This window comes from Pagrus pagrus (genome assembly GCF_965226575.1).
Source record: "Pagrus pagrus genome assembly, chromosome: 8".
In the NCBI taxonomy this organism is placed as follows: domain Eukaryota; kingdom Metazoa; phylum Chordata; class Actinopteri; order Spariformes; family Sparidae; genus Pagrus; species Pagrus pagrus.
Genome location: NC_140192.1, coordinates 14,146,372 through 14,266,837, shown reverse-complemented (window position 1 = coordinate 14,266,837; position 120,466 = coordinate 14,146,372). Strand labels below are relative to the sequence as shown.

Below are 120,466 nucleotides of genomic sequence, written 5' to 3'. Positions count from 1 at the left end.
CTCTTGTATCTCTTATGTCCACTTACGATGGTGAGGCTGGTTTATTTTGACAGTCTTAAAAAGAGTGGGAGAGACTTTTTGCAGCCATCCTTTACTAAAAACATCAGCTGTATATATACTGCATGAAACTGTCTACCTTAGGCAGGCTCTTAAGAAATCAAGGACTGAAGCATTTCCAACCGTCATGCCATTCCCTTTGAGCTACGGTGGTCCTTAATGGCCAGGCTAAAATCCAAGAGAAACATCTTTTGAGGCATCCACATATCAGCATACAAATATTCCCCCAAATACTGCATGTACATTTCCTTTTTTAGCCCAAGAAGGACACATTTCAGCCTTTCCAAATGTTGTCATGATAAACTGGTCTCTTGCCCGCAGCACCATGTTCCCTCTCTGAGCTGCAGAAAATGCAAGTAGGTGGTGAGAAGAGATTAGGAGTGTCTTGAATTGCCAGGAGGCGGACAGTTTGTGTCCCCAAAACTGAGTTCAAAGCAACCAATGGGTACTGAATGCTTGATGTCTAAGCTTCCTTTAATGTAATTGTGGAATTACTGATAGAGATTTGATCATTTTGTGGAATAGGATGCTACTAAATTATATCTTTTGGGAAGATACAACACTTGACAGAAAGCAATTTTGGTGTTCTTCATATGTTTAACCACTTTACCCTTTAATCTTCAATGATCACGCTGTGAAAAGTAATGAGCCTCTACCAAAGAGTTACCAAGTCTATTTGAAGTAAAGGTGCACTTGAACAACCTGAACTGATATTGGGAAGCAAATAAATAAAACCTTTAGTAAATAAACATGTGACCTTTTAAAAAAAAGATTAATTAAATAAAATGCATATCAGACTTATCTGTTGTTTGGATCTTCTTTTCATGCACAACGATCACTTGTACAGATACATATGTACTTTACACTTCTTCTGGAACAAAACCTTGTGTTAAGAGTTTGGTGATTCACATCCCAAATTTCACTTTGAAGGTGACTGTATTTAGATCTCAGTTGTGAGGAGAGCGAAAACATCGTTTCCATCAAGAAAAACTTTTAGTGCTGTTCTTTGCTCTTAAACATTATAAATAACAACATTCTCCACTGTTGATATAACTGATGCTATATCAGCTCTTTGATTATCCACCAGTGTTGTTTTCAAACAGTTGCTTCTCTTGCCACTGATTCATCAAAGGAAGCTAATTGATCTTAACCACTGTGGTTTGGCCACAAATACATAGCTTGAAGCTTGGAAAGGTTTTTTTTCCAAGATTTTCAAGATTTTTGAGATCACATAATTGTGTGATCTTGCAAATCCATCTGCTTCTAAAATAACCATAAAACATTAGATATATTTTATTGATATGCTTTTCTAAAATGTGTTACTGCAATACAGTACTAGACTTTGTTTTCTTTGCCTGTTTAAATCATACTGTTGTATAAATCCTCTGAAACAAACTACATAAAAAAATAAAAAAAACATCCATCATAAACATGTCACATAATAAGTCATCCGAACAGGTCCAGCTCTGAGATGGCAGGGTCCCTTTGGGTTTTTATGGGCTGAACACACTTCAACTGATTGTTGGGCATGGCTCTGTCAGCTTAAGTAACAACTTATTTTCAAGAAGATATAACACCTCAAAATAGGCTCTAAAATCATAAAAATGAACATTTTCAACATCTACTCCTATCCGGCTGTATTGCACAGCTTCTGCATATTTGCATTCTGATCTATTTTTCTATCTTTGCTACACAAGACATTCAAATCTCTTGAGTGTCAGTTACGCAGACCAAATTAAAAAAAGAGGATCTCACCTTGAGAGTGTCAGCAATTGTAACATTCCTGTGGAAACAGACAGCAGCATGATGATTGATGCTGCAGGTTATTGATGCCTCGAATAGAAAGAGCCAAAAAGAAAAGAAATCTGAGCACCTCTGAAACATGTTGAGATATACACATCACACATGTACTGAAATAGAAACAACTAAAGCATCCCTGTTCCTCTAGGAAGTTATACAGAAATAAATAACCTAGATTAGATCTATTCAAGACAAAACTTTACGTAAGAAATAAATGAGTTAATACAATATTTGCAGATGCAAATAAAAACTGGAACTGCAGGAGAGTGTTTCATGCATTTCATTGTAAGGACATCGCTATCGGGGAGCAGCGAACTAATAATGGTAATTTTTTTGTCACGTTTTTTTTTTTGTCTTTTCAGCTTGATATGCTCGACGAGGCTCCAAATGGCGGCACAAGCCCTTGCCAGAATGAGTAACGGTTTTGTCATTCCCAGAGAGGAAATGGGAAAAGTATTTCATTTCTTTTGTCTCAACATTAATCAGTTGCCGAATGCCTCAAGGTGAACACTGGTAATCAAAAGGAAATAACTGGCATGACATTCATCTTTCTTGTGAGCTGCGGAAAAAACCTTGGAGACACAAAAAAAGAAATAAACACCCAGCAAGTCACCGATGACCCAGCGAACCATTACGGCGACCTGAGGATCAATGGAGGTCAGAAAATAAAGTTCTGCATGAACACATAAATAATACTGGAAGAAGAAGAAGAAGGTGAAGCAGTCGTCAATTTTCTACATGGTGTTGGAAGTCTTTTTTTTTTTCAGGAGAGAAGCCAGATTTATCCCAGATTCCTCTGTGGGATCAGTGACTCACGGTAACTTTTATTACTCAACCGCAGGGTTCAGAAAGAGCTCTATTGCATCAGTCCGTAAAGAGCTTTCACTGAAGTTCTGCATATCACCAGTGCCTCCGTGCACCCAGGGACCATCTCCCTGTTTGGTAAAGCTTAAAGGCTTTTCATTAAGAAAAAGAAGAAGGGAAAAAAACAGTATATATATATATATATATATATATATATATATATATATATATATGTATATATATCTCAATGCTGCTTTAAAAGAACAAGCCAAGTCTGGACACGGTTCCTAATGTGACTTGAAATCCAGAGATGGCATTAACCCAATGGATGGTAGTGAAAAGACATGAGAACATGTCTCAGAAATACTCAAGATAACACCTTAGAGCTATATAAACCCTTAGAGGAAGTTTTGCTAATCTCATCACAGCTGCACAAACAAAAAGGCGAATTGAGCATGTTTTCCTCCCCACCATACCTAAATAAGCACTTGAGCTAAGCCGATATGGCTGCAGCACCAGTGGTAATCAAATTTATTTATGGAAGGGAGCGAATTAGAGAGCATATAAAAGTTTGTTCTGGGGAATCTCCGCATCCATAAAAAGCATATTAAGTCGGATAAGCAAATGTTCAGAAGAAGGGGCAACAATATTCGTGCAGGAAAACACTGAATGTTAAATCGCTAATTGCTTGATTGTTTGCAAGTCAGGTGCACGGTGTGTATTTGTGTGCAGACGGTGAATGTGCATGCAAATGTTTGCAAAGTAATGGAGCTTAGTCTCTGAATTAAAGGCTGCACACTCTCCTCTCAACCAGTTCTTTCAATTGTTCCGGCTCTCCTGGGTGTCTGAGCACAACAGATCATTATCAATTCCCAATAAGGGTCTAAACACATTTGCACTATCCAACTGAGTTAATTGTCAAGGGACTAACTGTAGTGTTAGCCAATCACCATCAATTTGGGCTGCCCAGGCTGCATACAGATTAGTGGTTTGTGAAATGTGCAAGCGAGCTCTCCGAAACAGCAGTGCTGTCGTTCGTATCGGTGCATACTGTATCATCAGATCACATCAGTTTGGACGGGTGCATTAGCAGTCACATCAGGCCACGCGATGATTTCCCATGGAGAGCCAGTGATTAAAAGGACTGGTTCTCACAGCAGCGGCAGAAAAATGGAGACGTTTCTCATCCATTACTGATGAGCCTGTTTGGCTTCCATAGATGAAAACACGGAGCTTATTAATGATTCATTCTTTCAATCTCAAATTTCAGCGAGGGGAAAGTTAGATTTGTTTAAATGAGCTTATTTGAGTCATTATAAAATCCACGGTGATTAATGGTAAACAAAGGTGCAGAAAATCAAACAATTCAGGGGAGTTTGGAGAAATCAATTGCATTGATTAAAGTTATAATGGGCCACAAATGAGTACACATCTCTGTAAAAATGGATCCACTTTACTTTTCTCATTACTAAAAAACACCAAGTCACAAAACTGTTCTTATATCAGCCAAAAGATAGAAAGAGAGGAACATAACATGTCGTTCAGCTGTCATTTCAGCATTGCAAAGACATCTTGACCCACCTCTTCCCCTTCACCACCTCAACCATGGATGCCTGGCCATCTCCTGTCAACCCTCCAATTGGAAGTTGTTGAAGCTCCGTTCCTCACCACCACCACCACCAGTGTCTGGGCTCTGGGGCAAGGACGTGGGTTTGGTTTTGATATTGGTGGTGACAGAGGACATCACAGATAGTTCAAGCAAAGATAGTTGTTGTAGCTTTTCCGCTGTCAAAACACATTTACAAGCTTCAACATTTCATTTATCATCTGAATATGGCGACAATATCAAAGTATTGTGAAAGCCAAGACTTTGTTTAATTTAAGCTAAGAAGAAAAACCCACTTCTGCCTTGTTAATATGACGCTAAGCCTTTCATTCATAATCTCAGGGAGACAGAGCGCGAGGGAGGGAGAGATCTGAGCAGAACCAGAGTGCAGTTGGTAATCGTCTGCTGCTAGCTTTTGTCATAATGCCTGGACAGGCTTCAGAAATGTATTTATCGTCTGAATCTGGTGATAAGAGTTTCATATTCTGAAAGCCAAGATTTATTTAAAAACAAAACCCCTCAATGACCAAAATTCAAGATGTTGACAGAAATCCACGTTTATCTTGAAATGTGCCGTTGCAACATCCGACAGAACAGCTTTGGCGCAAATAAATTCAACCAGGATGAGCCAGCCTATCACACGTTAACAAGAAACGCAAAGCCAACCCTACTAGTGATATTGTTTTACGAAGGCAGGACAATGAGAAAACAAGATCTGTTGACCGTGTACCAAATTATTGCCGGGGACAATTAATTACTCACTGGATATATGAGTGGAGACATGTCCCCGTCCCTACCCAATCCTACGTCCGTGCTCTGGGGGGAAGTCTCCTTCATACTGGAAACACCTAATGTCAGACTGCTTCCCATGGTGACCTACTTCTTGCTGGTGCCAAAGTCTATTCCTTCTGTTCAAACAAAAAAATTGATCATACTTCATATCCTGTCACTCAATATTTGAGGGGCGGGGGCGAAAAAATAAAAAAGGGCACCAGTTGTATGCGGTGGGGCAACAGTGCGCAGAGAGTCCAGATACATTTCTAGTGAACCGGAAGGGCAGCTAAACACAAAAGACTATCCTCCCAAGAATTATTGGAAAATCAGCCTTTCATCAGCTCAACTAACACTGCATGTTAATAAGCAGTTTTGTGAAAGCTTTCAATCACCAATCACTGGAATGACATGTCTGTCCAGTTCAGGCTGCCACCCCTTCACACCCCATGTCCAGCATGTTCACAGCTCAGGAGATGAAGAGTAATCATCAGACTTCCAGGAAATCAAACAGTGTTATATTTCCTGCCAGGAAGAGATGTCATTCAAGTCGACCCCAGGGTCAAGGCCAGTTTGCTTCTGTGAGCGGGGATCTGGGGACCTATTTGATGTCATCAGCGCTGGACTTGATGGGAGCAGATGGAGCGCTCACTGCCAATGTCAGGCCAGCTGCAGCTGCCAGAAGTTTTATGTTGGCTTTTCATTGTTTATTTAGTAGTGTTTTTATCTATTTTATGCTAGTTATTTTTTGATAGGGGGAAGAGAGCTTAGCTTTTTGTTTTTTCCAGCTGTAATGTGGAAGACTTCGCTGAGTTTCCAATTAACACGTCTTTTGTGTCGTTAAGTTCATATGTATGGCTCTTTATTAGTAGAGTATTCTGTTAAAATACAACTTCAATGGTATAAGCAAGTTTTATTGAACTTTTAAAAAAATCTTTTAGCCAGAATTAATGTAAAAACACTGCTGGGAAGTATGCTAATGCTATGAATCAGGCCCCTCCCTTCTGTTGCAGACACGTAACATACTAAGTAATCTGGCCTTAACATGATCATTGTACTGCATATTTCATCTGGTTAGTGCAAACAACTAATTTGATTTAGCAATGGGAGTTTCTTTTTCTTTTTCAAAACATAAAACATAAAAGAATAATTCATGACTGCTCAAAAGTTTAATTAAAACTAAATCTGGGTTTGCAGTGTAGTTGTGCCATGGCTTGGACCACATTTCTGCCATACTTTGGCTTCAGTTGTGAAATAATTTGGCTGACTTCATGCTGCCTAGCTTCCACATTTTTAATGGAATATGGAAACAAGTCTTTTTGGGAAGCCATTCAGTACACAAGCAAGACAATATTGCAGGAAACTACCACAGAGACCAATCTGGCGAGAGGAAATTGAGACCTCACAAAAAGGGTTTAGAGGTACTGTGTGTGAACTTGTCTAGCTTCAACTGAGAACAGCCTGTACACACTCACACTGTGATGAGAAGAGGTCCAACCCCACCAAATAAGTTAAGACACCCGTGTGGTGTACTGTGTGTCAATGCTCTAACAAAAACTGGAAATATATGGCATGTTAAAGGGATTTTAACAACCCTGCCTATGCATGAGGTACTGCAACTTTTCTTCCAGACAAATGGCTGAAAGATGTTCTTATGCCAAATGAGATCTAGTTGAGAAAAATCCTAATCATTTCACCTTTACAATCCTCTTCATTGAAAGCTTAAGGACACAGCAAGTCCACGGTCGGTAAGTCAATTTCACAGGGAGGCTGGATCTCAACATTTACAGACGTGACCCTCTGCCTGCCTGTGGCCATCAACCCAGCCAGTCCCTCTGCAGGGATGGATAATACCCAACAACTGCGGATTCAGAGGCTCAGTGGCTCTGTGCTGCATGCAGTGGTGCTGCAGGAGGCGGTCACATAAGGTACTGAAGGATTACGGAGTGACTACATATACAAGGCTTCGAGTGTATCAACCTAGAATAATGGCAGTTCATGGAAAGGTGATGAAATTTAATTTTTGGCTTTCATATATATGGGCACAAATAGTTTAACATGCAAAATCAGTGTCCGTGTACATGAATCCTAAAGATCGTCACTGTTTCACAAACTGATGTTTATCAAAATAAAGCCTGAAGCATGATTTTTCTCTAACTTTGACCAAAAGGTAATATAGATTAAATCTTGCCACTGTTTTACAGACTGAAAACATCTTTTCATAACCTTACTTAAGTGCTTTTCTTGCCTAAACCCAACAACAAACTGCATGTGAATATTAGATTCTGGTGTGACAGGCCCGGACTGGAGTTCACCTCCCTGAGACTCCAGCGTAGTTCATAAATATAGCATTTAATTATGCTACACCAGTGGAGTGCCCTTTTAAACCACAACCCTGTGGCTAACCATCATAATAGACCAAACAACAACCCCAGCCCAGAACAACATCCCCTCACAGGCAGTCACACGTTATTGATGGATTTCGCAGAGCCTGTATTGATCTGCAACTATTATTAGTGTGAATGCTCCAAAGCATTCACACTATTGTTCTTCCGGAATTTATTAAAGTTATTATTATTATTATTATTCCAGCTTCCGTACGTTTTTCAGCTCTCTTCTACTCTTTCAAATTTTGAGCTACAGAAACCATTCAACCATCAAAATGTTCAGCTCGTTAAGGACATTACTGCCTCTATTTTTCATTTTTCTATCTTTCATACTTTTGGAAATATTCAGCTTTTTCTGCCAAATTTTTCCCATTCATCCTTATGGGGAATTTCTCAAATTTCATTCTGCTACATCTTCAGCATACGTTCAGCTATAGAAACCGTTCAACTATCAAAATGTTCAGCTCTTTATGCTCTTTCAGCCTTGTGCTTTTAAGCTTTTCAGCTTTTCAACTTTTTCAAATATTCAGCTTTTTCAAAACTAAAACCAAAATTTTTTCCCATTCATCCTTATGGGGATTTTTTCAAATTTCATTCTGCTACTACTTCAGCATACGTTCAGCTATAGAAACCGTTCAACTATCAAAATGTTCAGCTTTTTAAGCTCTTTCAGCCTTGTTCTTTTCAGATTTTTAGCTTTTCAACTTTTTCAAATATTCAGCTTTTTCAAAAAAAAATTTAACATGGAAACAAATGGGAAAATCCTCAAATCCTCCTCAAAACTCATCCACTTTCAACCTCTTCTTCTCCCTCATACTTTGAGCTAGAGACACCATTCCAACTTTAAACTATCCACAAGACCTTGAACTATTGAACTTGATTTTCAGTTTTTGAAAATCTTTTACGGTTTTGAAATTATCACAGTTTTAGTTTTAAGGATTTTTAGCTCATCTTCTGGGTTTATAATGGGTGTGTATTGCGTGAGCTAGAGTGCGGAACATCATCGCTAGAGTGGAGAGCAGCTGCAAAAACTTTAGAAAAAACTCTCTTCAGCTTGATTTGGGTCCCACAGCTTTTACTTCACATAGACAATATATACATAGAAATGTAGGAAATCTTGTTGGCTTTCATATGATCATCTTATTTCAGATGTGCGACTTAAACTTTTGGCTGTAGAAGCCCTCGAGCGACAAGCACTCCAGCAACTCCCCCATAAGCCGCAATGTTAACTTTGAGCCTAAATTTCTGGAGTGGAGCAGACGGTACCGGTTTTGTCTCTCGCTCTTGTGCCCTCATTTTTCACTCTTCAGAAATAAAAAATACATCACATGGTTCAGAAATGTCTCCTGTTACTCACTGTATACATATTTTGGCCATAACCATTACACTTTTTCCTAAACCTGTAGCTGTTCGGGAGGTGTTTTCCCATTCATTCTTATGGGGACATTTTCAACTTTGGTTCTGCTACTGCTCCAGCATATGTGCAGCTACAGAAACTGTTTGGCTGTCAAACTGTTCAGCTTTTTAAGCTCTTTCAGACTATTACTTTCAGCTTTTCACCCTTTTCAGCTTTTCAACCTTTTCAGCCTTTTCAACCTTTTCAGCTTTTTCAAATATTCAGCTTTATGTTCAGCTATAGAAACCATTCAACTATCAAAATATTCAGATTTATGTTCAGCTATAGAAACCATTCAACTATCAAAATATTCAGATTTATGTTCAGCTATAGAAACCATTCAACTATCAAAACATTCAGCTTAATGTTCAGCTATAGAAACCATTCAACTATCAAAATATTCAGCTTTATGTTCAGCTATAGAAACCATTCAACTATCAAAATATTCAGATTTATGTTCAGCTATAGAAACCGTTCAACTATCAAAACATTCAGCTTTATGTTCAGCTATAGAAACCGTTCAACTATCAAAACATTCAGCTTTATGTTCAGCTATAGAAACCATTCAACTATCAAAACATTCAGCTTTATGTTCAGCTATAGAAACCGTTCAACTATCAAAACATTCAGCTTTATGTTCAGCTAGAGAAACTGTTCAACTATCAAAACATTCAGCTTCATGTTCAGCTATAGAAACCATTCAACTATCAAAATATTCAGCTTCATGTTCAGCTATAGCTTGCGTTAGGCAAGTGTTTTCTAGCACATTCAGCAGATTTTGCAAAATCACTTCAGCAATCAGCATTCACACTGTATTTTCGCAGGAAATACAATTTTTCTAGTTATTCCCTGTTGTTGTGTTTTTTCTCTCGCCGTTTTCACATTATTCACACGATAAATGCTGAACTGTCTGTCAGATTTGTGCCATTTTTCTTTGTGCTGTCAGTTAATGTTGCGTTTCTTCCCTCCTACAGCCTGACGGAGCAGTGCGGCACACAGGGCAGCATCGGGGGAAGCTCTCTTCCTCGTCAACCTTTCCTTCTGGCTTTAAAAGGGGAACATCATCATTGCAGTCTCTAGACATCTGGCAATCAGGCTGCAATGACTTATAGACATACTCTCGTTCTCACTGTTTTTAACTGATCTCAGTGCCATAAAGTTTCCATCACCGTCCCGCCTGCCTGACTCCAGTGTGTCATGTTTCTGTCCCTCTCCACAATTGTCTTCAGAGGCATTATCATTCATGCCGTGGTCATGGACCGGAGCCAAGAGCTTGATTGGATCAGGAGTCACAGAACTTCCAGTTTTAATTGAATTGAAGCTGCTCTCTCCCTAGGAGTCTACCAGTGGCCCGTGGGTAGATAATGAGAAGCAGAGCACTAAGAATATGTATGAGATGATTAGGGTGCATTAACTGGAGGCTTTAAAGAGGTTAATAGCCAGTGGATATTGATACATATTTTTTTTAATTTGACATTTGTGGTCAGAATACACGAGGGTTCATTTCAGACTAAGAAAATAAAGACAAACCATTACGTTGGGATCTATACAGCTACTTAAATGAATATTTCATGAAAAATGTGAAGAGCTCTATGAGATGGAAGTCGTGCCCTTTTCTGATCATACATTTTTTATCTCTATATCCTGATTGTCAAATACTTTCTGCTTTTGATGTCTTTTATGTGCCGGGCTTCACATGAAGAACTGTCAGACTGGAAAGGAGTTATTAGTTTGTTTTTCAAAAAGCTGGCATCACTCACAGTCATGTTTTCCTGGCTTGGAGGCAGCTCGATCATCCAGCTAACTATCACAGTTAAAACATGTTTTCCCATAAGCGCCTGTGGAGAATTCTCAGAAGCTCGGTGGCTTCTGCTTCTGCTGTCGCCGTCCCCGACAAAAACAAACCGCAACCTGCATAAAATAGTGTTCATATGAGAATACTTGGTGGGGAGTCGTGGGTAATTCTTTCCTGAATAAATTATTATTCATAAAATTAGTTATGATTTTTGTGTATTTGCACACCCACATGCTCACATCCCACCGGTTGATTAGCGTAACAGCTCTTATCCTCCTGGATCTCACAGACCAAAGGCTTTAATACTTTTTGTCAGAAGACACCTCAAATGAAAACTGAGTCCCGACCGAATCAAACGGCTGGCGTCCCTGCGACTGCTTCATCCCAACTTGGAAGTGGAACTCTGTTGATCTGCTGTTTAACAGAAGGGCCTTAAAGCGCCTTCATATTCATATTCATAGTCATATAATCAAAATTTCTTTTGAGAACAAAGAAAGCATTCATCAAAAGCCACAAATGGCAGGAGATTTAGTTGAAGACTGCAAACTTCATACAGAATATGCAATACAAGCGGGAGGTTGGAGGCCTTCGATTCACAGTGAGATGAAAAAAAAAATTGATAATGATTTTGGACCTCTTGTTGTCATAGATTAAAAACTGGTGCCACAAACATGTGGAAACATATGGAAATACGATTATGTGTTACTAGTTTAGCTGATAAGGGTAACCAGATAATTTGAGTTTCATTCGTTTCATTAAATGTGTCAATAATTGTAAACTCTTGATGAAGGAAACTCCTTAATAACAAAAATAGCAAGTTCTGATCAATTCAGATCAACTTCACATTCAAATTGACAAATGCTGGTAAGTCCCACCCACTACTGGTTAAGCCCCGCCCACCCTTAGTACAGATATGGATACAGATAACTTGGTTAAACTGAGATTGAAACATAATGGTGTACTATTGCCATCATAACTTCTTTGCTTCTTCTGTCTAATAGCAAGCAACAATAACAATTTCCAAAGTAATCTGAGGTGTGATAACCCCACAATCAGAGGTTCATCCCTCCTGTTACCAATTTCGACACAAAGCACGGGACATGCTCCTTGTTTTCAATGCAATCAAATTTTAAAGTGATAAGAGGTAACATTGGCTTAACAGGCAGCTCGAGTCAGTGGGGCACTTTATGGTAGCCATGCTGGCTCTTCTACTGTTATTGGTAAACAGTAAAGAAGCATATAACACAAAAGTTTCCTTTTTTTCTTTTATGTATCAATCTACCATGTTTTTTTTTTACCTTCATTCAAAGTGGTGTACTTCAACTTCAGTCAGTTCAACAGTTTTGAGAGAACCAAAATGAAAACTTGTAGTAAGCTAACACCATTCAGTGGTATTGTAGAGTAAAAACAAATAAAATTTTTAAATATTCCTAGTGAAATGTGTCCATTGTGAGATTTCTCAAAATAAAACTTAATATTGCCAAACCCACAGCCAGTGTGGTCAGCTGGCACTACACATGCCAGCTATGAACCTGAGAGTCATACTGCTAGTCCAGCTACCTCCGTCAGGCACCTGACCCTCACTCCAGGTCATGACAGTCTGTTTAGAGTTGTACCACAGCAGGAAACAGTAAACACATCCCTGTTCAGGTACAGTACTCAGTGATTACTTGTTGCCTAGCTTTTCTGAGAAAACTACTGAAATGTTTCTAAGACACGCTTAGATGTCACATTGTACAGACTCTAGCAGTCGGCAAACAATATCCATCTAAAGATTGCTACCATTAGCTAAATATTAGTCACCACAGACTCCTTTTTAAAGCACGTGCTCTCCTTTGTCTGCGTCTCAACAGCATGTCTCAGTTTCTTTGCGAGCACCCGTCTGAAGCACGACGATATTTCTAAGGTGATGAAAGAAAGACGGCTCGTGTGCTCAGTCTCAACTGTCAAGGTTACTGCAGATCCATCAAGTGCCAAGACGGAGTGTCCTTGAGAGAGATGGTTAACCCCCTGCTGCTCACTCAATCACGGACCCTTTGATCATCAGATACTGCAAATGGTTAGACTATAATTCGACCGGCTGAAGTACGATATTTTCATCATTGGTTCGTTTATAGCAGGGGTGTTAAACTTAATTCTGCATGTGCTTTCTCCTCGTCAGTCAGAGTAGTTGTTGTCTCATAAAAATATTTACATATCTACAAATGACATCAAAAGAGGATTACTGTAGGTAACAGACGAGAACGGTTTTAAATCCTGTGTCTAGAAATCATGTATCGTAATGTGAGTAAATTCACCACAGCATGTTTGTGTTAACAAACCTGGCTAGTCTGGGATGATTTTAACAGCAAGACAGCCAAAAGGGACAAAAGCCAAGGTTTCTTTGGACAAAATGCTTGGTTACTGATTTCCAGGCAGTATTTCACTTTCCATTCATCAGTTGTGCTGCCGGTGACAATGAGAATTAGGCAAACACTGACTCCACCGGATCATGTTTAACAGAGAGGGGATGCTTTTCCCTTCTGCACGTCGTGCACTTACCTTCTGTAATTTATCTCACTTTGGTAAACACGTTGTTGTAATTGTCCTTTAAGTGAAGGGTCACAGGCTTAACATGCACCACCGCTAAAACAGCACCCATCAGATTCTCTATTGTATTCAGTGTCCTTGATATGACTACTTCTCTTTGATTTAACTGTGATTCAGATAGGCCCAGTTTCCCACACATTAAGTGTTACAGTAATAACTGCTACTTGTACAATTCAACAAGGCCGATGGATTTGACAGGCAGATGGATGGCTTTTATGGCGTAGTTAAATTTAATCTACAATAGTTGGGGATTTACAACTTCTAATGCTGGCTGGATGGAGGGACTATGTTTCCTGGCAAGAGTCCTGGCTGGATTTGTCTGAGCAGAGAAGAATATAGCTGTTGCCAAATTAGAGTCTGAGGACTCTGTTTTGCCTAAAAAATTGTTCTTTTTTACGGGCTGAACAACCTTCCCAGTGTTAATTTCTTCATTCACACACTCGATCATATAATGTTTAATAGACATACTGTACGTAGATCGACAATAGGATTAAAGCTGGCAGCTCGATTGATTTTGACAGTTCCTCAACATCTTCCCCGATCCATAATCTTCATGTTTGTTTCCAGTACACCTTCTGTTTCATATTGTTATGTTTGTCTAGATACAACATCTTTTTCTCGTGATGAAGCAGATAAGGTGGACCCAAATGCAGTAGACGGCAGGCAGGAAAATTGTTGGGATCCATCCTGGTGCCCGAATATTAAAGAGTTGTTTTTTTTTTCTTTGCATTGTGTTTTTCACTATCAAACCTGAGGATCTATAGTTAGAGGATGCTAGATTGTAATGCCTTGTGAAGCAAAATTTGTGATTTAGTGCGATATAAATAAAACTGATAAACAGCCTTTTAAAATGTTAACTGAAGTCTGGATGTCAATACACCTCAGTGACTTAAATGTCCCACTTAGTACACTTTTTGTTTAATTGTTTGTGTCCTGTGCAGATTTTAATACAATATAAGATCAGATAAGAAAGCTTTATTGGTTCTCAGAGGGGCATTTGTTTATTATAAGGACAAAAATTACAACAGGTAAATAGGGCAAGTGAAAATAAATGATAAGAGCTATGTTGAATTAAAATAATAGGAAAAGTAAAAATAAAATTTATATAAAAAGACAGAGACAGATAGAATAAAATATGAGGTGACAAAGTGACATTAGTGTTGGTAAGTCTAACACATTAAACAGTATAAACAGTGTGTACACCAGGCTAGTAAACGATAGGATCAAGCGTGTACTTAGCAAACAAGTGGCCATATCCCAGCTACGGGGGTATTGGACTATTGCCTCTTGCAGTACAAAGTGGTATTATGAGACAGGACGGGCCGGAGGTAGCTGGTTAGCATGGTTAGCAACTTCAGTAGGCATCTCTGCAACACAATACTGTACATGTTTGTACTGTTGTTTCCTCACACTGTGTTGATAATGTTCATTTTTTGAACGTTTTAAACTAAAATTCAGCTCATATCTTACAAACTGCCCCTTTAAGACATGAGTTTTTGTCTGTATTAATACAGAAATACAATGTATTAGATAGTACTATATGTATACGGTATTATTTGGTGAAAAGTAGTAATATAGTATGTACAGTATAGTATATTGTTTTTTTAGTATGTATGACTGATGTTAATATTGAAACCATATATTGTGTCATGTATACTGTCTGTGATTTATATTAAATATTTTTTTTGCAAGTGCCACCATGTTAGTTACCTGCAAAAATCCTTACCTCTGAAAAATTCAGGAACCATCCGAAATCTAGTTTCCAGTTTGTGGAAACAGCTGCAGGTGAGGGGCAAAATTGGGTCAGAAAATCCCTTACTTTTGCTTTTCCTGCATATAAACAAGCCTCAAAAGATTAAAATTCCTGCTCCTGGAGTGAAATAACCTACCTCTCATGTGAAGAGCAAATTCAGCTACCATGCAAATGGCTCTATCCAAAACCCTCTCAAATTATGGCAAAAATAATAAAACAAAACATGAACTGAATATAACAGCTTTTATGTGGTTTGCCCTGAAGGCAGTACATTCTCCTGTGCCATCAAGCTCTACAGATTTAATACTGTCACTCCTGATAAAATATTCATCCGTACTGTATAGTGAGTGGCCATTTAAACCACCCGGAGAAGTGAATTGCCCTGCCATTCCCTCTCACCCAGGTAATCAGACCCAAATTGAAAATATCCAGCCACCAATTTCGGTCCGACTTTCAATATTCCCTGCCTGCCAGTATGATGTCACATTTCCTGCGGAGCCTGCTGGCTGTAAAGGTGGAGACAATGTAAGTGGCTTATGAATGAGATTTGAATTTCATGGCCCAATAGCAGTCAGAGTCCGTAATTGGGCAATCTGTATTCTGTACCCTTAAGAGGGTAGCAGTTGGGGCATAGGGATGCCATCAAATATTGGAGCCATACATGTGTTCCCATCAGCTATCATATTGCCATTTCTTTGCAGATGTAAGGCCCTATTCTATCAGCCCTATCTGGGGAAATGAGTCAGAGAGATTGAACAATGTCCCAGAGGATTTGGGGGTAGGCTCGCAGCTTGACACTCTCCGCAGGCCTGCACAACTGAGGCTCACAGTATGCTCTTGGAAGTATTTTCCTTCAGTTGCTAATGGAAACAGGTTACAGAGGAGTAGCAGAGGCATGCAGAGGTTGGTCAGCTGCGGATGTCTACTTGGTTTAATGAGTTTCTCTATTAGCTTAGAAGATTCAGTTAAAGGTCTAGTTCATCCAAATTATACAAAGCCTTTGTCCTCTCCTCTAGTTAGTTTGCACAGCTAAAATGCCATGATAGGTAGAACACTCGTCTCCCAACACGATGCTCCGACTTGCCAACAGTATCTCCTCTGACCCCTCACATGTTTCAAATGGAGAAGACCAACTTTTGCCCTCCAATCGGCGATGTAGAATCACCAAATTTAATCACAACAGGCTGAAGAATCAGTCTATCCTGTTGCTAAACCAAAATCAGAGTACTGCTAAATAAGATCTGGGACTGTTTGATGTGCTCTAAACGTCTATGACTATGCGTCATATGTGTATCTGTATGTTTAACCTGTGTGTAAGGATGCAAAATGAATTTCAGTGTAAACAGACAATAAAGTTTACGGCTTTCATGCAGGAGACTGGATTTTGCCTCCTGTGACATTCACGGTTTTATTAACTGCAATCATGATCTTTTCCCAACTTCAACAAGGTGCTTTATGGTCCATTGACTATTTATTTGCTATAGACACAATATTTCCCTGACATTAACATTAAAGATAACCTCAAAAATGGGGCTATATGTAAGAGTTGACCACCTGTTGAATTTATAATACAGACAAATTGGGGGCAGCATAGCACTAGAAGGTTAGGTTGTCCAGTCCTATAATAAGAAACAGGGAAGCACACAGTCCTTAGCCAGCGTTAGCATTTACAGCTGCTACCTTACCAGTACAGAAGAAATGTCAAACTTCAAACTCTTGTCAGGTGTGCATGGTGGTGATAATGGTCACTTGCCAAGAGCTTCAGCCATTGTTGCGATTACTCTTCCTTTCATTGACTACCTATCCCTAAAAGGTCTTATCATGCTCTCATGTTGGACTGAGGGTCAACTGGAGGCTGCAGCAGCTCACTATTGCCTCCTCAGGTACAACATGCTATTACCAGGCAGCGTGGGCAATGGGCATGCTAACTTTAGTCGATATCCCAGCAACATAATAGACGACTTTGATACGACATCCAAACTGTTCACATTCTGTTGATCATTTTAGTTAAGTTTTGAATGTATTAACTAAAATGTTTTATTTACAGTAGCTCCTTCAAACAGCTCATAGCCATACACAACAAATTCTGAAAATAGGGTTGTCAGGGAAGGAAAAAAGCCAAGGGGCTCATACCAAGTATTAGACACAAAAAAGCAAAACAAAAACAAATAAAAAAGGAATGACAAAGGAAACATTAATAACAAGGACCGGTCGAAGAAACATTCAAATAAATATGACAAAGCACCAAAGACGTAAGCACTGAAGCAGACAGTTTTACTCCCCCAGGTTGAGATGTCTGTCTGATATTTTACCTTGATACAATAAAAGTGAACAGAATATTAATAATGCTGCTCACAGCAATGAAAGCTGCAAACAGGTTCATTGGGACTTCTTGGTAGTAATTGGTTCCAGTGGTATATGGACATTTCAAAACTTGGCCAAACATAACTAAATTCTGTATGGCTGGAAAATACCTCAGTAATATACTACTGGTGATATTATAAGCCTTTAAACAATAATCATGGTGTGTATTAGGCTACTTGTCACTATACAGTTTATAGTAACCACCTGAGATTAATAGGATGGGAACATTTCCAGACGTCTTGGCAGGGCCGGTTAGCTCTCCACCATGAGGGATTACTGAAATGAGGACTGAGGATGTCGCTGTTTTGGATATTTATTCCAACCACTGCTGAGTCTCGCCAGTCCCTTTCTGTGATTACCTCTGAGCTGCACCCAATCATAATTAAGGTGAAGACGGACTCGCCGAGCTGCTCCACTGTTGCATTGTGGAGTAGATGTGAAGAAGAAAACTCGATGAGAAGTTGCAGGGAGCACACTTTCAAAAGGACGCTAAGAAAGCATGAGGGAAACAATATGTTTAGCGAGATAGAGAACATTACGTCCCCAGATTATCCGAGGCTATTATTCACCACACTCCACCAAAGAAAGGCAATTTGACAGGGCGAAGGTGCGAGGCGCTGCTTCAGATGTGACCGCTGTGTCTCTGAGGGGGAATTTCTATTGCTTTTTTCACCACAAGCTGGTTAATCTTGTTCCTCTCAGCACCTAATAGAGTTCATACTTATTAAAACTGGATACGAGAGGAGCAGAATGGGCTTGGTGTGCATACAGTGCGCTTTTGAGAAAGCAACAAGGACTCTTATTTCTCTTTTGGTATATGATCAGTAGAGTTAAGCTTAAAGACAAGGAGAGACAAAGTATTGAAAGATGCTCTGAGAAGCATTTTCAACAAATCAATACATGATTAATTGTGGCTCCTTGGTGTAATTACCATCAGCAAATGACAACAGTGTTGAGAGGATCAGAGTGGATCTGACTCCTGCAGCTTCGGTGTTTCTCAGATTCGCCTCCTTTTGTCAGTGTCTGTCTGCATGTGTTTGTTTTCTCTTTGGCTTTACCGAAGAGGACAAACATGTTGAAAGCGACTTTTCCGTGAGCACTTTGCTTGTCTGAACATCTGCCGTTATGGGACAGCTTTAGCTCTGTTTGCACTGGAGGACCAGTCGTAAAGACAAACATTTCGTCCTCCTCCTGTTATGTGCTGTGACAAATTCCATGCAGTGTACAGTAATACGGGAGCTTTTCTGATTCAAAGAGAAGAAGAGACACCAGGATCAGCCTGTGCTCTGGTGGTTCAGTTGGATTCTAGGCTCTTTGTTGATGTAGCAATGATGAAATTTTTCTCAGAGCTGAAGAAGCCAAACTTTAACAAGATCTGCAGAACTGTGATTGTTCAACCAACCCCTGTAGAGGCTTGCATGGTTGTTTTATGATGATGATTATTATGTTAATGTAGTCTAATGTAGTCTTAGGTGGGATGCTAGCCACAGGAACAACACATCCTCATACCTAATTGACAGAATAGGTCGATTGCCAGTCACTCCCAAAACAACATGACTGTGAAAGGCGTACTGGACCTTCGTCACATGGTCGCAGTTTGGTTGGGTTTAGGCAAGAAAACTACTTGGTTAGGTTTAGGAAAACATTATGGTTTGGGCACCTTTTTTAGGCCCATTTAAAACAGCAAAATCTTAAAATCAATTCTTAAACTCAAAAGGTAGCCAGTGAAGTTCAGCAAGGATTGGTGTAATGTGGTTACTTCTCTTGGTACTGTAGGTGTTTAAAGCCTGGCAGCAGCATTTTGTATTAACTGAAGTCTCTGGATGTTTCACTTGCTAATACCAGAATAAAATGCATTACAATAGTCACGTATAGAAGAAATAAAAGCATGTTTGTCTGATATTGTTAGCACTGCTTTCTTTAACTCTATCTTTGTGGTAGGATTGTCGGTGCTGGTGGCATTTTCTTTCACTCAGGTCACACAGCATTTTTATTTGAGGTTAATATTGAGGTCATATTTGGATCCAATTCAACAATGAGGTTGAGGTGAAATTGTTTAAATTCTTTCAGCTTTCAGGTTTTAACTCTAAGGACAACCAATACATCCACAGCAAAGTAAATATGTGTCCCCTTTAAAGCAATGTGACCTCATGTTAATGGTATCTTTTGAGTACCCACCTCTATATAAAGTGGTGAATATATATTGCATCCTCAACTCTGATTTTTTTCTTTTTTCCATTTGCTGTTGTTCATTGACAGTGCGGCAGCCACTGCAGTTTGTTGTTCCTGAATGTAAAGTACAACCAGATAAGCATGTTGCATCACAGAAACTGTGTCTCTCACATAACCAGCTTGTTGACAACATTGTGCACAGCACTCTAAATCATTTCTCAACAGAAAATTAAAATAGAATAGAGCACCAGATACTGGCTGTGAGCTTGCTGTAAAGCAAGTGTGACATTTTATATCCAAAGAGAAGAAAAAAGGTGCAGACAACATTTCATGAAATCAATTTTCCTGTAGACAGGACACAACTCATAGATGATCATATAATACATCATATTCAAGTGTGGACATACCTAACCTTTATTCTGCTGCCAGAGGGTTTCCTGACCAGGACATGTGCTGCATGATAATCTGTTCTCATTGGGCTTTGCAGCACTGTCAAATGCTCCCCATCCCTCTTCTGGTCGCTGACTGCCACTGTGTGGTCATAAATATTTAACACATTTCTGCTGCAGTTTGGTTTAAAATCTATCACTCCACAAGCCTCAAGCAGTTTTGTTGGTGCATCCCACTTATCAAACAGCGATGGTAATATTATATACTGTAGAATGGCTTAAGGATAAATTTGATAGATTGAATGTTAGTCTCACATTGTTCCTTCCAGAAACAAAAGAACAGGTTGCTTTGTACCTGGCAAACACTAATCTGCTTTCAAGGGCAAAAAATTGAATCGACTTCTGCAAAAAACAACTCTGTTGCACCAACACTGCAGCCTGTGTCATCCATCACCATTAAAGAAGAGGAAAAAATGAAACACCTTTAACAGTGTTTGATAAAAGCAGCTTCTGGCAATGCCCTGCTGCGTATTTTGGAGCCCATTTTGTTGTTTGATGGTGTATTTTGCTCTATTACCCTGTAAAGGCACATCAATCCATGACAGTTTGGCTGACATGGCTGTAGGTTCTGACATTTAGAGTGGGAGTAAAGTGATGTTTTTTCATCTTTTTCAAAACATAAGCGCTGAATGTCTGGATTTGGCGTCAGTATTTCTATTATATCAAATAGGCCTTTTTTTCTTCTTCAGAATTGTCATTTTATACCAGTTATTAGAAGTCATGCAGGGCACACATTTCTGCACTCTCAATTCATTCAATTCATCCTCCACATTCTACCTCAAATAAAACATGTTGATTACATATTTTATAACTTATTACTTATAAATGCATTCATGTAATGTTATTTTGTGTGTCACACAAAGGGTCTACAACTGACATTTCGTTGTACAGCCTTGTGTTACCTAATGACTAATGGATTGATTTTGTATCTTGAAACGACCTGATTGCAATGCTCTTGCCATACAAGGAGAAAGACACCAAGCAGTTTTTTTTAACAAAATAGTATGATAGTTTTATTTAATTGCACTCAATGCCACAACTGATTGAGAAGAACAAACTCACATTTATTCTCATGCACTTGGCACAGGCAACTGAAAGGGACACTTCACCTCTAAATCAAGAAAAGTGCTATTTATCCATCCAGCAGAAGGACGCGTCTACTCATGGACGAGAGGCTCTTGCTTGTTAACGCACAGAGATGAATTTTAGCTAGCTTAGTTAGCTAAGCTAACAGTTGGCAGGTGTAGTTCTGTGGAAAGAACAGAGAAACTGCTCACAACAAGGTCTGTGTATCAAGATGGGTGACTGGGTCATTAATTTGGAGAGATACATTGCTACTGAGTTCTTTTCAACCCAGGCTGAACTGTTGGCAGTTAATGTTTCTGCAAACCACAGACACATTAACAATTATACGTGTCACAGGCTCCCTTCTATATTGACATCTCTGAGAAACATGTCATGGCACGTTCACATTACATGCTTATGACCTGACTTTGGTACCTGGAGATGGTGGTGGAGCAACATGTGAGAAGGCTGCCAAGCCAGTGACCACAGTTCAAGACTGTGTTTCAACATTTGTTGTTTTTACAGTGACCAAAACAGGTATTTTAAGCACAAAAGATGTTTGCCCAGCCCCAACCAAGTTGTTTTTGTGCCTTAACCTAACCAGAGCATTCGTGCAGTGTTGTCACAAGATAAAATTGAAAATTTAACAGAAAGAAATTCAACATATTCATGGTTGAGTACCATCTTGTTCATTTGTATTTGAGATAGCCGATATCTTCTAAACTCAGCAACCTTCTCTTCAGTTATTTTGGATGTATGAACAGCACTATAGGTGAGAGGGAAATGTGTTTTAATGTCCCTTTAAAGCTCACGATGTGATTCCAGAAATAGTGCGTAAACAAAAGTACCAATAAATAGGATGCCCAGACACCCCAAATCTAAAGTATCAAAAAGTGTAAAATTATTTTACGGACTTTGACTTTAATGGTACATATCATTGGGTGACACGGGCAACACACTGTGGTGATAGGGAAGCCCAAAGACAGGGCTCATCCCCGCATGATGGAGGCTCTCCACCTTGCCAAACTGGCGCAGATGGAAGAGCAGGGTGAGCTTTCGGGTCATCTTCCTGAGCGCCAGGAAGGAGGCCAGGATCTGGGCGAGCAGGAAGAGGAGGTAGAGGGAGTGGACCGCCCTCTCTAGAGGCAGGATGATAATTCCTTCATCGGTCAGGAAGAACAGCAGCACTGGCAGCTGGAACATGAAAGACAGGAGCCAGAAGGCTGCCAGCTCTGGCACCTGATGACAGGGAGAGAAGGGGGAAGGAGAAATTGGGTTGGTGGATGGAGGCGATGCAGAGATAGAGCAGTCAGGCATCAAGTGCTTCACTTGTATCCACATGAAAGCGCGGACACACCTGCCCGTCCAAAACATACACACAAACTCAATAGACAGTCGTAGCCAAGAGCTGATTGTTTACACACGCAGGCAGAATACTTAAGCAGCCACTTCCTCTGCTGTGTTATTCAGGAGACGGCCTACAAAAGAACCCTCCACAGAGCGGATGTTGGTTTGAATTACCTTTTCTTTAAGGTTGCCAATGTAGCCCAGATAAAGTCGGACCACTTCAATGACTGTGAGGAGGATCATCCCGGTTATGAGCAGAGCCTGGTAGTACCCGGGTAGATAATAGAACTGGAAATAAAGCAGAGCTGGAATGTCAGGATGTCAGGACGGTATGAAAACACTTTTTCTTCTTCAAACTGCGCTTTATTTAGTGGCCGGACATACCTAAAGACACAGATAAAAGAAAGCTGTGAGCCTTTCAAATGATTTTAATGGTGTCATGGCTTTGCAGAAGGATGAGATAACCTCAGTGAATTGGGCTCCCTATGTGATACTTTAGCTCTATTTATTTCCTGGTTAGGTGAGAGGTTCCAGCAGGGTCTTTTTTCTGCTACCACTAGACGGCACCAAAGTCAAAGGCTTTCAAATAGTGGATTTAATAAAATAGATTTAGCACAACTTCTGCTACTTCTGAACACATAAAAAGTAAATACTATTTTTTATACGCTTTAGTATACTTTGACAGCCTTTAAATGCAGTGGAGTGCAGCATGAATTGTTCTCAGCCACCAGATTAAACCTTCTGATTGTGCTATTTTGTCTTAATGACACCAATGATGCAACATGACAGGCGATCAAAACTGTCCAATAAATGAGCTCCTTGCGAATTAATCATTGTGAATTCCTTTTTACACTCCTGTATAATACGTCTCGGTGAACCCACAGCAAACCGACCGAGAGAATAGACCTGAAAACTGACTTGTAAACCACCAACTAACCTTTATTTCCAGCATGAAAACAGCAGAGAACCACCAGCAGGGAAAATAAAACATGTTGAAGTACAGCAGCATCTGCAGGGGGAGGTGGGAAACCAGCTCGTTGACCACTGCAAGACAAATGACATGTCAAGACTCAAATTCATCACATCCAATACTATTATGAACACCCTCACAATCAAAATGTATCTGTTCTTTGCACAATAGTCATCATAGCAGACTCTTGTTGTCTGTGATTTTCTTTTTCACCTTTCACTGAGAGCAATAGTGTCTTTTTCAGGAACGCTCTGATATAATTCACACACTTTAACTTTCACACCTGGATCCTGCCTCGTTCAACCACAGTCTGCGTTTTGAAACAAGTCCCCATCTACATCAGTTGTTTGGTAAAATGCTGCAACGCTGTTTTATTGCGTAGTTCCAGAAACGTTTTGTGGACTAATAAACTTCGTCCGACTTTACATCGACATGGGGGTGAGTAGGTCATGACTGAAGTTGCCTTTTGGGGTGAATTTATCCTTTAAGTGCCTTACTCCAGGGCACGTCAGTGGTGCTAACGGGGGAGGGGCTGCCTGTCCAGTCACAAGCTCAGTTCTCTAATCTCCAGGCTACCTCGGCCTCAAATTTGATAATATCAGAGAAACCATACATACATTAGAACAAAAATTGGTTTTGTGAAAAAGTACTTAATAATCACATAATCACATTAAAGGTTCATCGCACATTTTCAAAAAGGCCGAAACAGACATTAATAACTGCAGGAGCATAATTCAATAAAAATATGATTAATTTGATTAGATTTAAAGTAGTTTATCTGGAGTGTTCACATTATTTTGTCTACCCCTTGCAGTCAGCTGTACAATATCATAATTTGTTTCAGTTACACATATTGCCCACGTGTAATCACAATACTATGTACTCTACAGTGCTGTCTCCGATTATACAAACAGCGCTTGGAAGCAATAAACCGACCAGCAGCGTCCTCCTGCTCCCTGCTGTAGTCGCTGTCTGCCGTCCTGTTGTTGGTGAACACAGAGCCTCCCATATAGGCCAGACCCATCTGCAGGTTCTCGGGAACAGGTGAGTAAAACACAGGCATTGTGGGTAGAGCTGGTGACCATGACCAAGCCAAGGAGTCAGGGAGTGTAACAGTCCAGAACTGTGTTTGTTTGTGTCCCTCGCGTCTGCTGCTAATCCTCGTTGTGTTTCAGTCGCACAGGTACACGAGCGCATGAAGGCACAGATACAAATGGACACACGCACACTTGAACGCGTGCTGGCAGACACCACTGCTAATCAGATTAGAGTGAGGGGAGGCGGGCAGAGGATTAGGCTGAGACAGCAGCGTGGCGGTTTGTGAGTAAGTTAGTGGCCATTTGTGACGCTCAGTAAATTTGCTGATCAAATTAGAGAATTTAACAGTTGTTTAAGCTCTGCAGGGACACGACAGGGACCAGAATGAAAACAAGGACAATGCATCGTCAGTAAAGCAACAAAACCCTCCTTCATTTTCACACACATACACAGATATATATATTTATTGTTCTCCCACACAAATAAAACATTCAGATTTCTATTCTAAGTGTGTACTCAGCTATTTTTTTTAATTTTATTTACCCCTCCAAGTATAAATAGTAGCCTAGTAAATGTAGACAACACATTAAATGCACTGATCGACTCAATAATTTATTGTGGTGCTTTACAGCCTTTTTTAATGTATTCAGCATATGAACACACTGACACAGAAATGACTAACGCACTGCGCGCCGCTCCCGACCAGCGACTCCTCAGAATGGTGCCTGGCTTATCGTTTTGGCCTTGGGGCCCCACTCGTCATTCATGCTTGCCGGGGTGCAGCGGCAGAGCTTGGCCACAAGGTGTCATCACAGCTCGTCCCTTGGGGCGCGCAGGGGGAAGTGCTGGAACTCCTCTGGCACCTCTTCCCCTTTCTTGGACCTCTTGTAGAAACCGTGCGAGTCTAACAGGCTGCTGATCTCGTCTGCCTTCATCTTCTTCACGGGAACAGTCTGACGTGTTGGGAAGGAGCACACACACACACACACACACGCATTTGGACACAGGGTTAAAGGCTTAAAAGCAGTGATGCAGTGTAAAATGTGCAGAGGAGTATGTGTTTGCAGACTTACAGTGTTTTTCTGAGTCCCATTTGGACTGATGCATTCATTTGGTCTCCTAAAATTGGATTTTTATTAAACTTCTCTAGTCTCTGCTGATACGGAGCTTCCTCCTCCACATTTGTTTTCATTCATTTGCTCAATAATGCGTTCAATAATACTCGCAGTCTCAAAGGGCGCCCACATTGTGAAACGCTAAACGAAAACAATATTAGACCCTGAATGTGACTTCTACATGAGCTTTATGAGGGAAAATCCAAAGGTGAAAAAACCTCATGAAAGCAGTGAAGACTGTGAGAAGTTTACAGCAGGGGATGTTTTGCGCATTTTCGACGAGGCTAACACTGAAGAAATTTATTGGTTTCAGTGGAGAGTTTTATTGTCCCATTCTGGCCTAAATGAAGGTTCAGGGGCTTTTCCACGCTGACAAAAATAAAATAGTGTGGGAAACGCTGAACAGTTGTAATTCCAGGGCATACAACTGTTCAAAATCATATCAGCGTTCATACCAACTCTTCTGTTTCACTATAAAAAATATTGCTCAGCTGTCAGAAAACCCCTAATTTACATGCTCTCTGACTTTCTATCTCTCTTGCCATCTGTTGTTTTTTTGTAATTCTGCCTCGCTCTTTCAAACACAATCGCTCTCGACTTGGTATCTGACAGAGGATCTGATATCGGATGCAGCAGTCTTAAAACCTCCCTACATGAATGCGTCTTGACATTCACCCCGGATAAGCTCCATCACAAGGCGGAGGAGTGAAAGATCCCCGAGCTCACATCTCACCTTTACAACCTCGTCCTTTTCGTTATAGAATATCAGGCGCGGATTCTTCTCCTCCGATGAATCATATTCCAAGTTGTGGCTACGCAGGGAAGCAACGGATCAAGGGAAACAACAGGTAGGCAGAAATAAAGAACATTACATCAGTTTTGATATTTTTAGACTCGCTCAACATGATTCTGACTTGGAAGAGGAAGAGTTTTGGAAGGCTCACAGGGCTGGCACTGGCCTTGGCAACTTGTTTTGTTTATGAAAGAGGTCATGAGAAAATCTGGGGTGTTTTCTTGGGGGGTGGAATTCATTTCTTTTCAAACACAAGGATACTATAAAGCCCAGCGCTCCATGAGAAAATGTTGGAGCTCGGGCATTTTCTTTATGCCTCATCCGACCAAACTGGGAGCCTGCAGGGATGACGACAGACAGTTGTTAAAACAGCATGACAAATAGCGTTGTGCACGCTTCGTTCTTGTGTCTGATCAAAGGTGCCAGAAATTCTGCAGAATACATACTGACATGACAACACTTGGCTTATCCCCCATCGTAATCATTTTCCAATTTGCTTCCTGTGTGCTGTCACCGCGTCCCCTGTCGTCTCTTCATGTGTATCTCATTTCAGACTCTGCACCAATCCCTCGCCAAACTGTCACATGTGACATGCGATTGGCTATTTTCACATGTGAACTAAAATGTCATCATGTGGAAATATAATGACGTCACATGTGAACTGGGCATTTTAACTTTTTTCACATATGGCAAAAAACACCAAGTCAATGTTAATTACATGAAATGAATGGATTTCTACATTTTCTGACAGTTTCACACGCAATTTCACATGAGAACTACAGATAAATTAATGCCCCGTGCAAACTGGACATTTTCTCACGTAACTGGCTTTTTTCATATATGAATTTCTAAATAAAAAAAAATTACATTACATGCGCAATCCCTTTTTCCACTTGTGAAAACACAAAATCCTAAACATTTTATCGTCATGACAAGATATGAAGATAACATTTGAAAGTCATCCATGTTGTACATATTTCTGTCTGTACTCACCAGCAGTTTACCTCTGGCTATAACCAGCTCTTCTTCAGCCGCTGTGTCGTTGGTAGAGTCTGATGCTCTAACAGAAAGGGCAAGAGTGAGCACCAAGAAGGCCCACATTTTTCTATGACAAATTAAGACCTTTGAGTGCTTTCGCCTAAGTTATCACCAACAATATGTAACCCTTTAATCCACTTGGACAGTTTTTCTCAAGCTGGACAAGACCATGGCCACCCCTACAGGGGAGCAGTGCCCTCCTGTGTCAGAGTTTTCTTACTGTTTCTTGCTGTTTTCCTATCAAAAATTCTTTATAATCTGAGAAGTGGACACTGGTTAACCATCTTGCTCAATGTAAATTGCAATTTTGTTGTATTCTTAGCTATTAGGGTTGTTTTATTTTTTCAACAGCCCCTGGTTTCGTAGTTTATAGTTTCTTCCACATCAGATGTCATTGGGGGTCCACAAAAACCATAGCATCTGTGCTGTTATCACTTTTTCCCACACAGTTCAATCGCAGGTGGTTGGTGGCCACTGAGAGACGTCCACGCTCTCATAGCTGCTGAAAAGCAAATTTTACCTGAAGTGGATTTGTACAGGTGTCCTTAAAAGGAAAAAAGAGGGACTTCCCTTTTCTCATAAAAAATATGAAGAAACTTGTGCACTAAAAGAAATCAATTTTGAATCTCATTGGATATGTTTGTATTAACTTAGGGAAAATTTCTAACTCCTCCGATATAAAAAGGCATAAACTTACAGTATGTTAAACAAAACACTGGGCTGAAAGATACTACATAGCTAAATCTGTGGGGATAGACTGCAGGGATGCTGATAATTCTGTGTGAGCCTATTCACATACAAGTAGACATGTGATCCGTTGTAAATGTAAATATATTGATCGGAGCCACCATGATTTGTAGGCCCTAGAAGTGACAGCCATGTGTTAATAAGACTATATAAGTGTTTGTGTAATAGACTCATCGACATGTTTATGTAGATTATAAAACAATTGTTATATATTGTTATAAATAGGTTAGTATGTGTATAAGGATTTATTAACCCTATTGTTCTCACTTTAGATCCTGTAGCTGCAAAACACATCTGTTAAAGGTGCAATAAGTAGTTTGTATATGAGTTTGAGTTGAAAACATTTCAAAATAACTAAAACGACAAACAGAATGTGAGAAAAGGGCAATTTTGACATGACATCATGACATCTACATATTGTGTTGTTGAGATTAACATGCTAACTTCAGTTAGCCCTGGCCTGTCCAGTCCAAAGCTCATGTGCTAGCAGTGTAAATACCAACGCATCCCTGATGTTCTGAGCTCTGGATCACTAGCTGCTAACTAGCTGACAACAGCTACAATTTGCAGCAGTTAGCGGTTACTGTGGTGATATGCTGCCCCCTTATTTGTTTGGAGTATGAATGAGACAGCTGGCTGTTGAATTAAGACTTGTATAGTCCTAACACATAATAATGTTGATCCTATAAAGACTTAAAATGGCTTTAGTACCAATTATTCATTTAATCCTAATGCAGAACATCATCTAATTATAACTCCTGTGCCCTGCATAGTTTAGGATTTGGTCAAGAAAAGGTTTGTGCGAGGACATATTTGTTTAGCTTTCACCATTGTATTATTATATCCTAGAGTAGTTTAGCAGACCAAACCATCAGGCGCATACACACTGTGACAACATCACAAACTTCCAGTTTCTTTCTCTCTTTCTTTCTTTCTTTTCTCACCGTGTTGCAGTTGCATGAGAAGCCATGTTTAATTCCATTGTGTACTCATACTGTGTATGAAATCAGACCTCATGACAGCACAGCACATTTGCACTGTGTTAACACCCTGGAGGAGGAAAACATCTCTCCCCTCCAAGTTTGTTCCCCTGTGTTGTGAAAAAGCAAGTACGTCAGGTCACCACAAGAGGGCGGTCACGCCCGCATGCACACTCTCTGGCAGTTTGGCGGGTAAAGTGTACTTCCAAATCCTAGCCACAGACAATTATGTTTCCAACAAAAATAAACCATTCCTGCCTGGAATGCTGAAGAGAAACCATCTCTCTGTCTCTATCTTTTCCAGACATGGACGTCTGCAGCTCAGAGTCCTGCTCTCGTTCTGTTTCAGATTATGTGTCAAATGGCAGTAAAACTGTTCCCTTTTTTAAAAGGGTTTCTTCCCCTTTGGCAGCCATCATAAATCTGCAGGCTTGAACACTTCTACTTCACTTTTGCATGTTTGCGTTTCGTACAATGCACTGTATGTTTGCTTCTACAGAACTTAAAAAAGACGAGAGAAAGCACAATGAGCAGTGGGGGTGGGGTGATCTCGCTGTGGCTGACTCCTCTGTCTATACGTGTGGATGCATACCATATGTGTTCACAATTACAATTCAGCTTACATCACATAGTGCGTGCCAAAAAGGGGGATGTTGTGATTAGTAATCTGCTGACAAAGGGGAAAACGCAGTCATTTATAACCGGGATGGAGAAGTAGATGATGAAAACGTTTACAAAATCTTCGAAACTGAGCAACTTTTTCCAGTAGGAGTTTAGCAAAATGCAACACTTGCAGCTGGCAAAAGATCAAAAGCTAAAACACCTCACTGTAATCCTGCCTCCCTCAGAGAGCTTCTCATAAAGACACACACACTTCCTGTTTCTCCAAAGCACCGGATGCTGCCGACTGGCCAGCGGGATGCTGGTTTGTGTGTCTGCTCTCTTAAGATGTGTGGCTCCAGTGTCTATTTCTGTGTGCTTTCGTCTGGAAATGTATTAGTATGTTTAAGAGGGGAGATAAATAAAAATATGAGTTTGAGCACAAACAGTTATCAGTGTGTCCGTATGTGTGTGTGTTATCTGTCTGGAGCCTCGGGGAAACTGAGGAGGGGGGGGAGCCTGGTGCCTGTCTGCATGCTGCGCTCCGGTCTGCTCATAAAGAAGAGAGGCAGTGTTGAAAGAAGTGAAGGCCATGTGGAGGGCTTCATTCAATAAGAACACAATGCTAATGAGTGTGCTCCGCTGTGTACTGTACAGTAAGTGGACATAACCTTGTGGAGGTTCAAAACTATTTCCTCTACTTGGAAAATTAGTTTGCCCAGCACAAAACAACAAGTCCCAGTGTTTTCTTTGTATTATTATCTCACGGAGAGCCTCTACTCAGAAAGATAAACAGTTTTTTATGTTAATTTGCAGCATTTGACTGTCAAGATTTGTCTCTCTCGGCTGCGACTCTGGTAATGAGTCCTAATGGAGTGAGATGTCTGTGCGTGACAGCAACTGTAAGCAAATTTACAGCTCCAGAGTAAAAGAGAACGTCACCGAGTTTGATTTAGCCTTGTGGTTGGCTTGAACCTACGACCTAAAATAAGTGGCTCCAATTTTCCCCACGCAGGGAGGCCGCAGAAGGCTGTGCGACGCTGCTGGCCTTGGCAGACGATGTGTGTTGCACAGGCATGGATGACGAGGATGGTTTGCTGCCAGTGACCTTGTTTTGCAGTGCCTTTGTAATGTTGATGGTGAAGGTGAGAGACGGTTGCTGCTTTTTATCAGCATTATGGCCTATTTAGTCAGATTTTGTGGAATGGTATTTAATACAGTATTTGACATCTCTCCTTGGTGGAAGGACGTAACTTGCTTCATTTATTCAGGTACAATGCTGAAGTACAATTTTAAAATCCTACAGGAGATGCTTTGAATATTTGAATTTCATGCCACTTTATAATTCTACCATACTTCATATTTAAAGGACGCATATTATGCTCATTTTAAGGTTCATCATTTTATCTTGGGTCACTTCTAGAACAGATTTATGTGATTGGAACCCAAAAACACATCAGTTATCTTCACTGTGTCCCCCCTCTGTCTGAAACACTCTGTTTTGGCTACTGTCTCGTTATGGCCGCCCCTCCCGAACACCCAGTCTCCTCTGATTGGTCAGCTCACACATGCCTGAACCAGCACCGCTGACAACAACAGAGGAGCTGTGCTAAATTAATTATTTTACTCCACTATATCCATTTGACTGCTGCAGTCATGGCATACTCTGCAGATTAAGGTTTTACATGCCAAATTAAATTATTATTATTCAGCAACCTAAAATAAAGTAAGCTATAGTTAAAAGTACCTCCTCTTCGACCAGCTACAACAACTTACTTTCAACGCTTTCAGTGCATTTTGCAGGTAAAACCTCTGGACATTTACCTTGTGCTTTTACTTTTACATGCAGAACTGTGGGAAATGCACTTCTTGCCAAGAGTTAGATGAGAAGATTGATATGAATTTGGACGTCACTGCACTGGTCAGAAAAAGTCCTTAATATTAACCCATGTCAAACTGTGAATTTTAACACTTTTTATCAATTAAAAAAGGAGATATAATGAGTTTATTTGTGAGCTTTGGATGTGCCGATGGGCATAAAGTGAGCCAGGCTAGCTGTTTCCCTCTGTTTCCGGTCTTTATGCTAAGCTAACAGGCTGCTGGCTCCAACCAGATATTTACCCGATGTGAAAATGGTGTCTTGCTTATCTAATCCTGGGCAAGACGGAGGAAATGTTTTTTCCTTTGGGTAAAAGAAAAAAGAAAGTAATTCACCATCCTAATAATCAGACCTAAGTTGTTTTGTTGTCTAAGCAATGACCTACTTTCTATTTGCCGTTTTAAATTACACCATGGTTTCTCAACTTGCACCAAGAAGTTTGATCTCTTGAACTGGAGGCCGTTCTTTAGGGTACTTGGCATGTGAGTGGTTTTTATACAGACTTCAGGATGCCTTTCATGAACACAGTATCATGATGCAATTTGCATCCACCCGGCTGAGGGGATAAAGCTTTTACATTGTTGTTTTAAACACCATCTGGCTCATTAGAAAGGATGATGAAAAACTGATGAAAAGCTGGCTGCAGCAACAATGATAATGACCACTTCTGGACAGAAAAAAAAAACCAAACCTGCAGAAAATCAAGCTGCATTGACATGAAATTATAATAGAATGACCCCAAAACAGAGGATTTTTCCAGTAAACAGTGTCTGACTGGCAAATTTGGATTTCAGTCGATCTGATTTTTGGGTTGTTACAATTAAAAAGTATGCTGTAAGTAATTCTTGGACGTGAATGATGTGAAGAAATTGTTTGTGCTTTTTTGGGCGGCCTGTTGACCACTAAGTCCTTTTAGTCAGTCTGGGTTGGGCTGCTTTGGTGACACATAGCTGTCAAAGTGTCCTTGGGCAATTCATGGTTTCCTCACACTCACACGGCATACTGTCTTGTTGCTCACCTCTGACCTCTCCAGAAGGAGGCAAGTCATGAGAGAATTCCCCTGTGGAGGTCAAAAGTATCACACTACTGAAGCAACAACAAACACACAACCCTTGTCTTCTGTGGTCACACGCCAGAGCCACAACAGTGTTTATGATTAAGCAAACGAGCGCACATTTTCAAGAATACAGCAGTGACAGCTTGGTGTTTCTGGCACCATATGTAGGTCAAGGAGTAACAATTTCACTGACAAAAATCCCAGTGTTTACATTTTTTGAGTGTCATCAAGGCGGATGTGAGGTGGGAAGGGGGCGAAGGCGGTGGAGGGATCTAGCGCTGATGGATGTCCAGTTTCTGGCCACATCAGACGAGCCTGGGGGCAAGCAGACAGCAACTGCTGCTCGCCTCCCTCTAATCTGTGCCTGGGTAAATCAGAAACACATGGCTTCCCATAATGGCTCCAGTGTTGTCCTGCGAGGCAGAGCGGGGCTGTGAGGGTTGCGTACACACCAGCACACACAGCCACGGTGACGGTAAATACACAGCTAACACTTCCCTTCACATGCCAGTGCACTGCAACCACATGCAGTAAATATATCCTGGCATCCGTGTGCAAGTAAAGGCAACTTCTCCGGCTTAGCTATCAAAGTGTGTCCAACCAAACAGGCTGTGGGGAACAAGGGTGCGAATAATCCCAACCTGGCCTCGGAGTCATGATCAAGAAAATCTGTTGGAAAAAAGGGGAAATGTTCCTGCAGGCAAAGACGAGTAACTCTGCATCGACATGTGTTTGACTGGTTTTGGAAGAAGACTGAAAAAAGAAATTGGAGTGAAGGTTTGCGTCTCAAACAACAAAGCTGTTGTAAGCTACAGTTCGTCGGTCACAGACTGATTGTGGGACAGTTGGGGTTCAGTGCATAAAAACATAAGCCATCTGCTTATTTTCCTTGGGCCTGGGCAGACATATTCAGTCTTGTGATCATTTTCCGTCCCAATATCTGGAATCAGGCAGCAGCTTTCTCTCTCTTTCTCTGCTCTCTGTTGGAGTGAGTGAGAAGCAGTAAGGGGAAAAAAAAAAAAAAAAAAACTTTGGGTCAGCCTGTGGAATTATTTGAAAGCTGAAACCTCAAGCCACATTATGAAGTCTCGAGTCCCACTTTACTGCACAGATAGCGGATGGACGGGTGTGTGAGGGAATAAAGGACGGGGGGGGGAGGAGGAAGGAGTGAATGAGGGAGAGGGAAAATAGGCTAACGGAGGAAAAAAACATGAGAGAAGGAGAGAGGGTTTAAAAGAAAGAAAGAGGAAGAAGAGGGAAAGAAAGGAAGAGAAAGAAAGAGCATCTGACTGATCTGCTTTCTATTAGCCATCCAAATCTTCTCCCCTGATACACTCGTTCCGCAGAATTATGCTGACAAAGGGGGAAAAATCCAGGGCAATTTGAAGTCCCAGACAACTGTTTGCACACCCCTCCATGTGAAAGAAAAGGGGGGAAAAAAAGAGAAAGAAAAGTCTCCATCTGGATTGAGAGAGTAACTGTGGCTTAATTACATTTATGGCTATTCATATTCATTTGTATTTCCACATTAGCAGCACTTGTCAAGACGAAAACTGTGTGTGTGTGTGTGTCTTCCAGGAGCGAGAATAATGATGCATCAGTAGTTTGAGATGTCACGGATGCAGCAAAGTGGGTTGAAGTAAAGTAAATAGTAGTTTCCCGTCTCATACATTGACTTGAAGCGGAATACTGATACAGAGACTTTTCTGACCTAGTTTCAGCACTTCAACAGCTTGTCTGAGTGTCTATTTGGGAGGTCGGTGTGTTGTGCGGTTGCTCTTAATTTCTGCATTAAGAGCGGCCCTTTATTCGATCGGTGCCACTGCAAAAGGGAGTTTCGGGCCTATTATAATGACAGTCTTAAATCGCAGAGTGAGTAGATGTCACTGGAAATCTATAAACACACATTCGGCGCTGGCGCTGTTTCTCCCTCCCCATCCTGGTTGCGAGCTGACCTCAGTTCTCAGCGGTTTTGGCTCAAGAAAAGCAACCAGCTCCGTTTCCAGTAAATGTCATTTCATAGTTACTGCATTTCCACGGGGCTGAGAAACAACATTTAACGTGTAAGGAGGACTGCAATTAGACAGAGTTTCTCGCAGACAGCGCGTCGACAGGGATAAGAGACAAAACAGCATTCTCAAATCTCCTCTGGCCACGTCTGATGCAATGGATCCACCGGGGAAATTAGTGCATTTGAGGAAATCTCGCTGCAACAGACACATTTACGGCGATTTGAACGCAGGAACAAAAGCTACTTTTTCCATTGTGAACGTCAAAAAACGCGGACTCTCTGTTACAGTGAGGTTTTTCAAGAAATAATGAACACTGCAAATATTTCAACAATAGGTTTTTCAAAACAAATCAGGGGATTTGCACAGAAAATGTCTTTCTATGGCCACATGAAATCTCGCCTTTGTTTCTTGAGCACATGCATGCTAATACAAGTTGCTTTCCACTGTAGGCCTCTTACACAATTTCAGCTCAAATAAAGCTTGATCCATTATCCCGAACTTCCATGGGCACCGAAAAAACCACGGTCGAATTAATATTTTCAACCCCTTTTAAGTGTAACTCGACTCCACTTTCTTTCTGCTTTGCATTGCAGAAAATATTTGTCTTTTTCCCCCTCACTCATAAATTTCTTTCTTCCTCTCCTTGCAGGGACTGAAATGGCTACCAGATGTGGTTCCAATCTGTTCCCGTTGCCGTGGAAACACAGAGACTGGAATAGGTTTTCTGAGTCCAGGGCTTTTGGCTGACTCATAGTGCCTGAGTCTTAAAGCCTCGCCGTTTCTATAGACTTGGCACACTGTGGACGCCCAAGCTCCAAGTCATGTTTAGACTGGCAGTCGACATGTCATTGAACCCCCTTCCCACACTCCTAACCCTGACTTTTTGACCAAGCTTTGCGTTATCCTGTATAGTCGCTCCTTTGTATTCACTTGTGTTGCAGCGCCAAAGCGAATTTATGTTTCACGCGTCAACCCTCAATACCAAGTCAATAAAACAAGCAAAATATTACTCTTAGTTAACTGCAGAGGGAATATGAAAAGGCCAGGCTCCACAGTCATACACAGGCCTCTCCCACTTAAATTCATTACAAGGCAACAGGCACAGAAATCCATCACAAGTCACACATATGCTCAATCAACACAGTTTATCCTCAAATGCTGCACAGCGGTGACACGCAACGCACATTTCCAGGCTGTGACTTCACCACAACATGTCAAGGATGAAAAGTCAGAGAACATGTGTTGGTATGCTCAGCTGAGCGTCTTCTCCATCTGCAGGCTAAGGACGGGCAGATGGAGACAGTTGTATCAACATTCCTCTCCATGCTGGCGGTGAATCAGACTTCGAGCCATTGTCACATGAAAAATGGGATGATTTTAAGACTCCAGTATGGGGTTTGGCTGACAGTCTGTAAATCAAGTTATAAGGAAGATTGATTTGGAGACATCGAGGTTGTGATAGTTGAACCAGGCATAAGACCAGGTCCAAAGCTGGGCCAAATAAAGAAAGACCTAAACCAGATCAAGCTGTGACCTATTAAAGACTAAGTCTACAGCCAGTCTTACTACTCTGAGGTCAACAGGTGGTGAATATTGGGCCTCTAAGGTATCAAAAAAGTTATTACAATTTAGCCTGTGGGGACCATGAATGTCAAAACCAAATTTCATGTCAGTCCTTTCTATAGCTTTTGAGACATTTTAGCCACAAACATCAACTTCAAGGTGGCCCAAGAGGAAAAGTCAGGGATCAAATAAGTAAAGTTAATATAGTCTGGGGACCATGAATGTCTGTACCAAATGTTGTGTTAAGACGGTCAAGCTCATGGGGAAGCTAGAGGAAAAGGGGCATTCCGAAAGTAATCAAGGTTCATCTTCTGAGGGCAAGGAAGTGTGTAAGCATGTTAGCATTTAATAAGCCTAGGGCTAATGGGAATGTCATTAGTTTTGTAGGTATTGACATTTCAACCACATACATCAACTTCAAGGTGGCCCAAGAGGAAAAGTCTGAGATCAAACAAGTAAACGATATATAGTCTGGGGATAATGAATGGCTGGACAAAATATTGTGCCAATCCATCCAATATTTGTTTGGACATTTCATGAAAAAAAAAGGTCAAGCTCAGTGTGATGCTAGAGGAAAAGGGCATTCCAAAAGTGCCCATGGTTCATCCTCTGGGGAACAGGAATGTCTATGCAACAATTCATAGCAATCCATCCAATAGTTTCTGAAATATTGTTCAATGTTGATCTACTCTAGAGAAAAAAGGTAAGGCATTTCATGTTGAGCAAACCTTTCATCAGATGCACATCCATTTGTTGTCAAGGTCATTATAAGGTATATTCAAAATAAGCAAGTCCATGACGAGTCCAAAAGTGAATTATAAATCAGACTCAAAGTGTTACAAGACTTTTCAGGACTGCAGAACTTAACACTTGTGTATGAATAACACACATGTACATAGTAAGTAAGTTGACACCAAAAGAGTGGAATCCAAACACAGCAGCCTTGCCTTCTGGTTCCAATTAGCCATCACATGACCTATCCATCCATCCTCATATCCATCCATTCTTCCTCCTTCATTGCCTTGTGCCCCAGTCCTGCCATATCCCTCTCCTCCCCGCCAAAAGAGGACACATATGCAGCGCGTGATTAACTCCTTAGCACAGACTTTCCACTGTTTTTCCCCCATGAAAGGAGCTCTTGTCCCCCCATCCTGAAGGAGCCAAATGAACAGGTCCCTGGTTCCCTCCGGCTCTTTGAAGAGCCACTGTGACCGAATGACTCCGGAGGACTCCTTTAGCCCAGAGTCACAGGAAAGGGTCAAATATCAATAAGCATTTGAGGGAATCTGTTTGAAGAATACAAAGAGAGATTTACGTGGCGTATTACCCAATACATTCCTTTTTACCTTTTTGTTGTTCTAGTTGATTGTACGCTGAGAGAAGATGCCATGATGCCCCCATGAGAATGAGTGGGGTGATCAATTAGGATGACTGTCATTGTGAATTGATTAAATGAGGACTGATTTTTAGGTTCCGGTTTGACTAGAGCTACATGTATTGCTTTTTTTTATTCCAAAGAAGTAAATGAGGAAACACCAATTTAATGACCATACACAAATGGAAATCAAAGATGCTAAAAACAAACCACAAAAGACAAAATATACCTTACAGTTGGTAATGATTTTGCAGCTTTTCAGGCCCTTCTTTACAAAAATGCACTGTAAGCCTATAAAAACAGGCACGGGCCAGTCAGATAAGAAATTGCCACTTCATAATTACACAATGTTATTGTTTTAAGTATAAGTTTCAACAGTGGTATCATAGTACTGTACAATCCTTTCTGCATGAGTTATTTTTATGGGAGGCAATAATAACAACCGGGTGGGACGAGAAGGTTACAGATATCCTGTGCAGCTATTAATGCCATATAATTACACTCTGCGTCATGCAGTTAAGTGTTACACAAACAATAACATCAACAGAGAACAATTACAAAGCCAATGTAAACTTTACAGGAGGAGAGTACTCATACTGTAGATTTGGTTCAGAGCCAAAAATAAGCAACATACCAAAAAAAAAGCAAATACAACATGAAAGCCAGTTCATTGACACCAAGGAAAACAGAAGAACTAAAAAGGTCATATAAGCACAGCTTACAAAGATAATAAAAAGTACACAATGTATACAAGTAGAAAATGTTGAAAAAATAACCAAAGAAATGTGTTGTACCTTGATAAAAAACACATAAAACCAGGACGATTTTTCAAATTACCTGTAAATGTAAAGTAACCAATAGCACATTAACGTGTTGCATACATACCTATCATCCACTGGTCATAGCTCATGTTTGGAGTGCTATTTTCAAAATAGCTTTCCACCATTACCAGAAATAAAAGGTTTTTCTCTTGACATACTGAATGAGTCCAGTTTAAGTATTCCACCCCACCACTTTCTTTTTTGGCTTAGCTGAAATAAAACTTGGCAACAACATTTAGGCAAACATAGCTTGTTTGGCTTAAACTGATCCACAGTTGAGGCACATTTGCACACTTCAGGCATGGTACCATTTAGCCTTATAGTCTCACCCTAAAACAATTAAATGAAAGCACCCCGTTACTTCAGCATTCATCTACTAGCTTAAGATAAAATGATCCTTAAGGGACAAAACATCTATGAACAGATTGTTTTTTCGCACAATACCCCGATGGCGTAAACAACTTAATGTAAAATGAGAATAGCTCGAGTGGCGTTATTGACCTAGTTTCTCGGCTAAACTGAAAGAGCAAATAAAGACACATGGCAGTCTCCTCCTGCTCTGAAGAGAAGGCTACTAACAGCCATTGCTTGAACAAAATCTGCTTTACAGAGGGGAATTATGTCCTGAAGTATGTTTTCTTAAGTACAGCATAGGGAAACTACAGATGTTGCTGTATTACAGAAAAAGCAAGTGTGTTTAAAGTGATTTATAAGCATGACATAAAGTGAGGACATAGGATAGCCTGGGATTTCATTTTTGGTTTAGTGGTTTCGCTGACTGAATAAAACTTACAGTAAGAGCACATTCTGGTGATTTGGTGTTAGCAGAAGTATGAAAGAGGTTTCAAACAGCCCTTTTTGCAGAAGGATCAAAGAGCTTGTTTGGGTTCCAGCAAACCATGTCTGACAGAGTTGGACAAAAGAGAGCTAAGACTTTAAATCCCAAAATGTAACATTTCTGTAGAGAAAAAGCCTCGAAACCAACTCTGAAGCTCAGTGTGGAATTAAACGTGACTCACACAAGCAAAGAAGACAATTAAGTCCTAAATGTAGCATAACTTGTGTACTGCGGGGTGTCAGATTGAGTTGATTAAAGGGGAACTTGCTAATAACATGGTGTATCAACCTGAAAGTTGCTCTCGTAGCAAAATAGAGGAAAATAAAAAAAGGTGCTTTCTTTGCTAAAGAAAGTTCTCCAGCAAACCACGCTGAAACTGTGAAAGTGTTGCTTTTAATTAACACCGAAGTTGACCATTATCTGTAAAGAAAAGCCTTGACGTCAGTAACGAAGGTTACATCTATTTGAGGGTTGCTTTAGATATAAAATTTGTGCAAGTTGGTCCTTCGAAATGAGAAAAAACAAACAAAAAAAATAGCTTGCAATCCTCTGAGGATCTAATTTTCTTGTTATTCTTAGTACCTTTTGTACCTTTGGAGAGCATACAAAAAAAATAGCTACTTTTGCGACACCTGCATATGAAAACTCAAAAGCAATCCATACATAAATATAGTGGTGGACATACTGCAGAGGAATAGAGATGAATGAACTATGGATTATGTCTGTGCACCACTGTCCTCACAGTTGTGTCCGGCTTAGCCACAGGTTGTGGTGTGAGATTGATACGTAGTTGTTATACAAAAAAAAGGATTCTTGAAATGAAATACAATGGTGTATAGAGGTCATTATAATACAACTCACCAATCTGACTCGCCTGTGCCCTCGATTTTAAAGCATTTCTCACTCTTGAATGGTCCTGGAGTCACAGCACACTCAGAAAAATGTTCAAATTCCTTGATTAAAAAACTATGTGGTTCACCTTCCACCAAATCCATTTAAGCCTCTTTGGAATCCATCTTTGGCCATCTTTCAAAAAAACACTTATTTCACTACCTGTGGTGGCATAATGGCTGTCTTTTGCTGGGGTGTTTTAACCTCCGACGTATCCAAAGTACCCTCCTTGCCTTTCTTCCTGGGTGGCTTTTTTATGGGAGTCTTCTTTGGTGTAGGATCCAACTTTGGGTCCGCTGCCCTTGAGTCGTTCAAGTCCTGCTTCTCCGGGCTCTTGGCATCAGGGGTCCCGAGGTCGGTGGTGACGGGTGCCACCATCTTCTGGAGGCTGCTCGAGGTAGGCAGCAGGGGCTTGTTGGAGCCCTGCTGACTCAATCCACCTGAGGGGGTCCTCTTGGCTTTCTGTGGAGGTGTTGGCTTCTCCCTGTTTCCCTTGGGTGTGGAGAGACCATTGGTTTTTGTCAGACCTGTCCCCTCGTTCCTGTTGATGCTTTGGGTTTTCTCCTTGAGCTGAGCAGCGAGGAGCGTGGCCGCCTCAGAGTTCATATGAGGGTGGATGACCTTGGGGCTCTTGGGTGGCTCCTTGGCGGTCTCCTTTGGACTGTCAGCACTTTTCTTCTCAGATGAGGAGCTATGGAAGTTACTTATTTTCTTGAGGGCATTTTGAACCACGCCGTTTATGTGCTCCATGTGACTGGGACTGCTGTGCTCGTCCCCAGACTTCTTACCTCGCAGAGGTTTGTGTTTGCTGGGGGAGCCATTGACTTCTGCCTCCTTCCCCTCCTGTTTCTTCTGTTGCTCACGGCCTTTCTCCTTCATTTTCTGCCGCTCCTCGCTCTTGGCTGAGCCATCGCTGGAGCTTCTCTTTTTCTCCTTTGGCACTACAAGTGACTTCATTACACCCTGCCCCTGCTGCTCTACCTGGGGAGAGCCTGTAGTATTTCCATGTATCCACGATACTTTGGGCTTGGTGGATGGGTCTGGTGGGCGTGGTTTGGGCTTGCCAGGTGAAGGTGGTGGCTTTCCATTGCGCTTTGCCTCTGGTGTGGGAGTACCATCTCCATCCCTGCCGCTGCCATCGTCCTCCTTGGACTGCTTGGAGAGGCGGGCGATTCGGGCGTAGAGGGCTGCAGTAGTGGACTCGGAGCCACTGGTGGACCCTTCGCTGTCAGAGGATTTGAGCAGGGGCTGCTCACTGCCTTCTGGTTTTGTGACACTGGTGTCTTTCAGGGAGGTGTACTCCCCAGCATCGTCTTCATCGAGGACAGCTTCTGGCTTCTCTGTTGTTGGGGAGGGACTGTTCTTCTCTTTGCTTTCGTTCACAGATTCTGTGGATCAATGGAAGGTGGTATTAGTCAATGATTATCTCTTCAATATTTATAACTAAGGCACAGTTTTTATTTTACTTTTTTAAATTAAGACATAATATAAACTCCATTCACATAATAAATGTAAGCAAGATAATGCAATTCATGATCAGTATGGTCAGAGATGTACTTGCTTTTTAATCAGGCATCTGCATAGACAACCGGTTGCTCCGTGTACGTGCCTGCCTATATACTATGTGTGTTGGCATTGCTGTCCCTGCTGCTACTGACATCCTTGCTGACTCCTGACTCTGTTACATCATCATACTGGTGCTACACTGCCCCTACGGTATATGTGTGTATTGAATCTAGTGGATGCGTAGCGTTAATTTCTGAGGATGCGCAGAACTGACGCTCCAAACAAATGCAGGATACGCAAGGCAGCCATTACATGAATGCGAACGCGTTGTTAAAAGCAAGTATGTGTGCGACCTAAACTCATGGTGGCTAATGTTTGCTAATGTTAGCTAATTTCAATCTCAATGCTTCTGGATGCTTTGTTGTGTGGTTATATTTTCATTTGAATCGAGGGGCTGAGGGTAGAGCGTGCTGTTGGTATACAGATTGTAAAGCCAAGCTACATAATGAGCTTCATGTATAAAACTGAGCAATACAATCAAGACAATCAGTTAAGAATTTATTGTTGTAGATGGTTAAGTAGAAAACAGCCTGTAAAAATACCTCTTCCCCATTAGAAAAGCAACAACACATGTTATTTAAAGACTAATATCTGTACCATTCATTTGCTAATTTGTATACACATACTTGAGACTGGAGGAGCTTGGTGCAACTCCAATTCAAAACCCTTTCCTGATGTTTGCAGTAATTCTTTTGTGCTCAAGGCGTTTCAGTCAAAACAATTGTTTTCAAGCCCTTGAACCACTCATGCGCAGAATGAGTACTAAACCAAATGAGCACTAACAATCCAGCGATTTGCACCGTCACACATCTAAAATAGAAACCGATGGAACGGGTGTTTTCCACCAAACTTCAAGGCGTTAGTCATTGTTTGGATTTGTGCCATATGCTGACTTGACTGTTCCATTTCCTGTTTATACACTCCTTGTTCTCGAAGCAGAACCTGGGCCTAGATGGCATATGATAAAGGAACTATCTCCATAATGAGATTTACAGAAGCTGGTGAGTCACTGCACGGTCACACTTCTCTCTGTGTGTCTATCAGCATGTGTGTGTGTGTGTGTGTGTGTGTGTGTTTGTGAAAAGGCTCCTTCATGCCAAAGACAAATTATGGATTTATGTACGTCATTCCAGATAACTAAACTGTTTGTTTATTCTTACGATGACTCACCTTCATGGGGCACACAGTAAACTGGCCCCTCGTCTCCGCTCTCAAAGGTAGAGAAAGACTCCTGGGACGACCAGGAGGAGGGGGAGGGCTGCTCGGCCACTGACGGGGGCTCGATGAAGCTGCAGTTGAAGGTGTTCTCTGGGTCGTGGTGGGCTACTGAGAACAGAAAACAAATGCAGAAGCCAAAAGGTCAGCAAGAGGGTATTGTACCGTGTTACAAGAACAACAGTCTGTTCTCACTCACTCTCACAACTGCTGCGGAGTCGTAGAAAGTGTTGGTTTAGGTGAGTCTGCGGAAAAACTGGGTTTTATTGGCTTTGCATGTGAGCTAACAAAGGCTCCAACATTATGAAAAGCGAATGAGCTGTCAAGTATTTTTATATGTTGATGCCAAAAGCTGAAGTGATTCAGGTTTTCCCCAGAGTTGTATCTTAAGCAGGTTAAAAGACAGAAAAGAAACAGTGTTACGACCATCATAAGACACGCAGACTTTCAATCAGCTTTGGTTGATTTTGACATTTAGTGGGTGAGCAGTATGTGGGGATGAATAGGGAATAAATGACAGATTTCTCTGGGTTTGAACATTTGTGATACTATAAGTAGACAACTTGACAAAATATTTAATAAAGGTCTAGTTGGTTTTAGACATTTTAATGTGGAAATGTTACATATTAAATATTTAAAGGGGTGGTTCAGCTTTTAGGGAAAAAGTCTGAAAGAGTGATGAGGGGACAAGGAGAAACAGCGAGTCTGTAAACCTTTTAGCTGTATTAATTGAGAATCTGTGATAACATCAGCAATTTTTTGTATAGAATCAGTCAGGTAATCAATTATCAAACCTAAGTTAAACTTTTGCATCGTTAGCATCATGGCGTCTCGTATTCCGGTCTTTTCTGGTTTTTCGGTGATGAGCAAACTGAGTCAGAAAATCGGTTTGTTGGTCATTTTCCACTGAAACCTTTCCCTCAACCATACTGTATGTAGGTCAAGTCATGTTTCTCGCTCGCTGTCTGCCTCCCTCTCTTTCTCAATCGTCCTCTTCCTTCCTCCCCTTCAGACACTGCAGCATTCTGCTGACCCTACAGTCTCAGGACAGCTGTGGTTGCTGAGGGATACTTGCGGTTGATCGTCCCATCTGGCGTGAAGAGCGCAGTTTGGGCCTAAACTGTGCTGGGCGTTAACTCGACATGACCGACCACATCAGATGCTCCTGTTTACATGCCCAGAGACACATGGGTCCGTCCATTTGTTTAGACCTCAGATAAACCCTGCGCGGAAGAAATCCCCTAACTGTACCAGGACCCTGGCCAGGAACAAATCCTAGCTCCTTAGCTGTTGTTGTTTGACTGTAACTAAAAAGATGAACTACTTTAAGAGATTGACAGCTGGATTTTTGCAGACATGATGACTTGTAGAAGCGCTGTCAGATGAAACACTTTACTTTGCATTTACTTTGTCTTTCATCTGTAATATCAGGGTATGAAAACAGCTCTGTCAGTCAGATTTCACACAGCTTAAATTCTCACTGCATCTCATCTTGTAAGTGATGAAATGCATGCACGTTATAAAAGACTACAAAAGAAGAAAATATTGATCTTGATAACGTTCAAACAGATATAACTTTGATGACCTGTTTAGATGTTCCTCTCGCCAGAGGGTGTAAACTAAACATGTCTGGTTTATTTTTCCTCATAAACCAGCCCGATGTTTGTTCTCTTGCTTCCCGTGTCAATCCGTCTGCCTCTCACCATGTGACTCTCTGTCTCATCTGCTTTTCTTGCGTCAACATTTTCTCAAACAACAACCAGATTTAGTCATGGTCAACTCAGAATCACAGAGGATGTGTGCGTGTGTTTGTGCCACAGAATTGTTTTGTATACTGACGTGTTTGAACAAAGCAGTTTTTTCACTGACAATGATTTGTTTTTTTCCTCGAGGATGCTGAGTTTCATGTAGTTTGCCAAATCATAGGATTTAACTGTAAGTCAAATCACAATCACAATTGTATTTCTCTGCAAAACAGCCAAGTTCAGGCGAGAGTAAGGCTTTGCTGTTACCTGACTACAATGCAGTGGACTCCACAATGCTGTTAACACATGAATAAGCAATGACAATATCCTGTTATCAAATGTAGAACCTCCTGTTACATTCATTTATGTCACGAATATTATTTATTATCAGATTCTATGTCATCTTCTAGCTGCATGCAGTATGTTTGTGCGTGACTGTCAGTGCAAAAAGGGAGAGACGAGTAGGAAGAACCAGATAAGAAAGTGGACGGATAGTGAAGATTGTTATAGTGGCAGAACATTAACTGTTTAGTTGAGGGGGAAAAAAACATTTCACTAACAGAATTTTAAATGTGTGGGAGCTGAGCATCCCTAAGGTCTGAGCCTAGAGTCGCCCCTGGTGACTCGTAGGGTGGATAATGTCAACACAGGTGCAACGTGTCTACAATAAGCAACTACAGATGTGTGTGTTAAAAGGGGAAAACAAAGACAAAGAATAACAAGCATTTTCGATATGTATGTAGAGGGGACTTCCACCCAAGGGCACCCATTTATGTGATTATTTAAGGATATCCTGTTTTAGCAGAATAATGCCACGCTGCTCTCTCTGCATGCACTCAGTGTTGGACTGTTGTGTCTACAAAAATGACTCCGATACCATGGCCTTACTATTTTGAGTGGATTATCCGTAAAAATAAATCAACTTGGTGTGGATGTGGTAGATTAGTAACAATATATACTGTATACAAAACCCAGGAAATATTTATCCAGATAGGTGTGGATGACAAACAATATTTTGCACAAACTCCTGCCCTTGTGCAGAGTCTTCGCTGTGCAGCAGCAGGCAGAGAGGCAGAGACTCTTTGAGTGGCTGAGGAATGTAATGCAGCTAACCTATGCAAAGACTTCAGATGAGTAAGTCAACAAGCTAACACATGGGGCATTTTGCGACATCACTTGTATGCCGTGATGAACAACTGCTGCCCTTGAAAGCTGTTCCCTCCAGACTTGCGGGACTAGTGGGGCAGATTGTTCTTCAGACTGGACGCCACTGTGATCCCTCCCTACATGGAGGCCAACGCACAACAGGGCATTATTGACACGTCCCAGCTGCACAGCCTCACCACCACAGTTGCTCAGTGGGGGGAGGCGTTAACAGACCTGAGGCAGAGGTAGTCTTAAGGCTAGAGAGCTGGGCCTGGGGAAAGGAGGTGGCTAGTTCAAATGCCTGCTGGATATTATGATATGCCAATGATAAGAAGAAACAATACGTTTCAGTCTGAAATAGCCTGTGTCAGGGTTACAGAACACTGAGTGACATCTGACACGGCCGACTCAGAGCCTGTTAACTAATCAACGATGACAAGTATTTGTAAAATTATCTGGTAAAGACAGAAGCATGTTTCTCATGTTCTCAAGCACTTAAAGGACCGGTGCGTAGGATTTAGTGGCATCTACATGTCAGGCTGCAGACTGTAGAGAACTGAATACCCTCCCCCTCACCATCCCCCTCCAACTGTGTAGAGAACCTACATTGGCCCCTAAAAACGCAATAAAAGCAAAAGGCGCTCTCTGTAGCCAGCATTTGGTTTGGTTCTTGCCTAATGCAGGCACATGCAACATGCAACATGGCTGACTCTGTGGAAGAGAAACCACTCTATGTAGATATAAAGAGCTCTTCTAAGGTAACAAAAACAACGATTGTCACTTTCAGAGGATTTTACACCAATGAAAACATTTCAGTTTCTGCCAATAGATCCCCCTGAGTACTTCACACTGGACCTTTAAGAGTGACTTTAACACTTGCAGTCCCAGCCAACTTTCCCACGATATATGAGGATGAAAAAAGCAGGTGGCGCTGCTCTCAGCCCTCACTGATGGGGAAGCATTTGGACACAGGGGATGCAGAAATGCCGACAGACGTGTATCTGTAGGGCGTGGAGCAAATATGCTTAGAATGGAATGCCAAACTACAAGCAAACAGCTTTAGTTGCGCCAAGAGGCAAATAAGTGACAGTGTGTTCATGTAGCTGTTTCTCTGAGGCTAACTATGCTAACGGACGAATAAATGTTGTCTTCCTCCTCTACTTCCCCCCGTTCCTTTTTCATTTTGTCTTGCCACATCTGTTGCAACTGACCCTGGTGTGGATAAATCACAGTTCTGACACGGGCTGGGGTAAATTTGACCACTTCCTGTTTCCAGCCCCATCGGGCCCCCTCTGGAATGTGTGTGTGTGTGTGTGTGTGTGTGTGTGTGTGTGCGTGCGTGTGTGTGTGTGTGCAGGACTGTGAAGCCCCAGTCAGAGTTTGAGTTTCTAAGTGTTGGCAGTCCAAGCTTCTGTGGGTAACCCAACAGAAAGCAGCGGAGAGACACATAGCTGTAATAGGTTTGACTGGGCATCGAGGACTGGTCTTAAACTTCATTACATGGTAGTCTTATGTGTTGGTGTGTCTAAAAACGTAGAAATCGTGACTGTAAAAGGCTAAAAGCTGTTTTGTTTCTGTGCCTGGATTCTTGGAAACACAAACAAAAAAGTGAAAATGATTTTTTTTTTGTTTATTTGATGTTGCTTTTAATGCCTCTGGCATTCAAACGCTTCACATGGTCAAACTCTTCACAAACAAGCACATTAATGTCCCACAATACGATGACAAAGGCAACTCTGTCCCAGTGCTGTGAGGCATAATGGAGACAGATTCTAGCCTAAATAATCAGCTGGATAACTGAGGAGGCACATGCTGCTAAGACGCAGAGAAGAAACCAGGTCATCATGTTTTAACTCCTTCCACGGCACACTGACTGCAGTGGAGCCCTGTTAATGAATCAAATTACAATGTTTCCAAATGATGCTTAAGCTGAGGCAAAGTTCGATGTGTTGTGCGACACTTTGTATATATATTTTTCAACCAATCAATGACTTAATCTATAAATCAGAAAATAAAGAAAGATTCCCATAGTTTCCACTTCCCAGAGCCTAAAACCAAAATCATTGTTTTGTCAGACTAACAGTCCAAAGATTCAAGTTTGGAGTGAAAATATTCAGCCAAAAGCAGATAATTTGACAAGCTGCAACAATAGATAACAAAAATAAATTAACTTCCTGCCAGTGGACTAATTAATTAATCTGTTGCAAATGTCATCCGATATTCTGTCAATGTCCTTGGCTAAACATTATTTATCTCCTTCTTCAAACTATTAAATAAAAACATTTGCATAATTAATACAAATGGTCTCTTTAGAAGAATATTTCCATGTCTTGAAAATATAAAAAAATTCGATATAGAAGTTTGAAAAGTACAGAAAGATATTGCTGTTCTATTCTGCAGCACATGACAATAAATCTGCCCTGCAACTTGCTTGTGTTGTGACTATGAACAATAATAATTTGTATAATGATATATATTTTCAGATAATTGCGTATTTTTAAACCATTAAAACTATTTATGAGTTCAGAACAAAAACAGTCATGTTGAACTGTGTGCGGTGGGGTTCAGAAGATCAGCATATCTCCTCTGTCTATAATAAAAAAAAGCACGGGGTCACAGACAGATCTGTCACAGACCACGAGACCTCCGCATGGAGCAGCAGAGCAGCAGAGCTGCAGCGTTCACCCAAACAGTGCGGCCTTTGATAGTGTGTCACTCAGCACCACCCGGGCCCCCCTGACGACCACTGGCCTTCTTTTAATAACACAGCCTCCTCCTCAGCCCAAGAAAAGTTTTCTTGGGGAAGAAGACGATGGAAACGAGTAAAAGAAAATGGGGCGAAAAAAGCCCCAGTTTAGGGTTGTAATAATATGAACACATGGCATTTGAGGGTGCCAAGAATAATAAGGGGCTCTAAAACCAGAGCATTCCTTTCAAATGAAACCCCATACTCGCCTGGCAGCCACCATACACTTTTCAACCCTATTCATCATCTAAGAGGCAGACTAAGGTAGCGCTGAAGGAAAATGCTCACCGACTGACATTCGCTGCTGTCACTGTCTCGGATGTTTTAAGCTGAAACATATAAAATCTCTGATAACCAGTGAAACCACAGTTTTCATAGTCCACCTCCATCAACATCATTGCATGCATGACCTTAGCTAATTATACTATAGCTACCAATGAAGCTAAGAGTGATGTGGCTTCGGCAGACTGTGTTGTACAAGCAGCAGAGAGGATGATTACATAAAATACAGCAGCCTCTGGCAGCACTGCAGCGGGATATGAGAAAGAGTTTTAGGGCTTACCGACTACTTTGGGCAGTTTCTGTCGCCTCAGTGGAATACGGGGAAGTTTAGTGCTGATTCGGCTGAATCGTCCACACAGGATCCGCTTGGCTTTTTTGCTGTTGGTAGAGTTGTCTCGGTTAGGATTGAAAAGGGATGACGGCATGGAAATCCAAATGAATCATTCAAAGGAGGCATATTAAACCTGGCCCCGTGCCTCTTTTGAGGGCTCTTGGGCTGCTCACGTTGCTACTCACGCCGTAATGTCAATACATAAAAGCACTTGAAATACAATTTATATGCAGTTATTCATTTAACAATCTGGTACCTGTGAGAGTAAGTAAAAAGAAAATATTTTCCTCTATTTTCATAACCGGGGTGAGCCTCCTACTAGGAACTCGAGCCTCCATTGTGGACGGTAAAGGTAAAGACACCCATCTGTCACTCACTTGTGGTCGTCTTTGTGTCGACAGAGGCAGCAGCAGCAGAGCAGCGAGAGCAGGACAATCAGCAAGAAGGAGACCAGGGTTCCAGCCGCAATCACACCCATCCGCTGGTTGGGCTCTGAAAGACGAGACGCAGGGAATTCTGGGTGTGCCACATTGCCACATTCAGAGCAAACCTCCCCATGCCAATTTCAACAAATCTCTCTCTCTGTCATCACTAACCCTAGACACCTCGGCGTGTAGCATATTATTGTGATTTACTGAACGAGTACATTCTAATGACTTGAGGAGAGGCTTGAGCTAACTGTGTATAATCGTTATTGATGTGATAGTAAGCTTTGATAACAAAGATAAAGCACGGGGTCGCATAAACAATTGATTTTCAATCGCTGCTTGACGTGAAGCATCGCGGAGGAAATGAGATTGCAACAGGCGGCGATTCACTCCAAATTATTCACTATTAATCTTATCTCCCTCAAGACATGAGACCACTTACCCTTTCATTGCTGATTTCCTGCAAGCGACTTCCTCCCCTTTACCCCCTCACCATAACTCATCGATGATTTATTAGCACCCCTCCCTCTTCAAGTGGAACACACCCCGAAGATAATAAGTGCCACATTGCATAAGTGTGGACGGCATTTTGGCACTTGCAAGGACAGATGACACCAAGAGAGGAGCAAGCCATCAGTTAAGGGGTAAGTAGAAGTGGCCCTCTGGTCTTTACACTGTCACATAAGGCTGAGATGGATTGTTGGGCAGTGTGGGCGTGACATGTTGTCACTGCTCTGCGTTCGCAGATGGATAAAGAATGGACAGCTGTTTGGAGATGGGGTTAAAGTAAAAGTGACAAGGTCTTATAATATCACGGACCGACCTGCCGCTGCCCATCATGCCCACTGGCCATATTACCTGCTGCCTTCGTCTTCTATACGACAATATTCTCCCCCACCTGCCTCCAACCATCTCCTCTTTCCAAACAGTCCACATTTGCCTCTCCCTCTGTCTCCCTTCCAACTTCTCTTTTTCTCTCATATTTTCTCCATCCCCCTCTCTTTATGTCTTCCTTCCTCTCTCCTCTCTCTCCTGTTTTCTCTCTCTCTCTCTCTCTCTCTCTCTCCGGCTGGACAGGAACAGAGCCAACAAACACAGCCATAAAAAGGACACCGGTCTGGGTCTGGAAACACTATCAAGGCCTCGCTACGTTAACTCTCCCGCTACACACACTGACCTGAATAGATGTGTTTGTTGGTGCTCGGTGTGTACAGCCAACTATTAGACATTTAATACGCAGGCAGCACTAGTGGCATCTGGCTCATTGGACAAACAGTTCAGAGGGTTATAATTATTTCTGTTTGTGTAGCCCGAGTAAGAAACAACTGTTTTTTCTGCCTCTGAGAGGGCGCATTATTGAGAAAAACACAAGTTTGCGTAAACATCAAAGCATGCTCCTGAAGAAACAGGAAGATTTCCTTACGTAGATAGCAAGCACCAGACACAGGATCGCAGTTCTTGACATGGCAAGAGCAGGTTTGGTTGCAGTTCACTCCATACTGGCCAGGCTGACAGGTCATATTGCAGCTTGAGTACAGAGAAGAGACAAAAACAACATCTGTTTAATGTTCCCTCCAAGTGACAGATGCAAAAATAGGACGCAGAAAGGAAGAAAATGACTAATGGGATCGGGTTCTTTCTTCCTGTGATGGAGGTTTGTGGGTATTTCACTTTACTATTCCAAGAGTGTCCTTTTTATCATTATCTGTAAAAAAAAAATATGCCTCAAAACACAAGCTCGCTCATTCAATTCCCAAGAAATCTAAGCGTGCGACATAAATAATCTAAAAGCATGTGTGCTGTAAAGCTGCCGAGGGCATAAACATGAGTTTTTTTCAGTATGAGGCGTCTCAGTCATGACTTACTAGGTGCCATAAAACCCCGGGTCACACAGGCACTCTCCGGTGACAACATGACAGATGCCGTTAAAACAGTGACTGCAGTTGTTCTCACAGTTCTCGCCGTATGTGCCGTTGGGGCAGCGCACCTCACACCTATCGCACACAAAAGGAATGCCGTGATTACAACCATTTTCATGCTGAGCAGTGTGAGTCATGGTTGTTATCACTGCGTGGAAATGCATATTACAGTAGCTACTAGTTAAAGATACTGCTCTTATGTTTTTAACTCTGGAAATGACAAAGCTCTATGAGATAAGAGGTCTGACTGAACAACAAAATATGAAAATTGCATGCTGCTTTTACACATTTCTGAGTTGGACTGTTAGTGTTTTCTTACCTGTCCCCAATCCAGCCAGGGTTACAGTGAGAGCACTTGCCATGTATGGGATCGCAGTGGTGACCGTCTTTGCAGGTGGGACACACTTCTTGGCAGTTTTCACCAAAGAAGCCTTTGGAGCACAGCTGGTCACACCGAGTCCCATTCCAGCCTCTGTCACAGGTGACGCAGCGTCCCTCGGTCACCTTACAGGGCTGCTGGCCCTTGCAGTGCCCACACCTGTGGTCAGCCAAGAAAAACAGAAAAAAAGGATTCTGTTTATCTTGTTTACACTAAACGTCCTCCATTTCACCTAAATGCAGTGAAACTGTTCTGGAAACGTGATGAAAAAGAACCTGTATTTGGATGTTGCTGTAATGATCTTTTAAAGAGGGAAACAATACTAAATGCTAACTGTGATCTCTCTGGTTTGTATCATGTGAGAAAGGCACAGTCCATGGAAGGTAAATCACTTAACCTGAATTGCTTTTACATGTTGGCTGACGAGTATGGGGTAATGTGAATACCTTCTCCCAGATCTCACTTTATTATTGCTCCATTAAGTAACATTTACAGATATTTTAACAGTTATCAGCTGCAGCATATATCAAATGTTATTTCCTATCAAAACCACAAAACCGCACCATAATATGGATCAGACAAGGGAACTGAACAAATACGTAAAACTACATGCTTGCTGTGTTTTTGAAATGCTGCATTTGCGCCCTGCCGAGTTATTTCCCTCACCTGTTCCTGCAGTTTTGGCCATAGAAGCCAGCAGGACATGGCTCCCTGCAGAACTTCCCACGGTACCCTGGTGTGCAGGTACACGAGCCGTCTGCCTGGTTGCACTTGCCGTGGATGCATTGGCAGTATCGCTCGCACCGCGGGCCCCATAGCCGCTCCCTGCACTGGCAGCGTCCTGTGAACTGGTCGCAGGGTGAATTGTTGCAGTTACACTGGATTGCACAGTTCCTCCCGGTCCAACCAGGATTGCACAGGCATCGCCCTGTCATTGCATCGCAGACAGAGTTGATGCTGCAGTAGCAGTTGTTGTTGCACTGGGGACCCCAGACGCCAGGGTGACATGTGCATTTGCCCGTCTCTTGGTCACACTTGCCCTTTTGGCATAAGCAAGCATTCTCGCAGTTCGGTCCCCAACGATTGTGGTTGCACGTACACTCGCCGGTCAAGTCGTCGCACTGGCCGTTGGGGTAACAATTACATTTCCCTTTGCAGTCGGGGCCCCAGAACTGGGTAGGGCACTCTGTGGAAATACAGTGCAGTGATCATGAGATGGGAAATATTCTGTGTGACTTGGCAAATATTCTTAGACTTAAAAAGTCTACAGCGGTGTTAGTGGCGCAGCAGTGCTTTGAGCTAAACGCCAGCATGGAAACATACCCACAACGGCGACGATGTTTTGCTGGTGCAATGTTCACTGTGGTCACCATCTTAGTTTAGCATGCTCACTAACACTGCTAATTAACACTAAACACAACATACTGTACAGCTCAGGCTTTCAGGAATGTGGGTAGAGGGCAACTGTTGACCTAATAATAGTCCCCGGAGAAGGAGATTGCCAGTGGTGCTAGGACTGAGCAACATGGTCTCAAAATAATATCAATATTTTTAGGCTATATGGCAATACACAGTATACTGTCCATCTTGATATTTTGAAATCTCCTCAAAAGCACTTGGACTGGGTGACAAAATCACATAACACAATATTTTTAACCAAAAACCTTGAGATTGATATTGCAACAATAATATAAAGAAGTCTATTGGTAGGCCTACTTCCACAAAATGTTAACACAGTGGATTCTTGATAAATAATCATCGTTTATGTGGGTATAATGACTCAGTGGGTAAAGTGGAAAGTGGAAAAAGTAGAACAGTCTTCTTCAAAACCGTTTGAAATCCAACACAATACATAGTCTCATTTCATGACAACCATATAATATCAATATATTACCCGGCCCCTTCAATTTATCCTGAGGGGAATTTTGTGTGTGTGTGGGTGTAAATTGCATCCCAATTCATCCCGAGCCACACTAGAGGAAAAGTCACAGGATCACCAGAGTCATGAGGGGTGATCCTCTGGGCTCCATTAACATCAGTACAAAATTTGAAGTGCAGTCTATCAAATAGTGATTGAGATACATCAGTCTGGAACAAAGCAGCGGACACAGACATACGTAAAGTAAAGAAAAAAAAAATCCCTTACTGGTGTCACAGCTAGCTCCAAAGTAACCATGACGACAGCGACATTCATTGGGCCTGACACACACCTCGTTTTCCTTGCAGGTGAAGTTGCCTTCGCAGAGAGCTTGGGTGAACAAGAACAGGCCACATTATTCAAACTGGCTTGCACACTGAGCTACATGACACATACTGACAAATGTTGGCGCACGGTGAGGGTACATACGTGTCAGGCATTCATCCCCTAGCTGCCCCCATCCACTGCAGCACACAAATCCTGATGATCTGGAAAAGATGAGAGCGTGGAGATTGAAAATGAGAGGGGGACGATGAGGAACCTGGCTAAAATACAGCCGAACAAACACATATCAAAGAGGCAGCATCCACACCCAACTCACGCCTCTTTGATCTCACACTGCTTATTGATGTGGCTGATTCTGCAAACGCATGCAGGGCATTGTACATGACACACATGCCTTGCACATGGTTGTACACTCAAAAGCCCTTAACCCCTGAATCTGTGTAGTTTGTCTTCGAAGGAGGAATGTGAATATTCAGACAATATTTTGCGGCCAAGGTTTCGGCCCTGTCAGGAAAGAACGGATGTGTCTCCTCTTCCTCCCACGCCTGTGACCTCTGCGGGGCCCCCTGCAACACGTCAGCTTCCCCTAAAGTGTTTGAAGATGGCAGTTTGCTTTCAGTCAATGAGCAGGGAGCGACGCTGTTTTTTATCCTGCCAGAGCAGGCGCGTGGTGGAGATCACACGTTTAACCTCTGTACGCTTTCCAGATTTAAATCTCTAGATTTAAATAAGCTTTTTGTCTTTTCATAAACATAATATGGAGCTGGGTTCAACTTTTCTGCGACTGTGCTGCTCGTGATTGGATGACTTCCAATAAACATGCATGCAGTTGACCCCTTTTGATCTTTAACCCGCAGCCAATCCATGTCAGCAGTCAAGAGGAGAGATTGCATTCACTGTTGTCTAGATTTAAATTGGCGTTTCGAGGCGTACCTGCGCTGCTGTTTACCTTTGATTACAGCATAAAGAATGCACCAGCTACCTCTGGCGAGGATTTCAATAGCTGCTCTCTCGCCAATTCAAAACCCCATTTTTCTGCATCAGCGCTGAAAGCATTGCATTCAAGTCAGAGGAAATAAAAACATAATGGGCACGATGGGAAAAACAAGTGAGCGGTGAGTTCACTGCAATGAATGTTGAATGCTGGAAGGAGGGCAAAATGTCAAACTTGTGGAGCAGTGAAGTCCGGTACTATATATATCACACTGAAAGCTCCACAAAGCACTAAAATAAGCCGTTTGCTGGCTGAGGCTAACAAAAAACTAAGACGACAGCATGACTACGTTTTAGCTCTTGATTACATTTCATTATATTCAAATGCAGTGTGTATTCTTATCAGAAAATCTATTTTGTTTTGCTCTAATACTTTTATTTTCACTTACTTAGTTTTCATGCTGACGATGAAATTGCAAGAAAAAAGAGACACTTAAACATATGACATGATTTTTTGTTGTTGTTGTTGTTGAAAGTATTCAGCTTTCACAGAACAGTGTGTTAGAGTGGGAGCCCTGGATTACATTTGCTGTTTCTTACCTACCACAATTTTAGTCCAACAAGTTTGGACGCTGCAGTCAGCAATTGTGGGCTTGGATGTTTCTTTTGTCTCTTGTACACTAGCGACCAGACATCCACAGGCTCAGCTGTGATCCTAGAGGTCACTAACAAATGCTTTTTTTTTTGGTACTTTGACCTTTGTTGATATGTTGATTATTCTAAAAACATAATTATTACTATTTTGAAATATCACCTCCAAAAACTGTTAACACAATATCAGTTTAAACATTTTATAAACTTCCCCCAAAACTTTTAAAGAATGCCTATCAAACGCAGTGTGTTATCAAACGGTGCCACGAATGCTGTATAGATCAATGAGAGCGCCCCCTACAGAGCAGTGAGAACACTCCTGCTCCAGATGTACACATCTGTATAGCTGCTTTCTTCAATGGGCTCCGCCTCCTGCTATAGCGGACTGGGAACACGTTGTATGTCGAAAAGAAAGTGGTGAAATATGATCGAAAATACAAGTTGTAATGAGAATGCGTGTTGAAGAGTGAAAGAAGGGTTTAGAAAAATGAGGTCAGTGACTGATCTTATGGTAAACAACGACTTTTCCACTTTGGTGAGAACCGCTATTCGTGCCTGAGGCCAACACTGCAAAAAATGTCATTTCTTATCAACAATTTAATGTCTTGTTCTCTGTTTTAAAACCCAATTACCCTTCAAGCAAATAACACCACTTAAGGAATGAGCTGATGCCACTTGTGAGAATGTGAAAGAGGAATGAGGCAAGTACAGAGAAGTCACGAGAATAAACTCCCAAACAAACTGATCTGCGACCACTAACTCCTACTTTTCCTCTGCGCTGATGCTTACCCAGGCGCTTTGCATACATTCTTGCCTTTGGGGTTGAGTTCTTGGCTGAAAGTGGCGCAAAAGAAGACACAAACCAGCGCAACAGCAGCAAAAAAGTTCTTCACTTCCATTGTACAAGCAGCAGCATCCTTCTAGACGCCGTTTTCTCTCCGCATTTCCCTTCTCCAAAAGTGGCGACGGTGGCTTCTTCACTGGATTTCAAACCCTCCGATTGGTTTTACGCACATAATCCAGATGTGTCAGCATAATAAATATCAAATCCTTTGTCCACAAAAAAAGGTGATTTTAAAAAACTCTTGCCACCACCTACGCCATCGAGCGAAAAAGTGACCAGCGACAGCAATCCCAAACGAACAGCTGAGAAAAAAGGAAAAAAAAAAGTCATAAAACCAAAACTTGCGAGTCACAGTATTCTTGGTAAACGTTGTTCTCCTGCAGTGCGAAGTTTATTCCATCAGAGCCTCTAAAAGAGGTCATCGTGCAAAGCTGATGGGTCCACACTCATCATGAAAAATAAAAACAACTTCTTTTTCTTCCTCCTCCTTCTCCAATTTAATGTCCCCAACGCGTCTGGAAACGTGGAGACTGGTGATGATCTTGACAAAAAGATTTGCGACAAATTAGCTGCCTTTCGCTTGTTCCTCTCTGAGGAGAAGCGCTTAATCCCTAACTTTTGTCCTCTCTTGCGCTCTCAGGAGTGGCAGGAGGGAAATTCCTGATTTGTTACTCTATCTTTGGCATTGTGCGCCATGCGTGCGCCACCACATTTACATAGCCGAGGCCTGTGTGCAACAGGGTCTGTTATAATGGCCGCGGTTAAAAAAGAAATAGCTCGTGGCCTGTTATGTGAAAATCTAAAATCAACCCAAAATGTTACATGTGGACGATTAGGACGGAACAATATCCTTTTGCTATTATGTGTCATGAAAATGATCATTATTATTCTTAATAGATGCTTATTTCAAGCATCTCCCACAGTCAAACACAGGTAAAGTTACAGTTTCCTGATTCATATAGATGTTAAATAAGATTTGTAGAACAGTAACCTACTTAAAATACTCATTTAAGGTGTTTTTTAATTGATGGATGAGGAGTGTGTTGCTTTGTGTGTGGGGGGATGGAGGGGGCAGCAGTGTGATGACTACATGTTAGACAATGGCTCCCCCATCTGTTAACACGAAGTAATTTTGGCATATGGCACCCCCTGCACTGGATTAATGCAAGCACAAGCAAGCAAGCAAGGCCTCCTAACCACTGCGAGCTGCAGGATGGAGCCAAGAGAAATCTCGTGTTTTTGATTCATTACATCAGATTCATTATAACATCCAGTCCAATGTGTTTCTCTACTAATGATGTGCCTGGGGTCCCTCAAGACCGCATCTCATTCCAGCCGCTGGCTTCCAACGGATTCAGGTCTGAAATACAGTCATTCATTACCTCCTTCACAAAATGCTGTGACATGTTTGTAATTTAATTCTGCTGGCATCCATGATCCATATGTCAACAAGACCCTACTGCCAGGATTCAAAACTGAAAACTGCTTTTGACCCCAAATTGTCTGGCAGGTCTTTTATGAATGGCTTAACACTAGACATCTATAATGTATGATAAATAATACTTCCTGTTATGACTGTAAAAGAAATACAGATTGGGTGTTTAGCAATTCACGTGCATTGTTATGTGGGACAAATATGTTCCAGGGACGAGCCGTGAATACTATTTCTCAGATATTATGCAGTCAGAAGATTACTTGTCTGGCCTTCTCGAGCTGAAAGGTAAAGTCCTCAGTTTAATTTGTTGCTGTGGCCACCATGTGAGGGCATATTATGTGGCTGATTAACATGAATATTGTATCAGCCAATCCCGGCGTGGAGAGGTCTTTTGTCAGAGAGCTTTCTGAAATGACTGTGTGGAAACAATCAGTGTGAGAAGTATTCGGCCCTTTAAGTAATAGTAGCCACTAAGGACAAAAAGCCTATTACAAGTAAAAGAGTGAACCTGAAGTAGGTTACCTAATCAGCAAAATGTACTTCACAAGAGCACTCATCATGCATAATGTCCCCTTTCAGGATGAATGCGTGTTATTATGTTAGCATATTCTGTATGTCTATAGAACATACTGATGTACAGTGTGGGCATATTGTACAGCGTAGCCTATATTATGTGCTTTATGCCTTTTCTCATATTGATGTTGCTGTCTTGTTATGTCATTCATGCTGCTATTTTGACCCTGTCTTGGCTAGGTCTCAGTTGTAAAGGAGATTTTCTTCTTCTTCTTCTATCTATCTATCTATCTATCTATCTATCTATCTATCTATCTAATATTTTAAGATGGTAATGTAGTGGTGGAGGAAGTTTCAGCTCCAGATCCAGGATTTTACTGTTGTTGTGGGTGGAGGTGGAGGTGACTTTTAACAATTCTGTATAAGACAGCAACTAATGATTGTTTTCATCATGCTGACCATTTTCTCCTTGAGTTAATTGCTTACTGAATTAGCAGTATTCCAGCTGTACTCTCCATAGGCTATGTTGCTGTCAGATAAAGGTCGTGGACTAAGATGTTCAGTATTTCAATCTGAGTAGGCTACAAGTAGAAAGTGACAAGAGAAGAAAATAGGGTCAGGTACAGTACATGTACTTCAAATGTGTAATTAAGTAGTGCATAGGTAAATTTACTTAGTTACATTTCACCATTGGTAACCTGAATCAAAGTAACTGGTAACTATGGTTTAGTAAATGTACAAGTATTCACTGTACTTTACCTTTACTGCCACAAATCTGTTCTAACATAAAATAAATGGAAATTGCATACAGCTTACCTTTAAAGGTGCAGTACGTAGTTTTGGGGAATAAATTTTAATCAGAAGAGAAAGATCTTTGACTGATTTTTTTTTTTTAACGCCTGAACAAACTCAGTAAAGAAACTCTCCATTTTCATGTTTATTCATTAATTCATGACAAGGTCAGTTTGTTTATTCATGACTGAATAAACAAACTGACCTTAAAGGTGACAGTGGTAAGAAAAGATGACTTTTGAGTCTCATTACCAACTCGTCAAAAACGGAACCTTTGGGATTGCAGGACGGGTCGGCCGCCGTCCCAAAGCATCAATTTTTGACGCATTGGGAAACCCAGAGCGCCATTACTTGACAAGTTGGGCACCTTTATAGGACAACACAATTTCATACTGTTTTTTTTACTTTGTTATATGTGGCGGACCCTGCCAACTTTCTAGCATCCAACAGTGATCTGGGGACCTTATTTTCCTCTGAGGACAGCTTGTTTATTCAGTTATAGAATAAATAAATATACCTGAGTTTGTATCATTACCTTATTAATATTGTGAATATTTAAAAGTCCGAGTCTGAATTTCTTCTCCAAAACTACACAGTGCCCCTTTAAGCCTTTATAGACACTGGCTGGTGCCGGTCTAGCCAAGGAAAGGGCTGGACGGGTTTGTTTACAAATGAAGCCACGCAAAAAAACAAACTGTGGTCATGTCAAAACTGTAAAAGTGGGCGTGACCCTGCTGTGGGAAAAGTTTAGGAGTCGTTAGCAAATCTCTTACGTCACAGGTTCTCCACCAACCAGGTGATGCCGGTGTCACCTGCTTCCTCTCTTACAGTATGTGTTTACAGCCATCAGACAGATGGTTCAACTCCACCGCTCAGCTGGCACCCACCTCCTCAAGGCTGATGTTTCATGCGAAAACCGTGCCAGCCCTGACACGGGCAGGGGCGGACTTTCCCTTTAAACGCTTACTCTCCAGCCGAAGACTCCGGTCAACCGTCACCTCCACCTCCACCTCCGCGACCCAGGCGGAGCCGCGGGACGATGTCAGCAGCCGAGGCGGCGCTGGACATGACTCAGCGCGGTCCGAGCGCGCCGGACAGCCGGGGAGAGGAGGGAGAGACGGCACCACCACCACCACCACCACCGCTAATGAGATCTCCGTAGATTTTGACCAGACACAGGAGGCTTATAAGAGCAAAGACTCATTAGAGCTGCTCAGAAGTTTGGTGGTTTTTAAACTCTGCTCCTATGACTTCCTGGTTGATAAGAATAAGGAGGTAATGAGGTGCTGCATCATCTTAACGTGAAGCTCGGCTATTAACCTTCTTGTTTTTCCGGTGACATAGGTGGACGTCTTTAAAGGGGCACTGTTTGGAAAAAATTCAAACTCAGAATTTTAATATTCACAGTATTAATGAGGGAATAATACAAACTCAGACTTTTTCCCCATAACTTAATAAACAAGCTGTTCTCAGAGGAAAATAAGATCCACAGAACACTGTGTGAAGCTAGAAAGGTGGCAGGGTCCGCCAAATGTAAACAAAGTAAAGCAGTATGAAACTGTGTTGTCCTTTAAGGTCAGTTTGTTCATTCTGTTTATTCGGTCATGAACACAAAGAGTGTTTGTTTATTTAGTTTGTTTGGGCATAACAAAAGTCAACGAGGATCTTTCTTATCTGATTAAGATTTACATAGCGCACCTTTAAATTTGGCATTACTGTTTACTTCTATGTGCTGGTTTCCTCGAGAACAGGCAGGAAAAGGAGTGTCACCACTGAGACAAAAACAGGCGTGAGCAGGTAGGAAAAAGCAGGAAACCCCAGAAAACGGCATGCTTAATAGTTCTTATCACTAAATAAAGCAAGTTTAGATTATTTTTGTCAGTGATTCCCTCCATTAATCAATAAGTTGTCAGGTTTACAAAATGTCAGAAAATGGGGAAAAAACGACTCACATTTAAGAACTTGTTTGCCCTAATAAATTACTTTAACTAATCAGCTTACCAAATAAGTGGCAATTCATTTAATAGTTGACATCTAATTTACCAATTGTTGCAGCTCTACATGCAAAATGGGCGCATTTAAATCGTTCACCCTGTCGTACCACATAAAAATAGCCTATGTCTATTTATTAATACATGTATGGATAATAAGCTATGCACATGCTGCAACTTGAAAGGCCTCATGTATGTGAGTTAACAAAAAAAAATCCATGTCAGCTATACTTCAAAGTTGAACCTTTCAGCCTAACTGTCTGCACCTCAGGCTCAATGTGAAACACCCACCTCTCAAATTACAACCTGTTTTTCCAAGCATGCAAGTGTTATCTAACCTCCGCTGGATGTCAGCTAATGTCACAGTTTAGTTCATCTGGTAATGTCAATACACAGAATATAAATGGATTGGCCACGAGACACACTTTCCATTCACAAAATGTCTCGCAGAACATGTTGCTATGCACAGTGTTACAGTGCTTTAATAGACTTTACTTTCCACACTTATCACGTCCTTGCGGAATCAATGGAAAACTTGGCAGTGGCTGTAAAAAGCGAGAAGCTGCTCCCGATGTGAATGATTTTGAGTGTAGCTGCAATGATTCATCCTTTGTCCCTATTTTAGGCTTACATGCCATGTGCTGTTTATAGCTCGGGGGTGAGAACATTATTTGAATTCTTTTGCTTATGAAAGATCAACTTGCTTGTTTTTGTCTTTATTCCCATAACCTGTCAAGCAAACCTGTTGCCTTCAAAACCTGCCTAGACTGAGACATTATTATGTTTAATGAACTAGATGCAATGGCATTATTAATCATAAATTACAGGTCTTATTTTAAAGATATTATATACCTGTCAAAATACAAAACTGGTTTTAATGCCCTGTGTCTTTCCGCTCAGATAATGGATATAGGTACGAAGCTCCTGGGCCCGAGAACCTTCAACCAGTTCATGAAGATGACATTTTATGGCCAGTTTGTAGCTGGTGAGGACCACATGGCCATCAGGCCGCTGATCCAGAAAAATCAGGCCTTCGGCGTCGGCTCTGTCCTGGATTACAGTGTGGAGGAAGACATCAGCCAGGAGGAGGCCGAGCAGAAAGAGATGGAGTATGCAAGTTGTGGTATTACCAAACATTTCAGTAGATATCACATACCAATCAAAATTGGCCTTATAACTTCATAGATTTTATCCTGTTTTGATAATCAAACGTTGAATGATTTCTAGACAGATTACAGTTCCTTGGAGAGTATTTCCTCCTTCGCTTGATGCCAAAAATAGATTTATTTTAGTGTGCCTCACAACCAGGAACTAAACTCTCTCTGCAACATGACTTGTTGGCTCGGCCATGGCCCCTTGTTCCGGATTGGCTGGCAGCAGAGAATCTCTCCCGCGTTAGGAATCCTGTCACATGAGTAGCACAAGGCAGCGGCTATCTCAGCTGTGAGCTGATATAAACTGGATGACAGTGAAAGTTTTATGCAAGAAGTCTCTCTAGGCAGCAGCAGTAGCTAATGTTACCTAAGTTGTGAGATCTGTGTGTTCACGCGCCATGAGTAATTAGGACATCTCGTCGTCCAAAAATAATATTTGGGAATTGCTTCACAGTTAAACCAGTGAATGAAATCACTGAAGTGAATGTTATTTGATGCACATTTCATAGTTCTGCACTTGTCATATTTACTTAGCATAGTATAATACTCAGCCCCCAAAAGATTGACCTTCTTTTTTATTAATCTCACATAACATCTGGATCTAAGGATTTTAAAGGTCAGACGTAGCGAACAAACAAGGCTGTTAGGCAGTATATTTAAGTGTCTGCCGTTCAAGTCTGTTGACATTGAGTGACAGCTTCACGCCAATGTCAGTGTGTGCTAGACAGAATGTCCTCTAATGCTGTTTTATTATGTTATCACATGCTGTAAGATGATAAAGCTCCCATGCAAGCCCTCTGCTGTGACTTTTTCGACCTTACGTGTACATACACAGTTTTTTTTTTTCTTGCACCACATCTATGGTAACAAGATACCACTGCACAGCTTTGATATACTTTGCGATGGGGATGCCTGCTTCGGGAACATCAAAAGAGGTATCACACCTCAGCCTAGAAAGCTCTTGTTTGGCGAACATATACCTTCAAACCGTAAAGCAGGAGGACAAGGCACATTAAGCCAGCTTGATCTCAGACAGCAGGGTTTGACAGGCACTCCAGTGATCTGTCAAGATAGCAACAACAACATCAGTCAGCACCTCGCAACAGAAAGAAGATATAAGGAACAGAGAGCATAGAGGCAAGTCCTGGCTTGTTGTTGAGAGCGTGATACTTCCATTGTGCAGCTTCACTTGTGTAGGACATTTAAACTTAGAATATATATGCGCTGAATTTCACAGATAGGATTTTAATAATGCAGACTGCAGGTTAATTTTGAAGGCGAGTACTGACAGTTCTGTAAGAGTTGCCAATAACCAATAAAGTGTGCCAGTAGTCAAATTCTATTAAAATGTCCCATTTCATGCCAAAAGATTACCAAAAAAAAAAAAAACAGCGCTTCTAGGACAATTTGAATTCTTGGCAGTGTGACACAGAAAGCATTTGAAACAGAATTTAAATCACGGTGCGGATAAGTTGTGATAGCAGGGTTACTTGCCCCAGCTGTTCAGTGCTTTGTTAAATGCTGAGATTGATTTATGGCTGCGCTGAATGATTCATTTAATAACAGATTACTCCGTCTATTATTTTTGCTCCCATTGAATTGTTTTGACTAAAATAAATGGCTGCTTTTTTGTTCCAACTGAATTTCCTGTTGATTGAATAGTCAATTAATCGACTAACAGTGTCTGCTTTCATATATTTAAATTAAAAATTAACATAAAGAAAACAATACGGAACAATTTGTGCGAGACAAAACAATTTCAGTCAAGTGTAAAAGGGTAAATTCTATTTATTCTATTGCAGTCAAATCCATGTTTCTACAAGAAAAGTAATGTACTATTAAAATTAGATCACTCCCTGTTGTTTCCTGGCTCTGAGTCCTATTGACGTCCCTGATGTCCAGCATGCTTCGTGTTTAGTCATCTGTTCGGTTACATGAGCTCCCTAGTTGAGGGGGGAGTAGGTCAAGTGTGATTTGACGCTACAACTGCCCCCTCTGGAGGGTCAGCCGGCTGACAGCGGGACAGTTCAGCATATAGGGTCACTAAACACAATGTCAGCTTCTGGCGCGCCATCGCTAAAAGGCCACAGTGTTCACAGAAAGAGTGCAACTTCCCAAATTAGATTAAAAAACGCCTGCGACCGTGATGAAACTTTTTTCTAAATGTTGCCCAAATACAAGGCAAATGAACTTATTTTACCATTTTGTTTTGCTTCTAATTCAGCTCATGCGTCTCCGCTGCAGAGATAGAGAGCAAAGGTAAGCGGGCTCGTTTTGTTCTCATTTGTGGACACAGTATATGATGTAATTTGAAGTAATAATAGGCATGCAAATTTGTTTTCACCCCCCCAGGCGAGGACTACAGAGAGAAAAAATACAAAGCGCACAAACAGTTCGGGGACCGTCGTGGGGGAGTGACTGGAGCCCGCACTTACTTCTACGCCAATGAGGCCAAATGTGATCAGCATATGGAGACTTTCATCAAATGCATCAAGGCATCTGGTAGGTAAACATAAGTTAAACTACAGCACTAATGCAACTTTACACTATGACCCTCCTGGCATATTGTGTTAAAGTTGTAATAGCTCTAATACTTTACCATTTTACTAATTTAATCATTTGTCTTTACATCATTTGATTTATTTCAAACATATGTTCAACCTCTAGGTGGGAGTTCAATGGATGGGTTTTCTGCCGTCAAAATGACTGCTCTAGGACGACCTCAGTTTCTGGTAGACGCTGAGATTGTGATTAAAAGATCAATGCACCAATTTAACTGATACTCATGCTGAAGGGGTGTGGTCGACTGATATCATGGCTTTTTTCATTTAAAGCTCCAGTTCTCAGAGGTCCTAGTTAAATGGAGGCGATTTTTCACCTTCTTGGCATCACAGCAGGGCAAAGATGGCATGGAGGCCCTAGAGCAGAGGCTGGAGCTGAAACAAGTGCAGGTGGAGTTTTTGCTCTTCTGTTCTCCCGCTGGTTAACTTTAATTATACTGGTACATGTGTAATCTCCACAGAATGTTACATCCAAAGACATAGATCATCTTGACACTCCTTTTTCAGATGCGAGGGTAGTGCTACACTATGTGCCTTAAAGTACTTTAGCTCTTTATGTATGTTTTTATCTAGGAATTCCTGACCAAACAGGGTGTGGAAGGTGACCTCAGTGGCTGGTTTAGTGGAAGGAAAGAGGAATGTTCGGGGTAAGCATGAACACAGATAACCCAAATACACAAGAGATATCTGTAAAGCAATAACTGCTGTGTATTCAAGGCAATTTAGAGGCTACTTTATTCAATGAAAAGTGTCCTGAATGCAAATTTACAAATGATTTGTTTAAAATGATAGGTTATCTGATTTTCCAAAACATCTGCTGCTGAAATGTGTTTGCATTTCAAATTTGGCTGCATAATATATTAAGACAACACAGATGGAACAAGATCGAACCCAGTTTTTAAACCACACCGAGAAAAGTGTGGAACTATTCTGTTACAGCTATTTTAATATTGATATTAAAGGGCATTAATGAACAAAAATTGGTCAAGGCGATCAGAATATTTTAGCGTACTGTACTTTTCTACCCTCTGCCTTGACAGAACCATTGATGTGCTCGACTGGAGCAGCCTAATAGATGACAGAACAAAGATATCAGATCTGCTGGTCGTCCCAAATGTGGAGGTCAGTAGCATAAAACACTGAGAGAGAGAGCAATGTTATGAAAAAGAATAAATGCAGTTAAAAGAATACAATCTTCAAACATAATTCAAGACCGAAGTTAATAATTGAGTGGCTATTTGTCTGACAGTTTACAGCAGGCAGAAGATTGTAAATATCAGCAGCACCTGATTTTAAATGACTTTGAATTGGAAGCAGTTCAGTGAAAAGCACTGCGGCTGTCACGTAAGATGTTTCTTCCATCTTACGTGAAAATGCTTTGACACTTTAATGATAAATACCTATCAGGAAAATGAAAGTGAAGCAAAATCTAATGTATCTTAAATTATTATAATAACTGATATCCACACTGTCAAGAAGCCCTTTTGAATATTCAGTGTTTGGGGAAGTTACTTTCAACATTTCTGTCGACCTTGGACTAAAGACAGCTGAAGGGTGGATAAGAAGCACTAATAGGTGTCATGCTGTGTGGTATTTGGTTCATTAGCATCTCACGGTGCACACTCTCTGGGGTTGTTTGCCCAGCTAGGTAAGCTGGAACCTCTGTTGGAGACATTCACTACTGAGGAGGAGGGGCAAATGAAGCGGATGTTACAGCGCATGGACGTCTTAGTCAAGGTACACGCACACAGAAACTACAAAGACTGATCACTGTACATAAATACACACACGTTTGGAAGCAAATTGCATTTGCTGTTGATCTGCAAGGAACAAGCGTGTGTAGCTGAAGCAAATGTGGAACGCTTATTGGTTAAATGGATGTTTATTATGGAAATCATCACTACACTGCTGTGCCATGTTCAGGTGTTAGTCATACCACAGCAGTGTAGTGATCATTTACAGCCAGCTGTGTAAAAGCTTGTTTAGCGACTCTCAATCTACTGTTTCGTTTTGTTTTTTATGCTTATACAGAAGGTAGACATACACTCACTAATATGAGTATATGTTTTATAGGCAGTACAAATACACCTTTACCTTTTGTTGAGTCCATTTTAACTTTACCTGGGCCCCGCTTCTTTCCCACCTCCATTAGGGAGATATGTTTTAAAGCATCTGGATGAACAAACAGAAGTGGAAAAGAACAAACAAACCTTGGTGCTGAAAACATGAGGGAGACTAGGTTGAAGTCCCCAGAGGCTGTTACAGCTAAATGTTTCAAAATAACTAATTATTCATTTGGTGCCGTTAACAGTCAGTCATCTGATCCGAGTGAGCCTGAAGGCAGTGGTGCTGTAGAGGAGAGAGAGCAGCCCATTGAGCCCAGTTAAACCAGTTTTACTGTTAGTCAGGGTTTTGTAGCATTTTGTTTGGATTTGGCTGGCTGGCTATTCAGCTACAGGGTGTGGCTTTTGTTGAAACACATTTTTCTCTTCATAAAGTCATTGTCATTTTCCATGAACTGACCCATCACAGCCTGCGTGGGGCAGGGCATTAAAAAAAAGGTTGACACGCTACATGAATGAGTATGATTCGTCTTGATACACAAATCCCACCCTGCACGTTTTAACCACAGCACAATAAACACTGTTATCTGATGTTATACTAAATAAATTAAATCATGTTATTTATTCCAGCATGCCATGGAGAACGGTGTTCGCTTGATGGTGGATGCAGAGCAAACCTACTTCCAGCCGGCTATCAGCAGACTGACATTAGAGATGCAACGGATCTACAACAGAGAAAAGCCTGTCATCTTCAACACGTACCAATGCTACCTCAAGGTCAGAATCCGCAGCTGGCAGAAAGACCATAGATGTGGGATCAAAAAGTGTAAATTATGTATATGCACACAAAGCGAGCAGACACAACAGTCGCAGTATAATTCCCGTGATGGATAATACTCTGCGACAAATCATTTAACACCGGATTTCAATGTGTCAACATTACGATGAGTCAGCTGAAGTGAGGATGAAACAGCAACACGAAGGAACGGATAATGTTGGAGGGAATGTTGGTTCCTTATTTAATTTTTCTTTAAATACACCATTTCAAATGAGATGCTGTTTAAGTCATTTATGAGATTAACATCCTTTTTTTCAACCTTATTATGATTATTATCAAAAGAACATAGGCTCACCATATTGTCACTGAAAACATGCAGTGTTATAAGAATATCACTTATTACCTGTCGGACAAAATAAAATACTCCTTATTTTGAGTTCCACTTTGTCACAGTTAGTTGCTGTGTGTAATCATAAACAACTGCTTTGCTGTTGGCATTGATATTAACATGATTCTTGTCCTACAGTATATTCACTGTTTGTGGAAGTGATACAGAGATGTACCAACGTTTGTCCAACGTACTGTCTGCACTAGCTCTAATTGGCAGGCAATCACGGTGTCTGGTTGGTTACAAGTTTATTCAAGCAAACTAAAACTAACCTAAAAAGTAAAACTAGGCGTGAAAGAGTTTTAGTTAATTGACATAAAATAAAAGCGAGAATCTACAAAAACAAACAAACAAACAAACAAAAAAAAAAAAAAAGGCAGGAAACACCGGAAATGTTCTAGCATTTTTCAGTTTGGTCAAACAACACAACAGCATTCGTGGGGGTAGGTAGGTAAATGGGTAGGCTGATACATGACGTATGGGAAACGTGACACTCTTAATATTGAAAATGACTGCAAGTATTTCAACTAATCGTTGCTAAAGACAGAATCATCAATCATTTTTTTTGTTTTGCTCTGCAGGAGGCCTATGACAATGTAACCATGGACGTAGAATTGTCTCGACGTGAGGGTTGGCATTTTGCTGCCAAGCTGGTACGAGGGGCCTACATGTATCAGGAGCGGGAGAGGGCTGAAGAGATTGGTTATGAGGACCCTATTAACCCTGATTATGAGTCTACTAACAGAATGTACCACAGGTAAGAGGCTCGTTTCTTTGTTAAACTGGCGAAATCTGAACTAAGTTTAATCCGTGTAGCCAAACCAAGCTCTCATTTCCTCATAAGTTTCTTCTGAAGCTGTTTGCTAATACCATATCCTTTTACTATGAGAGTTTAAAGTTAAATGTCACACACTTCTGCCACTCCATTTTTCCCGTGTGGTTCACAGATTGAAGCTTGCCACCTTCTAGGCACAAATGCGCTGCAATGGACAGCACAGGGATTATATTTTTTAGCAAGGTGGTCCCTCGGTTGGAATTACTGGGTCCAACATCTCGTGTCAGCAAGCTTTCACCCTGTTCACTTGCGCAAGTTACAGAAGCTCCAGGGGTGGTGTGTTGTAACTAATTACATGCATTCCTAGTTTAAGGCGAGCTAAAAAAAAAATCCCCCCGTGGAGATCAATATGTTTTGCAAAAAAAAAAGAGGAAAGGCCACCCTCAAGCCTTCAGTTAGAGTTTGAGGTAAACATCAACATAGGACAGATACAAAGTTTGGCTGATGGGCTACAACACAGCGTGAGGTAGGATTTAAGAATATACAGATGGCGGCAAAATGCATGCATATTAACGCAGCTGCACTAGCAGGGAAGAAGAAAGCAGGATGGATTAGCTTGGATTTCAGTGTTTAGGGTCATTTTTACTGTTGTGTAAAGATAGTCCTGCGCCCCGTTATAAATCTTACATGCTAATGGGGGAGATTTGTTTGGATGAGTTATAAAACACCGAAAGCCACAATATGCATTCAGTAAATGATATTTTAATATTTTATGGTGAATGGTTTAGCAGAAAACCGTTGCGGTAATTCCCACTACACAGTTTTGTCAAGACAACAACGCTGTTAAATCACTTCCTCGTGTGTGTTTGTGTATTCGTCTCAGATGTCTGGACTACGTGCTGGATGAGATTGCGCTCAACGGAAATGCCAACGTGATGGTGGCTTCCCATAACGAGGACACGGTGAAACACACCTTGAGGAGGTACGGTTTCAACTCCAAACACACACTTTTGTACACAGCCTCGCATCCGTAGAAACCGAGTTATTAATTATTCAAGTCTCTCTCTCGTTCTCCTAACCAGAATGAATGAGCTGGGTCTCGTACCGACAGACAACAAGGTGTACTTCGGTCAGCTGCTGGGAATGTGTGACCAGATCAGCTTCCCATTGGGTGAGAAAAGCACACACAAACAAACTCTACAGCAGCTCAACGACGAGGCACCTTGCAGGATGATTTGACAGTTTAAGTTCACCCTCTGCGCGATTTTATCCGCCGTCCTCCACAGTAACTCTCACCTGAGTCTCAGCCGAGCATATACACCCCACTGACTGCTACGACTGAATGAAGCGCACATGCAGAAGTCAGTCTGCAGCCCCATAACGTGACATATGAACTGAGACACCTCGGTATTGACAAGCTGTCTTAACAAAGAGCCGCTGCTGGCTCCCACCACTTTGTTTGTCAGTCAAAGACAGACAGAGCGGCGGCAGGCGGTTGTCTATCACCGTGAGGCTCAAGTTGAAACCTTGACCGGTATTGATGTAAACAGACACACACGTGTTTCTTTGCTGTTTTCTCGGGGGGTAGAGCAGTCAGTGCTGGGTATTTGAAACAATGCAGAAGTTGTTGTATTGAGATCTTTATTATTCGGCCTAAAAAAGTTGCCATATCCAGTTTTTTTTTCATTTTGTTTTCAGATATACAGCTCAGCTACAGCTCCGGACTTTGTTTTTTTAATCATATCATTATTTTATGTTTTTCGCTAGCAATTGTAGATTAGTTAAAAGGGACATTTATTTCAGTGGACTTGAAGAGTGAGCCCAGGCAAAACAGTCACAGTGTGCGAGCCTGACTGGCAGACAGTAGCAGCTCTTCTAATTCAAATGCTACAAACTGAGGGTGTCTGTGCAAATGCTATAAACCTGCCTGATTAGAAGGATTTGTGGAAATCACTGAGTGAAGGAAGCCTGTTGACATGACGTCCAGTTGTGATGTGCTCTCTGGTGTTTGTCTGGAATAAAGAAATGTTGTTGTCCTGAAATTGTAAGAACTGAAATGGGAGCTAGTCGATCATGAGACAAATATTCTAATTCGTCTCCATTTAGCATCTTCATCCATATCATGCCACCTTTCTCTGTTGTTTTCTCCCATCCCGTCCACTCCAACCCCAGGCCAGGCAGGCTTCCCTGTCTATAAGTACGTCCCCTATGGGCCGGTGAATGAGGTGATGCCCTACCTGTCTCGGAGAGCCCAGGAGAACCGAGGCTTCATGAGGGGAGCCCAAAAGGAGAGGGAGCTGCTGTGGCAGGAGCTGAAACGCAGACTTGCCTCTGGGGAGCTTCTCTACAGACCAGCGTACTGAAAACACAGAAGAAGAGACAAAGACGAGAGTGTGTCAACGTGTTGAGATTTTTTTTTTTTCATCTTCCCTGGTTGACGGCTGCTGCTGTGGCTGTCTGTTCTGTCTCTCCCTGGATGTAGATCTCCTGTTCCAGCTTGTCCTGGAGATTTCTTTTTGCTGATGGACTTTTTCGGGGTGTCACTCTCTTTTTCTGTTGTTTTTCTCTGTTCTGTCCTCCCCCATCCTTTCTTCCACGCACTGTTCATGTACTCTCTATTACTTTCCTTTATCCACCTCTGCATCCATAAGCATCCCTCATGTTGTCTTCCCCGTTGTCTACAGAGCTCTGGTATCCATCAAGTGGGCATCTTTACTGCTCCAAAAGGACTCCCTAAAATGTCAACGAGACCGGGGCGGGCGTCTCTTTTTATCACCCTATTTATCTTGGAGAGGGGACAACAATAATAAAAATAACAGGCTTGATTTAAATGGTAGTAAAGGAAACATCAATATATTCGCCTCCTACGGTATATTATGTTTTTTTGACTCTTGGATAGCCGCACAGCCCCCACACGGAGGCCTCTCTGTACTGTATATTTGTGTGCTGTGTTTGAGGTTGTACTGCCGGTTTGAAAATGATACCCGTTTATGAATCAATGAGAAAAGTATAAACAGTTTGTCACGGCACATCCCTCTTCTACTAAGAGCGCGGCGCTTTTGTTATTGTATTTACCGGAGGAGGCTATATTCTCGGTCACTGAGGTGTTGCGAGAGAGCGTGCTGCATTCAGAATTCAGTGAGTGAATCTCCTTTGTAATGCAGACGCCTGCAAGTCTGGCAAGGTTGTTGTTTTTTTTTTTTTTTATGGCACAAGATAATATGCAAGGGAATAAAAATTTAGATGGGTTTGGTCCTAATGTCTTAAGATGGATTTACACTGTGCAATTTCTGTCTTTGACGATGTAAGTATGTTTGACGCAGGCGATTCCATTCGTTGGTTTTACAGTACATGCCTCACTCTGTGAACCTGTGAACCTGCTCAATAATAAATACATATGCATTGTACGAATAGCGTCACGATTTTTGTGAAAAGGAGAACTGAATGTTATCGACCGCATTATTGCAGCTGTGAGCTATTTTCTACAGCTTGGGCCGTTTTGGGTTTCAGTTCTGCGACATCTTCCGCTCGCTTATTGATACGCAATTAGTATTTGAGTCAGAGGGTAACCAAGCTTCATGATAATTACGGCCTTGTCATTTTATGAGAGCAGTCAGCGCTCTGTAGACCGTCATTTAATTACCCATGATGCTACGCTCAATACAGATCACAGAAATTGGATGCATTAATCATTACTCAGAAGAAACTTTAGTGGCTGTTAAGTTTTACTGAGGCAAAGCGCCACAGAGCTGTCACTGCTGCTGTATTCTATCGGTTTAATTAAGAATCAAGTCTACTTTTGATGTAAGATGCGCCTCTGGGTATACATTTGCCAACAAATCCCTTCTCGCAGGACACTCAAGCGTTCCTGGTTAGCTTCAGTAGCGCAGACTATTTAGAGGACACATTAGAGTGTGAAAAATTCTACACAAGTTCAGAGTCAGTCAAAGCCAGCATGGGCTCAGCATATTCTTCGGCACTGGGACTTATCAACACTTCTCCCTACATTAAAGCACACAGGCATGTAATGGAGTCAGCCAGGGCTAATTTACTTTACGTAATGAATGTTGACTTTGTATTATGCAAGACGTGAAGGATGGCATACTTAACTGATTTCTTTGGGCTCCTCAGCCATCGGTTCCACACGGTCTGGCATCTCGGATTGCTTGTTAGACTGTGCCCTTAGCTTTGTGGTTTCAATGGGACCACACAGCGCTCCTGTGGTGTGACAGGCCCTGATTTGAAAACACACTGCGCATTGTTTTTCTGGTTTGGGAATTTAGTTTCCCCGTAGCACAATGGTTGGGTTGGCTCGCTGTGCATTCCAGCAGGCAATTTCTAATCAGCGCTTGCGTGCCAGTAGATGAGCTGACAGTAAGGAGTACGATGGCTTTGAGCCGCCCAGGAGTATTGTGCGTTTTTTATCTTTTGACAGCAAACTGAGAGATTACTGGCTCAAAGCGCACAAAATAGAAAAACAGGGCCCATGCACATTTAGCTCAATAGCTGTAATCAAACCCTCAATAATGAGATGATGCTTAAACTTTATTTCACTCTGGGGGGCTGTGCATGATGTGAGAAATCATTGTGCAAAATACAGTGGAAGGACTGAGTCATAACAAAACATCTTGGGGAAGTAGAAAGGGAGTTATCGTTCGTCACGTTCAGTATGTTGCCACACCTAAACGTTTTTCTCAGCGATTTGAGCTTCTCACCTCTTAAACATTTTCTTTGGAAGCACAGATAAGTAGCAATGGTGGCAGTACTCACACGCAAAAAAAAACAGGAACACTTGAACAATAGAGATAAACTGTATTTCCTGACATTGCAACACAATCGCACCATCATTTCTACATGGCCAGTCAGAATGACAAGCACGGTATAATTCAGTATCCTGTTGGCATCAGTGAAATTCAGCAAGACGTGTTGTCACTATTTTCACACATCTAAAGCTAACTTGGCTCATATGTCTAACAAGGGAGAAAGTTGTTAACTTTCTACAATTAACATTTGACTTGTTAAATAATTTGCGACACCCTCCAAAGTAATTACCAATAAACAAACCAGTAAGAAAGAGGTGCGAATTCATTCAGGAAGTACTATTCTATAGTCTACATAGAGTTAGGTATAGTTCGACATTTGTGGAAACGGTCTTATTTGCTTTCTTGGTAAGAGTTAGATGAGAAATTGATTGCTACAGCAGGAGCCAGTTAGCTCAGTGGTTCCCAAAGTGGTGGCGTGACGAAGCAAAATGGATGAGGCATGGCGCTGCGCTGATAGCAAAGCATGGACAAGTTTGTGACAGGACTCCAGGATAAAGCTGATGATGAATCTGCACCAAACGTGACGACTACCAAGACGAAGACAAGAAAATATATCACGCCCTCCGCTTAACCAACAAATGGTGAGTTATGAAGAGAAACCATAGTGTGTTGTGGGTCACAAAATATCAGCTTCCGGCAGTAAGTTAAAATGCGACTTGAGACTATGAGACTGCACACAAAATACTCAGGCTTTTGTTTTTTCCTAGTGAAGTGTTATTTTTATGGAAGGAATAAATGCTATTACACAGTAAAAATTGAGAAGATGCATGCTGCACTTGTAAGGAGACTTTTCCTGTTTTATTTTTTTTCTTATCTACAAAATGATGTCCCTGCAGAAAAAAAGTTTGGGAACCACTGGGTTAGCTTAACAAGACTCCAGGAAGTCATTGCGCCTAGCAAAGAAACAGTCCAGCACATCGCTCCTGGTAAGATAAAAAGACACAAATAAAATAATGATTTAAAAAAACCTGTTGAATTGTGTACATCAGAGGTGCAGATTTTGTTACATACTGTAAGAGTAAAGCTATCTGTTTCCTGTTTCCAGTCTTCGCGCTATGCTATTTGTTCATGTAGACCAGTTTACCTTCACTGTCGAGGGGGTTTTATCTGAAATAGCCCCTGTAGCCCGAAGCTGAAGATGCTTCGACTGTTCTGCGCATGAAGAATGTGACCTCTGACCACTGACAGCTCTCTGATAACAATGTTTCTGGCTGTAAAACTTGTTCGAGCAGTTGATGTGTGTAGATTGTCTCGCATAACAAAATGAATCAATATCAGGAGCTTGTGATCCAGAATTACTACAAGCGGCTATAAAAAATGGATGCAGGGATGGACGGACGAATCATGAGCCTGTGGAAAACAGCTTTGAGGAAGAGCTCATTTCCAGTCTGGCATACATTAAAAACATCACGGCGGACAACTCTGGTTTTCAGCAGAGTTTTATATGACTGTGAATGTCTCCAGCTGCGTTTCTAGGCCCTCTGCCCATAAACATAATGTGAAACTACTGCTTCACCACCTGTCCTCTATAGCAATGTTCATGTTCACTATTGTACGAAGCAACCAAACGCCAGCCTTGTCTGGGTAAATCAACACTTGTTAGTCCAGGTTAACAACGTAGTAGATCCACAGAATCAGCCCTGCCAAAACTTGCATTTTGTCTGCACTTCCCCTTTTGTCTCTGTTCAGTGGCATTTTCCCATTACTTTGCCTTTCATTTTGATCAGCAATGAAGGGAATCTGTGTTATTCATCACCGCTACTTAGCGAGAAATGTGATGAATCATTGAGCTAAGTTGACCTCTGAGCCTGGAGCCAGTCCTGCGCTGAAGGAATCCCCCTGGTTGCAGTAAGCTCTGATGTGAACCAGCGAGTAAACAAATGAGTCGTAAACACAACAGATGGGACAGACGATGACGAATCTCATCGGGCTGAATGGAGTGGCAGGACGCCGTAGCGCAAATGATCAAAAGCTGAGGGAGAGCAGTGGAGGGGGATGGAAAGTTTGTGTTTTCTGTCCCGCGCGCTGTCAAGTGTGCGTGACGGAAAACACTTTTATTTCACACACCAAAGCGCCACATCGTGCCGCCTCCGTCGGTGTCATCACGGTGCTATCAAACACAAATCACCGAAATCATCTGCCAAATCTCCTGAGTGGATGTGTGTGGCAGAGCGTTGTCACTTATCACAGGTTTTGTGACAGGGAGGGCTGGGAAAAAAAATGCAAATAACATATCACACGCCTCACACATCCCTGAAATTAATTTTTAGGTTGTCTTTTTTTTTTTTTTTCTTCCAGTCTGTCATCACTGACTGGTTTGTGCTTTTAGTAATCTCATTTGGAGGCAGGAAAAGCTGTCCAGAAAGAATAAAAATAAAACAATGGCCATGACAGCGGCCTCTCAGTCCTCTCCCTCAAAGTCAGAAGTAAAGGTGGGTGACAAAAAATGAATCTTTTCTCTATTTCTTCTGCTGTTTCTCCTCTAACGCCTCAACCTTTTGTTCCGTGCCAATGAATAGCGCCCATGTATTATAGATCATTAAACCGCTTTCATCTCCTCTCTTTGAGATGCACGCCGTTTTCCCTTTGAAAGCGATAAGCACAGTGCAGCATGAATGAGCCACGGCTGGATAAAAAAAAAAAAAGACTGCAGGTTTCTGTGTACGCCTGAGCGTGCATGTGAGGAGGTGGGCTGTTGAAGAGGAAACTACTCAGGGAATGGCACCAGCGTGGAGAATGAGCGGTGAAAGCGATCTGTCACAGCCGTTGGCCGAGCATACTTGTTCCAAACCTTACCCTCAAGGCCTAGATTTGTCACCTTTACCCCCACACAAACACAAACACAAACACTCACACACAAACATACAGAAAACATGTAAGTGTGGGAGTACACATGTGTACAAAGTCACACCCGCATGCCCTCACATAAACACACCTGTACCCACACACTCCACCCCCCACATCACTTTTCATATATATCAGTCTTGGGTGAGAGATGATTTGGAGTGGCTCAATGTTTTGATCATTAGTTTGGACTCATGGAGTGCGGCAGCGGTGAAAAATGAGACTGCTATCTCATGGCCACCTGTTCTTTTAATAAGAAAAAGGAACAATTTCCCATCACAGGATGGATTGGCTACCTGATGCCTGAGGAAGAAAACCATGTTGGTGTGCGTGCGCGTGCGCGTGTGCGTGCGCTCGGTTGACTGTTTATTTGTGCCTCCATGCGTATACATTTGAATTCAATTGTGCCTATATGTGTCTGTGGATATATTGTATACACAATAGAGAGCTAGGATAAGAGTAACACATAAATCTTCTCGAGGTGGAGATCGCACAGTAGATATGTGTGAATATATCAGAGAGTGCAAGCTGCTATTTATTAGCCACCTTTCCTGCAGGAGTCGGAGCTGAGAGGACATTTTTAGCCCCTTGGTGAGAAATGTGTGAATTATAATTAAGTTGGAACGTTATGTTATTAACTTAATTTGATTATCAGGTACCTTCAGACGTCTGTCACATTTTAAGATTGAGAACGCTGCAGAAATTGAGCAAATTACCGCTTTACTGTATATATATTTGAATGCAAATCACAACTTTATGTAGCTAAAATTCAAAATTCAATAATGTTTTCATGTATAAACCTATTGTTTACTTTGGCCACAACATTTCCCTGATTTGAGCCACCGTTAACTGCCGCACACAGACCGTGAGCGCTGCAGGGATGATGTTGTCGGCCAAAACAGAAGTTAGCGTCACCATGTTTCCATCGATGAAACGCCAGCAGGATTTTTTGCCTGGATTTTGGATTATTGCAGAAAAATGAACACGACTTTTGTGATTTTTGAAGCGTGAATGCCAGAAGTAAAGCCAGAAGTGAAATGCTAATGTTAGACTATAGATAAACTGCACTACGGTCAACACTGAGATTCCTGCTACACTATATTACACACTCTGTAGTGCCTTTGTTGGTCATTATGACTTTTAATCTCTCAGATAACCTCTGTAGTCTCTTTTAGCCACTTTGAAGCAACCGCCTTTTTTTAAATGTGTAAAAGCTTCAACATTCATGAGCGCAAAACATGAAATTCTCCTCGCCTTGTGTTAATCACAGGCTATATTTTAAGTATCTAAATTAAAACTAATGTAAAAAATGTAATTATTGACTTTGAGATAAATGAAGGACTTTTGGTCAAATTACTGTATGAGCAAAATGATTAACATGTCTGTAAAATGCACTTTATCTGGAAATAGATTTGTTGAGAATGTTCTCATTAGAAACACACGATTGCTTTGTTCAAATGCTTGTTTGATCTGTCTTGATCATGTGAATCATGACCTCTCAGAAACAAAGGCAGAGGAAGTGTAATGTTGTTTATTAATTGTCTGAACTTAAATGAAACGTCAAGTACAGAGAGAGCAGGTCAGAAACGCTCATGAATTGTCATGTTGTCATTAACTATGTGGATTTGTATGATCCTTTTGTTCACAGAAGTCTTTCTGTAAATTAAATTACCAGAGGAAAAAAAATCCTGACACTGTTTATACACACATAAACACCTACACACTGCTATGTAGCGCGTGGGTGATCATTTGTCTGTTTGATTATGGCTACATGTGTGCCTGTGGCTTTCTATACAGGTCCTTGCATGTGTGTTATTGGAGATGTGCGTGTGCCTATAGAAAGCAGCGTGCTACCAGGCGAACGCGGCATGATGCTCCTTGGTTCGGGGATCCAATTGTCATGCCAGAACAGTAGGAGGAAATTTCACCCGACCAGTGATGCTGAGATGAAAGCAGAGAGAGAAGAGCAGCCAAACTGGTTTTGTTGCTGCTCTGCGGTGAGCAGACAAACAGCGATCGACCAGATTGATGTTGAGATTTGTTGGAGGCGCAGCAGCAGCTTTTCACAAAAGCTGACCCACTTCCAACATTTACATATCCTTATTTTATTGTCTTTAAAGGGTTTGTTCACCCATATCACAAAAACATCATGTTCAGATATCAGTATAGCTGGCCATGGACATATTTGTGGATTTATTTGTCCAGAATTTGAGATACGTATGCTGTGATTTCTTCCTCCAGCTCGATAAAATGAAGGTGAATATAATTTCATTTTTCCTTTTCAAAGCATGGAAACGGCAGCAGAATTTTCAGGCAGATATCTCAAAACCTGAAAGAAATCCGGATGGCTAGACACCGCTAGAGGAAAGTAAATAAAAAAATATCAACTCATCCTCATACATAACCAATTGACATAGCTTACGGTAAATGACAATTGGAGAGTACTTACAACAGACCAGACGTTAAGCGTACCAGACGGATCTTCATCGTCACGTGGTCGTCACATCGTCATTACATACATGACCTAAATTATGTTACATAAGTGAGGTAAGTATGGTTTATAAGATAGAGTAAGTCATTGTTGACGTTTGGTTTCAGACAGGACTCAAACAGCGGTCTCCTGGGCGGAAGCCTATATGCGTTTGACTCCCAATCCATTCTCCAACCTTTGAGGACTTTGTCGCACTTTAGTCACAAGGTTGCTGGGGGAATGATGGGTTACACTTCCGGAGCTAGCATAAGTAACTAAGTCTCATGCTATACCAATCGCTGTTAAAAAGATGATTAGCATCCTGTTACCATGGAAAACGCTGGTTCAGGTTAAGTGGCTGGATGCACCAGAAGTTTATGTCTCTGTCACCAGACTTCCTTTTTTGCTTCAATTATTGTAATTACAGCAACTAGAGGCTGCTAATTCACATGGAACATATGGGTTGTAATAAGCTGCTTGCACAGACAACCTAAAAGCCATTTCTCAAAAAAACAACAACAATGTAATATTTTTTGGGGTCTACATATTTCGATATGGCAAAATTATGGAAACTTGACAATGTTGTCATGCGCTACAGAAACCAGACAAAACCCTTTACATATGTAAATCCAAAACCTAAATATTTTTAAACTTGCAATAATGCACTATCACCATTTAAGTTGATATGTAAGCACACAGTTTCAGGAGTAGTGTATCTCAGTCCAATTTTCACTCTCTTTGTAGCTCTGATTTTGGTCTCCACCATCTCCTGAGAAAACAGCGTGTCTGCTGTTTGATGCTGGGAAAAAAACAACAACAACAAAAAACACCTGCTGTGGCCATAAATGATGCTATTGGAGTGGTGAGGATGAACCAAAACTAAAACACATAACTAAAACAATGAGCACAAGCACACAGTCTGTATAGCTGTTATGTCTCTGTGGCATCATCACGATAATGGTTGACAACTTTTATTTACTTGTTATTCAGTCATTGCTTAAATACAACTGCAATTATGTTTTATCGTTCACTTTTTTTTTTGCCTTTTTTAGGGAGGGTGAGTGTTCAGCTGGCGGCGATCTGAAACCTGATCGTTAAATGCCACGCAATCCTACACACTGGACCTAAAAGTGATACAACACATAATTTTATAATGACAACATGATGACCATGTAATCCACTGTATGATACAATTGCTCTAACAGTTTTTTCCCCACATTTTCTTACATTTTTCCACTCTACATTCTTTACTGGGCAGACTTGTTCAATAAAATAGCTTAAAAAAGGATAGCTTAGTAAAAATACAATTAGACAGAGTTCTTTTCAGAACACGACGAACAAATGAATTGATTAAATGGCTGTCTTGAATGAATGGGACTAATTTGACACAGGACACTCAATCACAAGTCCATTTTCCCATTGTGAACAGATTAAAGGATGAAGAAACACGCTATGGAAGAAGATGGATTCGATACATTAAACAGAGTTGAAAAGGAGAGCAGTTGGAGGTGAGTTGACAGCCACGAAACAGAATTATCTAATTTGATTCTTCTCCAACAGGATATGAATAATTGCTTGTTTTATTCCGGGACGATGATGACTCAGAGAGCACCTCCCTATTCTTACACAACCTAAGCTCGAACGTGAGGCGGCAGCCTATAAGAGCACTGAATTTTCTGGAGAAGAGAGACAAGTCTGGCAAATCTTCATTGATTCCTCCCTCTCCCTTGTGCTTGTGTAGGCTCCGACTCTGAGAGCTATACAGAAAGAGGGCGTGTGAAGGGAGAGGGGGGTAAGAAAATGGACATCTCATCCGTTTTCCTTCAGCGTTTCTGGACACCCACATCTTCATTGAAGCCGCCATCATGATGCCTATATGAGGAAACTGAACCCACACGTTTTTGCCTCGCCAAATGCTCAGCACAGGAGAGCCTCTGGATGCAAGCCCACGTTGGGGGGGGGGGGGGAGTAAAACATGTTATTTTGGTGGCAAACACCAGGGGGCAGTAGTAGTCTTCAAGGCCCTTCCATGAACCTCGACCCAGCTGTGTGTAAGAAAGAGATCCTCAGCAGCATCTTCTCCTCCACAATCCTCAGTCCTAAAAAGCCCTTTAAAAGGCTGTATGAAAATCGTGCTTTCAAACTGACCTATTTTGGGAGATTGGTTGCTTGGCTTCTCTGAATTTTCCAGCCCCCCCCCATCCACCCCTCCTATATTCTCTCTTATCGTGATGAGGATTTTGAGAAGACAGAAGAAATATTGGCAAGTTGCTGGGACAGATTTAAACACACGGAGGCACTGGCAATGGTTTGCGTCCGGCGGCGCTAAAAATAGAGCCATAATGCTCGTTGTGTCTTTTATTTTCCATAAATTACCTAAAGAACATATGGCAGCCGTGCACCCACACACAGTCGGCGAGAAACACTTATTTTCTCTTTCTTCTTTTTCCCTGTCTTCTCTGCCATTTCACAAAGCTTCTTGGAAGACCAAACATGCCACCGTCGCTGGGTGAGAGCACTCCATTTCCACAGACATGCACCGTAGTAAACACAGTAATCCCCTCCTCCATGTTTTAAGGATTAATATCATCTTTATTCATAAGCATAGCAGGAAGACTGCTGTCGTGCTTCTGAGGACACACACACACACGCACACACACACACACACACAGACTGGCATGGGCGAATTACCATTAAGTGTCATGCGGGCCGGCTCAGGCACACGTGTCCTGGTCTTCTTTCCGTGATGACATGATCTGTGGGTGGCAGATTGATTTGGTCCAGCGCGAGGGAGAGAGAAAGAGAGAAACAATCAGATCAAAGAGGAAGAGGAAGTAAGAGGGAGAATAAGCGAGGGGAGGGGAGAGAGGGAGAGAGGGAGAGAGAGCTCTTCCACTTTGACTTGATGGATTTAACTCTCATTCAAAGGGACAGACTTATGACACATGGGAGAGAGATTCGCTTTTCCTCCCTTTTATCTACGGAAGTACTACAGTGTCTCTTCTCCACGCACAACGCACACACACACACACAGGGTTGTAAAAACACCCTTTCACTCTGCTCTCCTCTCGCTCTCAGCTCTTCACACACAAACACACACACACACACTCATCTCTCCTCTCTCCCCCCACTCTTCCTCTGTCTCCCCTTCTTTTTTCTTTCAGAGATGGCTCCGGCTAACAAGCCCGGGGCTCGGGGGTTGCATTAGCGAGGTCCTCGGTCCGCGCTCCCCATCACCGAGCTGGAGGAAGGGTTTCAGAGCACCGCTATCTGTCTGATTGCCTGTGCGATAAAAGAATAAAGCTGTTAGGAGAGGAAGAGGAGGAGGTGGAGTAGGGGTATCATCATAACGGCCTTTTGGGGGGGCCCACAAGTTTGGCTCCTGGGGGCAGGATTGTGCTCCTCTGGTTTCCCTGCATGCTCTGTGCCCAGACTGATAAGACACAGGGAAAGTGCGGGGGGGCTTCTCGATGTGTGTGTGTGTGTGTGAGATGTTGTGGTGGCATTTTGTTCCATGTGTGTGTTAGTTGGTGTGTTTGTGCGTGGTCCCAGGCGAGGATTACCTTGGCACTCATTATCACTCATGGTGAAGATCATCATTGTAGCCTCTCCAGCCCCGCACGGCTCCTCCACCTCCCTCCAGTAACTCAATCCTAATACCCACAATGCTCTGAGACACACTGTAGGCTGCAGAGAGCAGCAAAGGGCACATACTGTACATAAAATGAGGCTGACTAGCAGGGATGCTTCGCTTAAGATGACACAAAAATATTAACTGTGGAACATGTTCAGCATAGAAAACACGAGTCTCGAAAGCAGGCGGACGTATGCTGCTGTTGTTTCATCTGAGTGAAAGCTGCTTACAAGCTGCTCCAGCGGTTTACAAATCTGTCTCCGGAAAACAATTTCACTTTCACAGACCTCCCTCACACCCATTGTTCTCAGTCTTCTGTTTCCCATGTGAGCAATAGAGCCAGCTCACGCCGTGATCTCTCTCCTCGTGCATCGAATGCATTGTTGCCCGACTATCGCTTTGTGATGTAAATGCTGTGCTGGATATACTGCACATATACATTAATAACGGTAATGTGAATTCAGCTTTATTATTGTCAAGCATTTCTGGCAGTGAAACCTCTGCAACAGTGATTCAAAGGTTTACAGGCGGAAAGTCGGATGAAGATGTTTTGTGCGAAGAACCTCACTTTGCTGTAGCACAAATGCATTGAAGCATGAACTCAGTGTTGGTGAGGCTACAGTGCACATATCATCTTCCAATTTTATCTATGACTAATGCCAGTGTCGTGATCCGCTTCCTATTTTTATTTTCACCACACCATGAGTTCTTAGGCTCAGTTTTGTTTAAAAAAAAAAAAAACAACCTCCCTACTGTTCAGTTTGAGACAGGAAAGTTTCACATCGGAAGCGCTGAAGAGGAAAAATGCTATGAAATCATGAAATATGCCACACAGTGGCAGAGCATGGCTTTTGTCACGCCGACAAAGTGAACCTTTTTTCCCCCCTCGTTTTTTCTCTATTTGTCAAAAAGTAATCTTGAAAAGCTGAAAGCTGTCATCTAGTTCTCGTTGCAAGTTGAAATATAGTCTTTAAGAGTACAACTATATTATTATTCATGAGTGACATCCAATCACATCTCACCTACATTTTAGTGTTGACTGAGGAAAAGTGGCGGCTTGTGAATTACTTCATCTCAAACTGCTGAAGTTCTGATTATTGCTGCAAGCCCGGAGAATAAGACCCAGATCCAAGACAGAGAAATACTACCACTGCTTTTCATGTGCTTTCAACATAGTTTAATGAGATCTCGAGTTGTTAAACATACTGTTTTTACAGCCGGGCCCATAGCCGATGGGACTTTCAGACCTCCTTGTGCTGTAATGCACCGAATCTGATGGATGAACTTCAATCACTCATTCAATAACAGCAGCACAGAAACACACGCTCCAGGGGATACGTTCTTGGAGCTAATCCTGCTCTCCTTTTAAATGTGGAAAAACAAAAAGAAAAGAGAAGCCTTATTGGGTCTTTAAATGCTGATTTGCTGTGTTGTGTGGCACATAAGAATTGAAAAGAACCCAAAGGGCATGAAGAACGCGGCAACAGTGGTTATTATCTCAGTTCATTTGACAATGACATATAGAGACAATCCTAAAAGGAATGTGTTTAAGCACTTTTCTCGCTGGTCCCCCCCTTTTTTTTTTTTTTACTTCTCCTTGACAAAGAACCTGTGCTTGAAATCTCTCCCGACGCTGGTGCAGCTCCAGTGCAAAGGAGCGATGAGGTGTGGCCGAAGTGCACGAGAGACTATTTCTAAATGTAAACAGAGGCATTCGCGACCATCCAGTCGCATCTGTCTCTGTCTGCCGAGCTGCCTCGCCGTCTTTTTTCAAAAATATTTACCGACACGCACGCTCTCACATAAATTCATCTCCTTTTTCTATTCCATCATCCCAATTCACGCTACCTTTCAGTTGTTTAATCACTGCAGAGGATTGTGGGAAACAGAGCTGATAGAGGAGGGGGAAATAATAGTCAGAGAGAAGATATTGGCTAGGCAGTAGAGTCGACGCAGATTCCAGTCTCAGCAGTCACAACCTGAGCCGACCTTGAGGTGGTGTTAGAGATATAGAAAGCTGTCTGCATGTCTGGCTCAGCAAGCCACCCCCCCCTGCCCTCTCCCTTTCAAACACACACATCCTCACACACTTCCCCTCACCTGCTTGCTTTTTCAATTTCACTCTCTTAACTCGGTCGCACATAAAAGCATACAGTGTTTTCTCTAATCCGTCCAGCTCTTATGCCGCCATCTCTCCCTCTCTCTCTGCCACACACACTCATACACACACACCAGGCTAATCTCATCAATTGTAACACCTAGCGGAAATGAGTCCCTCCCTGCCATTACCAGCTGCCACATGTACCAGAATCTATTACAGGTAGACGTTTCTTGATTATAAATGAACAGTTATTTTGCTTCTCTCTATTGTCAGTTGATATGCATAACAGTGGTTCAACCCAGTTCAGGATAGCTTTTTATATTTTTTTCTGCTCCGTACACCTGGGAGCTGGGTCTAACTTATAAAGGAAAAGAGAAAACAGTACCCGTCACATTCGGAACATACTGTAGACTGATGTACAACAAGGTTTTCTGGGTTTCAGCCAGGAAATTTATTCAGATACCTCAATAAACCTGCTTCTCAAACAGGCCTTGGTATCTGACAGCTCTGGATGTGTAATGAGAACTGGGTACTGAAACAAGATGGATCTCATTCATTCCGACGAAAGATGGCAACCCATATTTCTCTTTTGTGCGTCAACGCTAAAAAATACACGTTGCTTCCATAATTCACAGTTGTCACCATGTTTGAAAAGGTTGTAACAGGGACTTAACAGCAGAAATTAGAGTTTTGAGCTGTTTGCCTTTCATACGTATGTGTACTTAATATTTATTTGTCTCACCTCTAGGACATCCTACACACAGTATGTTTTAAATTCACACATTTGTTCTCTTTTTATTCGCAGATCCCTCTCATTCCTATACAGTAAAATGCATAAAAGGACATTGATGTTTCATTAATGTTTGCTGCAAATTCATACGACACATATTTTTGGTATATTTACATAACGTTCATTCTTTTATGTTGTGCAGAGACAATAACATCTTTGTTTTACATAAATATTAATGTTTTTGCTGTTTTGTTGCTGATGCCTATTTGCATTTAAAGCAAGATTATGTAACTTGTTCACCTTAAAAAAACAGCTTAAGATCATGTTGATGGTACAGCGTCTTGTAACAGGGTGAATGGTGTCTCTGTCTCAGGCACTCGGCCCCCCATCACTTGTTTCTGCACTATGTAACTTCAGTTAGAGGGTAGGATCACAGCGTTACATACATGTTTACTTCAAGATACAAGTTTTCAACACATAACATTGTTATGACATAACAACTTTTGTGTGTAGTTAGTTTACATACCTGGGATTTGTATCTACTCAGAAACTGTGGGGGGCGCCAAATTGCACAAAATGGCAATTTCTACATAATGTTGCGTTAAGTTCTTGGAAATAATTAAATTTCTTTTTCAGTGGTCCGTCCAACCCAGTTGCACTCCTAGGTCTTCAACTGCTGACTTGATATCAGTGTTCATACAGAGGCACAAGGTAGGCTTTCAACTAAGTCCAGTGTCAACCCCATCGTCAGAATACATGTTATGTTGCAAGTTTACTGTTCTTTTGGTGAAATGTTCATGTTTTATCTACTCACAACGCTGTGCTCATGCTCTGATTAGGTGTAGGCACAAAAACCACTTGTTTAGGGTTACGATAACATCATGTTTGCTAAAAAAAATACATGTTTTGGTCACCACAAACACGGCTGGAGATGACCCTAGGCCTCCTTATAAATATCAAGTGGTTTCACTCTGAAACACACACCTTGTCGCCTGTACTGTCACTTCACTACTGTCCCTCCACCTCCCAATGTAAAAGTCAGGTAATAAACTTACTTTCTACATATCATATCATGTACTTTGAACAGTGTCAATACGGAATGTAGTCCATGACATGTACAAATGTGGACGTATCAATGGTTTGTCGAAAGTTTTAACTGCTAACATTTTATCCTGGCGACTAGGCTGCCAATGGAAACCCATCGGCATCAAGATGACATGTTCTGAGCAACTGCTCCACCTGATGTAGGTTAGAGCGTGACAAATGTCCCAACAGCGGTAGAGTTATAGGTCACACATGGGGCCTTCACCCAGGAGACAGTAGTTTGAGTCTTGTCTGAATCCAAATGTCAGTGAATTTTTCCTAAATCTAAGCAGACTGCCACCATATCCCCAGGATAACCACATGTTACAAGGCTTTCTGGGAGGAAGACTTTGTGCATTGCACACAAATACTAAAGGGTTCCTTGGAGGGTTAATAGGGTTAATAGAGGAGTGTGACAAAAATGTAATGACCTTGGAAGAGAATGTGTTGGTCTGCCTTCTTCTGACCACAAGGAACAAAATATGGAAATGGGGTAGACACCATTTTTCCACATGATGCTCCGCTGACTTTGCTGAGATTTTAACCTCAACCCAAAACAAAAACTTCAAACTATGCAGTGATGAAGCTCCCTAATTAAAAACATCCTTGCAAATACAAAAAAAAAAAAAAGCGCCCAAAGCATTCATGAAAATCCAGCATTGGTGAAATGTTAACAACAGGTCTAAAAAGATAACTAAGCTGTGGCATGTCGGAGTAACCTTACAAAAAGTTAATATGGATTAAAAGGTCATCCATTGCCTCGACTTCAGTGAAGTAGAAGCAGCTGAGCCGGAGAACAGTCAGAGACAGCGAGGGAGAAAAAGGGATTAACCCTCTCCTCCAGGACAGCAGGCTGCCGTGCGTGTCTGTCTGCACGACTACGTGTGCATGTTTGTGTGTGTATGTGTGTTTAGCGATGGCATATCTGTATCCCGCTCACTTCCTCTGTGCATGTGGGATGCAGCCGGTAGGTGGAAGGTGGTCTGGCATTTAAGCGTTTGACACTATCAGTGGTGTGTGAGTGAGTGTCAGGAGTGTGTGGGTGCGCAAGCGTGGGCGAGAGGAGGAGGAGGAGGATGAGGAGGAGGAGGAGGAGGTGGAGGAGGGTGGAGGAAAAGGGTGTGCAAGTGTTTGTGTGGGCTGGCAGTGGTGGTGGTGTGGGGTGTGGGAGGGATTTCCACTGAGCTGCACAGCAGATGGTGCAGATGTGAGTGGGTGTTCTCAGTCTCAGCAAGGCCAGGTTTATCCAGCAGCCGTGCTCAAGTCCGGGGATCCATCTCTGTCTCACTCTCCATTGAGGATTCCGCTGCTTACTAACTCATTACCAGCTTCGGGCTAAATTGTGAACATTTGTATGTATACAGCACAAATGGCACAAATGGCACAGTGCCAGGCCACGTTTTGTGGCAAAGTTTAGCTTAGTGAAAGTACAGGCTGTGAGGTGTCAAAGTCATGTATCATCATCTCGCATTGCTCATCACACAGTGGAGGAGAGGGGTTAGGTGTAGGATGAAAAAAAGGGTTTGTCAGATATTGTAGCTATTTCTAACAGAGGTGTTGAGTGTCGAGGTGCGATGTTGCTGACAAACCTCGCTTTCATATCATCTCATAAATCACACACAGTGGAGCTATTTCAGCATTATTCCTTCATGTCTGAGTGAACATCACAAATACACTTTTCCCTGTAGTTTTGAATAACATCCTTGACTCCATAGTGGCGGCAGGGGGAAAAAAATTAACACCATTAATGAATGTATGAACCAATTACTTCTCAAATCAATTATTTAATTTTGCCATAAATTAACCATCCAATCAATCAACCAAATATGAGTCAGTCAATCACTGTTGATCTAACAAGAGCCTCCTGACACCATTCTGCCCTTTTCCCATCTCAACAGAGAAATGAGATGGGAGAAGTACTGTACAGAGGCAGCTTCTCATGTCCCTGCCTACAGGGTAGCCTGGGGCCAATTTTCATCATTACTTCCATGTTTTAAAAGTATTCTACTGTGGCCTGTTCCTGACACATCGGTGGGATTTTCAGTATGTCTGGTGTATGATTATAATCAGCTCCAACAGTCCGAAGTAATGTCATGGCGAGAAATACTGTCTCTGTCTCTGGATGCAGTCCATGGCTCAGCTGGCTTAAGCTGATTTCTATGTGTAGCGGGATGGCTGTAAATTAAAGGCTTCTTCCATTAGATTAGTTCAGGCGACATTTAAGATGTCACATTTAGCTTTCATTGACCTTTACGAGTGGGCCCACGTTTTGTATGCATGATGTGAACACACATGTAAGCTCAGCACCTGGCTGGCTGTTCTGATTATCCACAGTTGGTGGCAATATTTGATTCCAAGAAGAAGAAGAAGAAGAAGAAGAAGAAATAGAATCCTCCTAACCCTGCCGATTGCCAGCTCCTCTGAGTGTCCCAGCATACATAAATCCAATAATATATGTAATCAACATGTAGAGTGCACATTTCCATGTATGCCTCACACAAATATGCTTTATTGAAGTCATGTAAATAACAGTCACCATACTCATCTGCACCAAGAAGAAGTCTTCATCAATAACATACGAGACTTGCACTCATTGGAAACACCCTATCTCACAATGTTAGGGTTAGTGATTAGGGTTAGGGCTTTGGCTTAGAGGTTAATGAAAAAAACCCTGGATGGATGGCCAAAACTCATCCTCCATCCAAGTTTTGTGGAAATCCATTGAGTAGTTTTTGTGAATTCCTGCTGGCAAACCAACCAACCAATAAATGGACCAAGGCAAAAACGAAATCTTATTAGTGGAGGTAATCAAAACCATTGTTGTTTCTGGAGCTGATGATGGCAGGAGCTACTGAGTGAGCTGTCTCTGCTGAGAATTGCAGACCCACAGAACCGATCAGGCCGGATGTACAGATTGGGTATCTGACAAATGAATGTTTTCTCATGCGAAGTGGTTCTGACAACACTTAGTAGATTTTCAAAGCATCTGGCTATTGATAGTCACACGCAGGGAAGAGCTCCACTGAAAACATGACTCTGTCAACCCTGAAACACAAAACAGACAATGAAGACTGTCAGCTTAACCCTGCCTGGACTGGCAAGTTCTTGCTTATTTTACAGCCATCTCCAAATGTTTAACTTGAGTTGCAGTAACTTTTGAGACACTGCATTAAGAAACTGCCCAAAAAACGGTGGCTGCATCTCACGTTAGGATTTGCCTTTGTTTAAAATGTTAAAAGATATCTGGCTCATGTACATTTCCTGGTTTAAAAAAAAATCTGACCCAATTAAATACAGACTTTTTGTTACACAAGGTAGTCTTTAATGCCTGTATCTGATGCACCAGGCTTTCAGCTCGTAAACTCATTTGTAGCAATTAGATTTGTAATTGAATAGCCCTGCTGTAGGCCCTGTAAACAATGCAGGTTTCAAAGTAATTGTAAAAATGGCTTTGCAAATGTTTTGTGAGGAAGGAAAAGCATTCAATTAGTTTGAGCATTCAAAAGCAAAATGAATAAATAATAATAATATGTATATGCATATGTGTATATATATATATATATATATATATATTAATTTTTTTAATTATTTCGACAATGATGTTTTAAAAATAAATCGATTTAATCATTTCAGAAACAAAATGATTAAAATGAATAATTAGTTGGCAGATTTAATTACATACTGTATATCCTTTAGTTTTTAATGCATTATTTAAATGCAAATGTAATTGCTGCTTTTAATTTAGCAGTGTCTTAATTCATTACAGTTAGACACTGAACGAGACTATGATTATTCTACTGTTGCTGTCTGGGTTCCATGGTGAAGCCCAATCTAATGGTGATTACATTACAAAATCCTATTGATCCTTTAAGCCTTAATTAAGTCATGTTTTAACATTGGCGAGATAAAGTCATGTTTAAACTAGAGATGAGTCATCTGCCTAATTAGGGCAAAAAATCCAACAGAAACGCATCACAATTGCTGAGTTTGTTTGTGTTTTTTGGCCTGAGAGGACGGTTAGCTCGGAGGCCATTCTCTTCTAAACCACAATAGAGGCTAAAAGTGAGTTTTAAAAGCTATCCATGTTAAATATAATTGTAATTTCAAAAAGTAGTCGAGTCATCGGCACTGATCAGCAATCTGCTGCACCCCTGCAGATAAATTGTTCATTTCTTTTGCTATGAGGCGGGCAAAATCTCAGGGACTCTTTAATTGACCCTGTAAAATGTGATCAAATCTATCTATATTACAACCACATTACAACATAATAACCAAACTGATTAACCCACTAAATTGCACTTTACCACCATCTGATATGCATCAGTGTGAGTCAGATTACATGTGGCCACTGCTGCAATATTCTCCTGCTCTATCAAAACTTCACCCTGTGGTCATTCCTCGCTTTCCTTCCTTTCATCATCTTGGTCTCATTATAATTATCATCCTCCTTCCTCTATTTCTTTTTCTGTATTTTTCATCTCTCTTTTCTCAACAGTAGAATTTACCTTCCCCCCTCTGTAACACTCGGAAGACATCTCCTCTCTCCTCCGTCCTCTACTTTCTCAAACTGAGTCCCACAAGCTCCCCTCTCTCTGTCTAATAAGAATCAGTACGCCAAGGTAGAAGGGCTCCTCTGGTCCAGGGGACAGCAGCAGGAGCCTGAGAGCAGCGATTTGTTCATTTCGGATTGATTAACACACAGTGCCCTGCCTCCCAGCCACCACCAGTGGCCAGCAAATGAAGTACCTGATTGACAAATGAAATGGTGATCGAAAAAAAAAAAAAAAATTGCACACGCGAGGACTTAATGGATGTCGATCCTACTGCTGATAGGTCAGAGCACTGATGTTCTGCAGACGTGTTTGACATTTCAAGCTGTTTTAGCACAAATGATCTGTCACCTTTTTTACCTGTTTATATAAATTCCACACATTTGTCCATCTTTATTATTACGTCAAATTCCCAAAACAACCTGACATCCTGCAAAACATAGTAAAATGCTAATTATTTTCTTTTTTCATTAAGTAGTTTATATTATTGCTGCCTGGATAACAGTCAATGGCAACATGTTCTGCAATCATACTACCATTTTTATCATAGAATCATAAAAGGTCACTGGGAGGAGGTAGGTCAGGTGCATCAAGCTTTAATTGAGCATTAACTAAGTTAAAGTTATGATCATTTCCTAAACTTAAGCAAGTATAAAATTATAAGTACATATTAAAGTTACTGCCTTAAAGGGGCACTTTGTAACTTTTTATCGACCTATATTCTCGAACTGTCCGACCTCCAGATGGGCAGGTGGCTCCTTTTGATCTAACCTCACCAAAACTTAAAACACACGCCTGTTTTTCTCTAATGTTTGCACATACAATGTGAACATATGACTTCCAAGTACATCTAGGAACTCTTGGAATATTTGAAGGGTTTAAGACTTGATCTGTAACTCCTTCACATTACCAGATAATCTGTATTTGAATTGAACTTTGCAGTCTGAGCCTGGCTTAGCTCTTGCAAACTACTATTCCTTGTATCAAGAGCTCTGTCTCTGCTTAGCACCAAACAGCAGAACGACAAAGTTAGCCACTAGGTAACGACCACATTACTATTTACAGTAGCAGCTAAGGAAGCATTTATTCATGTTGGACTGGAGAAATATGAATGCCGATATGTCTCTGTGTGCCATCACTGTGTCAGCTTGATGTGTAAATATGCATTCTTTTATTCATTTATTCTTTTGGAATAGTATTTCTATACTTGGAAAGTTATCCAACAGTCAGTAACTAAAAACACATTAAAGGTTCAGTGTTTAAGATTTAATACCATCTAGTTTGCAGATGGCAACCAACTGAATACCCCTCACTGCACCCTCACTCCTCTGAAGCCAGTGTTTGGTTCTTCCATTCTGGGCTACTGTAAAAAACATGGCGGACGCAAAAAGACTCTCCGGACACCGTCACCTTTCCTGTCGTTGTGACACAATATGTTGCTGTTTTGGTAGTCTGTCCAATGTGATGTTAGTGTAAAGAAATTACATTGTTAACATTAACACGCTTAACAAGTGTTTAGCAAGCTAGCATCCTGCTGGTAGGCACTCATAGACATTAATAATTCCATCCTCACCCCAGTTACATAAGCTACAGTGGGCTCTCCGATCTATCCATCCATCCATCCATCCATAGAAATGATGATAACTGATGTGATGCCATCTACCTATTAGACCAGTGTGATGATACAGCAGAATACATATCATGTGCTCCTGTCTTTCTAATCTGCTCTCTCATCTACTTTTTGTCTGTATCACTCCTCAAAAAAGGACCACTAAGAACATCACCACAGGAAGTAAACAGCGCCTCATCATGTATGATGCTTTGAGAATACTACTGTATTAAGAAGAGAATAGTCAGAAGAGGTCCTCCTCATTTGTACAGTATGTTCCTATGCAAAGGCTGATTTCAGCTTGTTCAACACATGTGAGACCTCTCCATACTTTTTGAGTATGTGGGCTTGTATGGCAACTGTTAAAAAAAATAAGCAATTGGGTGATTTGACACATGTTCGGGCAGCCATATCACAGGCCTAAAGCTCTTGGGCATCAACAGCTGTGAACAGCTGGTTGTGTTACTAAAAATATGACTTGGCTCTCTCACAACTGGATTCGGCTCACGCTTTATTACTGTCCCCTTTTTGACTGGGAGCTGTTCATTTCACCATCGATGGATCAAATCAATTTCTGCTTCTTCAGCTTGCTGACAACATCCTGTCGTGAGCACATCTGATTAGTTTTTTGGCTCTAGTTGCAGAAGGTTTTCCGTTGCCGGCATTGACAACTGGGTAATTACTAGTTACATGCTAAATCCATTATAGCGATAAGAAATTGGTTTCTTTGTGATGCTTCGAAAATAAGCATGTGAAAAAAGTAAAAGTTTCACATCAAAGTCAGCTGTATCTGTCACTGATAATGGAGCATCAAAGAAAAAAACTTTCTGTGATAATTTCTTCGGTCTGACACTCACATTGATCAAGTGCACCCTGTGGCAAACTCACTCATTTACCTATTCATTACAAAGCCATTCAATCACCTTTTTATTGTCGGCTGTAAACGGCACACTGACAGTGTCTGTTGACGCTGTAATGTCTCATTATGTTCGGCATTTCCCTTTAAAGTCGCAATAAAATGTAATTTTGAGAGCATGCTGCTATTTTTATTTGATGCCAATGCAGGGTGGAATTATTGCAAAGTGTTAACCAATTGTAGAGCTGGAAGGTAAAAGAGGATGTGTGAAGAGGAGGCTTGCAGGAGCACATTTGTGCCACGATGTGCGATGGTTTTATTGGTTGTTTGTGGTGTTTACACATCCTGGTAGAAAATGAGGGAGCCACTACTTTATTTTCTGGTTTCAAGGAGGTAAACGCAACAAGCCTGTAATGTGAAAGAGCAAGAAACTGTTCTGTGAATCCGTCCTGATTGTGTTGGGACTTTAAATGACATGCTTGCCTAAGCACATACAGTACAATGATCCGAATATATCATGAAAATAGTCACACATAATGTCTGTATTGGAAAAGCAAGTGGAGCAACTCTTCATGCTTGGTTACATCTACAGCACACCGAATTGCCGCTATATCGAATTTACTGCTCTCATGACTAAACCTATCAACTACTGCAGGAGTTCATTTAGCAATTTAATGTTTACATATTGAAGGGTGGAGGAAATCAATGATACACTAATTTCACAGACTCAGTTTTTTTATTGTTTTTGATGCATTTTGTGTGTTGTTGGTTTTTTTCATTTAGAAAGCCAAATCCTTTCACACACACCCAACACACACATCTCTTTGGTGCAATCTTCTGATGAATAATTATCCATTAACTGTAATTGATAAACACATCTGCCCGAATTGATCTAATTTCCAGCCCAGTTTATTAAAAAAGAACGCACCGTCGAATTAACCAAATCCGTGCTTATGTGCAATAAAACGTCATGGTACATTTGCAAGCAGTTAACACTTTAGCTCACGGGCTCATCTCATCTCAATCAATATGAGCAGGTGGTGGCATCTTGGCTGGTAATGAGCTTTCATTCTATATGGATGGCTGCAAGCTACGTGTCAACGCTGTGCAGCCATGCTAGCCTCTTATAAGTGCCACCGCAGGGGAGCTATGACACGCAAACATTCATAATCTGCCGTTACTGCACATGTAACAGCATCACATGTGTGATTGTCCTGGCTCTATGGGTGCAGTGTTGGACACCCAGAGAGCAGCGAGCACGCCAAGAGAGCGGACAGCTTGCCAGAGATGAGCAATGAAGATGCAAAGGGTCCATCTGTTGGGAGCATAAGTTGGAATTTTTAATTTGTCAGGCTGAAAGTAAATTTAAATTTTCCTCTCGTTTTTTGGCACCATGAGCCTCATTAATTACATGGACAGAAGCTCCCAAGACATACAAGCATGTGACAGTGAGAAAAAGTGTCAAATACGAATTATTGTTTCTTTTTTCTTTGTTTAATATTAATATTCATATCATATATCTCTGGTCTAACACATGTCAGAATTGGATTCAAGGATGCTGCTCACGACCGGTTTGAGCAGCTCAATTGAATCAAGTCATGAGGAAGTGTGTTTTCTACTTTGCTCCCATACACAAATGTGATATATGCACATATGGTATATATGTCATATACACAATTATTCATAAATATAGTACACATGTTTTTATAAGTGTGTAATATACACATTATTTGCATGTATATATATGTCCACACAGGTGGGATGTCACTAACTACAGTATGTAAATGACTTATGTCATGGTGCAAAACATTTGTGGTGATTTAGAACACTTACTGCCAGAAAAGTACTTTTTTTAAAAAGTTATTAAAATATTAAAAACATATTTTAATACTTTAGTAAATATCATACCAGATACTTTAGGAGTTGTACTGAAGTACTGTTTGTATGGGGAACTCTTACCAAAGTAATATTGTAACACAATATCTTTAGTATGTCTTTTGGGCACTTTTTACAACACTGCCTAATATTTCCATGTAATCAGAGGATGTATGTATGTAAAAATATATATAGCCTCATAGGTAACATATATTGCAGTCTTACTCTTGATATAGGGGCATGTATGTTATATATCTACATTTCTGTACGGGCTGTTTGGTCTGATTTATGGATATTTAAGCATGTTGTTAGGTGGACAGATAGTGTTTGCGTGACTGTGTGTCTGTGTACATGCGTGTCTTCACACGTATGTGTTGAGCAGAGTGATGATTAATGGCGTTTGCATTATTCCAGGCTGCCAAATTGTTCTCGCTAGCTCCTAAGCAGACAGAGGTTAGTGCAATTTAACCTCTGCTCATTCTTTCCCCCTCCAGACCAAATCCAGCGTCGGCGAGACTGATTATACTAAGAAACGTGCATAAATCATAGTTTGTCAATCGTTGGGCCAATTCATTATGTTTTTCACCCCATTTGGCTTAGCAATTACATTGATTCACAAAGCCAAGTACAATGCACAATGGGTTTGTTTACCCTCAGTATTGTCCGTCCAGGTGCCAATTACTGTATCTGGTAGTCTTAACAGTTTCTCTGGTTAATGCGTATGTGTGTCTGCACAACCCCAACGCTAACACGTGTAGATCACACGGGATCCTCTTTGTGCGTACATCTTTACACTTGTATTTGTGTGTTTCCAGTCATAAACACCGCTTTGCAGCCTAACGTCACACTAATGTCACCACACTTTCCTCCTCCACATACCCCTCCCTCGTCTTGAGGGGACCAACGAGAGCCGAGATTCCACATCGAGCCAATTAAGCTGATGGGTAGGTGCTGCGCTGGCACGAGCATATGTTTACGATCTCATTATAAACACACTTCCATGTCCTGATAGGGGCCGCCTCATCATTATTCCGCTCCGAGAATAATTCCCTGGTCCTTAATTTGGCAACGCACTTAAACAGCTAGCCCGCCAGGAGTGGAAAGGTAAATTGAGATTGTCAGTACCTGCGACTCAGGGGTGGTGGTAGCAGGTCGTTGATGGAGGCGGGGGGGTTGAAGCACTGCAGATTTGTGGGAGATGCTCGTTTCCTGGCTGGCACTAATTAAATATGCTTGAAGGTGTGAAAAGCGGGGGTTCCCTCGCAGGTGACAGAGCTGCAGGTCGGGATGGGGGAAATACTCAAACCACCACTGAATCATAATTCACTTCTCCTCTGTCTACCTGCATACATCATTTGTTCCAGTCATAACTTGGCTAAAATTAGCTATAGATACATTACTATTTCCTTCCTTGACGGGGCAGAAGAAATATGCCAAAATATGAACAAAAATGCTTGGACCACTGGTAGACTGGTGTCCACATGGTTGAAAAATGCCTCTTAAGCAGATAAAACATTATAAAGTTCTTTCTAGGGTGGCCCAATGTGTAAAAAATACATGATAAAACCTCAAGGGTTCCCTTAAAATGAAGAAAATGTGATGCAGTGCTATATAGGGTGCCTGACAAGCTAGGAAAAAAGGTTTAGATCTCTTTTATCATTAATGCATCACTACTTTCTGTGTAGTGGCGCCCCAATACATGCAACAGGTGCCCTCAGCAGCCTGTGTCTGCCTCTGCTGCAAACATGGATCGACCTGAGAGAAATGGATCACACAGCAGAAGTGTTTTTGAGAAGTTTCTGCGGATGTTTGGATTCTTTTCCCCTGATGTAAGAACTTGTCACAATAGGATTCCACTATACAGTAAACAACATAAATCAAAATGACCACAGCCACTGTTCTTTGTGAAGGTGCATATACACACTTTTAACATCATCCCTTCTAAGGCTGCAGAGTGCGAGTGCGGCTTTGTCTTTACTCAAAATAGATTTGGAGGGGAGTATCACTTTATACAACCCCAGTGTTCTGTGTTAATGCATTTCTGAAGGGAGTCATATCTAATCTGTGACAAGGCTCTTTTTCCCCCCACAGTCATGTGTGACAGCTGCAGTTGCCACCTGGTCTGGAAAGAAATGAAAGTTGTTTCATCAGAGGAAATGCAGGAGGTTTCGGGTCCATAAACATTTACTGAAACATTTCTTTTTGTCAGTGGAATTCCAAATGTACACAATAAGTCCGTTCCGGCTATGGCACAAGAATAAAATGAATGAGTTAATGAGTTAATATTAAATTCCCCTGCAAAACAAGATTCAAAATGATTTTTAAGGGGCTCTATGTAACAATCTATGTATTAATCACTTTTTTTATTGGCCATATATAAGTGGATTGTACCTTCCCGTTTCTCTCGGTTGCCTTTACAAGCCTTTGGATGATTTGATTCAGTTGTTTAATGCTGCTCCAACAGTTTCTAACGTTAGATTTTTAGTCCACCAACATAAACTAACAACTACTTCTTCCACAGAGCCCCTTTAAGCAGAGAACTACAACAAAACCAATAAAACAACGAATGAATGAAAAACTTAAAACTAAGTTTCGTTCTGTCTAATAACAGGACGAAAACACGAAACAAAAACTGCTGTTCCTTTCACACTTAGTTCTGTGGAACGTCTGTGTGGTGTTATTTTAGCGGACGCGGTTTCTAAACTAATGTTAGCTATACTGTTGCTCTCTGTTAGCTTACTGGAAAGAGGTACTGAGAGTCGCTGAGTCGAATGTTATTCTATTTTGAGGGATTGTAATTGCATGCAACATGCAGGGTCCAGTCCAGGGCTTCGCGTGCAGAGCCCATACAGTATTTTCAGCTTACTGCTTACACTAATGTGTACCTGCCACAGCGGGCCTCTCACCTGTACGGACAACTCACAGTGGGGATGTTCCTGTGAATGAAGCATGACTAGACCTGGTACATGCTTTCATGCTCTGGTGCACAGTGAACACACACACATGCACAACAGCATACTGATGGCAACAAAGCACGCACACTGGTCCTCACACAACAGGTGAACAGAAAGTGTAGGGCAGTTAGAAAGGCAGCCTGCTGTGCACATGGTGTGATGGGACACATAATATTACACAGAATCAAAGGGAAAAATTCAGCATGAGAGTAATTGCATGTAAACAATACGAGCGTGCACAGTTGTGTGTGAGTTAGATAGGGAGAGGGGGGTGAATTATAGAGCACTGTATACGCAACTAACAGGGTTAATAAAGATCAAATATAGAATGAGTCATGCATATTCATGAGTATACAGCATGCGGGAATCCTGTGAAGCGTGAACATAACAACACAAACAGGAGAAGACACCACTGTTAATACATCCACATGATTTATGCACATGCTTTCTCGTGGAGATTGGCTTTTTTCCTCACGGCAGTAAGAGGAGAGACGAACTTTTACAGCTCAGAGATAAAAATAAAAAAATACTGGGATCTTTGAAGGTAAAAGTTTGCCTTTACAATAAGATTGCCTTCGAAATAACCCAAAAAATGAGCCATGTCTGGTGCTGTGACAGTCACTCACTTTGCCCTGGAGCGCTTTAATGCTGATGTGACAGAGAGTTTAATCTTGCTACTTTACTCAAACCCATTGCTTTGAAGTGGGGGGGAAAAGTGAGTGCAGTGGAACTGGACCAAATTTCAGCCGAGACTCCACAAAAGGTTTCGGAAGGCACCCAACACCGTCACCTTGATTGGCTCAATAGGCCGTGAAAACCAGCCAATGGCCGGTTCACTCGGAGTCCTCTTCTTCCGAGCATCAGCAGTCAGCCAGCCATCCGGCCGCTAAGTGAAAATGAATCTCCATCAATAATGATTAGCCAGTGCCGAACACCCTGTCTCACCCTCTCTCTGCAGCTGTATGGATATAGATGGTTGTTTCTCTCCCACCAATATACAATATAATTACTTGCAATGAACTGTCAAGTGAAGAAAAGAAAGTTTAACATTAGCCTACTTCACTGGAGCCTCGGGTACCAGGGATGGGATCATGGATTGACTGCGAGTAGTTTCTGGAATCAACAAGATAGCAGCTAATTAGTGGTAGCTATGTTTCCCATTACCCTCTGCCCTGCATGTAAGATGCAGCTGTACTTCCCAGCGTGTTTAAGCCACGCCGGGCGGCTACATTTTACATATGTCCGGAGAATACAACCGTTGTTTCTGCTAGTCTTTTGTCAGAATTAAATCTCACCTTCGCTTGCCTCCGTGTGATGCAATTCCCTTAAGAGTTACTGGCAGGCGAGCAGATATCAGCCTTGTGTGCTCTCAGCTCATTGCCCACCAGCAGCTGAGCAGGCGATGCATACATGGCTCACAGCGTGGGAGCAGCGAATAACATGCCTGTATGCTGAGCCCACTGACTGCAATTGTCAAGGTGAATGGACAGGAGAAAATGAGTTCTCCCCACCCACTGAGCTGCTTATATACCTCCCATTAAGAATGCAGAGAGCTTAGTCCATACATTGAATCAGACAAACATCGCTCGGCTTCAAAATAGCCAGTTAGGCTGAGCGAGGGGAAGGCAGTGAGGCAAATTCCAAGCCAGTAGCCTCGTCAGAGCATATTAGGCATCTGATTGCCACTTTAAGTTTTCTCATTTAGCTACCGACACGGTACGCAACTACTTTTTTCCAGGACTTACAGTACGTTTGCACAAATCATATTTATGTTGCGCCATGTTATACATATGCATGTACAGTCTATGATTCGGCTAGAAGGGGACCAAATTTATCCGCTGCACCGTAACTAAAAGCGTTTGGAGAAAATAGAAAATGGATTCCATTAACGTGCAGTGCACAGTGCGTGGCAGAATGGATATTGAATCATTCCTGTGCTCCCCAACAAGCACAGTGGGGGGAAAAAAAATGAAAGCAGTCAAGTAGTAAGTATAATGGCACCCGTGAGAACAAGCTCAAAAGCCCACATGTGTAACCCGCCACTCCTGTCTGGCATCACGATGCAGTGGTCAGTGGTGGGGAATCAGATGTGATGATCATTCCAAAGATCAGTGATGGATTATCAGTTTTTCCCTCTATGTGGGTCCAGCTCTATCTATCTGCTCCTGAGTGCGTGGGTGTTTACTTGGTGCAATTTTCTGATATGGGCCCCTTCTGGTGACTCTGAGGCCAGGAGGTCCCTGGAGAGAGTGCATCCTTTAATTCCTCTAAACAAATAGATAGCGGGTTAGCCAAAGCGCCTCTGTGGTGGCACAAGACCAACAACACACAGCTGCCTGGCTGGCTGCAGTCAATCCGCCTCCAAGACATGCTCAGGAGGATAGAGATCAGAGAGAGAATCAGAGACAGACAGAGAGAATGTGTGTGAGAGAACACTGAGTGCTGCGAAAGAGAGAAGGAGGGTTTATGTGAGAAAGGAGAGGTAGCAGAGCAGCATAGAGAGAAGAAGAGAACCTGAAGGACACAGGGAGGATGATGCAAGGTGTTTTTGCGTGAGAGGCTGATCCAGCCGATATACGCCTGCGCCCGCTCTCAAAATTGAGATTCATCGAGCAGAATCCATCATATTTCTTTTCTCGACACTTGCTAACAGACAGATTTAGATAAATAAATCTACTCTTCGTCATATAAAAGTCCAACCACATTTATTTCCTAATACCTTTCAGAACCATGGCCTCACAGTGCAGATTTTACTTTTCTTCTCATTTTTAATTTTTTACCACATTTTCTATTAGCAATGGTGGAAATGAACTAAATCTATTCCATCAAGCACTTCAATTATGTTCTTCTTTAGTCTTAATTAAGTGAACATTTCAGCAGGGACACATTGTGCTTTTCTAATTTTCACAGAGAAAAACTTTTTCACACCTGTGACAGGTAGATCAAGGGTCGACAACATCAAGACAAAAACCCCTGCACACTGTTCACCTCACTTGCAATCAAGAATTCATTTTTCATTTCGGTACAAACTGTGGGTACAAGTAGTTTTTGCCCTGACTTTTCTACTTTCGGCAGTTTTACATACAAAACATATTGAGTTTATATGATGCATTGTTATCGATCGGTGTTTCTCAGACTTGTTATAATGTATAATATGCATAATGTTCCACCATTCTGACAGATGCTAAATATATTCTCCTGCTCAGCGCCTTTCTTCCCAGAAGTTCCCATGTTTTTAACCCAAATTTAACCTCCGCCTACTATCTTGATATAGTATTTTGATAGCATTAACAGTATTTTTTAAATGAAATGAAATGCCAGTGTGTGGGTTTGCAACATCTGTGCTACTCTAGAAAACATGCCTGTGCAACATGGCGGACTCCTTGGAAGGGGACTCGCTAGCTCTGTAAATGTAAAAGTCTCATTCTAAGGTATTAAAACAGAATAATTCTTACACAGTGATTGGACAGTAATGAAATCATAATTATGATTATATCCCATTTCTGCACCTAAATCCTTCACACTGGACCTTTAAGAATCTAATTACTTTTTTCCATTACAACATATCCGTCCACTAATCCTTTGTATTGCATAAATCTGTATGCAACCCACATGTAAGCTACCTGTGCGTATACTACAAATGCTCACTGCCCCTAATTTCAAGTCAGTCTTCATACAGCCCAAACCGACAGATATCCAATCTGTAAGACTCTCTGTTTACATAAAGAAAATCCACCCAAACCCACATAATGTCATGCTGATTACACTATGGGGCAATGCCAAGCAGCGTGATGTATAAATGTTGCCAAAACAGTTCAATCCGGTCTGTATTTACTGTACATCGATGCATTGAGCCGAGCCATTGACTGTGAACTGCAGCTCTATCATTGCTTAAACAGATGGAGCCGGCATCTCTGCGCATCTCGCTGGGTAGGTCACCGAGCTCACCAAAACAGTTTTAATTAACCCAGATCTCTGTAGGGTGAGTTTCTCCTAATCCTTCTGTGCTCGCGGCTGGGCACGACCACCCGCTTGTGCTGCCGTTACGCAACTCCTCCTGCCAGCCAAGAAATGCTGCACAAACACACACGTACCTAATCTGCCCTTCCCCCCAGGTTGTTTAAAAAGGAACAATCTCCAGTGGAACATTTGAGCGCTGGTAAAATACAGCTTTGGGCAACGTATCTTAAATTTCTAGCTCTATTTTGTTATCTGGTGGGGTGTTTTGTTTTTTTTCTTCTTTTAACTGGGGATAACCAATCATAAAGTAATGGCATGTCAAAAACTTGTGTTGAGTGTATTTTTAAAAGACTTTAATGGAAAGAAAGTTCGGTTGTTTGTAACTTCAATAGCAAATGTCAGGCTTTGGTGTCAGTCCTTCAGTATCAAAGAGCAAAGTTTTCTTTACAGTGTCAGACTTTTGCAGTGATGTTCGACTGTCACACAGGAAGAAATCCAGCACAGAGGCAGCAGAAATCATAATTTCTTTATTCCTCAAAAGCCCAGAATGCAATGCAAAAAATGTTGTCTTTTAAGTATAACACACTGTCACCTTACTCTCAAGTCTTATGCAGTTACTATGATGTCATCATCACTATTACTTTTGTGATGTTAAATGCAACAAGTTCGTGTATGTTCCCAGGGGTGAAGCACACAATTCTGGACCCTGTACATAAGCATTCCTCTATGGGCCCCTCCCCAAATCCATCTATTCTGGTACCTCCTGACATATGGGCTCTGTATGCTCCAATGCCTCTGTTTTCCTTATACCCCTTTCTCACTGGGCAAAAAACCCACGAACACCCACTCATATCTAGCTTTTTTCTTCAATGTGAATGTGTACGACTGGCATTTACTCCTGCATTAAAGGACTCTGCAGTAGTGACAGGTATTTACCAGCTCCAGCTCAAGCTCCGATTGGTTTTGATGGAAACACCTTGGTGGACAAGTTTTCAAAAGTCTGGATGTTTTTTAATAAGGGTACATGGTTTGATCTGTACTTTCTACTGCTCCATGTTTTTCCAGCGTGTTAACTCATCTCTGTGCAGTGGGAAAGTAGTTAAATGCCTATTATTACTGGCTTTACCCAGGTCTAAAAAGTCAGCATATACATGCTAATTTTGGTGTAGAAGTAGAATTACTGTATTCCAGGAAAGACAGGCATCATTATTAACTGATTGATGTAGGTGAGGCAGGTAAGAAAGAAAGTGGTGCTACATAAATGTTGACTATTTGCATTCTATGGTCCCAAACCACTCTCAATATATATTCAAAAACCTTGATAATTCTGGTGAGTAGTTTTCTCTCTTCATTCAGCTCCATTAATTTGCCTCCAAAGACATTAAAAACGTAGTGTGAGTGTGATGATATCTTTTAACCTGAAATAACAACTTAACTAATATTGCTTTCTCTAAACTGCAAGCAATTAAGGCCTGGTGTATTTTCAAGATGCCTTACCTTAGGTATCCCTGTTGCTGCTAACCTCATAGTGTGGTCTTGTTTCCTTCATCTCAGGTTGCTGTTTTTAACTGTATAGGTTGCAGGCCAGCCTGTAAACAAGAGTGCAAGCTACTCGTAGTCTGAAATGTTTTTATCTGATTGCTCAGTGAATCCACTGACTTTGATCCTTAACACTAGTAGAAGCACTTTCAGATATAATTTCCTCTCACTCCAGCTCAAAAGGCCTCTTTTCACTGCAGACATGTTTGACATTAATCATAGCCTGTCAGCTAACATAGCTGGGTGCTAAAATGAAAAAAAGGCCTTCATAATTGAAGAAACATACAATTTAATTCCTTATCCACCAATGAGGTCAGAGCTTTACTGCTTGCTTTAACAAGACGGTGTCCATCGGTCACTTATTTTTGGTTGCTCTTCCAAGCACACAGGGTAAAAAACAGACATAGCGACCTAACGTTAGCATGTAACTAGCTAACGTCGCTGTGTACAAAAATGAATATACAAAAACAAATGGTAAACAATTAACAATATATCGAAGCAAACTGTGAAAATAAACAATTTTAACTAAGTTTCGGATGAAAAAGCACTGAGATAACTATAGACACATACCACAGAAGCACCGGAAGCAAGGACGTACAGCTCGTAAAGCGGATATACATCACATTACATTGTGCAAGTGGCCGTACCACAGTTCAATGCAAATTGCGGCATTATTAATGTGAACATGTAAACCTATATTTGACTAGTCAAAATGTCTGCTATAAGTAACATTTTGATTGGAACAGATAGCAAAATTGATTTATGTCGCCCTGATTATGATGCCTGTGAGACACGCCAAAAGAGTAAAAGTAGTTTAGACAGTAACTCCTTCACTCCGACATTGATGAATGGAACACACACGGTCTGAAATAAATGCCATCTGGCAGGTTGTACAGTACAGCACGTGTCCCATGTTGTGCTTCAAGTGACCTGTTATATGCTACATTTATTCTCGGGCAAGGTCTAAGTGATGGCTCAGGAGTCATAGAAAAGAGAGAAGAATAAATCAGCAGCAGCTCGGTGTGATGGTATCAATGAGGAGACAGGGCAGGTGGTGCAACTTCAAAGCAGCTGAGATAGACAGAGATATTGTCTTGTGAAAGATGGCATGCTTTGATGCGAATCAGTTCAGCTGTATTGACATCAAAGTGACTTATGTAAAGCGAGCCGTGGATGATCTTATTATCGACGTATAGATACAGACTTCCAGCAATTAAACTGTAACACATACGTTTCTCTAATTACACATAGACGGTGCACACTGCTTGGAAGACCGTTTGTTTGTCGCCATCTTTCCTGTGCTATTTCTCTGATGTGGGCAAACTGACAATTAACATTCAGGATGCATTTATTTTCTCACTTCATTTCAGCCATTCAAGTGGTTTTTGTTTTATTCTGCAGGCATATTTAAATGATGATTTTCACCACTTGGCTCAGGTTCAGTGCTCATCCACAGGCTGTGAGAGACCCTCTAAATGACACAGAGGCTTAATTCACTCAAGTTTGTGAGCCACATTCAATATGTCTCACCGTGTTTAAGCACAACAGGAAGTGATTTGCAAAAAACCCCTGTGAGTGTTCACACACTGACAACCACTGTGAACACTTTATGGGCTTAGCGAAAGCAGCAAACAAACTACAGCCCTCCCCATGTGTCACTCCCTCAAGGAAGCCATTTTAGTTAATCCATGTTCCATAGACCTTGGAAAGGAGGGGGGTCGAAAAAATTAATTTACCCACTGTAAAGCCCCCTGTTGCTTCAATCCCTGGTTTCTTAGCTCACGAGAAATATTGCCTGAAAGCATTCATTTCTTGTGTGGTCCTTATTACAAGCCAGGGGGCTTGAAACATATCACTCTCTTCCTTTAAAAAGAGAAGCTGTCACATTTTCTTCATTAGACCTTGGCTACAGCTTGGATAGCAGTCTTTTAATCTGGCAGTTTGGTGCTTTAATCTGCCTCACATATGGTCTTCTGGATAAATCAGACAAGCCCCGCTCTGCTTTGCACAGTGCTGCCCCACAGGAGTTATCAACATATCTTTCCCGCAATAAAAACTATAGCTGCAATAAGCCAGAGTCAACTCTCATGCACAGTTTTTACACTTTTGTCACTTCTGTCTGACGCCCTCGCACCATCGCAGACATTGTCTGTCTCCTAAAGGTTTAACAATTTACTGTGTGTATAAAGTAGTTCTGGCTCTTTTTAATCATGTTGAATACATTTGTGTGTGTGTGTGTGTGTGTGTGTGTGTGTGCGTATGCTTGTGGATCTGTGTATGCGGTGTGAAAGAAGTTGTAAAAAGATGTGACATCCTGTCTTATATGCTGTCAGAATAATTCACAGCTATTACCTTGCTACCCCTGGATTTAGTGTTAATCTTTTGCGAAAATGACACACCTGCGTTTTCCCCTGCTCAACATCAATTTGGGCGATGTAAACCATCATCTGGATTCGCTTAACCGTTCATTACCTTAGCAAACTGTTTACTGGTAACATACACACAAGAATGTGAGCCCCAGTTCTTCTACTCTGTATGGCCAGCCACACACGCCAAATTTCTCTTCAACTTTTTGAGCACAGTCAAACTTGAAAAATGTTCCCGGTCAGCATAATCCATCTGGTATTATCTTTCAAAAGTTTTTACTGAAAATCAATCGTATATGAACAGAATTTTTAGACAGGGTTGGATGTTTTTGTGATAGTTCAGCCAGAGAACTGAAGTTGTACTTCAGCTGTCTTGTTCTTGCTTGGCATCACTGGCGTATTGATGCTTTATTATCATATTTTGCTACTGGCTGGCTAGTAACATCCAATCACACTCATACGTTCATTCATACATATTAGGCAGCCTTCATAGAGAGCTGAAGAGAAACTTCCAGGTTCTGTTTCCAAAGTAAAAACCTGAGAGAAAGATTACTTTGAATCTGTATCTGAATTTTTGTAACAATGTAAAAATTTTATAATCCAGCCTTGAAACATAACCTTACACAACACTATGTCATTCGATTTACTTATAAGGATGGTAATACTACTAGTATTAATACAAACACTACTAATGATAATAAATGTTCAATACTGGTACTTTTAACAAATATTATTTCCATCAAGTCCTAGACCTTTGGAGGTTAAATGTTAAATGTGTAGAAAAAAAGAGTCTAGTCCATGGGGGAGTTGATGGCTCACAGCTATTTCAGACATGTCTGTAACAACAGCATGACAGAGAGGATTGAACAGAATAACATTTTTGAGAAAGTGGAGACAACAGCTAAACAGAGGGTAAATTTAGCTTAGAAGAGAGCTTTGGTGCATAATAAGTATACGGACAAAACCAAGTTCAGTCAGAGAACTCATGTTTGAAATGTTTATTACAGCAGCAAAACATGAACTTGGTGTCTCTTCCCAGTCGCCTGTCAGTCTTCTAAGCTCACAGGTGTCACTCCAAACCTTCAATAGCAAGTGCTGAAGTGAATTATGGAAAACCCTTATTTTTTCTTCCTGAACATGACCATCAGGACTTCAATGACTTCTGCATCGCTTGCTTCAACTGTCCAATCCATCCCAGTCTCTGTCTTATGTGACTGTAGCTTTGGGTATTGTCATTCTAAGATCCAATGTTGGCGTATGTTCACAGCGATCTCTGATTCTGCACCATTATGTGTTAGGAAGAGATTTGTCCTTCCAGCTGATTTCTTATTTTGCCGATCAAATGCCTGAAGAGATCCCTCCAAGAGCAAGGTCTTGGAGCTGCATAACCATCTGCAATAAATGGAAACCATTCAACCGAAACTCGGTTCAGGAACCCATTATCATTTATACATTCAGTTGTAAAGTCCCGTGAAAGAGTGGAAAACCAACCTTGTCACACGATCACATGCCACAATTGCAGCATCTGCACCCGTGAAACGCAACATAAGAGGTTTTGTCAGCTCACGTACTTCCGGGCATGGTCGACTCCATATGCCACGAGTCAGTACCATTAATTCAAATATTTCCCCCAAAGAGGTCTTCATTTCCCAAGACACTGCAGGGAAAATACATCATCAATCATGCAATCCTGCTAGTTTGACTTGCCTTACTGTTCATTGGCACACTAATTTAAAGCTCCCCTGTGAGGTGATTACAGCTTGGGCTCCTCTAGCGTCCTGAGCAATTTGTAAAGCTAGAGATGGCATTCATTCAGTTGCCTAAATGCCATCTTAATTATCACTCTCAATACAAAACAGGAGATCATTAAAATATTACTATATTAAGAATAGATTTAGGACTTGCAGTGTGGTTGTTGTGCTACTTTAAGGGCTTCTTAAAGGCAGTAAATAAGTGAAATTTAAAGATAAACAGTTAAATCACAAACTGGGTCATGATGAGGCATTTGGACTATTTTCCAAAATATCTCAAAACCTTTCAGAGTTCATATAAAATGGTATTGCTCTCATCACAATCAGCAGGAAATGATATGTCGTTTTGACGTAGAGGCTGAGGCCTGTAACTGGATGTAGTTAGGATTAAACGGCAGAATGAGGATTTTCCGGTTAAAAGGTGGGCTGGATATCACTCTGTCGGCACATATTTCCAGACACGATAAATGCAGTAGGTACACTAAGGGACAGTGCCGCCGCTGAAATTTTATTTATTTATTTATTTATTATTTTTCGAAAGCAGGGATTAACCTCCATTGGTTGTAATTAGATGGAGCAGTCACTTCCACTCTACTACAATAGATTTGTGTACCAGTGGCTCAAGCATGCTGGTGCTCCAATTTCTCTATGATTCATTTGTCATTTGTCTGTGTCGAGTGGACAGAGAGCTCAAGGAGGTGAATGGGCTCTGTGCCAGGGAGTTAAGGATTTGGCACTGATCTGTCATTAGACCCCTACTCCCTATAACACAAAGCAGACATGTGTGCTTTCAACCTTTCTTGGGCGAGGCCATATATCTGGTCACAATTCTGCATCATTGAGCAGTACCATGTCACCTGAGTTACTTTTTGTAAATTCCATTTGAATGCCTTTTTAATCAATAGAAATGTTAATTGCAGATACAAGTGTTCAATGCACTCTCTGATTTGATTATCTAGTCACCAACCTTTTTGAGACTGAGCTACCTTAAGGAAAGAGAATGTTATGAAGAGCAACTTGTTTTATAAAATCCATTACTCTACTAGTCTACTGGCCCACTAGTTAATCGATTGTGGATGGCATTGTTGTCTCGGACAGAAAAAAACAAAAACAAGGTATAAAATGCTTAAATGGGTCACCAAATATACTTGTGCCCACCTAAGTATATGTGTGGGAAACACTGCAAATATTATACATTTAATTGGTCCCATATCTGAGGAACACGGTCTAGATTTACGGTACCCCGCGGGCAATTCATTTGCTCAACAGCTTAAAAGAGAAAAACAACTATTCACACTGTCTATATTCACCTATTTGATCAACAAAATTTGAAATGTGGGTGGTGATTCGAACACCTAGAACTTGGCTAGACTAGACGAGACCATAGGTGCAACTCTATTGCCATGGTTAACGCTCCTGCCTTTTTCTGCTTTTCTGTTTCTCCTTAAACTCAGCACACTTGGAGTCTGCCATGCAGATATTCATGTACCTACCTCATGTAAAAAACATTTTGACCTCATAGATGTGCTGTACATGAATATTGACATTGGTAAAATGTGCCCTAGAAAGAAAACTAGCAACCGATGGTTGATTTGTTTCCCTTAACACATCTTATCATTGGGCTGAGATGAAACTGACAGAATATAATATAGATTAAAGTCAGATAACTGTGTTGTCAGAGATAAGGCTGCCATTTTATAGTCAAGCCATGCACCTTATCAGTATGGGAATAAATAAAATATTGTGGCATAATTGAATCATGCCTTTTCTGTCTCCTGCAAGCATGGGTTGACTCACTCTCTTACAATGAAACCACTGCGACAGCTACACATCACTGCTTTAATATCCATCCAATAATATGTCACTCTTGATTGATGTTATGTAATGTACAGTATTTAGTAAAAGATACTCAATGTCCTGATCATTTTGATTCACTTTTTTTTATGATTATGCCAGAGAGACTTAAACAAAAGATTAAAGCTGCTGTAAACATTAGCAATCCCCTCCCTCCTCTCTACATCACCACGCTCACTCAACTCCTTTCTTTTTTCAAGGCAGCTCTCTTTACCTTTTTCCTTTCTGCTCTTGGTGTGTTTGGTAGGGTAAGCTGCCCCAGGAGTGCTGGAAACGGTAGCTCTCACTTTTCCGTCTCTTTATGGAGTTCTCTGTCCTGGTTGGATACAGTGGGCAGGGATGCCGGATAATATCTTTTCTCTTTTACTGCAAACACTTCAGAACAGTGATTACAGTTGGAATATAATGCTATTGAACACTTGAACACTGAAAGAGCTCAAGGAGGTAAACAGGTTCTGTAACAGGGAGGTAAAGATTTGGCAGTGATATGTCATTAGACCCCTGCTTCCCAATATGCAGACACATTCATACATATGCTTTCTTCCCATCTTGAACAGCTAGTAAATCATTATGCTGATGACACAATCCTTAAAGACAAAGACAGAATCTTGTCTATTTTTCTTACAAATTACATTACACAGATGATGCAATCCTCAACCTTGAACAACACATCATCATACCTAATTTTCTACATTAATAAATATGTAAATCATTGCAGATAAACTCAGCATAATGCCATTAGGTGTTTAAAAGATGGTCTACACAAGCTTTGCAAATTTGCAACACGCCAGAACAATGGGGCAAGGACTGTTTAATGAATTTGTCTCAAGGACCCAACAAAGCACTCTTGTATGGCAACCACCAGGGTCAGAATAGATTATCTCTCTGCTGTGACACAAAGCAGACAAGGCCGAGAGCTGAACAACACATCCACCATAGCAGACTTATTTGCCAGCCAGATAATCAAAAGGAGCCACTTAATGAATCAGCACATATCCAGCCCACCAGTGGTTTCAGTAGAAGACAATACTGAACAGAATTGAAATCCATAGTTCCATTGGAGACAAAAACCTAACGAGGAGGATTATCCGTTGAGCAAATTAGGCCAAAGAAAAACAGCTAATGTGTTAAAATGGGAGAGAAAAGGGAGGAAGAAAAATCTTTATGGGTGTAACAAGATACAAACAGGCCGATAATCCACTTTTAACAAGATGAGTGATCATGGCCTTTTGTCAGTGCGTTGAAGCTGCACAATCAATGGTGGTGATTTAGCCCCCCGTGAGCTCCAGGGCCCCCCTCTGAAGCAGAAGTCTGGATCTTCATTTATCAGGCACATGTCTTGCACAAGACAGCGCCCTTGCCTGCGGTGCGGCTGATCAGGAGTAGCGGCAGCAGAGAGGTGGAGAAGCATTTAAGGGAGGCAGGATATAGGATGAAGGTGGAGGCAATTGGTGAAGACAGAAAAGGAGAGACAAAGAGGACAAGAAAGAGGAAGGAAACACAAGGGATGGAGATTCGAAGGGAGGCGAAGGCTCTATACTTGTCCACTGCCCTGCTGTCAGGTAAATGCCATCTGGGTGTTTTACAGATGAGACTGTAGCTGTTGGCATTTTGAATGCACCTCCTACACTTTATCCTTCTCTCCTCCTCGCTTGCTTATTCTCTACGCTATATCTCCCCTCACACAGGCTCCGCTGAGAACAGCCCAACATTTGACATTTTCTAAAAATGTTTTAGAAATACCAATAAGTAATAGTCATGGTGGGAATCAGAACTGGTGAAGTAAATAAAATAGAAAAGGAGAGAACAATAGAAAAAAAAAAGTCATACTCTGAGTTATGGTAATTTTCTCTTTCAACCATACAAAGTTGGAAGAAGTAATCAGGTAATGTGCTTAAGTAAAAGTAATGTTACTACAGAATGAAAGTAAAAGTCATGCATTTCAGTACAATCATATTAGCATCAAAATAGAGAGAGAGCAGAATGTTTTTCAGAATAATGTAGGCTATTGGATTATTGGGTTATACTTACTGATGTACTAATGTGTTCAGCACTTGAATGTATAAGCTATATTATTTTATCTGGTGGGTAGCTTGTGAATTTTCCACTTGGGAATCAAGAAGTTTTTCAAAAGTTTTTATCTAAAGGCGCAATAATACGTAATAATTTTAGTTGAAACCATTCAACCATCGTCCAGGAAAAGACAATTTAACATTGCAGGGATATCTACTAAAGTTAGCATGCTGAAGCAAAAGCTCATGTGCTAGTTATGTAAACATGAAAAACTCCCAGCTCCCAGTCAGGACAACAAGCTACATGGCTAGCTGAGCTAACTAGCTAACAGTAGCTACATTTAGTAGCATTTAGTGTTTTTTCTGGTGACATGTTGCACCCTATTTGTTTTGAGCATGACTTTGAGAGGACACCAATTCTTACATACCCCACCATTAATCTACTTTTGAATTTGTTGTATTGTTACTAATACAAAAGTACTGAATCTGCAAAGTAACTCGTAACTAAAATTGTCAAATAAATGATCATTTATTTCTCGATTGTAGTGGAGTAGAAAAATAAAGTAGAAGAAAATGTAATGTACCACAGAATTGCACTTTAATACAGTATTTGAGTAACACAACTTGCTTTCCACCACTGCAATCATCACAGTCAAGTCAACACTTTGTAATGTCAGGTTGAGACTAATGCTAAATACTCCATCTACAGTATTTCCTCTGCCTAAAAAACACAAACACAATGGAATTTGTCAGTTTGGAAAACCCCCATTGTGCCTTCACAAGCACAATTTTATTTTGTTTGTGGTGAGTATTGATCACTGTCAGCCAGACTGTTATTAAATTACTGGCTGGGTCACGTTGTAAGTTGTTTACAACTATTTTTGTAGCTGTTGCATTATCAAACCATTTTAAAACAGCAGGATTTACTAGAATATCTTAGGTTTGTAAACTCAGATTCTGCAGATCATTCATTTTGGTGCTCTTGATTGCTCCTTCTTGCTATGTCCATGTAATGACAGCACTGTGGTGACTGTATCAGCTATCACTCACATTTTGTTCTTCATGTGCAATTCAGGTTTTACCCTGAGGCTTCCAAAAGAAATTTTAACATTTGTGTCCTACTAAAATGAACAGTACCTCCATAGCAATTTTCTCTCAAGGCCATGGAGCTCATGAAAAATAGATTTTGAAAGCCTTGAAATATTTTTACTCTGCCCCCAAACCTCTCTGTTCATGGAGTAGGAAAAACATAACAATAGATGTATTATTGAGACAGGAAATGCCTGACAAAAATCATCCTCTAGTAATATCAGTGACTTTCCCAGGAGATTTGGAAGAACTGTGAACATACTCACAGCCAGGGCGTCCTGATAAAATTGCCCTGCTTGCTCTTAATTTCACAATATTCTCTCCTTTGTTATTGTCCATCTCTGAGAATGTAGGTCAGAGCAGGCTGTTGACATTCTGTTGAAAGGTAGATTTACACCGCTGCCCAGCCTGTCACAGCTCCTGACTCACTGACTGAACGTCGACTTCTCACCAGTCCTCCGAGATAAAGCCTGAAATTTAATTCTCCTTTCTTCTGACTTCTGTTTGCCCTGTAAGAACAAACACCGGTTAGCTGTTAGCCTCAGCCAAAGACATTATTATTACATTAAAGCAAATGGGACAGGGCTCCTCATCTTAATTTTATACCAACCATTCCTCCTGCGGGAAATGCAGAGTACTACAAAAACACAGGCACTCTGGCTGTACCTTCTCGGTACTTCTTCTGCTAACTGATACCCCGTCTGTACCCGATAAGTTTCAGCCACATTATTCATCCGTTAGATGGAACAGGTACATTTCTATTTTAACCATCGCTGAATCCAAATGGGTGTGAAATACTTTTTTTCCCCACTCAAGAGTTAAGGTGCATGATTAGGTGTTGGGCCTGTAATTGTCGAAATATTGCAAGTACAGTTTCTGAACAGATCCAGTTAAGACACTGCTGAGGACTCCAGCTGCTTCAGCTGGTGTAGACAAGGTGTTAGCTTCAGAGTAACTAAAATTAGCTGATTTGACTTGGACTCAAATTCAGTTAATTTACTTTCCATTGACAAAGCGGCCAAATCATGGCACAACATGTTAGATCCTTTCGAGACTTTCAGCAGTCTCAATTTTCTTAATTTAAATCCCCCCAAAAGATCTCTGATGTGTGTCTAACATGGTTTATGCCTACACATCCTCATACCCAAACAACCGAATTGGTTGATTGCCAATGACTCCTAAAATGACATCTATCACCGTTCCCAAAATTACACGACCATTGTTGTGTTCCAGCAACAGGCATACCTTTATTGTACGGTCGCATTTTAGTTAAGTTTAGGCAACAAAAATACTTGGTTAAGTTTCGGAAAAGATTGAGGTTTTCACAAAGGACACAAACAGTGGTCCCTAGGTGAAGGTCCTGTATTTGTTTTACCCATCGTTCCACACTGTCCTCGTCACTAAAAAGAAGATCTATACTTTTAGTAATGAATGTGGCAACAGCTTTCTGCTGTCAAAATCTGAACATACATCATTCTACTCAGCAAAGCTCAAAGAAAACCCCATTTTTGACTGGAGGGGGACTTTGAGGCCAAATTTATCGTGTTTATCTTTGCTGTTCTCTCAATGTTGCTTCTTTGCAGTGCAAGGGCTGTGACACATGAAAGACGATGAAATTGCCTTCTACACGATTGTCTAAAGAGTAATGCATCAAAAGAATGAAGAAACCCAAAAAACTCTCCTCTGCTTCTACCTGCTGGTTAGAGCTGAAAACTGATGTGAAGCACATCTGCTTTGGCAGGGCGTCAGCTGACATACTGTACAGGCACATCTAATGGAGATTGTGTAGATAAAACCTCAGTGTGACAGTGTGAGATGGTGAAAACGGGACGTGATTGTGAGATCCCGTTATGTCAGCTATTCAGAACAAAGCTTTGATCAGATTTGTCACACTGTACCTCAAGGCATTGGAACAAATTACTGATGAGTGACAAATTTCTGAGCAAGTGTACAAATACTAGTACAATTCAAAGCTGAGGTTAAACTGGTGGCAAGGAAAACAATATCTATATTTGTCTGATTGGAAAATGTTATTGATATAGTGTATCAGTTGGGTAATATATATGTGAAATTGACATAAAAACAACTGATAACTAATTTAGACGAACAGGCTCATTTTCTCTGCTCTTTTCTCGTTTTCTCCTCTCACCCTATAGTCCCCTCTCCTCTCTAGTCAGAGAGATCTCTCTCTTGTCTGTCCTTTCCTTGTCTCTCCTATCTTAACAATTCATAACATCAACTCCACCAACCGCTTATATATTACAGTATAATTACTGCCATAGATACACCTTTCATGACATCACTTTTATAAAACTTGAAACAAATCTTTCATTATTCAGTATCATCCTTTAAACCAATCAATACACTGATCAATGGATAATGACAGTAACCATTAGGTGCTGCCCTACAAATGTCAAAAACAAAAAACGTTTGCACCATGTATATTGAAATATACTGCATTTTAATACACTAATGCTCTATTTTAATATGAATCGTGGAATTTTAAGCCAAATGAGACACTTACAGTAAGATATGCATCATAAACATCAGCTGTAATGCTTGCAGTGCTTCATTGTATAGCAATCTATCACAAGAAAGTGGTAGACATTGAACTATATTGAATGCTCAAAAGGCTTAGTGTCCTCCATCATGAGTGTGGATCAAAAAGATGATTTTCAAAAAAAATAATAAAAAAAGAGAGAGAGATTAAGACCCTGGCTTTTGAACTTGCGCGGTATGAGGGGATATATATTTTTTAATCGTCTATTAACTATGAACTGACTGAATCACTTGAATGATCTAGTGAGATGAAATCCTTTCCAAGAAGGCGTCACTTATAGGTAAAGATTTAAAATTATTGATTTTAAAAAAAGCATCGACCTATCACACTGACCACACCTTGACTTTTCTATTAGCCTGGTTCCACGGCTCTGAATCGCCACCTACATCTCGAATTTTCTCCAGCAATTCAATGAAATGGCCATTCAGTCTGGATATCAGGCTACTATTCCTCTACAGCAGCCAAAATGTCAATGGCTAATTACTAATGGTTGCCTTACTGTGGTTCCCAAGGTCTCAGCTAATTGGCTATTTAGTCCCATGGAAATGGCACTGCCTCAAGGCCAGTCACCCCTGGATACCTGGGAATAAGCAACCCGGCTCTCATGAGCAGGAGACGGAGGAGGATTAATCAGTCAAGTGCGGGCAGACAACGAGGTAATGGGTTTGAAGACTCGATACAACATATCTTTGAAGGTTAGAGCGCAAACCTAATGACCCGTTTAAAACGGTATAAAGGGTTAATGGAGCCTGGTCTTGCAAAACTTAGGGAAATTAGGGCGATGTGTGTAAAGGCAATAACATGGTCCATGCATGTAATCTGAGAGAAGTGCATTTCCTGACTGCAAAGGGATTTAGCAGAGAATGGACTACAAACAGCCAGTAGCTTGACAATGACATAGAGTGGAGGGAAGTAGAGTGGTTTGAGGGTAAGAGGTTGGATAGGAACCATACATTTTCAGCAACCCAGCTTCCTCTCCCAAATGAATGCAAAGAAATGCTTTTTTCTATTGACTGCAAAACTGACAGTAACCTTATAAAGCCTTATTGTAGTATGTACTACTACACGCTTGGTAACACAAATAGTCCAATAGTCCTTCAATTATATTGTTGGCCTTTCATATATATGTGAGAGACAATAATGTGATTTCTAAGAGTAGCAAAATAATATAACATTAACAGCAAACTGCTGTTAGCAGCGATCTACTCACTGATGATCTTGTTTATGTACAGTACAGTTTGTAGAGATGATGTTTAAAAAACTGTCAAATCACAGCAGTAAAAGGTCATAAAATCAAAAATAGTAAGCCACACTAGAAGATACATTGATTTACCCTCAACCAAAAAACAGTGCTTAAATTTTACTGTCATCATATGTAGAAAACACACATTTTTGTTGTGAAAATATCGAATTTTGGGAAAATTCACAGGAAAATACTATGATTTCACAAACAAGTTACCACCCTAAGATTAAAGGTATTATTCTGTATAAAATACAGATTTTGCTGGTGTGCACATTTACATTAATGGTGTAAAATCTTTCACCATTCAGCAAAAGCATACCTTAATTTTGAAAGAAATAAGATGATAAAAATAACATGTTGTAAAAAAAAAAAAAAGATTTCTAGTTACAATGAAACTGTTATATACAATGGAAAACTAAAACAAAACTAAAAAAATAACTTCCTTGAAGAAAGTCAAGAGATTTCTACTTTCTACTTTTGACTGAAGTGAAAATGTATTCAGCTTCAGAAATCTATCGATGTGGTGGTGCTCACATTATTCCTGTACACAACATGTGTTTGGTTTTATTGGGTTACTATATTCATTATACAAAACTACACTTACTAAAAAATGTTTAATGCAAATGTTTATCTTTGGTGTAAAAAAAACAAACAAAAAAACCATGGTTAGTTTTGTCCAAAATATTTCTTCCAGGAATCCAAACTACTATGCAAATGAATTTGTGAAAAGTGGTTCACTTTCAATATCAATACTGCAGTGCAAGACTTGAGATAACATATGCTAACATAAGCCAGTACAGGCAGAAGAAGTGATCTTTACATAATAAAACAAGTAATACAAGTACAGGCTGAGGCTCTTGAAGAAACATTTATTCTGTGTTCTTTTCACCCTCGTGTATCTGCAGAAGATGGATGTATCACACATGATCTTTTCCTCCCTCATACTCCAGTGTTCACTTCTGGGAGTTACTCACCAGAGCTGTGGAAAACACTTTAAAATAGATCACAATGTACAGTAGAATGGAGCTGGCTTGTATCGGATCTGATTTAAGTAAGACCTTGCTCAAGGGTGCCTAAACAGTTATCAAACTGTTACTCGTCTGATATGTGAGCATCAGCATGACTTTACAATCTTTAAGGCCACTACTGTTTAACACTAAGCAGCTGAATTTAAGGTAGGTCAGCTTAAATAGGACACTCAGTGACTGTTAGTGTGAATTATGAATTATCTAATAGCTGCTGTAACACACATGACTAAGCATCTGAAGTATTACAAGCCCGGAGGATAACAGATCCCTGTCCTGTCACACAGCGATGATAGATGGAATAGGGATGTTTAACTTGAACAAATCCTGCTCCTGATTCAAACCATCTGTTGGATGCCTCACTCCCTTTTTTAATGTTGCATAACCAAATAAACCAGACCAAATAATAGATTAATTATTCATTCCCCAAACCCCAAATATCTGAGGTGTTTTTTTCTTCTTTTTTTTTTTTTTCCCAGTGGCATGAAAGAAAAAAGTGGCAGCAGTCAGCACTATGGGCTCTTGCACCGAGGGCACGGCGCATACAGACAGTTCTATTTCCAGCCACAACCACTCTGCACTCTCCTGAGATGTAGACTAAGTTTTATCCCGATGCAACAGAATGTCAGCGAAAAAAGAGAAAAGAAACAGAAAAAAGGTACATCCCTCTTTGCGAGAATGCAAAGCAAATGAAGTGGCTGAAACAGCTGTTCGGACATGTTGTGTTTGTTTACGATTGAAAACAGAGCGACCCTCACCTGCCCACTGCAGCCTCCCAAGACGTGAGATTACATACTGCTGGATGGTTAATCGGACTGTTGAATAAATTCATGCTTCATTGTGCATGTATGTGTGTCTGTGTATGTTTGTGTGTGTGTGTGTGTGTGTGTGTCTGTGCGTGTGAGTGTGTGTCATGTACGATTGGGTTCAGTACAATGGGGTTTAACACAAACCCCTAAACTATTTGCAGTCTGTACAGAGATGACAAATCTTTGAGGCGAATTGAACCAAGGAGAGGTCAGACTGCAGACAAAAGCAATTTCCCCTTCAGGATCGCACTCCACACACACACACACACGTACACACTTGGATTTCAACAATGGAAATCTACCCATTATAAGCACATGTATTATGCGTGCCTGTATTGCCCTGTGTCATTGCCAGATTTGTCAGCTATTTATTAAAATGGTTTTAAAATGCATCCTCCGCAAACTGCTACATTAAATGTAACTTTCAGGAACCAGTAAACATAATCCAGGCTACAAGGCTGCAACACAATATATAAACGTATTCAAGATAACGTGAAAACTGTTGTTTCTTCACATTCTGTTGATAATTCCAGTTATATTTTTTAATGTATTAAACCAAAATTCTTACATATTGCACCTTCAACATGGATTAAAAATGAAATATTAATCTCAGTGAACGTGGATTCAACACAAAAACATGTGTTCACATCAATCCAATAGTACACAACACACCTGCACTGTTAGCCTGTTATCTTGCTGCTGTCTTTTTCAATATGATTCACTCTTTGCTTTAGTGGAGTCTATGCTGCTGTTTTCAGGATTTTTATTCCCGCTGTGATAATAATTCTTCACTTCATTCACGTCTTCTTTCCTGATTGAAATATGAAAGAATCCACATTATCCTCCCAGCCCTAACATTCAATGCCATTACAGTGGTCTGAGTTTCTTTTATACCTCTCACCACTGATCAGCTGCACCTGGCTGCACGATCGTGTTAAGTGAAACCTCCCTGTAGCTTAATTGATCAACAGCGATTCCTATGGGAGATAAGACAGCAAAAGGAAGCCAGTGGAAGAACAAAGGTCAGGATTTTTACACGGTAGGGGGTTGTTTGTTGCACCGATGTGTGTACAGATGTACAGATGTGTGCAGAACATGTCCATACCTGGATGAATAGACCTGTTTGCATCAGAGAATACTTATGAAGGTGATAGACACAAGCATTTCCTAAAACTTCATCACAATGAAAGCACCCCATAGGGTTTGCAAATGCAACATTTTTGAATTGAAGAAACAACAACAGGAAAAGTTAGTTGTCATCACAGCTCTGATGTGGATGAAAGCGTTCAGTAAACAGTAAAATAAAACTGAAATCTCAAAGTGCAAACAAGAACACATAACAGCAGCGAAACTAAAATACAAACCACAGAGATTCCAAGTTCAGAGAGATGAACATAGAGAGTCTTTAAAAACAGAGCTTCTTCTCAAGTCCTCAGCACAGATGCATGAGGTTAGCCTTCAAGGCATTGTCACAGGTTAGCAGTCGTCAGTCCTGCGACCAAAGAGGACAATGTTTGTGAGGTGTGGCGTAGCTGTCCCCTGCTGAGAGGATGCAGTGGAAAAGTGTACATCATGTATATCATGACTTTGCATGGCTTGACATGGCAAAAGTCGACCATCCTGGGTCCATGGAAAAACTCTATTAGGGGCTGGATTCAATTGCAGACTGAATGAATTATACAGGCTGATAAAGGCTTTTGCATGCAGAAATACAGTATGTCTTTGTTTCGCCAGAGTTGGAAGGACTTCACTGCTGTCAGATTCACAATAACTTTTGTTTAAAGAAGCCTTTAGGCAATCATCTTCACCTATTCAAGCC

General features: G+C 41.2%; 4 protein-coding genes across 5 annotated transcripts; 1 reads left to right on the top strand and 3 right to left on the bottom strand.

Moving 5' to 3' along the window:
- Positions 1-21,929: 21,929 nt before the first annotated feature.
- LOC311260993 (transmembrane protein 17A) lies at positions 21,930-24,388 on the bottom strand (the record flags this gene model as incomplete). The annotated part of the gene is made up of 4 exons (XM_084359330.1): positions 21,930-22,247; positions 22,530-22,643; positions 23,293-23,399; positions 24,262-24,388. 4 exons carry the CDS (start codon positions 24,386-24,388, stop codon positions 21,930-21,932), a joined length of 666 nt encoding a protein of 221 aa, XP_084215456.1.
- A 603-nt stretch (positions 24,389-24,991) lies between these two features.
- On the bottom strand, positions 24,992-37,541 carry selenoe (selenoprotein e). Of its 2 annotated transcripts, XM_084358998.1 has the most exons (5): positions 37,494-37,541; positions 27,265-27,331; positions 26,533-26,609; positions 26,212-26,290; positions 24,992-25,316 (listed from the first exon to the last, which is right to left on the bottom strand). In XM_084358998.1, the coding sequence occupies exons 1-5, from the start codon at positions 37,535-37,537 to the stop codon at positions 25,173-25,175; spliced, it is 411 nt and encodes a 136-aa protein (XP_084215124.1). In that variant the 5' UTR covers positions 37,538-37,541; the 3' UTR covers positions 24,992-25,172. The 2 variants fall into 2 exon arrangements, with proteins under 2 accessions (XP_084215124.1, XP_084215125.1); XM_084358999.1 differs by lacking the exon at positions 37,494-37,541 and having other exon boundaries at positions 27,265-27,400.
- A 131-nt stretch (positions 37,542-37,672) lies between these two features.
- On the bottom strand, positions 37,673-57,095 carry scarf2 (scavenger receptor class F, member 2). The gene is made up of 11 exons (XM_084359943.1): positions 56,406-57,095; positions 54,177-54,235; positions 53,976-54,077; positions 52,496-53,015; positions 51,770-51,988; positions 51,397-51,525; positions 50,955-51,058; positions 49,481-49,595; positions 49,053-49,150; positions 42,809-42,964; positions 37,673-41,460 (listed from the first exon to the last, which is right to left on the bottom strand). The coding sequence occupies exons 1-11, from the start codon at positions 56,513-56,515 to the stop codon at positions 40,223-40,225; spliced, it is 2,850 nt and encodes a 949-aa protein (XP_084216069.1). The 5' UTR covers positions 56,516-57,095; the 3' UTR covers positions 37,673-40,222.
- Positions 57,096-59,989: 2,894 nt separating this feature from the next.
- prodhb (proline dehydrogenase (oxidase) 1b) lies at positions 59,990-72,317 on the top strand. Its single transcript, XM_084360348.1, has 14 exons — positions 59,990-60,475; positions 62,092-62,300; positions 64,570-64,604; positions 64,698-64,847; positions 65,013-65,077; positions 65,180-65,296; positions 65,480-65,553; positions 65,947-66,028; positions 66,551-66,643; positions 67,600-67,746; positions 68,717-68,892; positions 69,794-69,892; positions 69,993-70,081; positions 71,083-72,317. Exons 1-14 carry the CDS (start codon positions 60,032-60,034, stop codon positions 71,271-71,273), a joined length of 1,971 nt encoding a protein of 656 aa, XP_084216474.1. The 5' UTR covers positions 59,990-60,031; the 3' UTR covers positions 71,274-72,317.
- Positions 72,318-120,466: the final 48,149 nt, after the last annotated feature.

Excerpts from the sequence above, each read along its gene's own strand:
- scarf2 (XM_084359943.1), bottom strand. The coding sequence starts at position 56,515 with ATGGAAGTGAAGAACTTTTTTGCTGCTGTTGCGCTGGTTTGTGTCTTC. Across the intron at positions 51,059-51,396 it reads CCGGGGTTTTATGGCACCTA|CTGCAATATGACCTGTCAGC; the intron begins GTAAGTCATGAC and ends TCTGTACTCAAG. Across the intron at positions 49,151-49,480 it reads CGACACAAAGACGACCACAA|CAAAAAAGCCAAGCGGATCC; the intron begins GTGAGTGACAGA and ends CTCTACCAACAG.
- prodhb (XM_084360348.1), top strand. The coding sequence starts at position 60,032 with ATGTGTTTACAGCCATCAGACAGATGGTTCAACTCCACCGCTCAGCTG. Across the intron at positions 60,476-62,091 it reads TGGTTGATAAGAATAAGGAG|ATAATGGATATAGGTACGAA; the intron begins GTAATGAGGTGC and ends CTTTCCGCTCAG. Across the intron at positions 66,029-66,550 it reads TGGTCGTCCCAAATGTGGAG|CTAGGTAAGCTGGAACCTCT; the intron begins GTCAGTAGCATA and ends TTGTTTGCCCAG.